We start from the raw sequence: 144,179 nt of genomic DNA on the forward strand, positions 1-144,179 counted from the left end.
ACCACATTAACCAATCTTTTCCATATTTGATTTATTATCCTACCTACTCCAACCATCTTCCCATTTCAGAAGCAGTGTTGCATGCTATTACCAAAAAGGCAATTATATCTCAGTAATTATTTACTTTCTATAAATGGCTTCTGCAGGTGTGCAAAGGGCAGACATAGCTGAAAGAGCATAAAGGTTGACCAAAGTTTGTCAGTGTTATTATTGTTGTCAGTTCTTTTGTTGCACTACTGTGGAGCTAATTTTGCATGTCAGGCAACCAACAAACAAAGTAAGCGTTCCATAGAGACGCATTTAGCTTGTGTGGCTTATTTCATAAAGAGGAATAAATACATTTTTCGTGAGATATTTCATCATTCCCCTCTGAAGTTAGATGCTAATCAAAGCTGTGAATAATTTTCTTTGCTGCACAGATGAGATCTCCTGAGCCCACAAGGATGTGCATTAGCAGCTTGACAGCTTAAATGCTAAATTAACTCTTAACAGCATTTCATAATGTGCTGTTATTAAATTAGCCTTCTTCTTTGTATTTTTTACCACAAGTGCTTTGTTGGGAATGGGATATCCTTCAAGAGATTACACCCCTCGCTAAATGACTCTTGAAATGGATGCGTCGGCTGAAAGCTGCAATAACAATGAAGGAGCACTTTTACATACTAACATTAACAGGACATTAGAGAATTTGTGTTGTACTGGATGCAGGATTTCCAGGCTGAATGGCCAAGTCGTTTACACCTTGACCGCGGTCCATTATGCAAATGTGGCCTTTGTTTAGCCACTGTTCAGAACACTGGACAACTGCCCATTCTCATTTTTTACACGTATACACACTCTCACACACAAGTGGACAGTATGGCCCAACACTCCCACACAGATCTATCCACACTTTATAGACAGCTACGGTTACTGTGTAGGGGGATAGTGAGAGAACAAAAAAGACAGTGTGTACGAGAGCAAAGAAAAGAGAATAACTGAGAGGAATTTCAGCTTCTGTCATAGACTTATACATGATGCCAAGCCAGGCTGTAAAGGGAAGCCTGCTGTGGGCAGATCTGTTCCTGAACATTTGCTCCGAGCTCTACCTCCTACGCCGATGAAGCTCATAAGCATACTTTATTCTGCAATGTTCAGACTGAATAGTCATAAAACGTCTAAAGCACATCCATTATATCCCTCCTCACCTGGTGAAGGTGGCGCATTGCTCTCAAAGCAGACGGAAAAGCACCCTCACTCATGCATACACACTCAGCCTTGACTAATCGTCCCAAACTGAAGCCTTCCACAATATGGAACATGCATGAGCCTGCCCAGCCCTGCCTAGCCCAGCCCAAAAAAGTCCACAGGTAGACACACTTTCCACTCGGCTCACCTTCGGGCTACCCTCAAGCCAAAATCTGGACTAAGTGAGGATAAAAACACTGTGACCCCAGGATGAGTAGCCAGACCTGGGTTAGAGAGAACCAGGCAACCCCAGTAAAGGTGGGATGGAGTGGGGGGGCTGATGACTGGAGCTGATGTCATCATTCCCTTATCAGGTGTAAAAGGGGATTTTATGGATTACAGTTTATTTGTTTGATACCCAGGAAAAGCCTGCTTTGTTTGTCATTCTACACAATGTACAATTTCCAAATGTAATATTTCATAACTGACTGAAAAAGACTGCCCACGGTAAATTACTCAACTTGCTGTCATACTGGTTAATGCTGAACAGGGTTATAATATCCAGAAAACAGGTTATATAACCTATAGAAACTTACAGTTCAACACTTAGGAAGATCTAAATAAATAAATAAACAAAACGATTATTATTAAAATTTAAGTATTGTAAAAAGAACAGTTATAAAACAATAAGAAAATAAATAAGATCATTTATAGTATATACGCATATGAAAGTTTATAATGATTATTATAATGATGTATTTGATTAGAATAATATGTATGTATTCAATTAGAATAACATATAAGGATGTATTCAAATAGAATAATACATTTTTAATTAAAAACTAATTTATTTTAGGCTTATTACTGTTAATTGAAACTAAAATTCTTAAAAACACTGTTGTTAACTGAAATAAAGCTGAAAAAAATAAAATCACATATATACAAATATAAATATTTGATGAAAAACGTCAACTAAACAAAAATTAGAAATGTTGCCTTGTTAAGTAACTGAAACAAGTTTAAATCTAAGCCCTTAAAATTACTAACTAAAACTAAGTAATAAATAATTAAAAATAAATAAATAGTATTATAAAAAAAAGACAAAAGTACAAAGCAAAATGAATAAAATAACTAAAATGATATTTAACAATATCATTTAAAAGTGTGATAGTGTGTTAATAAAACTAAAACAACAGTGATCTATTTGTCATGGTCTGTCACTTCAATCATTGTAAGCCTTTGCGTAGAGGCGTGTCGAAAATAACGCTTTACTGTTTTCATTGGTTGCTTGTCCTTTGAGGGCGTGGCTTAAGAAGCTGATTGATAAAAAGGACTGAGCGCACATTTCTCCAGGCTTTACCGCGACAGTTTCTGCTAGAGACTCATACAAACCTGTTATTCAAGTAAACAGAATCACTCGTGTTTCAGCGATTCTCGCACTGCAGTAGTGCACGTTTATATTTGCGTCTTCAACGTGCAAAACAATCCCTTGCACAAGTATTTATTCATTTGAAGACATTATATCCCGGACTCAATGGATTTTCTGTGGTTGGTGTGCGTCGCGGTGAGCGTCAGCGCCTGGTACGCGTCTGCGGAGCGACACAGTGTTTACTGGAACAGCACGAACGCAAAGTAAGATTGTTACTACATACACCTGTAATTGTTTGAAAGCTTTCTGCTGTATTTATTTTCAGTATTTATATAAATCGTGTTGCCTTTTATATGATGTAACTCTGGTTAGTATTCTTGATAGTATCTGAAATCTCTGCATAGTAGGCTACACTAAGTTGTCCAACTAAATACTTGCAAGTACGCATCATATTAGTATATGAATTACGTGTTATATGCACTGCACTAACAGTCTAAATAATTTCACATGTCTACAGCTGCTTTATGTTATTTTATCTGGCGCATGCAATGTTTTGTTGCAGTAGTTATTTGCTCCTCCTGAGATTCATTCTGTGGGGGAAGGAGCATGAATAGGTTAAGAAAACACATACTATCTTTAACACATAACCAATTATTAGCCCTGGTTTGCAAGTAATGTTAAAGTTGGTTACGCTTTCAGTTTAGTTATCACACACTTCATTGGTTTGCTTATCTTTGCCTCTCGTCTAACCTTTAACATGCTAGTGAATGACATGATAATTACTGTATAGGAGGCAGCAGCTGGACAGAGCAGTACGTGGAAAGAAACCAGACAGATGGACAGACAGATCAGCCTAAATATACACACACACATGTTAGTTTTACTATATTTGTGAGGGCATCTTATTGACAGGCTGAAATGATATTTACCATACCCAAGTTATCCCTTGCACAAACCTTTTTATATATGTAGATGTACAACAAAACAGGAATGAGCCAGTTCTTGTTTCGCTATATTAATGAGGACGTTTCTTTATTTAATTATTTTGCATTAAAAAACAGGCAAACTTTTACACACACACACACACACACACACACACACACACACACACACACACACACACACACAGCAATAAATAAACAGACACAGGCGCACTAGACGAGCATATCTATGGCTAGCAGTAGCTTAGGCTTTTTATGGGAAGTCTCTTGTTACTCTTAGTATGATAAGTTGTTACTGTTACAGTTTACAGATCGGGGGTTGTATAAACCTTATAGCTCTTTGATTGGTGTTTCATCAAATGATTGCGATTGTAATCTCTCCTCATAGTGAGGAAGGACAGGTCATCAGACACTTTAGAGAGATCAATACGAATGACAACAATCAGAGCAATTTATTACGCTTTTAGCAGGAAACTCAAGAACGAGAAAATGGGCTTTTGAGGATATCAGTAAGCTTAAGCTTGTTCCTGTAAAACAGAATCTTTGACCATGAGATGACATCTTCTTCTTATCCCTTCCCTAGTCGTTGACTTGTTTTACCTGGATTTACACGTACACAGCTCATAAACTTCAGTCATAAAAGTTAACTGGTGATAACTGAACTGAATCCATGCTCAAAGTCATGACCTTATTGGAAGTTTTCATGATGTCACAGGTGATTCACACGGTCTGTTGTGATTCAGTCTGTTTTCGGTGAGTAATTTATCAATGCCGTGGTTGCGCAACATGAGTGTACCAGCCTTAACCAGACACGGTCTCAGAAGAGCCTGGCTCACTATCAGCCAGCAGTGAGAGAGAGAGGGAAACAGCAGCTGTGCCTGAAGAAAGACAGAAGAAATCATGTAATAGAGACCAAAATCTTTTTAGGACCTGCTGTGAAAAGAATGAGGTGGAAGAGAGGGTGATGGAGTAATAGGAGCTGCTTGAATTTGGGTTTAAAAAAAAGAATTGGCAATTTGAGTTCGAGACTAGTATGGAGAAAAAGAGGTGGAGGGGATTATGTGGCAGCAGTCTGGTGCTTGGTGCGGTCTCTAATCCCGACACGGTCCACATCCATGGAAAGGGTTGCGTAACCACAACAAGAAAATTTGTAACAACAAAATATTAAGCCTTCTAAATTATAAATAATATTTCTACATTAAAAATCCGAGTGGATCTCATACTTGCACATACAAGACCTTGACATTGTTGCTATATTAGCATTAAAAAAAGTTAAAACAAACAGCCACACATCAAAAACAGCACTGTAAAAATAATCCCTTCTTGAGCTGGTCATAATCTGGCAGGTGTTGTGGGATCTGTGTTTTAACGGCATCTTTTTTCCGAGATAAACCTCTGTTGTTAATCTTATGTTCTAAGAAAAAAGAAACTCTTTCCATTAATGGGATTTCTTCTTTTGCTTTTCTTTCCTTTAAAAACTTCCATCAAAGCCAGTGATTGTTCAATCAGCCGGTGAAACTCAATCAATCAGTATGTAAGTAGATTAGACAGGCTCGACTAATCAATGACAGATAGGTGTCTGATTTTGCCTGCGGTGTAAAAGTATTCGCACGCATGCATTCAAGCAAACACAAACACACACTCGAGTGTTTTTAACCGAGTGGGTGTGAGTGAACAGTGATGATTTGATCTCCTGCGCGTGGTTTTTGGCGAGCTGACACTCTGGTTTGACGGGTGTGTGTGTGAGTGTTCGCCCCGAGGAGACTAGATTTTCAGGTCCGGACTGACATATGGACTTTGTTTTTGACAGTCTGTTTTTGAGCTTGTCACAAGCCTACGCTTGCACGCTGAGTGCGCTGAAGGGGAAGTGTACAGTCCCGTCATGTTAACATCATTGAATCATTATTTTTGCCCTGAATCGTGCATTTATTTTCACGTACATGTTGTCATATACATGTGCTTTCCCTCACCAAGTTTCACTGGCTTGTATACGGGGGGGAATGTGCAATTTGGGTGTATTTAGTAGACTGGGATTCCTTCCAGCTATACTTGACCTTTCAGCTGTCCACTCATTGTCCACCCCATTTCCTTGTTGTCCATCCCTTCCTCAGCAAACTCGCTTTGTTTGATCTTTCACATATATCTGAGGATTATATTGCTGAGTTGTTATCTTGAGGAGGACGGGTGCAGACAGATCAGCATATAACCAGACAGATTCCAGAGACAGCTGTAAATCCATCTTCTTTAACCCCCCCTCGTTCTTTGTCTAAGGCTCCTAAACACGCAAACATGGTCGGCTACGTAGGCAGGTCTATAATCTGTGAAATGAACAGAGTTCAGCCTCAGATTATACGTAGAAGTGTGTAATCTGACCCATTCACACAGAAATCACATTGTATATTTATAGACTCCAGTGCTGTATAATCCCGATTTACACAGAAATGTATGTGTATGGAAAATATAATCCATAATTCCATAAACCATTATAGAATGTTCTACCATCTAGGGGTTTGATTGATTATAAAATCGTAGCCATTTCCGGATCATTTCTGGATTTTATCCCCCCACAGATTAGAATTCCATTTTAGGGTTTCAACTGGTCAAGTAATGATGATTAATAACTCAACAGGAACTTATCTGTTGTTCCAGTTCAGTTTTTGATGTGTATTTAAAAAAGACTTGGGCCTGTTTTTAACTCCTTTTCTCTTCACTCATTTTAACCATTAAATCCCATTATTTTGAGCTCTTCCTGTCTTCTCCTTATCTCCAGCCCAGACTTCCTCACTCATTTCTCTCTATATGTCCTTATACCCTCCCTGCTCCATCTTCCCGTGTTCTTTTTTTCCCACACAACTCCTTTGTCTATCTTGTTCAGTCCCTGATTACTGTTTTGATTCTCGTTGCCCTGTTGAGTTGGAGGTTTCCTGTTTTTCTGTCTGTAGTGTGTTAGATTGTGTAACTGTCGGTGTAGTAAAGTGTGTGACGTGTGTGAGCGCACAAATGTAAATAAAAGAACCTGAAGCTTGTTGCCTGGCATTACTTTACCTCAAGTGGAGTGTTTGCATTTAGCATCTTCAGCAGCTCACTGTTGCCATCTACAGAACGCTTACAGTACATGGTGATCGTTTTCATTCATTGCCTGTATTGTTTTCAGTTTATTATTTCACAAGTACTTTTAGTGACTAAAGTCGCTGACTTTAAAGCTCACAGTGTGCTACCAAACAACAAGCTAGCATATCAGCAGGCAATTAGCATCCATTTAAAAGTGAAAGAGAAAGGGAGGAGGGGGAAATCAGGCATTTGTGAGGGAAGGACTGAGAAAGATCGGATCGGGGGATGGGTGAAGGGTTAGAGGTCAGAAAGAAAGAAAGTGTTTCTCCAAAAAATTAGCCTGAATGAAGAGGCCCAGGTTTATAATGTGATTTTAAACAGAGAGGAGAAAGAAAGAGGGTGGAGATGATGGAGGAAGAGGGGGATGGGAGACATATATATATATATATATATATATATATATATATATATATATATATATATATATATATATATATATATATATATATATATATATATATATATATATATATATATATATACACACACATACACACACACACACATATACACACACACACACACACACACACACACACACACATATATATATATATATATATATATATATATATATATATATATATACACACATATACATATACATTGGGGCGGAGCAAAAAGGACAGTGATGGATGGGATGAAATTTTGGTCGCTTGCTCTAAACTCACAAAATCTCACCCCCAACCCCCACTTTAACCGCTGCAAACAGACCGTATTTGATGGGTCTGGTGCTGGTGAATAGCAGCGGTGTGATAATCCCTGGTTTGGAAGAGTGGATTAGCCAGATGGCATTCCGACCCATTCCACTAGGACTGGGGTAATTACCGGCATGTAATCGGGCAAGAAGGACAATACGAGAATATACTGATCGAGAAGAATGTGAAAGAGCAGTGAGGTTAAAAGGTTTTAGCGGTGACTTATCACCTTGAACCTGTCAGACTTTAGTGGTACAAAGGTGTAAGACTGAGACGTCTCTGTATATTATGCTTGTAATGGAGAAAGAAAGTCAGACAGACACAAATAGCGTAAAAGCTCCATGCACACGCTTGTACAGACAGGTTTTATTACTTGATAGTGTGAGAACAAGCTGCTAAAATAGGATCATAATACTTGTCATGACAAGCAGCAGGTCTTAAAGGTTTTCAGTAACCAAACCCTCAACTGTGTGTGTGTGTGTGTGTGTGTGTCAACTGCTGACAGCGAGTGTAGTGCATTTGGCAGTGAGTACATCTGTTCTGAAGCACACAGCGCTGACCGTCTCTCAGTGTGTGTGTGTGTGTGTGCACGCTGCTGACTCAGTAAGGGTGTGTCTGAAAAATCTGACCATGAACTTTGACATTACTGACCCCCCTGACAGTTTAAAACATTCGGCAGAGAGTGAAAGGGGGGAGAGCAGACAGAATATTAAGGGGAAACAAGACAAACACACATCTGAGAGCAAATTCTACTTTACATGTATTTTAAAAAAATAAATAAAATAAGTCTCTCGTGCTCACCGAGGCTGCATTTTATTTGATCAAAAATATAGTAAAACAGTAATATTGTGAAATATTATTACAGCTCAAAACTACTGAATTTTACTGATATATATTTTAAAGTGTCATTTATTCCTTTAATGCAAAGCTGAATTGTCAGCAGTCATAACTCCCGTTCACATGATCCTTCATAAATCATTCTAATATGATGATTTGACACTCAAGAAACATTTCTTATTACTATCAAAGTTGATAACCTTAATGTTTTTGTGGAAATAATTTTTTCAGGATTCATTGATTAATAGAAAGTTCAGAAGAACAGCATTTATTTATTATTTAAAAAAATAATAATTCTTAAAGTCTTTACAATCACTTTCAAAGGCATTTCACACCTGCATAATTTGAAGACACCTTTCATATCAGTAGCCTAATAAATGCTGTTTTATTCTAGCGGGTCACTTCATGTGGGCCGCCATGTTGAGATCACATGACCAATGTAATCAGTCAGCATAAACAAATTACTCACTGCAACTTGAAGTCTTTAAGCCCACACACAAACCTTTAAACACAGGCTCCTCTGTGTCTCGTGATAAACAGATGGGGGATGTGGCCCCCGGAGGCTGCAGGTACAGACACTCCTCTTGGATGTGTGATGTTTACATGGATTCGTGCCCCTCTTGAACAGCATCACTCTCACGCTCGGCCCATCACTGAGCAAACTGTCACACGGGAACAAGTGGGCACAGCGGCGTTTGAAGTGACCGATCACTGGGAGTAAAAACACAACAGAGCTGCTCTGTGATTGTTTAAGATATCAGCGGCTGGCCTTGGATCAGCTCAGAGAGATTAGTTGCGCATGGGAATCGTAGTGTGAGGGCCTACCAGACCCTCTCAGCATGAAACTAAACTAGGGATGCACTTAATATGCAATACTATTTTGGCCAAAAAATAAAAAATAAATGAATAACAGCTCCAAATGAAAAAAAACTATTTAGATGCCAAGTGAGAATTTTGGTTTCAGAAGATTGTGATGTACAGTGTGAAAAATTAAATGTTTTAAATGTTTAATTAAAAAATATTATATTAGCCAGTGACTGATATGGAATGGATATGGACCGATTGTGCATCCCTAGGCAAACACTTTCATGACCAAAGACTAGACCCGACCCGGAAGCCGATGTGTGTGAGAAGGGGAGGGGGAGGAGTTAATGACACCCAATTTGAGTTGTTGTCTTGGTCTTGCAAACACATTGTCATTAGGTCTCAAACAGCTCCGGATCAACTGCTTCAAAGGGACGTCAGAGGAAGTGAGACGGGGCAATCCACCACACAGTCTAGATCTGAGGAAAAACAGAGTGAAACTGGAACCGTTCACACTGCTCTGATTTGAATCACTTTGACCAGCTACACATTTAGTATCTAATCCACCCTTGCTTGGTCTCATGAGTGTTGATTGGCAAATTGAATACACATACAAAAAAACACAGCTTTCCCACACACAGAAAAATTAGCTGGCTTAGCAAGCCATACACGTCTTTTGAACACTCGTGCGAGACTGACGCTATTCTCCGCATTAACTGGCGCTAATGAGCGCAGTGATGTGTATGTTTACCCCCCGTCTGAATAGAGTGCGAGGCTGTTTAGACAGGTCGACTAATGCTTACCACAGAGGCACAGTGGGAAAGAGAGAGAGATGTAGGGGGTTGGAGTGGACAACAGGGGGCCCGTGAGAAGCCTGTGTGTCTGTCCGTTATTTAACCGCAGCTTCCGATGGCAACATCAATAAGTACATGTGCCAAAAGGGAGAAAGTGATAGAGCAAAGGGCATGCTGGGGGGAAAGAGGCTGCCTTGTGTTTTGACGGTGGTTCACATGAGGGCCGTATGAGAAAATGTTATGGTAATGTGATTGGGTTTGAAGATTTTGGGTATATGGAAATGTGATGGCATGTAGCGTTGTAAAACTCGCCAAGCTAATCAGCCAATCAGATGACTTAAGGGGTTCGAACAATGGTGTCTTGTGGTCACTGTGGGGGGACAATATTAAGAAAAATGTTATTTATACATAAATGTTACGCAGTTAGTTTGAGGCAAAATTTTCTGACAAAATTCACAATAATAAATCACTGACAACATGACAGCAAAGAAACGGAAAGAACAACATACTGAGAGGCCTGTGGATTTATCATTTGTACATCTGGCAAAAGCAGCAGGGAAGTTTAGATCAGATGAAAATGAGAAAAGCAAATGAGACTACAATAAAAGAAAAGGCAGACAGAGAGGAGGCTATAAAAACACGTAGAGCCGATTCAAAGAGCCAGTCCATCTCTGTTGCCAACAGAACACGTGTATTTTAGAACTGTCAGAGTTAACGTGTTAGCTTAAAAACATGTTTAAAATATATTTAACCTATATATATATATATATATATATATATATATATATATATATATATATATATATATATATATATATATATATATATATATATATATATATATATATATATATAATAATTTAATTCTGACATCCTGCTATTTCATGAAGGACATGACTAAAATCACAGTTGGACAATTTCCCATCTACACTCCTTCACTAGTGTGACAGAAAGAAAAACAAAGGAGGGATTTAACAGGGTGTTTTACGCAAATAAAAGCACCAGGTGAAGGGTGAACACTAGTCACCCACGCACGTGCATCAGGGTGTAGCTCCCACTTTTGATTTGTACAGAGGACGGTTGCCTGAGGCTGTTTCAGTGTCACCAGAACTTTTGTTTCTATTTGTTTGTGCACGTCAAGTTCTTTTTTTTAAGCCATTTATATCACGAGGTGTGTCTGTGTTCAGTACAACAGTATTGTAGGCTGTGTTCAGTAAATATTGACAGCCATTCATGGATTTTCTCTCTCTCTTTCTTCTTCCAGTTTCCTATGGGATGATTACACCGTGGAGGTCCGCATTAATGACTACCTAGACATCATCTGCCCTCACTACACTCGTGGCGAGATCCCATCCCAGGAGGCCGAGCGGTACGTGCTTTACATGGTGGAGTTGGAGGACTACGCGAACTGCAAGCCACAGTCCTTCGACCAGCTGCGCTGGGAGTGCTCCAGACCTTTCGCTCCTCACGCTCCAGAGAAGTTCTCGGAGAAGTTCCAGCGCTTCACTCCCTTCACTCTGGGCAAAGAGTTCCGTCAGGGAGAGAGTTACTACTATATTTGTAAGTATCCACATCTTTGACTCCACAAACACTAAATATTTATGATTTAAATATTATATATGGATTAACAATTGTAAAAAATAAAATTATTAATGTATGTACTCTGTTTTCCACAGCCAGGCCTCTTCACCATCATGGACAGGAGTGTTTGAGACTGAAGGTGGATGTAGTTGGACCTCATGGTAAGTCAAATCAGTTTTTGCATTTCAAACATGGCATTTCTGTCTAGACATTTAATCTTTACTGGATTACAAGGACAATGAAGCCTTACTAATAGTCCAACTATTTCATTATATTTTCTAGGTTCTAAAAACAAGAAGACCATGGAAAAACATGAGGAATTAGAAGAGAAGATGGCGGCTGGTGGAGTCCATAACCCATCAAACAGGCTTCCAGCAGGTGAGCACTTCTCCTCACTATTGGCAGCATGTCCATTTTTTTTTAGAAAAGACGTGGAATTTTTCAACTTTGTAAATCAAGGTGTTAGTGTGACATTACATTGTGAAATGTACTCATGATCCTCCTCTTCTGCTTTCAGATGACCCTATTGCCTTGATCCCAGTTGTGCAGAGGAGCGTGGGCAGTTCGGGTGTTCGCATTGCTCCCGTCTCAAGTTTCGTCACGTTGATCTCTATATTCCTCTTCCTGCTTCTCCACTGAGCCTAATATAAGAAGACTTTATGGACGCTGGTCCTTTAGGACACAACAGACTGTAATGCTGGCGCTGGTTGCCGGCCTTGAAAATAGATTTTATACAAAGAATTTTTATACAAACAGAAAATTTTGGTGCTGGCGTGCAAGTTGCTGAGTGACGTGTTTGTATGTGTGTTTGTGAGAGTGATGTGACCAGAGAAAGGTGTTTTTGAAGAGCCTTCTCTCTTTTTTTGAAGAGTATTTAGTATTCTATGATTATCTTCCCCATCAGCTCTTTTTATTTGACTTGTAGATTGAATGTGTCCGTTCTTTCTTAAAAATGAATCACAACTTTATTTACCAATGTGATGCAGAATAAACCCTGAAGACTGCAGAGCTTGTCTTGTAACCATCAGCTGTATAACTGGAATTGTGTTCACAAGGGTGAACAATAGGATAGATATTGTGTTTGATAGAGACCTTTGCTCTACTGTACCGATTTGAGCCAAAGATCACAGGATTTATCGTTAAACTGACCCTGATCTTGCACCTTATAAAGAATTGATGTTCGTGCATATAACAGTGTTTGTAAATCTAGAAGAGTTATCGAGCATTGGTGTTTCCTGTGTTTTGGATCTCGTGTTGCTCTAGTTTCAGTTGGTTTTTGTGATGTAATGTGAACACACCCTACAAAATGTACTGGCACTAATGTATAGATGAGATCAGAGTTTGTTTGTTTTTTGTTTTTTTTCCTTCATAAAACATCCTTTAGTTTTGAATAGGAATGTTTGGTTGTGCTGTTTGTGTTTGTGAGCGAGAGAGAGAAGCCGGACTTCTGACAGAGAGCACAACATGCACAAACAATTCAAACGGTTGAATAATTTTTCTCAAATAAGTTAAAAGAACAATTTTTTTTATTGTAAAAAGCTGTTTTGTACTGTATTTGTTTATAAACTTGTAAATAGTTATGTAAAAATGTATATACTGAGAGGTATATAAAATAAAGACATTTGTTAATTATAAAAATGTGTGGAAATTTTTTTTTTTTTTTTTTTTTGTAAATAAAAAAAAAAAGGTTTATTTGATTCAAATTCAAAGAAAAAAGACTTTTTGTTTTTTTAAAAAATATTTCGGTTTTAGGGCAAAACAGATTTTCTGAAATTTGTTGAGGCCTTGTGTAAAGTTAAAAACTGTCAAAGCACTGTTAACTCTTTTACTGTCAAACTTTCTTCCTGTCCTCTTTCATTCCCTTTTCATCTCTTTTTCCTGGCCAGGACTTCACAGCTTTAAGTAAAGTATCACTTGGGTGCCAGAACGTAACTTCCTCATTTTCCTTGGTGTTTGTTTTTTCTTTGACTTTTGAGAACATTAAACATAAGATGCGTCTTCTGTGTTTAACCACATGTCAATGGAAAATACATCATTTTGTTTGAAAGTATGAAGCAGAATGTGTGCCGCAATCTGAATTTTTTTTAAAGATGTTCACATGGACTCGCTATAAAGGTGTTTCTCAGCTATGGCTATTTTTGGCACCTGGATTTTTAGAAAACTTTTTCTATCTCAGAGAATTATGGGGGGGCATTTTTTATCCTTATCTTGCTAAAGATAATTTCATAGCTAGCATTTTCTGTATCCTGAACATATTTTCATTTTTGCTAAATTTGTCAAAATTACATTGTGCAAATGTACATCTTGTACTGTAAAAATAATTTGTATAATGATGTCCCATTTAAAATCAAGCATGCTCATCAGTACATTAACATTTGACAAAATTACAACTTCAAAAAAGCACTATTATTATAAATCATGACATTGATTTAATTTTTAATTTTTTAGATTACTTTGTTTAGGTAGGTCAATTATATTAGAACAATAATTCTATAATTTGTATAATAAATTATACAATGGTCAGAGAGTGCAAAAAAATTAATTAAGAAAGCTTGGTAATGTTTCTAAGACAGCATTAATACAATTATATGAGAGAGAAAATGGATGAAATCTTTTGGGTTTAATATCAACCATGTGTTTTGGGCCACAGCTCTTCACTTAAAGATCTTCACTTCACCCACCTCTTCAGTACAAGTTTTACTTTTAAAAACTACATCTCACTATACAAATAAATTTCACTAGTACTACAAACTGTACTATAAAATATCGTTATAGTCAAAGGACTATCTTTGGGAAACATCGTAAAATTACTCCATATATATAATAAGTCACCAACACATCTTATTTCACTGCAACTGGACTACAAAATGACGTCAGTCAGCACCGTTCGGCGATAACCAATCACAGTGAAGGAATCGATGCACGCTGGTTACAAACACGGAAATAGAGAAGGTGGACGTCAGCGTTCCACGGGTGCAGGATTCATAGGTTTTATAAATATAATTTGAGTCGATTGATTGCTCAGGTGTCTGCATAAAAGCACAGCTCATTTTTCGCTTTTCTCAGTCTATGGATTTTCTGCAGCTGCTATCATGTGCGTGCATCATATTCACCGTCGGGATGTTCACGACGGGATTGTAAGTTACTTACAAGTGTTCTAATTGATATTTATGACCAGTCATATCAGTTATAATGTAGCTGAGCTAAACTGTACACCCTTATGGGTTTTAATAATCTTCGCATCTGGTGACATCTCGCGCCTTTCTAGAGTTTACTGTTTAGTATGTAAATGAATTAATTATAAATGCTATAAAGAAACAAAGTTCTCTGTTAAACTGTTATTTATCAACTGTAAATTAGTGGTTACAAATATGCTGTTGCGCCTAATCGAAACTGCCTTCACTCACATAAACAGCCTCCTTGGTAACGAAAGTTTCCGCCATCACACTGTTGCTACTGATATTAGCCAACGCTGTCATCAAGAACATCGCTCATTATTAAGAGTTTAGAGTATTAGCAATTATAGCATTTTGCCTGAAACCTATAGTACATTTTTAACAGCTCTATTCTGTATGTGTATGTAGGCTGAGCATGTAACGTAAACCTTTGGAGGCTGTGCAGAACGTCTGAAGCCAATTAATTTCACTATGAATATGAATTTAAAGTGCAAAATGTAAAGCATATGATTTGCATATTAGCTATGCTTATCCAAGATAATATTCCTCTAATTGTGTGTGTGTGTGTGTGTGTATATATATATATATATATATATATATATATATATATATATATATATATATATATATATATATATATATATTATATATTTATTATTTATTTTATTTTTTTACAGTTTATGTATAGGATTTGTCTATGTGTGCCTTATTCTTGTATTACTGTATTGTATTGTATAGCTACTAGATGTCTAAATTTCCCTCTGGGATCAATAAAGTATTCATCATCATCATCTTTTTCCTCTCTGCGTTTGCAGGACCGACTTAAAGAAAATGAAGACCACACAGAGTGCAGATAACGTTCAGTTTCTGCCCTTCCTCACAACATGCTTGAAGTATGTGTTTGATATTTGACATCTGTAGCTCTCATTCAGTAATGTTGTATATGTGAACGCAAATTCATGTGTGCATTGTGCTTAGATTTCAGTTGATCTGAATGATCATGTTTCTCTGTGTGTGTTTTAGTAATCTAGGTTGGCTGTACTATGGATTATTAAAGGGAGATGGAACGGTGATATCTGTAAACATCATTGGGGCCTGTTTACAGACGTTATACATCATCACCTACTGTCATTATACCAAAGACAAGGTTCGTCTTCTTGAACTCTTATCAATTAAACTGTTTGATCCAAAGTCTGAGACTAGACTTAAAAATATGTAATATTTTAATTACAAATCATGTTATCAGTATTAGTTTGATTGAAAAGTTATTAAGTTACCAGGATAATAGTTAGAATGAAAGTTTAATTTAAAGAAAAATTAAAGTTAGTTAAATATATGAATATTAAGTTCTATTATCAGGATGATAATTTGTGTGAAATTTAATTTACAAATTAATAATATATTTTAAATTACAAGTTACATTATCAGCATAACAATTAGAGTGAATATTTTAAGTTGATTTTAAATTTTGATTGTTACGTTATCAGAATACTAGTTTGAGTGAAACGTTTAATTTTAAAAGTTTATTCAAAAGTTATATTTTTAGAATGCCAATTTGAATGAAGTGTTTAAAATGTAAAATTTAATTGAAAAATTAATACAATATTTTACAAGTTATTTTATCAGTTATATTAACAAGTTGAGTGAAAAGTTGAATTGATAAAAATAACATGATATTTCTTTATAGTTTAGATCCAAATTTAACTCAAATTTGATCCCAGATTTTTTTAATGTGCACACAGACATTTGAACCCCACTGTATATACAACAAATAAAAAGTTCTGAAATAATAAGAGTGATCAGAAAATAATCTACATGTGCAAAATAAATTTTGACGTTACTAAAGATTACCCTCCCATTTCCATTCTAATCCAAACAGCCTCCTCTTACTTAATTTTGCTGTGCTTGTGTGTGTGTTTCAGAGGCGAGTGTTCTCGCAGACGCTGACGATGGTGAGTGTGTTGTGTGTAGGCTGGGTGTATTTTACTGTGGTGATTCCTTCTGGAGAAGCTCAACTCTCTCAGCTGGGCCTCGCCTGCAGTGTGTTCACCATCAGTATGTACCTCTCTCCACTCACTGATCTCGTAAGTACACATCTATACATTTAACCAGAATTAAAGGGGTCATATGATGCGATTTCAAGTTTTCCTTTCTCTTTGGAGTGTTACAAGCTATTTATGAATAGATAAGATCCCTAAAGGCTCAAACCCAAAGAGATATTCTTTATAAAAGTTAAGACTTGTCCACACCGTCCTAAAATGCCTCATTTAAACACGCCCCCACATGTCTGCATCACGATGTGGGAAGATTTGCATAACGCCGCCCAAATGTTCACGCAAACAAAGAAGGCATAACTTTGATTCTTGCGCAGCTTATTTTATGGAGGACTGTTTCCTGAACCTGGGATAGTAGCCTAAAATGCCAGTGTTCTGACGAATAATGCTGACTCGCAGCTAGTGTTGTCACGGTACCAAAATTTCAGTATTGGGTACCAATACCAGTGAAAATCCACGGTTCTCGGTACCAATTTCAGTACCAAAGCAAAACACAAAACATGCTAATTAAAAAATTTGACTATACTTTAATTTAATCCAAACTGTGTACATATTTAATATTAAAGGGATTTTTAATTTTAAAGCCAAAAATAACAACTAAGTTAGCTTAAAAAAAAAAAAAAAAGCCCAGAACTGCTTTTCTGACTGATATGACACAAACAATGTTAATTTGTACATTCTATAACACGTATATTTTAGATTCACAATTTATTAAAAAGCCTCTGGTGTGTAAAAATAGTAAATATCATCATGTCATCCAGTTTTTTTTAACCTAATAAAAGTTATAGGAGCATTAAATAGTTAATAAAGAAACTAAATTCTAATGCTCATTATATTAGCATTAGCTGTTAACGATTAAGTACTCTAATATCAGCGTTCATTTTAATCCGACATTCAAATTAAAATATTTCATAGTATTCATAACAGAAGCAGTGTTTCCCACAGTGGCATATGTAAATTCATTCCCTGCTAGTAGGAGGTGCTTGTAGGACGCGCAAGAGAGAGAGGTTTCCCCGGTAACAGCTGTAATCAAATAATCGCTGAGCCGGCGCTCACAAACACTGCTTAGGCATTACAAGCAAGATGAAATGAAAATGACATCCATAATTTTCTGAAAACAGTCAGTTTTCTTCAGAAATACAGTGATATAAAAAAAACCATACCGGGTTTAGACTTTAACACGTGCAGTGCTCATGTTTATTCAACGAAATCAAAGCCTTTTGGAAAATCTGTTTGTTTCCCAATGTATGGGAAACACTCTGAAACTTACCTGCTTGAACTCTTTAATTTGATCTGGGTGCCTGTCTTTAAAGTGTTTTGTTAATTTGGTGTGTTTCCTCCTTTTGAGGTCACCTCATCTCAATGCTTTTATGAAGAGAGCGCATCTGTGCACCTTTCGGATAGCGCACCAAGAACCGGGTTGACCGGGTACTCGGTACCACTGGTACTTAAAAAAAAAAACTGTTCTTAATCACCTTTCGGTTTTTTTAGTACCGACTTGGTACCGAAGTACTGGGTCTTTTGACAACACTACTCACAGCCTGTAAGTACGTTTTCATATTTAAAGGATTTTCCACTGATGATTCATACGCCAGTTTTGAGCAGTGTAGAGTAGCGCTTGTTGTTTGTCCTTTCTCCGATCACAAACGCAGACATGGTTTTATGTTTACGCAGGGCAATGCTTAAAAAGACAGTATAAATCATTATAATCAGTAATTGTCACCACTGGATGCTGCAAATGTTTAGTTTGTAATGGGTTTTATTGGTTTTGTCTCATCACACCGGGACAAGGCATCTCGGTGTGGTAAGGGGTGTAACATTTCCGTCACACGCTTGAGGTATTCGGCCAATCACAACTCACTGGATAACTGGCCAATCAGAGCAAACCTCGCTTTTCAGAATGATGAGCTTTATAAAAATCGATGTGTTTCAGAAAGACTGGGCATAGAGGAGAAACAATAATGTACAGTATGTGGAAAATAATGTGTTATTTGAAACTTAAACCGCATAGACACATTTCATTACACCAAATACACAAAATAATGTTATTTTTTTAGCAACGTCATATGACCAATTTAATCCTGTTTAAATGCAGTCAACAGTTTCCTGCACACATTTACTGACAATAACTTTGCAGTAAAGCACATGAACATGGAAAGAAGAATATATTGCAAACGCACCAAAAGCTTGTGTCAGCCTTGCTACGTACCTACTTTATGGAGTTTACTTTATGCTCCTACTTTATGCAATTTATATAATTGCATGTGTCAACATGTTAACCATGTAAAAAAAAAAAACTAAAAAAAACAATTGAATACAAAAAATGATTGCAAACATTTTACGTTCACTGTGACACCCTTACATATCACATAAATCATATATCAACTCTGAAATAAATGTACATGTTCCTCTTCTTATCGTTTCCTTAGTTAAAATAATGGTGTGAAGTCTAACAGTGACATTCCAGCATTCCATCTTTTGTTTATCACTACATCCATCCTTCTTTTCTGTGCCCTCTCATAGTCTCCATCTTCCTGTTTTGGATCTCTCTCTCTCTCTTCCATATTTATCTGTCCAGCTCTGTCTATCTGTCCTGTGCCCTGTGGTGTATTTCCTGTCATTCTTGTACCTCCTTTTGTTGCTTCCTGTTTTTCCCTCCGTCACTTTCTGCAAGTGTCAATATCTGCTTGTTATGGGAGAGACTATACGTGAGTGTAAATAACATGTGGTTGGAGCTGTGATGCAGCAGCGAGTACGTGTGCTTCAGATTTGCTGATCCTTGGTGCTTAAGTGGAAGACAGGTTTGAGTCTTGCCTGCGTCATGTTTCAGTCCCCCTTCCTCCCAACATTTCCTGTCTCCTCTGTATTTATTTTTTTGTTGTTGTTGTTGATAATAAACGGTAGCAAATGCATCATTCTCCTCTAAAAAAAAAACATTTGTGTTCTTCATTTCCACCAGTTGGATATTGTGCGAAATAAGTCTGTGGAGCGCTTGTCTTTTTCCTTGACCGTCGCTACATTTTTCACATCTACGTCATGGACGCTGTATGGCCTTCAACTCCATGACTATTATATAATGGTAAGATGATGAAGAGACTGACCTGAGACAGTGCTTTGAAGTGAAGCAGAAAGTGTCATTTATTTTATTTAATTTTATTTATTTTTTGTCTTTCAGGTGCCCAACACCCCTGGCATCTTTACTAGCCTCATCCGCTTCTTCCTCTTCTGGTGGTTCGGAGCTATCATTCCAAACAAGTCCTCCTATAAACTGGTCCAAATCTGAGAGAGGATTTCGACTGAATGTGATCGAATCTAATTAATTGCCTTCTCTACTTTTTACACAAACCAGAAGACATTCTGGTTTCCTTCACATCAGACTTCTACGATACCTTCTGAACTCAAACCTCTAGTTAAACTGCAGAAAAATTTTTCCAAAAATTTTAATCATGTCACCATTTACTCATCACGTTGTTCCAAATCTGTGTGAATTTCTTTTGTGGAAGAGTTAATGGTACTGTTTGGCTGCCAGCATTCCTCAAAATATCATCTTTTTTGTTCCACAGAAGAAAAAGTCATACAAGTTTGGAATGACACGAGGATGAGTAAATGATGACAGAATTTTCATTTTTGGAAAAGCAATCCCTTTAAAGGATGTTTACTCCAAAAATACAAACTGTGAATTTACTCACAGTCATATTCCAAACCTCCTGTATGACATGTTTTCTGTTCACAAAAGAAGACATTTTTAATGACATAGAATTGGAACTGGAGCTTTCAGTGTTACAAAAGACATCATACTGTAGTAGTCATAGTCAAAGTTTTCTGAAACCGTAAGTTGAGTTTTGTGTGACACACAATATTTTATTAACTGATAAATCTTGATCTTAGCTCTTCTGAATCTGAATGATTCATTCTCAGATATGACTGATCCGGTATTTATTTGAGCTCACAGGAGGGGGAAGATTATTAGCTTAAAAACACACGTGACAAACATGTCTTTAATATCTATTTTATGACACCTTTATGTCTTGAAAGTTCCTGTACCCTTTTTTATGATAAGATGGGGGGAAAATCTCCTTAGAATGTCTTTGTTTGTCTTTCCTGGAAGAAAAGTCAGTCATACAGGTTTGTTTTACTCAGAAGCGTGAGTAAATAATGACAGTGAATTTTAAGTTCTTTGAGTGACAGACTATTTTCACTTTGTCTTTTTGGTTAATCCTTATATGGATGAGGAGGCTCTCAATTTGTTTGCAGGCATTTCTTAGTTAAAATGTGTTCAAATCTGCAAACACAACAAACTCCAAACTGAGCACTTAAAACCATTTCTTATTTCAGCCATTTCTCTGGAAGTGATGTTATCATTAAGCAGGTCTGTACATATATTTTTTTCTTTTTATATTGGTTCCATGCAGTTCTGAGTGGCCTTGAGGAACATCTCATGTTCTAGTACTTAAATAATGAATGTAGTGTTTACAAATTGTTCATTAATCATTGGCTACTTTATTATAACATCATTCTTAATTGTGTCCATATAGCAGTTTGGCAGCTATTTAATCAGCATCCAACTCAAGTGACAAAGCCCAAAATAAATTTTATAAGCGTAAAACCTTCCTTTGTGCGGAAGAGAGCATAACATAAACATAGAAAATCTATGTATAGAATATCTGTCTCTGAGATTACAGAAAATAGGAAATCTTGGTATGCCTGGTTACAGGTCTTGTTTTGTAGCTGGAAATATGCATATGCTAAACTGGTTTGATCTTTGACGGACATAAACTTTTATTGGGTCTTACTGTACATCATTTGGTACTTTATTCACTAAAGATTTCAGAGTCTTGTGAATTGAAAAAAAAGAGAAAAAAAAAGGTTATGATAATTTATACCATATCAACTGTGTTTTATTGTTGTATTGTTAATTTTGCGGGGGTTTACATTAAGATTAAATGTTTTTGTGTTCCTTTGTACTATTTTGTATCCTATGCAACAGTGTATATTATATTAGACGGGATTTAGAGGGATGTTCTATCTGGAGTTTACTGGGGAAAAATTGTCTCAAATAAATTTTATATAACATATAACCTTCAGTGTCTGGCTGAGACCGAGAGAAGAAGTTATGAGAGCTTAGCAGGGGAATGTGAGAGGATTTTGTCCTGGTCTCAAAGAGGATCAGCGCTGATTGTGAGCAATGAAAACTAAAATACGCTCAAAAGCCAAGGCGTAATGCATGCTGACAGACATTTTAATTTCTGTGGGAAATAACAGCACAATTATTTCTCGCTATTAGGTGTTCGGTTTTACATTTACATTTACATTAAATCATTTAGCAGACGCTTTTATCCAAAGCGACTTACAAATGAGTAGAAACAATCAGATCAACGAGAACAACAACGGTATACAAGTGCTATGACAAGTCTCAGTTAGTGTGGTACAGAACACGTAGCCAGGTTTTTTTTTTTTTTTTTTTTTTTTTTTTTTTTGGAATATGATAAAAAAGAAAAAAAGGTAAGTACTAGTATTAGTGGTTAAGTGCAGGCGAAAAAAGATTAGTCTTTAGATGTTGTTTGAAAATGAGTAAAGACTCAGCTGTTCGAATTGAGATCGGGAGGTCATTCCACCAGCTGCGGAGCAGTCCAGGAAAAAGTCCGTGAGAGTGATTTTGAACCTCTTTGGGATGGCAACACAAGGCGTCGTTCACTTGCAGAGCGCAAACTTCTGGAGGGGGCATAAGATTGAACTAGTGAGTTTAGGTAAGTTGGCGCCGTGCCAGTGGTCGTTTTGTAGGCAAGCATCAGTACCTTGAATTTGATGCGAGCGGCTACTGGTAGCCAGTGTAACCTTATGAGGAGAGGAGTAACATGGGCTGTTTTTGGCTCATTGAAGACAACCTCGCTGCTGCATTCTGGATCAGTTGTAGAGGCTTGATAGTACATGCAGGAAGGCCCGCCAGGAGAGCATTGCAATAGTCCAGTCTGTGGAGAGAACAAGAGCTTGGACAAGAAGTTGGGTGGATTGCTCTGACAGGAAGGGTCTAATCTTCCTAATGTTGAAATAAGGCAAATCTACAGGAGCGGGTCGTTGTAGCCAATATGGTCTGTGAAGCTTAACTGATGATCCATCACAAACTCCTAGGTTTCTGGCTGTCCTGGAAGGAGTTATGGTTGACGAACCCAGCTGTATAGAGAAGTTGTGATGAAACGATGGGTTAGCTGGAACCACCAGCAGTTCAGTCTTAGTGAGGTTGAGCTGAAGGTGATGGTCATTCATCCAGCTAGAAATGTCACTCAGACAGGCTGAAATGCGAGCAACTACCGTCGGGTCATCTGGTTGGAATGAGAAGTAGAGTTGAGTGTCATCAGCGTAGCAGTGATAGGAAAAGCCATGCTTCTGAATGACAGATCCTAATGACGTCATGTAGATGAGAAGAAGAGAAGCGGTCCAAGTACTGAGCCTTGAGGAACCCCAGTAGAAAGTTGTTGTGACTTAGAAATTCATTCACCCCTCCAAGACACCATGAAGGATCTATCAGACAGGTAGGAGTTAAGCCATGGAGTGCGGTTCCAGAGATGCCCATCTTTCTGAGACGGGTGGACAGGAGAATCTGGTGATTAACAGTGTCAAAAGCAGCAGACAGGTCCAGCAAAATGAGTACTGAGGATTTTGAAGCTGCTCTTGCCAGTCGCAGGGCTTCAGTAACCGAGGAGCAGGGCCTAAGTCTCAGTTGAGTGGCCACTTTTGAAGCCAGATTGATTGCTGTCCAGGAGGTTGTTCTGTACAAGAAACATAGAGAGCTGGTTGAACAGCTCGTTCGAGTGTTCTTTGCAATGAATGGAAGAAGGGATACCGGTCTGTAGTTTTCTAGAAGTGCTGGGTTTAGAGATGGTTTCTTCAGCAGTGGGCTTACCCGAGCCTGCTTAAATGCTGAGGGAAATGTTCCAGAGTGAAGAGAGGAGTTGATAATGTGAGTAAGTGAAGGTAGGAGTTAAGAAGATGTAGTTTGGTTGAGGTGATTGGGGTTCGGATCCAGATGGAAAGTAGTATGTTGACTGGACAGGATAAGTTTGGAAACGTCCGTCTCTGAGAGTGGAGAGAGAAGGAGGAGAACGAGTGAGCATTAGTCGTTGTGAAGTTATCCTCAGTCTGCGGCGTGGAGAATTGGTCACTGATGGTTCTTGTCTTATTTGTGAAGAAAAGCTGCAAAGTCATCAGCTGTAAGAGTCGATTGAGGAGGAGGTGGAGGCGGATTAAGAAGAGAAGAGAAGGTTTTGAAGAGTGTCCGAGCGTCACAACAGTTGTTAATCTTGTCGTGGTAATATGATGTTTTAGCAGTGAAGACGTTTGCAGAGAAGGAGGAGAGGAGGGGAGACTGATACACACTGAGGTCGGTAGAGTTTCTTGATTTAAACCATTTCCTCTCTGCAGCCCTGAGTTTAGAGCGATGTTCACGGGAGTACATCGGACAGCCAGGGGGCAGATGGGGTGGTGCGTGCTGGTCTAGACGACAGTGGGCAAAAGTTGTCCAAGCAGGAGGTCAGAGTGGAACAAAAAGTGTCCGTAGCACTGTTCGTGTCCAGAGCTGAAAACTGCGAGAGTGAAGGAAGTGAGGATGCAACCACAGAGGATAGGCGAGATGGAGAGAGAGTGAGCGTAGGTTGAAAGGTGACCCGCGTTGGAGCGTGTGCCGCTTCAGGAGTAAGTGTTAGATTAGCAGTAATGAGGAAGTGGTCTGAGGTGTGCAGTGGAGTAACTAAAGTGTTGTCCACTGAGCAACAGCGCATGTAGATGAGGTCCAGTTGGTTGCCCGATTTGTGAGTGGGCTGTAGTAGAGACTCGCTTGAGATCAAATGAGGCGAGCAGAGTGTTGAAGTCAGCAGCCTGGGGTTTATCTAGGTGGATGTTGAAGTCACCAAGCAGTACCAGAGGAGTACCTATCTTCAGGATAATTTGATAGCAGCACGTCCAACTCCTCCAAGAAGTTTCCCAATTGACCTGGTGGACGATAAATGACCACAAAGTGGATTTGAAACAGGTGGGTTACAGTAACAGCATGTGATTCAAATGAACCGTGACCTGTAGGTGGTGGTTGAAGTTCAAATTTCCAATCTTTCGATATAAGTAGACCAGTACCTCCACCCCTCCCAGTCGTACGAGGGGTGTGGGAACAAAGTAAAATGAGTGGAGAGGGCTGCGGGAGTGGCAGTGTCCTCAGGTTTGATCCAGGTCTCAGTCAGTGCCATGAGGCTGAGACCAGAATGAGTAGCAATTAGAAGAAATGAAGTCTGCTTTGTTAACAGCGGACTGGCAGTTCCAGAGACCAAGTGGAATAGAGAGCGTCGGAGTAGAGGTAGAGAAGTCAGAGGCGAGTCAGAGGCCTTAGCGATTTGTCAGGCAGGCCTTCCTTCGACGTACATAGCGTGCTCTCCGAGTGTTAGTAGTGATAGTAGAGATCTGAAAGCACATAGTGACTACAAGTGACCAAAATAAGTATTTGCGGAGAGAGCTGTACAAAAATTGAAGGGTAGAAAAGCAATACTCAAGTGCCCTGTCGGTGTCCTTGCTCGGTGGGTGGAGTCGCGCAGGTAGAGTCGATGGTCTTTACACTCGTTGGTCTTCACACGAGGAGGCTTCACACGAGGGCTGCCGCGACCGCCGCTGCGGTGGTGCACACCTACCACTTATATATTTGCCTGATTACCTGTGATTGAAGTCAGCTTGTCACGCCTCTCTATTTAACAGACCGAAAATGTCCAGGCTCCCGCGATAGGTTTTGTAGAGCTCTCGTCAAATGTTTGTATGTTTGTGTTTTTTTCTTGTTTGTAGTTTGTCTTCGTTAACACGATCCGAGTGGGAACCGTGGGTTTGCCTGTTCTCACTGCCTATGGAGTCTTTACATGCGTTTCCTGTCTGCTTCTCAGAGAAAGACATGAAAGGGGAAAAGGATTGCGGGTGGTGATTGTTTATCAAGAAAGTGTGTTTCTTAAAGAGAATGAGAAAAATTAGTGATTGGCAAAACCAATGCTGAACATAGAAGACAAAAGCATTTTTAAGTTGTTCAGTCATGTTTGTTCAAATGCTTTTAGTGTGAATGGTAAAATTTACATAGATAAACAAAGCATTAGAAGATCTGTGGTTCTCAACTGGTGGGTTGTGACCCAAAATGTTACTATAGTTAAACCATGGTAACCACAAATTAACCATGGTTTTGCTACACTAACCATAGTTTAACCATGGTATTTGTAGTTATAGTTATGGTATTGTATATGCAAATTGATAAATGTTTTGTTTATTTTTACTAAGTTTAAAAATATGGTTAATTTCCATAGGGTCCATTCTGCTGTGAAAGTCATAGGGTCACAGACAGCAAGAGTGGAAACATGCAACAAACTATTTAATCATGCACAGTTTTTGTTATAAATATAAAGAAGAATAGTATTTTGGACATGGAATGTAAAAGTTTAATAAATAAATTGTTTTTTTTTTTTTTTTTTTTTTTTTTTTTTACTTTCTATATATCTAAGAATCCAGAAAATTTATCTAAGTTTCCACTTAAATATTAAACATTTACAGCTGTTTTCAACATTGATAATTATAAGTTTCTTGAGCACCAAATCAGCATTTTAAAATGATTCCTGAAGGACCATATGACACTGAATATTGGAGTAATAATGCTGAAAATTCAGCTTTGCCTTCACTGGAATAAATTACATGTTCAAAATATATTCAAATAGGAAACCATGAATTGCACCATTCATGAACAGATTGAAATAGTGGATTTTCTTATATAAATGAAAGATAAAGAAGTCAATCATTTGCAAGGGAAAAAAATTACAATGATTTGGTCAGAGACCGTTGTGATTTTCCCATATGAAAAATGGCGCCCACATCATGACCAAGCTCATCAGGCTGAAACTAGGAAACAATTTAGTGTAATTACAGTGTAAACCATCTCTTACTCAACAGACAGATAAATAAACAGACAGGGCCTGGGCGCTTAAGAGTGATGGATGACCATGTGGAGACAGAAAGACTAGACAACACACAATCTACAGTCACACAATGTGTGGTGTCCAGTGTTTCATCCTTTGTCGCGCAAGATGGGAGCACTTGTGTGAAGGCATCCGGGCAAATGTGTGTATTATGAATCACGACTGATTGATCTCGGACACTTTGCTTTATTCTCATCACTAACAAGGCAGTAGCTGTGGTGTGTACGTGTGGGTGTGTATATTAATGTGTTTAATCAGCGCAACAATGGGAGTCCACTGCAAAACAGGATACCACTGTTTCCTGCAGCAGAGACTGTCTCTGGGATACACACAAATATACACTCCACCTTAAGACTGTCTAGGTTTCTAAATAGTATACATACTCTCAGTGACATTTTCAGTGATCCCCTTGATCAATAACTAGTTTTTGTCTACACTGGAAACGTGTTATTAGAATTGTCACCTAAAGGATCTATTTATACATTATTTAATCCTTAAAAAAGTTTTTATTGGTGTAACCAAATGTAGTCAGGTTGATACAGTCATATTCAATAATATATATATATATATATTAATTGTATTAAATTTATATTTTATATTAAATTTTGAAATAAATATTAAATTTTATATCCAGAAATTATTAAAGTCCCAAAAACATTCTTCACAGTTCTATTATTGAAAGCATTGAAAGTTGTAATAGTTGGGTGAACTTCAACAGAGATAAATGGAAAATGCAAACAAATATATTTTTTGCATTCCCATTTGCTCCGATAGCAATATTAATATAAATGTAGATGTCAAATTCCCTCTGCCATTGTGGTTGAAACACCCCCACAACGGCATTAACTAGTTTTCTGAAACTGAAGACCAAGGTAGTAATATTAATGTACTTTACATGAAAACATACAAAAACAAAAACTTTGCTAAATTTACAATGTTGATAACTGTGGAAGTGCATCATCACAGTTTGTGAAAAGGGTCCATCTTCTTCTGGTAAAAAAAAAATATAATAGAATTTTGAAAAATGGCTCAGAAAATAGATAGTGCCAGCATAATGTGTTTGCAGAAACTACTGATTTTGCCTGATAATTTTGCTTCATAAAACATAAAATTTGTGGCTTAAGATCTCCTTTTCGTTGCTGTATCTCAGTGATGATCGAAATAATTGTTATAAATGTGCAGAAGGAGCACTTTAAACTTGTTTGCTGAAATCTGAAAAACAGTAGTGTGTGTTTCCTGCATCAGCATACTGGCACGTGTGTGTGTGTGTGTGTGTGTGTGTGTGTGTGTGTGTGTGTGTGTGTGTGGTGTGTGTGTGTGTGTGTGTGTGTGTGTGTGTGTGTGTGTGTGTGCAATGTCAGCTCATATGTTTCAGCTTTCAGCAAGTAAAACACACCTGTGAGAGCTCCAGCTGTTGTTTTGAAGAGCCCGGACAAGGGAAGCAGAGACAAAGGAAAAGGAATGTGCCACTCTCTTCTTTTTCCCTTCAGCCCTTCTCATCTCCTGTATCGCGTTTGTTCTGTTTACTTTCATCTCATTCAGGTCTCCTAATTATCTCTGTCTCCTCATGCTTGTTTGCATCTGTCTGCTTCTGTCCTTAAGCCAGAACTGCAGATGTTAACAAAGATGCCAAAAGCACCACAAGTTGTACCGACATGTTTTTAATAGATAGACTCCATTCTTAAAATCTAGAGAGAAAAGTAATAAACGTGAGACAGAAAGCAGAAGACACAGGCACAGACAGGCAACACCCCTCTGGCACCTGCTGACCTCTGTCATAGATTTCAGGGGGTTAAACTTCTGCTAGTAAAACAGGTTAGGTGAAAGGTCACAGACTATAATGGTGACCTTGTTTTTCTCCTGTCCAACCGTCTCACCATCTTCTCCGTTTCATGTGCAGTTGCTTTAGGCATGCATTTATGAGCAACACTATGCAGACTCAAAACATTCAAGCTGTTATTTCAAGTTTTACCTACTTTATTTTTCTGTACTGTATCATTTGGACTACTCATAGTAATGGCAGCTGCTAAGCTGAACTGTTATGAGCTGTGATGTCCAAGCAGCAAACCATGAAAAAATAAATACATTTCACTCTTTTAAAAACTCTCCAATAAGAATTGGGCACCAGTAACATATCTACTACAATATAACAAAATTTTTCTCATTTATATGCTGCTTACGGAAGAATTTATTCTGCCTACACAGATGCATTTAAATGGCTGTCAAATGATAAAGATGCCTTTTGCAATCAGATGGTGTAATTACAACATCCACCTCCAGAGGCTGATTAGATCACTTTAACCAGCCAAACCTCATAACCTTGCCTGAACTGGAGCCTTTAAAAGAGCGTTCAATAGTGTGATGTTCATTTTAAAAGTTTACACATTAAGGGTACAGTGAAATTCCAGAATCCTCACACTCACTGTGGTCCACTTTTGTAGATACGCTATAGTAGTGTAGCTGGTTTGTTGAGATGAGCAAAAAATAACAATGAAACTTATTATCGAGCTTTACCAGCGGAGACAATGAGAGAATCACTAGCTGAGCGGCCAAACAAGCAGAATGACAGAAAGAATGACATATAAAAACAAACATAATCATTGCTAAAGCACATCGATATGTAGGTGACTACTGTGTAGGCTACACAAAGTGGAAAGATTTGATGAAAGAGAAAATCCTGTGCCCAAGTTCCTTTCTTTTTGAGACAGCTAAGCGAATAAATTATTTTGTAAACCGCTTTAATAAAACTCACAAATATGAGTAAAATTGCTAATCCTCGTCAATAGATGGTAGTGTGGCATGAGCTTTCAACACCCATTGACATTGTGGTATCAGTTGCTACTTAAAGTGCACCAAGAGCAGCTATGCTAACGCTAGCTGAATATCTAAAAACTTTTAAACCTTGACGGGTGTGTTGTGAGTGGTAGTAAATAAAAATATGTATTATTATTTCACCTGCATTCATTGCCAGCAGCCACAACCAATGTACAAAAGTACAAAATGTAACTTAAGTATTCTGCAGTGAGACATCATAGATCACAGGTGTGTTTTTGAGGCATTTTTATTTTTTTCATTTTTGGCTAAAATTCTTTAATTCCATGTTTTAAAGTAATTTCTAAAACAATACATTGCTACATTTAAATTTTGAGTGATGCCTTACAGTTGTTTATTAAGCTACAGACCTACTAAATAAGTGCTTGAGAAATCTTATTTTTCTTCATGTCTACTTCCGTACACAAGCACAAGTTACTTAAGTCAGTAGATGTGGCTTCTTTATTGCGGAGGCCTCTGAATGGAATCAGACACTCTCTGGATGAGTTTGGCACACTCCGCCATGTTCAGGCGTTTGTCATGATCATCATCTACTTCATCCATCCACTGTTGAGTCACCATAGGGTTCAGGGTCTACAGAGAGAGACAGAGAATAATAATGATGCATGTACCATTTTCAAACTGTATGTAAAGGATGCCAAAATATGATGATCCTTACTAAACTACAAAGGCAGCTATATATATTTTCATGCATAAATACTTATATTTAAGTATTAAGTAAATATATAGGCTATAGTAATCAGTGCTGTCAAACTGATTAATTGATTACATAATATGTGTGAATACTGTGTATATTTATGTTTATATAGTTACACATACATATATTTATGTATTTAAGAAATATATGTAATATATAGGCCTATTTATTTTTACATATAATATAAATCTCATATGTATATGTATACATATAATATAAATCTCACATATATATGTGTGTGTGTGTGTGTGTGTGTGTGTGTGTGTGTTTTTTTGTGTGTTATAGGCCATATGTGTGTGTGTATATATATATATATATAAATATATCATCTATATATATATATATATATACACACACACACACACACATAAATATTTCTTAAATATATACATGTATGTGTATTTATACACTCTTAGAAAAAAAGGTACAAAAGCTGTCACTGGGGCTGGGGCAGTACCTTTTCAAATGTTTTGTATTTGTAAAACAGTCCATACTGGTACCTTAAAGGAATATAGTAGTACCTAAAGTGTGAATATTAGCACCTAAAAGTACAAAGTGTACTTATAATATTAACATAAATAAGAAGGTACAAAGTGTTCCTTTTGAAAAGTTACTGCCCCAGTGACAGCTTTTGTACCTTTTTTCTGAGAGTGTATATACACAGTACTTACACATATGTAAACAAAGTTTTATTTTGGATGCGATTAATCGATTTGATTTGACACTAATTGTACTAAAGATAAAGCAAATAATTAAGATATCTGGAAAATATTTACTTTGTGTTCAGTTGACATGGTATCTTTTTCCTATCCACTACCCAAATTTTTCATGGACCCCTTAGCACTTCTTATTTATTTTATAAAAATATTTTATATATTCTTTTGCTAATTGAGTTCATTGATTTAAATGGATCGTTCGCCCAAAGATGAAAATTCTGTCATTATTTACTCACCCTGAAGTGGTTTCAAACCTTTGAGAAGTTATTTCTCCTGCTGAACACAAAAGATATTTTGAAGAATGTGGTTGACCGAATAGTTGATGGTCCCCATTGACTTCCATGGTATCAGTGGGGACCAGCAACTGTATAAGTTACCCACATTCTTCAAAATCTTTTGTGTTCAGCAAAAGAAAAAAATTCATGCAGGCTTTGAACAACTTGAGGGTCAGTTAATGATGACAGAATTTTCATTTTTAGGTGAACTACCCCTTTAAGAAAAGTACATGTATCCAGACCTGGATTGCCCTTCCAAACTCGATCAGCATCATTTCAAAGACCTTCGGCCCATCCAGAAGGAGGGTCCCACCCTGAGTGTAGTGTGTGCAGATCTCCTGTCCTAAACGAGGAGGTTCGGGGGTGTTCTCTTTTATAGAAAAAGATAGCAAAGGAAAAGGTTTTACATCCATTTGAAAGTGAGAGGATATGATTAAGTAACATGGCAAAGCACTGAAATCTTAATTTTCAAAAATACCTAATGCGGATCATTGTGATAACGACTAGAAGGTAATAGGTCTGTATGATCTCTAATGAAAAGAAAATTGATTTGACGGACACTCACGTTGAGAATTCACCACTGCAGCCAGCAGGCAAAGGCTCAACACTGCCACCAGATGGCCAAAGTGTGCCATTGTTGCAGAGGTTTTGCAAGAACAAGACTGGGACTCAGATGAGGGGAGACTGCAAAAGAAAAGCAGATTTTAATTTAGATGTGAGATAATTATTAATTTAAAAAAAAATTAATAATTAATTGTTTCTATATGTGGATTTTAAATATCCCACAAAAATGTGAGTTTTGTGGTTTTTAGTCCATGTGTGTCAGCTTAGAGTTCATTGGTATGTTAGTATGGGGTCCGTTTAAAAGAGAGAGAGACAGAGAGAACATTTTTTTGTAAACATTATTTTATTTCATGTTTGTTTTAATGTATTAACTTAAGATATTAATTAAAAATGTTTAACACATTTAGTTCATAATATTTTTGTTTAATTCTACCAATCATGACATTCATAATAATTTAAAACAATGTGTTCATCTTTTTTTCCCCTTGTGTATAAGAATAGTTTCAGAACAATATTTGTTGTAAAAAGCATTATTCAAAAAACCAAATTCATCCGAATTTTTTCATCAGGTTTATTGATTTAACAAAGTTTATAGGCTATATGGAAAATATACATAAACTAACAATAAATGTTTTCCAGATAATATTGTAGATAATTTGCTATCTTCAGCTTTATATTTTTTTATTGGTCTTAATACAGCTACCTTTATATTTGAGTAAAAAACCTTTTAAGAAATGTTATATATGAACGTTAGCTGCATTATTTCCTCTTCCTGTTTAAGTCCTGCTATTAGTTAGTCTTTCGCAGTCTACAGTCCTACACAAGACCAAACCTCACATATGAGTCAGTTTCATATGGAGACAATAAATCTAGTTCTAGAGATAACAGAGAAAAAAAAAAAAAAACCTTGCAAGATAATTCAGATTTTTGGGAACAATAAGCTGGTTTTACACTCTCATTTGATCATACTCAGTGGCTCATTCCACTTATCTTTCCATCAATGTAATACAATCATTTTGCAAAGAATGAGAACGTGTAAGTCTTTTTAAATGCTCAGTGAAGTGTATTGCTTGAGCTGTCGATCCGGTTGTGCAAGCTTTTGTTAAACGTAAGACACCAACAACAATGACAAAGCTCATTTGGGTTTTCACATGCTGCAACACTTGTCACTTTCTGCTAAATATTGGTAAAGTAAAATATTTAAAAGGATAGTTCACCCCCCAAAAATGAAATTTCTGTTCATTGCTTCTAACCCATATGAATGTCTTTCTTCAGTGAAACAAAAAAGATGTTTGGCAGTGTGACAGTTTTAGTCACCATTCACTTGCTTATGGAAAAAGATTGCAATGAAAGAGAATGGTGACTGAAAGTGTCTTCTACCTAACATCTTTTGTATTTTACAGAAAATAGAAAGTCACACAATTTTGAAACCACATGAGGGTGAGTACATTATGACACGATTTTCATTTTAGAGTTGAATGTATATTTTTAAATGTAAGTCTTTCATCTATCAATATGTCAATATTTTTAATTTACTAAAAATTAAGTTCTATTACAAAACTAAGTTCTAAACTAGTCTGGGATGACATTGTAGCCCTTTGAATTATTTTTAAAATAGATGACAAATTATTAGAAAGTGTAACAGTAAAATCACAACATATCAAAATATAGAGAGAGTTAATCAAAAAGCATATAAAAACCATAATGAAAAATAAAATGACATTAATTAAATAAGCAATAATAGCAATAATGTTTATAGCTTGCAGTGACCACTGGGGCTGAAGTTTGAAAACACAAAATAAGAACAGTGAAAATAGAAAGAGAGCAATTGTTTGCAGAGAAACCTAGATGAGTGCAGGTGCTTCTTACCTGTATCAAGTCTGAAGAGAAACTGCTTACTAATCTGAACAAGGCGAAGATAAAAGCTATACATTTACATATCACCACCCATTTTCACATTTGATACAGAGAAAAGAGTTAGAGTGGGAGGGGAGTAACAAAGGAAATGTTATGGAGGTGTGATTTACTGGTATATTGATTTGTGCTTCCTCGTTCCTAAATGAACATCATGGAACATCATGAAAATATGTTTGATGCCAGTTTTGCATAGGTAATGTTTACAGAATGAAACATTCCTACATAAATCAGCATATTACACGAAACGGTATGTTCACATTCTGACACACACAGTCTCACAATTTACAGCTTCCCAGTCATGACTATAATAACGATACATATGTCAGATCAATATAAGGTGTATGAGACTGTGCATTAAAACAGACATTGAAATGGGCAAGTCATTCTATAAACAGGACAAACAAAAACAGGACTGACACAGCAATTATTCAGCATCGCGTTAGTTCAGGCAGACCACGTTAGTCAAGCTTGCATCAGCTGACAGTCAGCTGTTCTTGACGTGTACCAATCCAGTTTTGACACCTATCACATGCAGTCTATTTAAATTCCCATTCTTCAGCGTCTCTTCCAAATGCTTGCATTTAACTCCCTCCTCCAACCCCAACTCCACCAACTGAACCTGTAATCCGATCTAACTTTTGTTTCTTTCTTTACAGTCACTTCATTTGAAGCATTCTCTATCAAAATAGTGAATTGTAATTATGTATGCATATAATGGTTCTGTTCTGTACCCCAAGGGGGTTTGTCTTGCTGCTCTCCCCGCTCTGTCCAAGCATGGCCCAGAACATAACCATACCGCCAACACTAGCAATATAATTGTCATAAATATACTTTACGGAAGTGGTCCTGATTGAAGTTTTACTTTCACTTTATTCACTTGACAATCAAGGTGGGACTTTCTGCTCAAATATTCACAGCATATGAAAGGAACCTGCTAATAAATTATAAACTACCTTAGTAATGTGCTTGTGTCGCAATAAGTAGGCCTAGTTGTAGCACTTATTTTTGCTTTACAGTTTGCAACAGCCACATACGTAGATGCACAGATCCTTGTAAGTTTTGTGTGCAATAGGTTGTAACACCAAGGAGCACAATTATGGTGAAGAAAAACAATTTGTTTGTCCATTTTGACTATGATTTTTAGTTATTTCTCAGTCATTTTGTCTTTACTTGATGTGAAGTACATCGAAATAATTAACAAAGACTACATGAAACCAGTTAAGCTGCTGTGTATTTTGTTTATTTAGTACAGAAAGAGAAATAAATGTTTTTCCATTCACATGTATTTCAATTTTGACCTCTGAACCTCTAGATTGTTTACTGGGGTCATGCTTTCCTTTTGAAATTTGTGTGTGTGTGTTTCTTTTTATTAATTTTGTTGTGATGACACGAATTTAATTTAAAGTTAAGATTTCTGATATATGAATGAATTTTGACTTTGGTTGAATTTCATTTTTCTAAATATTACTTGATTAAAAGTATGTGATATTTATTGTACTAAGTATGAAAAGTATTTTTTTTTTTAATATTAAACATAATTATATTGAAAGTAAAAGTACAAGTAAATGAAAAAGGAGCAAAGAAATATTCAAAAAATGTTTATACAACAGCAAGATTGTTCCATTTTAACTATTTCTTTCATTTTGTATCTTTGGGTAAGCATGAGAGGCACTTCATTTGGTACTTAGTCTCTTTCATTCCAACAAAAGTAAACATCACAGCACTTTATTCATGATTAACTTTATATTTTACATTATTTGTTTAGTTAGCACTGTTGTTTGACAAGATAAAGACGCACAAACCTGGGTATCCCACCTAAACTCCAGTATGATCATGTTAAAGGCCTCTGACATGTTCAGACAGCTGGATGTGTAAATGTCAGGCAAAGCACTGAAATTGGCATAAAATGCTGTTAATTGCTAACAAAAGTAGATGAGAGAAATGATTAAATACTCACTTTGTTCAGAGATGATCACAGCAGCCAGCAAGCACAGGCTCAATACGACTAACCGCTGTCCAAATTGTTCCATTATCACAGATCTCTTGATCAGCAGACAATTATAAAAGATAATCTGGACAAATGAACCTGTAAGAGGGAAAATGAGATTACTATGTGGAGAACTGCAGAAAGATGAGTGATTCTTACCAAGTCTGGAGAGAAACTGCAATGCACAAAAACAAAAAAATATGATGTGATCTAGGTTTCATCTGTTATTTATCCAGTATTTATTATGTAAAAATATTAAACCCAGGGAACCAGAAAGACAGAGAATCAGGATATTTTTTTGCAGTTAACTTCCTTGAAGCCAGTTCACACAGACCATGTTTTTGCGTAGAGAATTTGGAAAATTGCAATGTCTTAAGACACTTTTTTTTTTCTTTTTAATCTTAACTTAGTCTATTTTATAGCGCAGGCTTTTAGAACACTGCTTCATATGCGAGTGCAACAGTCAAACATGTTAAAAACACACGTAAAAAAAAAAATAAAAAAAAATGGAGAAGCAGAACTGTGGAATGCAAAAATATGTTCTGTGAAAACTTTTCCTTATTCAGGGTAAAAATCGAGGGGCATGACCATAATACAAGTGAGAAACATTGATGCTTTATTTCACTTCTGCCATTAGTGTGTTTTACAAACATTTTGCAAATTTTCCAAGGACCAGCATGTTTAATAAATGCAACATAATATCCTCAACATCGATATAAATTCACACAACCAGACCTGAATCTGAAACAATGCATCCGAATAGCAGAAAACATGGCCAAAACCAGAGCTTTCAGCAACTGTATTTATTGCAATAACATATCACACACTCACACACACAATAAACACAACTGACATTCAGTATACAATTCAAAAATTCCCTCTTAACACCACACACTCTAATGACTGACAGTTGCACGGTCATAAGCAGCATCCATTTCTGAAATTAAACTTCACCCACTAATTTGCTCTCACCATACCCAGTCTGCAAAATGAAAAAAGAATGTTATGATTATGAAAAAAGTCTAAAAGAAGTATGAGGTGTGTCAGACTGTTTTGTATTGGAGGTTATTATTTAGGACATTCAAATGGGAAAGTCGTTTGTGTAACATTAGAGCAGGCACCTGTAGAGATCTCACAAAAGCAGGTTCTTTTCATTACATGGTTGTTCTTTTAGTTTCACTTGCTAAAAGCTTCCATCAGCCCTGTTTTGGCCTAAACAAACCAAACAGACAAGGATGTGTACTGACACCAATACAAAGGTGTCACATCTAGGTTGAACCTCGAAGTAGCAAGTCAATTCAAGGACATTGGGAACTACTTAGAAACATGTAACTGATAAAAAAAAAAGACAGCCATAAACTGTCTCCAATGGATTTGAATTGCAACGTGATCACATTTCAAGGTATCGCAACATTCCTGTAAAGAGCACATATACTGTAAATGAATAAATCAAGGTGTTTACTATTAGTGGGCAGTGCGCATGCTAACAATGCTGGAAAACGAGTTTGAAAATAGCGAGGAATAGTTTGCTTTTACAAGAATGTTCAAAATGAATGTGTTATGAGTGAACCTGAATCATACACGATTTAATTTTTTTATTTTGTGGCCATAAAAACACACAATTCCTCGTTATTTAATATTGACCTATGTTGTTAGCATGCTACATGTAGTTAGCATCCATAACCGCTTTTTAATGTCTATCCTTTGAAATTAAATGACTCTTAATATAAAATACCATCAATCATTGCATCATTAGCTATTAAATAAAGGTAAACAAAGTCTATAGAAAACGATAAAAGAAGATTTGCTTAAAGGTGCTGATTTGACTAGTTTTAAAGCGATCGGACGGTTTAGTGACCCGCGTCGGTGGCACGTGTTTGGATGGTCACTCTTCTTGGTGGGTTCTGTTCTGTACTGCGATTGGCTATTAGCTCTTGCAGCTGCAGAGCACCTCCACCAATAAAACAGAATGCTGGGCAAACAGGGGCGGAGCAATCAACAGTCCCCTCCCACAGCACTCGCAAAGAATGTGCGTCGTAAAAAGTGAGCCGCCCCTTCTCAAAGTCCAGACACAGTCCGAGGCGAGGTGGTAAGGGGGCAGTGAGGGGGCCAGTAGAAGTGTTAGACGCCCCACACTTGGGTAGTAAGACCTTGCCCATGCCCATTGTGAGGAAACAGAATGGAGGAGGACAGTCCTGGGCGTCCTCTGCGCCACTGTCATGACCACTATCTGGATCGTACCTACCGAGAGAAAAAGAAGTAAAAAGATAAATTAATCAATAATATTGCCTACATAAAAGTCATGGTGAGTTAGTCAGCTCTTAAGCGCTTAATTTCTCCTCACCGTGGACTTGCCATGTCTTGTGGAAGATGGAACCACTCCTGCAGTTTTGCTTCAACACCCACTCCCACCTACACACAGAGAAAACAACTTTAAAAAAAAATTTATAATAATTTTAAAATTCACATTTTTAGAGTTTTTATTTTGTATGAATGTATTCAGTTTTTATTACATAAAATATATTAATACACTAAAAATGCAATTCATAAATATAACATGAATATACTTCTATGAACTTAGTTTTCATTTTTTAATAAAATTCATTTTTTCATTTTTTTTTTTTATGGAATAAAGTAAAAAATGTCAGAATGATATAACGAAGAAAAAGCCTAATCCAAAATTAAATTCTTGAAAATAAAACCATATTCAGTAATTTGGCAGACTCTTTCATATTACTTTACAGGGGAAGGTATGAAAGAAGTCTCTTATACTCACCAAGGCTGCATTTATTTGATCAAAAATGGCATATAAACAGTAACCATTTGAAATATCACTACAATTTAAAATGAATAGTTTTAATATATTTTAAATGTAATTTAATTCTGTGATGCAAAGCTGAATTCTCAGCATTATTAGTCCAGCTTTCAGTGTCACATGTTCCTTCAGATATCATTCTGATATGCTGATTTGGTGCTCAAGAAACATTTTAAATATTGTGCTACTTAATATTTTGTAAAAACTGACATTTATTTCGGGATTCTTTGATGAATTGAAAGTTCAAAAGAACGGCATTTATTTGAAACAGTCATCTTTCGCAACATTATAAATGGCTTGACTGTCACTTCTGATCAATTTAATGCATCCTTGCACAAATAAAAGTACTAATTTCTATGTTGACCTTAACCAGGTAGGACCCAGGCTCCACTGAGCATGCCCAGTAGTGTCGTCCCTGTGTGATGGAAACATCAGCCACAAGGAGGTCAGAGGTGAGGTCACATGAGGTAAGAGCCCGATCAGCAGCCTGCAACAGAGTCATCCCAGGAACACTCCGGGCATATGTCTGGCCTTTTCCCAGCGCCACCCGCTCCGCATGTAGGCCCCAGCGTGAATCCAGGCAGAACGACAACACTGAGATTGAGGTATGCAAGAGAAATGGAGTGGAGGAGAGGGTTTGAAAGGCCAGGTCATAGGGAGCAGAACACAAAATGAAAAGAGGATGAGGAAGTAAACATATAAAAAGGAACAGAGAGGGGGGATATGTATGCATAAGTGTAAAAGGGAAGAAATGGGATTGGAAGAAAGGAAGGGAAACAGAGAGGACAGCAGGAACATTGTACATATTCCAGGACTCTAGGATTCAGAGGAGATCAAGCAGCTGATATATTCCATTTAAATAGGAATACATGTCAAAGAGACAGCAGAGATAACAGGAGCAAAGGAAGGTGGAGAATAACAGGAAACATAAGGAGAAATAATACAGAGAGGAGAGCAAAAAGAGACATGTCAGAGAGTTGTGGATATGCATGGAGAAACACACTACCGCAACAGAATTAATTGTATGAGAGAAAATGAGAAAGAGAAAATATGATATGCATGTAATAAAACAACAAGGTTCAGTTTGATAGAATTGTGATATGGATGGGTGAATGAATGGATCAATAAGTCAATGGCTAGATGAATTAATTGATATGGATGGTTAGACAGATGGATAGAACGAATGAATCAGTCGATCAATAAATAAATATGATACAGATGAATCGATGACAAGGGAACAAACAAACAAACATGAACAAAAAGGCAGATGAATGAATGAATAATTCCGTGTGAATGTATCAATTGATGGGTAAATGGAGGATGGATGGATGGATAATATCAATAAATGAATGCATGCATGAAATAATGAATGAATCAACGAATCGTTCAATGGATGGATAGATAGACAAAAACAAAGGAACAAAGAAAAAAATAAGCGGAGGAATGAATGGAACAATAAATAAATAAATGGATGGATGCATAAATGGAGTAAATAAAGATAGAAGATGTAAATTTTAAGTCAAAGAAGTAGAATGAGTGGAAAATATCTTCAGTAATGTGAGAAACTGAGGAGCTGGAGGAAAATAATTTGACTCTGGGTAACTTATATTTTAAAGGGGTTCAGATTCAAGTGTGTATATTTGCGTATGGATGTGTCTTACCTGGTGCAGGAGGTGTGTGTAGATACACCTCCTCACTGTGCTCTCCAAACCCTGCCTTATTACAGCCTCGAACTCTCAGGATATACACACTGTCCATCTCTAGTTTATCAATAACTGCACTGGTCCCGCCCACATCATCCAGACGCTGCCATGAACAGTGTGTGCCATTACTTCCTGAGCTTCCTTCAGACAAGACTCTGCCCCATAATGCTCCAGCTCCACCCACTTTCCTCAGATACTCCACTGAGTAGTGCCAGGCAGGGGCGGAGTCCTGTGGGAGGCGCCAGCACAAATAGAGCTGGTCATAGGCCAAGGTCTTTTGAGTGTCAATGACAGGAGCCAATGGGGCTGCAGAAGGGAAATAAGGGGTTGGATTAAATGTGAATTCAATACATTATTGTTTTTGACATAGAAAAGCAAGTTTTTATGAAAACCTTGTATAAAGTCCATGCTGCTGAGCGCTTTGAGTTCTCTGGAGACGTCCATCTGAAAGTGCCGGAACGAGGGATCGGCAGATAGAGAGAAATGCTGTAGCTTTTCTATTGCTTTTACCAGTCTGAGAAGCGAAAAAAAAAAGAGATAAAAATCATGTTATGTGAATATACAGAAGCTTTCTTTATACTAAGTGATCATGTGTAACATGATATTCCCACATTTATTTTTGTGTTCCTTTTGAAAATGTTTCTATGGAAACACACAATAGGCTATTGTGGGATTCGTATTTCATAAATGACCAGATTTGCACAATCACAGCAACCCACACCCACAAACATACACTCTAACCTGTTGTGTGTTACTCTGGCGGCCTGCACAAAGCATGACTGGTCAGTTTCCTTAAGCAGCTCTTGAGTGTATGTGAGCAGCCCTGCGTTCTCCAAAAGACTCTGTTTTTCAGAGAGCTGTGCATTCAGAGACCCTGCCCGCTGTGCACGAGCCCCCTCCAGCAACATGGCTAAGGCCCCCTGACGCTCCACCAGCACACTGCGCAATTCACTCACACACTGATTCGACTGCTCCTTAGCCACTGCACTGTTCACCTGAACACAGAGGTACAACGATTAAACAGGATAGCAGAAGGGAATAGCAAAACTTAACTGTAAATTTCTTTATATTTATATATATATAATATATATATATTTTATTTTATTATTTATTTTTTTTTTATTACGTATAGGAGACCTCATTGTGGCTTTTTAAATGTCATTTAATTAAAATTTTTACTTTAATATTTTACAATTAATATATTTTAGATTTAAAATATTTGCATTCAATTATGATTATATTTAATAATAATAAATATTTAATAAATAAAAACATTATATAATTCTTATCAAAAATGTAATTAAATGTAATCACATTTAATTACATTTTGTCATCATTGTTTTTCGCAAATAAATATTTAAATTATTCTGATTGAAAACACCATTGAAAAAAACAAAAACAACAAAAAAAAAACAGGATACTAAAAAAAAAAAACACTCCACGCTCCAGGCAACATCATGGAGAGAAAGTGACCTGTTACCTTTACATTTTATTTCCATATGAAAGGAGCATCATGTCTTTTTAAATGTCATAACTATTTTAAATCTAAATATTTAATTTTATGTATTTAATTTATATTTTATAAGTAGTGCGGTAAAAATTAACACGTTAACACACGTGATTATTTTTTTTTCAGTTTAACGTGTTAAAAATATTTAACACAGGGGCAGAGCTAGGGGTTGGCCACCCTTCTCACAACTGGTGCTTCTGTCTCTTTTTTTCTTGACAACAATTGCATTTATTTAGATGCAGAACATCTTTACAACCACATCAAATGGTAGAATTTTCAGGCACTAGTCAGACAAGCTCGGTGACGAGGGAGCTTCAGTATACAGAGAACTGCAGTCAGATTAGATGTTGTCAGGCCATATGTCAGTAAAAACAAATTTTCCTGTCATGAGCCATTATACTGTGCTCGTAGCACGTGCTCTTCAATTGCACGCACAAATGTGGCAGTGCGCTGTAGCCTATCATTTCATATTAAAGCGCAAAAGAAACTATGAGCATGCAATATCGTCAGTTAAGTTTTGAAGTTACTAAAAAGGCAATTAATGCTGCCTTAAAACTGTGCATGTAAGTATTTGTTATATAGGAGTTACATTTAAGAACATGTCTTTGAAATGCAGTGGTTTTCAAAACTGTGCCGGCGCTGTGGTGGGGCATTCGAGGGCCGTGCCCCCCCTAGCGGTCTGTCATTACACGCACATGGCGTGGCCTATTTTCTATTAAATGTTTTAAACACGTAAATTAAAGAAAACAAACGAAATTATTGGTCGCCGAGAGCAAGCAATAGTCCGTCAGTTAAGATATTTGAAGTTGATTGTGTGTTAACTTGGCTGTTCTTAAAGAATTGTAACCCAGGTTTTAAAAACATAGTTTAGCATAACAGTAAATAGCAGAAAAAAATACATTTAAAAGCAGGAAAAAACGGGGTTGTTTAACGAAATTTTTTATTTGTTGAAAAATTTTCTGTAGTAGTTTATTTTGTTTATCTGTCAAGTTCGTACATGTCATTCCTGGCAAAATCAAAACTACAGAAATCGTGTTTATAAAACCTGATACACCTGTGTGAGTTGCGCTCCATTATTGTCGTGACATCCCTTATTCTCTGCAGGCGAATTTTAGTCTTCTGTTGGTCCAATGACTTTTGTGTTATTTAAGAGAAAAAAAGCCTTAAAGTTTGCAGAAACATCTATTTTTTTTGCCGGAGTTACAAATTTAACTGTTTTGAAATTAAGTGTAGGCCAATTTTCATCTATAAATTTTAAATTCCTGTTTCGCTGTATTGCCTAGCCTACAGCACTGTCTCCAAGGTTATAAAGACACGTCGTCCAAAAAATTTAACTCATCAGCATAGAAGGGAGATTTTTCTGACCGTTTAAACCTCACAAACTGTTGTTAAGGAAGATTAAAGAACATCTATATAGATAGTTGAGAGCTAACATTTTGAGAAAATATGCATTGGAAGTATTGCGGTCCAAAAACTTTACACTTCACACCAAGGACGGAGATAAACTAGAAAGATAACAGCCAAAATAAGAAACCGTCCACACCACAACTATTCAAAGAAAAACGAGATCTGGAATCACTTTCAAAACGATTTTTTTCCAGCTGTTAAAAAAATTGACAGCCAATCAGAATCCATCCTGTTGTAACGCGCTCGAGAATTTAAGCGCCAGAAGCGTAGGGCGCTTAGAATAAACAGACAGAAGAAACGCAATATCGTTTATATTTATAGTCGTTCTTTTTGAACGGGAAATCTTTCATTGTCATTCTATATAGTAGGTATGATGACATAGCAACCACTCGCGGCGAACATTCTGCTCTAAAATGTGTTCCAAACTGCGTGGTACTGTTAATGTGTGTGTCCATTCAATATCTACTCCTGGCCGCCTGGTGGGAGTATGTTTTTCCTGAATACGATGTTAAATAATTGCAAACCCCTACGTTGGACAGTCATTTCAGCCTGAGGTGTTTTCAGGTCAAATTTCGTGGCTTTCAACCGGTCGTGGGCTTCATCTATTTGGACATAAATACATAGCTTTATCTTGGTACTGACGAAATTCCATTGAAATCCATAGAGGAGAAGGTATTTAAACTAAATCGCGGAATTGGGTCGTATAAAACTAAATAAAAAACAATTAAAAAAAAACTGATTGTCTGTTTGTAATGAATATTTGTTGTGTACTTGTATGAATATGAATTAACAATTATATAACCTCTTGTATTGGAAAATAAATGTTTATTAATAGGAATGAACTCTTATTAATTATACTTGTTTTCAGTGAGGGTACCATGGGTCTGATGCCCCATTTCAAATAGTAAATTTTCATGATTCATTTTGAAAAAACTAACAAATTCTACCTTCTATTCAAATTTCATGCAATATCTGATAAAATGTCAAAAAAATGTGTGAATAGTAAGCATTTTCGGAACGACTTATGTAATTAAGTATACTAATATAATCCCTGTTATTAAAAATATCATAACTTTCGCAAACTGATCTTCTTCACAATCCAGGTGTCGGCGTGTAAAGGGAATTTTTCAGCTCTGTCTCAGTATGTGATATTTGATCTTTGAAATTTTGTCATCATAACTATATATGATCTTTCAATTTAAACATGCACTATGATTTGCCAAAACAAAAAAATATTTATCAAACGACAGTGCCCCCCCGCCGATGATCCAATGCCCCTCCAGTAGATCTGCTCTGACGCCGACTCTGCCTGGAGCACAGCACTGTCTCCCTCATCTAACACATCCGATTCAACTCGTCAGCTCATTAGTAGAGACTTTAAACCTGAAGTAGGTCAGAAAAGGTAAAGAGTTGTGAGAAAATATGAAGTGCGGCAGTGCTTAAAGCAGCCAAAATAACATAATATTCCAGCTGCTGTGATGTCTGTTAATCAAAGAACAATAAAGAAGGGAGAAAAAAGAGGAAATCAATAACGTTTGTAGCATTTAAGGATTCATCTATATTTATTTTAGAATTTAGTGTTTGATAACTTTGTTCAATTTCTGTATATTTACTTCTTACAGAAGGGCAAAGGTAAATATGACATTTATTTGAAGATTGAATGTGAAATTGCAATATAAAAGTATATTTAAAAACTTTAATGTAGGTGGGATTAATAATATTAATAATATTTTTTGTACATATTAAACACATGTATGTGTATATATATAATATGTATTTTTTTTTTTTTCACGATTCACATCCTTCTTCTATTTTGACTGCTAAGTTTATAACACCTGGAAAAAAAAAAAACTCTCACATATTCTGAGATGTCTCACCAACACTGAAAGTATAATTAAAACACCAGTGCTGTGTACCTCAGTCTGAGCGATGCCACTCTCTACTTGGGTGATCTGTGCCTGTACAGAATCCTGATTGGCGAATACATAGTTCATCTCCTTGGTGATCTTCTCCTATGATTTCACAACATGGAGAATTGACATGAAACTGCACAGGTACACAAAGGCTGAGGATCCAGACACAATATTTATTAAACAATGACAGAGTTCAGGGTAAACAGACAGAACAATCAAGACTCAAGAAAACCAGGGTAAAAGGCTTAGAAATGCAGTTGTGAACACATACAAGACTTAATGAATGACACTGAGAACCGGGCTTATATAGGGTGAGCTAACAATGCTAATGAGACACAGGTGCAATCAATGAGTGCAGGCAAAGGATTATGGGAAATGAAGTCCAAGACTGAGTGACAGAAGTATGGGATGGAGTGCCCTCTGGTGGTTATCAAGGGCCCTCCACCTGGTGATCATGACATAGCCCCCCTCCTAAGAAGTGGTTTCCAGACGCTCCTAAACAAGAAAAGACTAGGAGCAGCTTCCAGACACTCTCCAAACAGAAGTTCAAGTCCAGGAGGGAGGTGGAGTGGGTGCAGGAAGAGGAACTGGAGCCGGTGGAGCAGGAGGCCACCAGGGCAGAGCCGGCGGAGCTGAAGACCACCAGAGCAGAGCAACAGAGTGGAACAACCTTCTTGGCAGTGACAGGGCAGACAAGGAATTCAGGGATGGCCTCTTTGGCCATGACAGGACAGGCGAAGAGATCAGAGACATTCTCCTTGGCCATGATAGGGCAGGCAGAGATTTCAGGGACAGTCATCTTGGCCGTGACAGGACAGGCAGGGAACTCACATGCTGGCACCAACAAAGGACTGAGCTCTGGAGCTGATTCATGGATTGGAGTGGGCTCTGGAATGGATTCAGGGACTGGAGTGGGCTGTGGACTGGACACTGCTGACTCAGAAGTGTATAGCCCAGACACACAAAATGGTGACCATTATTACTGGAAGGGCAGCGGAAAATGGCAGAACCCCTGAGATCACCAGGCTTGAGAGCTGTGAGGTCACCAGGATGCCTGCCACTTGCACCGACATCATAGGTGGGTCCGCCACACTGGACATCAGTCTCAGTAACCTAGGCATTGCCTTACTAGCTTCAAGTGCAATGTTCATGATGGCCAGGAACACATGATGGCTGAAGGCTCTGGAGTGGCGGTCATGATAGCTGGAGAGTTTGGCATGGTGGCCATCTTGTGGATAGGTTCTGGACTGCTGGCCATCTTGTGGATAGGTTCTGGACTGCTGGCCATCTTGTGGACTGGCTCTGGTGTAGCAGCCACGTTGTGAACTGGCTCTGGTGTGGGAACCAAAGGTCACAAAGGTGCTGAACACAGGACTAGCTACCATTATAACAGGAAATGCAGGTGACTGTGGTGGGCCAAGCACCTTAGCCTATGGAGCTTGGTGCATGGTGTCCCCCCACCCAAAAATGTTTAGTGGAAGCGTCCTCCTCAGTCCAAAACAAAATAAATCAATGAGAGCACAGTCTGGGAGGTCAGAGAAATTAGCCATGTTTAGAAAATCCAGGATGTGGTCATCAAGGGATTGATTACCTTGACGCAGACAGATGATTCTTACTGCTGGATCCAAGTAGGCTAAGTCTTCTGTCATGAAACTGCACAGTTACACAAAGGTTGAGGATCCAGACACAGTATTTATTAAAGGGACTAATGTAATCCAAAAATAAGCAAAAGTCATAACTAGGGCTGGGCAAGTTAACGCGTTATTATCGCGTTAACGCATTAATTGATAAACGACGACAATTATTTTATCGCACGTTAACACAGTTTTTTATTATTATGAAAGTCTGTTGCTCACTGGTTCTGAATACACATACAGACAAATCATGGGTCACATGAGGGGGTGCTCCCGACCAAATTATTTAGGCTAAGCATCAGCATTCACAAACCACTGTCCCCTGTTATTTTTAACAGAAAAAATGCAATGAGCTTGTAATCGACTTTAAGTTGGAAATAGGAAGTTTCCGATAGCACGTGAAGACAGCAGAGAAGCGCTTCCGCTCAACACAGTGGAGTGAATCGTTTTGTTAACTTTGTGGTTTATTATTTTGAGTTGAATGGGACGCGGTAACACACGTCCCTCTCACAATATATTGCTTTACAGATCTATCGCTTTTGCCGCTCAGAAATATTCACGCAATCATGCCGCACGTATCAGAAGATCTGAACTCCGTCATGGTAAGCGTTCACACTCACTGATCTATATATAACTGAACCGCCCTCTGGCCCAACCGAGCCAGGGACTGCTAAACAGAATGATCACATAAGACAAATGAACCAGGCTTTGGGGGTCAAACGTGCTCCGGAACGGTTAAGCTTGCCTAATGTGAGCACACCCTAATTATTCTCCCGCATCCCACACACACGTGTCTCTACCCGCCCATCAAGTGTTGTACTGTGCTGCATTGGGTCCCACGATCGTGCAGGTCTCTAATAGGAAGGTGCCTGTTATAATGTTATGATCGAGGCTGGACTCGGAGCATAACTTGTTTTTTTTATAAACTATAAAATATTTTCTATAAAAAAATGTAATGTCCTGGCAGTGACAAATAGCTTGTTTTATATTTAATTTAATTACATTAATGTTATAAGTTGAGATTTAGGCTACAATAAATATTTTAACAGCTACTATGTAAAAGGAACACTGCTGTAAAAAGCACCTTATAGGTTTAAAGTGATTGCAAACCAAATGTTATAACACTTTTGGTCATATAGCAGTAGGCATACTTTTAAATGAAAAAAAGTGCACAATACACTACTTTTGAATGCATTATTAGTTTTGTGCATAACAATGTGATTAATCGCAGACAATAATGTGATTGATCGTGATAAAAAAAAATTTATCGTTGCCCAGCACTAGTCATAACAAAGGCAATGCAAACAATGACAGAGTTCAGGGCTGAGGCAAATAGAGTAATCCAGATAAACAGGCAGAATGTCAAGAACCAGGGAAACAAGACACGAGAGAACCAGGATAAAAGGCTTACCCATTATTTACACTGCACACATCTGCGGCGCGTTACAGCTCTGACAAGGTTTTGTTAGGTGCCTATCTTTAGTGAAGCTGCATGGAGGGATGCTTCTGAAACATCATGTGGCGTGGCTGGTGTAAACTAGAGTGGCTGTGATCAGCTTCTGTAGTCGCTTCGGCGCACTAATGCCACAGACATGTGCAGTGTAAATAAGGGATTAGAAATGCAGTTGTGAACACACACAAGACTTAGCAATGAATGATAGTGAGAACTGGGCTTATATAGGGTGAGCTAACCATGCTAATAAGACACAGGTGCAATCAATGAGTGCTGATGAGTGTGGGCAAAGGAAGACTGAGGGACAGAGGAATGGGATGGAGCGCCCTCTGGTGGTTATCAAGGGCACTCCAGCTGGTGATTGTGACAAGAATGAGTTACGTTAAACACTACAACACTGTACATCTTCTGCTAGAGCCGCCTAGTCATTGAGTACATTTACATGGACAACAATAATCCGATTTTAACACGATTAAGACAATACTCTGATTAAGAATCTACCATGTAAACAGAGATTTTTGATTACCTTAATCCGGATAAAGTCATATTCGAAGTAAACAGAAATTGAATTAAGACATGTGGAGTATTACTATTTTAGCTGCATTACTGAAGTGCAGAACATGCCGCATTTTGCGACAGGATACACACACGGCAGTGGTTTGATGGCAAATAAAAGAGCTTCAACACTGCCATCATCTGTATGCACATGGCATCATCACGAAGACAAACTATATGTTTATACGTGAAATTCCGGAGGGGACGTCGGATGGTGTCGCGTGGAGATGTTATGACATGTGCAATAGATCGATTAATGGCATAAGCCATTACGTCACCATGCGACGCCATCAGACGTCCCCTCCGGAATTTCACGTATAAACATATAGTTCGTCTTTGTGATGATGCCATTTACAGTTTTGGGTGTTTCATTTTTAATTTACTGAAAGCTTCAAGTGCAGTTAATTATTTGTCATGCTATACGTGCAAATAGATGACGGTGTTGGTAAAGCCATGCTCTTTTATTAGCTGTCAAATGGTTGACCACTGCCGTGTGTGTAGCCTGTCGCAAAATGTGGCGAAAAGTCCTACACGATGGTAATAATGTGATTAAGGTGTTTACATGCGTATACTGCACTTCAGTCTTGCGACTAAAATAGGAATACTACACGTCTAAATTCAACTTCGAGTATGACTTTAGCCAGATTAAGGTAATCAAAAATCTCTGTTTACATGGTAGATTCTTAATCAGATTATTGTCTTAATCGTGTTAAATTCAGAATATTGTTGTCCATGTAAACATACTCACTGAGAGGAAATCCTCTCCTCTCTACCCCTGATCATTCAGAGCTGTGCAGAGCTTAGAAAAATTAACCCAAATAACTATTTTATTCTGGAAAGAAGGGAATGTTGGGCATATTTATAATGTTTATAGTCTAAAGAGTATAGAGTGCATAAGGATTAATGTCAGGAACGGATACCTTTAGAGTTTGGTAAGCCAGCGCAATAGGCAAGATCTTGTGTCCACTGTGGGCTCGACGGAGTTTACAAAGCGGGCATAACAAACGCTGACATGACCTGCAGTAAAATTGCAACCTCTCCTGCTCATGCTCCACACACACTAATACCTGCATGCGAGTGAGAGAGAGCGAGAGAGAGAGAGAGAGAGAGATGTGCAGTAAGAGAAATAGACAAGTAAAAGACAGAGAAAGAACAAATGAGGTTAAGAGGAACTTTTGAGACCACAACAGTTTATCACAGATCATCTGTGTCGACTGCTGTGGAAAAGGGCAATATTTGAATATTATTTGCATGGGATTGATTTCAAAATATATAAAAGAATCCACTGTCATATGGACAAATATATAAATAAAAATAATGCAAAATACTGTTTTGCACGTACACTACTGTGCGAAGGTCTTAGGCCACTAGTATTTTCATCAACAAAAAATGGTTTTAAGTCAGTTATTTCTATCTTTTGCAGTAGTGTGTCAGTATGAAATATCAGTTTACATTTGCAAACATTCATTTTGCCATTAATTGAAATAATGCACTGAGATTTTTGTATGAACAAGGAGTCTTATAACAGCCAGTGCTCCACACAGAAATCTGATCTCACCATCAACCAGTCCATCTTGAATTACAAGAAGAAACAGAAAAAACTGAGACAGACTAAATCCAGAAGAACTGTGGCAACATTTCCAAAACACTTGAAGAAAGCTGCCTGCAAAGATACCTGAAAAACTACGTGCAAGTATACCAAGGACAAAAGCTGTTTTAAACGCAAAGGATGGTCACACAAAATGTGGATTCAATTTAGTTAATATAAGTTAATTGATAAATAAAATATGTTTATGATATTATTTTTGAAAGCGTCCTCACTTTTCAGCGTTTTTACAAAAGTGCCTTAAACTTTTCACAGTACTCTAGCTTTGCTGGGAGGTTTCTTGAAGTGTCTTGGAGACGTTGCCACAGTTCTTCTGGATTTAGTCTGTCTCAGCTTTTTCTGTTTCTTCAGGTCAATCCAGATGGACTAGATGATGTGAGATCAGATCTCTGTGTGGAACATTGGCTGTTGTCAGACTCCTTGTGCATACACAAATCTCACTGTGTTAATAGAATTATTATTATTAGAAAGTTCAAAAGAACAGCATTTATTTGAAATAAAACATTTTAACATTATAAATGTATCTTCTCTCACTTTTCCTAAATTTAATGCATGAATAGAAGTATTAATTTCTTTTCAAAAAATCTTTTGAATGGTAATGTATATGACTGGTCAACTTCTTCAAAACACTGGCAGGAAAAAAAATTGGAATCTAAATGTTAACATAGAGTAAGCTATGGTTTGACTCAAAGACTCTCTCTCTCTCTCTCTCTCTCTGTTTTTGGCCCATTAGTGTTGATCTTCTCTCAGAATGGTCCCATGTGTTTTTACCTTGGGTCTGAAGCTGTGTGTGGGCAGGATGTGTTCATGTTGGGCTCTCGGTGTGCCCCAAGGGTGGTACAGCTTGAAGCACTCGTTACAGAAGTTGGACCTGCAATCAGCGCAGCCTTTGGTGGCCTCCAGAGCCTGAGGAGGTTTGCAGAACTGGCACATGACTGCCATGCTGCCGAGACTCACTGTGTGCCTGTACCTGCACACATGGACAGAGAAAGACATCGGTCATCTATTGTGATTTCAAATTTAATAACATGAGGATAATCTGAAAAGTAAACACATATGTCTTGGGTTACATGTATGCATGCTTGTTTAATTTTATTATATGTTTGTATGTGTACATAAATTATAGCGTGTGTGTTGTATATGCAGCTGAGCTGTCCAAAGACTCCATAAAACAAAAATTCAGCTTCCCCATATTCTCACAATTACTCTTTTAAAGGAAACGTTGAACCCACAAGTATTTAGATGTTAAAAGGAACATAATGTTCATATTTACAATTTTTAACAATTTAATATGTAAATATACATATATGTGTGTGTGTGTGTGTGTGTGTGTGTGTGTGTGTGTGTGTGTGTGTGTGTGTGTGTGTGTGTGTGTGTGTGTGTGTTTATTTTTTTAAAAGCACATATTTTAAATGTCTTGATGTTTTTCTTTCTTTTTTTACATTCCATAACAAATTTCATTCCAGAAACGACCAGTCACGTACGAAGATCCATGCATGACATGCGGAAGAAAAAAATCTTGTTGCTATGATTTAAGAATTTGATCACATGACTTATTAATCTGTGTCCATGTTATACTAATTTGTTTCCTTTGAGCTAAATATTTTTTCTCTTGCTGTTTAAACCTATAATAATGGAACCTACAAAGCGTTATGGTCGTTTTAAAAGCTTAAGGCTATTTGCTTGTGCACATTTTTACACTAGCTCAGAATGGGAGCTATGCATGCTCATTACTGGAAGAAAGAATGAAACATTTTTCTGTCTCCTCCTTTCTCTACCTCATTTTGCAATGCCAAAAAGGTCATTTCATTGGTCCACGTACTGTGTTAGAATATTCAAAGCGCTATCAATCTCTTTGGTGATGTGCCTATGAATAGATGCAAGTTCAGAACATCTGCTCAAGGGTTCAAAACCAGTAGAACAACATTTCTACATTGTACAGCACAGTTACTAGAATTCAATTTTAATGTAGCTCCAGTTAAGAAAAGCAGAAATTGTGAGGAAGAGTGTTTGTGTGTGAAAGAGAGAAAGACAGAGAGACCTCTCCACTATACGCTCCAGCGTGAGGTTTCTCAGACAGTCTGCAAGCCCTCTCTCTCCTAGCTCCACATCTTTTCCGCAGGTGGGACAGGGGAACAGCATGATCACAGGAGGGGTGTCTTTACGCCTGCGTCCTGGATGTGTCCCACACACTGTACAAAAAGAGAGAGCGATACAGGTAGAAAAAGCTGTTTCCAACATTTAAGCTTCTTCAAGCCCCAATAAATCTAAGCCAGGAAGAAGAAAGGAAAAGCTAATCAATGCAGAAAGAGAACAGATTCCAGAGGACTGTTTTGTGCTGACAGATTGAGAATCAGCCCATCATGACGGCTGCTACATTTAAACACACACGCACTTGCAAAGTCCTGCACAGATGAAATACATCTGAATGATACAATAACATAAACTTTTGCACAGAGCTAAAACTATGCTGTTATGTCAACATTTTAAATGTTATTTAATATAACTAAATAAATTGTTTTTAAAATACATCATGTTTAAATAAAATTATTTTAAAAGAAATATTATAATTTAACAAATAAATTATTAAATTAACATGCTGTCATGGTTTAGTAAGCATATTAGAAATATTTTTGATAAAAAGTAATATAATCATTCCAACTATTTCTATAAATGATATTTTATTTAATTATATTTTTTAACTATATATATATAGTACTTATTAAATAAGCAAACAAATTATTATACTGACATGATTCTTAAATTTGATTGATAATTGATTTGAGCTAAAATTATTTAATTATGGGAGAATAAAAGGACCACAAAGAGATACAAGAGTGTAAAATTAGATGTCTGGGTCACTAAGACTTTTTATTTTGATTTAAAAAAAAAAAAAAAATTCAAATATTTTTTTTTATAGCCTAATTGATCAAAAGTTACAGTAAAAACTTTTACATTGTTCTGTTTCAAATAAATGTTAAAATAAATGTTCTTCTGAACTTTCTATTCACCAAAGAATCCTGAAAAATATCCACCTTTCCACAAAAATATTAAGTAGCACAACTGTTTTCAAAATTGATAATAAGAAATGATTGTTGAGCAAAAATCAGCATATTAGAATGATTTCTGAAGGATCGTGGGACGCTGGAAGGAATTACATTTTAAACATATTAAAATAGAATAATAGTTCACAATATTACAGTGTTTACTGTATTTTGGATCAAATAAATGCAGCCTTGCTGAGCAAAACATTGAAAAATCCTACCGACCCCAAACATTTCAGTGGTAGTGTACAGTTTATTAGTCACTAAAAGTGCTTGACTAACCAATTGATTGACAAATCAGAATAAAATGTCCCAGACAGCTGTTTAATAAAATACCAGCACACTTTATTTTGATCTTAGTGTCTATTAATGAACACACAAACCTGTTCTGATCACCCGGTCTAGACGGTCTGTTTTGGGCGGAGGCCGGCGTGTTTGTCGGGGAGAGCGTGTGATGGGGCTTGAGGTGGGAGTGTTGGGCTCTGGGGGGAGTTCGGGTGGAGGGTATCCTCTCTGAACCAAGACTTCTGCAGCACACAGCACACACACACTGTGCATACAAGGCAACACTATCGGCTGCTTCACCATCTCCTCACACACTGGACAGTGCAGCTCTCTCTCTATGCTCTTCATATTGGACTAGACAGAGAAAGAGACCGAGTTAAATAAATAATTAGCAGAAGAAAACATGCAATTAAACATGCATGCTCTTTACATATATTTATAGGCATAGATCATAGCTGATTCTGAGGTTTAGCTCACTCAAAAATACTTAATTTTCAAAAACTGGAGAGTGATCCAAAGATGTTATATTTGGAGTATAAATGTTTTTATTATTATTATTATTATTATTATTATCATTTCCATTTTAATGACTAAAATTGATTATTGATTATGCTGTAGACTGAGTTTTTCTTTATTGTAAGGTAAACAATATGGAAATATGTTAGTCAGAACTCATAAAGGTCTGAACATTTGCATATCAACAGAAGGATGTGCATATCAATCATCAACACACACAAACAAACAGCCATGTTGTTTATTAAAACCGCAGTCAATACTTCCCTTTTTCTCTATTACTTTTTATAAATTATTCCAGTTCCCAGTACTGTGGTAACAATGGAAATCTTTTTATACAACATTCAAATCATGAGTGACAAATACAATATGACTGATATCTTCAGCCACTTCATTTTATTCATAACTGAGAGATTTACGAGTTGTTTTCAGTTGAGAAATCTTTTCAAATATGTTTTTCATCTTTGGTCTTTCCAAGAGGAGTGTGTAAAATGCAACTCAAACATTTCAAATGCCAGAAAGTACAAGAATGTCACTCCTCAAGCTCGAAAAACTTGATGTTGGCTTCTGTAATAAAGTTTAAGGTTAGAGAAATCTTGTTTATTTACATTCCAGACACCCGAGCTTCATATTTGGTATAGAGTCATTTTAAGGAAGTAAACATTTTTTAATTCTTCACCAATGGAATCTAAATTAAAGAAATTATAATATTTCAACAGTTCTTGAAGTAAAAAATCCCATTCATTTTAATATTTACTGATTTTGAATGATGAATAAATGATAAACCTTTAAAGACAGGTGTTTGTTAATTGATGGTTTATGCTTTTATTAAAGCTGTCAGTCCACATTATTTCAACCTATTCTTTAAATAATCATGTTTAACAGTGGAACCTATGGTGAAAACTGCATTACCCAAGATTCTGAAAACCAAATCTCCACCTTCACTAGTAAATATTGCCAAAAGAACACTTTATGCCAGTCCACTCGCACAGATTCTCTCTACACTCTACTTAAATATTTAGATTTTGCAATACACATAAAATATATTTTTCTATATATAATCAAAATAGTTAAACAAATAGTTTTAAATAGTTTTTAATTTAATTATTCACAGGATTGTAGCTCCTTCCTTATTAAAGCCACTAAGCATCTTGTACATTTGTTTAATTCAGTTTTCAGATTTTTTTGCTTCTTATTAAACTTTGTAATGTTGTGATTCACCTCATAACTGGTTGGTCTGGTTCATATCTTAACCGTTAAAAATGTAATTTTAAATCCTTATGCAAAAAATATTTTCAGAACCAAACCTGCTGAAAAAGTGGCCAGGCACTGTTGCAACTCTTTTAGTCCCAATCATCTGAAAACAAATGATAAAAAGAAAATGCTGACACACTCACCCTAGCAGACAGCTGCTGAGCTAGATTAGCTGATTAACAACATGATATTAAATCCTGCCCAAATGAAAAGTGTCCTAAACCCCTCTAAACTAGACCAGCAAATCAATGTTTGGCTATTTTAAGTTGTTTTCTGTTAAGCATAGCCATTACTTTCCCTACAGCTGACAGCATATACATTTAATTTTGTCAATAATCCATTCAAATAATTAAATTCGCCCAGCTGTCTTCTATCCTCTTTTCAGCAGGCGTTTCCCACAGAGGCTCTCCGGGCCTCAGCGCTCTTGCATCCCGTCTCTATGGCAACATGCATCCTGTCGCGCGACAGTGATGAGGCCTTTTACCTTTTCTTGGATTTAAAAAGCCTTCTTTAATTTTCCTTCAAGTCATTGAATCAATTTCTATGTCGTTTCAACGTCTGATATGCGTCAATAAGATGCTAAGGTAGACTGAATGAGCCTTTATATTCAGTCGTGTATTAACGGGAAAATAATCTGTTTTATTTTTGGCCTACACGAGTGAGAGCAAATATATTCACGCGCTTCAGTGGCTGGTTTCTGCTTACAGGTGTTATTTGCACTTTCCGAGGAAATTATATGCTCTCAGTAATTTTTTTTTCTATGTTAACGCTATCTTTAAATGTTACATTTGGGTATGAAAAACACTAAAATGTCCCATTTCTTTGAAAGGTGCTATGACGTGCATTCGTGTGTTAAAAAACAGCCGCATGCAAATCACAGATTTCGTGCAAAATATGTGGTTTTGATGATGCAAATGTACTCACGCTGATGCGCACGAGAGCGTCCATTATGGATGTAAAGGTTTGCAACTCCGCATCTGCCATTGCTGGAACTATGCCGGTTGTTAAAATAATATCAAATGAAATAAACGCTATTACTGAGCGCCCTTTTTAATACGTCTATAGTCATTAAAAACAACTAAAAGCTTATAAGATCAGGACACCTCGAAATAAACCGAAATGGTGGTACCTGCAACAGAAATGGACGGCTATAGGACAAACCTTTACGTTATAATGATGTTATTTGTGTCTAATGTATCGGAGAGGTCCAGTTTAACGCAATCCATGTTGATTTAGAGGTTTTCCAGCAGTGTTTGCTGTGGTCTATTCTGACGGATGTAGTCGATGGATGTTGTGAGGTATTCGGGGGGAGGTCAGTAAAGAGCATGCGCAGGGATGCTGAGCGCACAGCCGCTTGTGTTCCAATCAAGTCTGGAATAATACAATGCAATATAATATAATATAATATAATATAATATAATATAATATAACGTGGGATATTTTTATAACGTGTGTATTTTTTTTAATTTTTTATTATTATTTTTTTACATATAGGCTACACATGTACACACTATTTGTTTGAACGTGCTTCAAGACAATTATCAAAATATTGAAAAATATTGCCCCTTAATAAAAAATATTTAGGCTATGCATTAAGTATGTGAATGTGTATCTTAACCACAGGGGGAAAAAAGTGTTCTTTTTTTCCCTTTTTTCTTGTTCATAAACTTTGGTCATATACCTAGCTATATAAGTAAATAGGCTATGTAATTCCTAATAAAGTCAAAGTCTAAGAAATAATTTATTGATATTATCCATTTAATGACTTTAGTAAATTTAAAGAAGGTTAGGACTATGTAGGCCTAATGGTGAATACCCTTCTTTAAATGTAAAGAGGAGTCTGAGACAGTTTGACACTTTTTCAGTTGTACTTTTACAAAGTTATTTTGGACCTAAGTTTCATTGTTTTATAAATTTGTTATGAAAACTGATACAATGGTCTTGTTTATGGCATGCGATACTGGTTTACTGGAGATGGATAATATAGTCAAAATTCCTATTTTATTTGGTAAGTACATACACAAAGCAAAATAAGCAAATGGTAGACTGTTTTCCACTGATTTGAAGATCTTTTATGATGCCTTAATCTCAACACAGAGCAATTGTAAAGCTGTTAAGATATATTTGCTTCTGAAAAAGATAATGTATTAGATGTATAAAAGTATTTTTTTTTTTTTACATAAGATGAAAAATCTTTGCTTTCATTGTTTTATGCTTCCTTATGTCTGTACTACCCTGTTGTTAAATCAATAAAAAAAGAAAGAAAAAGAAAGGAAAAGGGGTGTGCTGCTCTCCTCTGTCCACTAGATGGCGCAGAAGGGTTTGTTGGGTTCGCACTTGGCACAGTTTTTAGACGTTAGCGTCGCGTCATCTTTGCTCTGCTGGCCCAGGGGCTGAAAAGCGAGGTGTTAAACCTGTCTCTTTACCTTACAGCTGTCAAAAATGGGTGAGTGTAGCTTCTATATTAATTATTCAGAATAAATCGTGTTCTATCTATTGGCGCTGTTGGATAGTTTGCACGCATGAACATGAAATAGGACAGACAACGTTAGTTCGTGAGCTCGCTGAAAGTTTGAGCCCTTAATCCTAAAATAGTTGCTTGCTGCAGATCTTCATTTAAATCACTTTGAGAACATTAGCAATGTGTTGAAATGTGGTAGTTTCGTCCCTTTGTGTTTCAGAAAAAAAGCACAAAACGTACTAACGTTATCTGAATGCCGTTTAGCCACAGCTAACCCATGCTAAACATTTCATACATTTTCAATCGTCACAGGCACAGCATTTGTAGAAAAGGCGAAAGAACAAGACTAACATAATCCAGTGTACGCTAACTATTTATATAAGCAAATAAGCACTTAAAGCAGACTAAAGATTATTGTATATAATTGTAGCTGCAGTGCTTGTTTCCACACGAAACGTTTTGAAGAGCGTACATACTGACGTGTCAAAATTCGTCCATGTATTTTATCGTTTTTAGTAGGGCTGGACAATATATCGAACGATATGATCATGCGCATCTCGTCAGTAAAGCCGGTTCCATGATTAGCGGTAAATCCCCCATCACCTGCTTTCAAATGGAGCTGCAGTTAATACACAGAGCCGCAGTTCACTGAGAAGCTACGCTATATCGAGTTCATTATTGAAGATGAATCGCCTTTGATAATGAACTCGATATAGCGTAGCTTCTCAGTGAACTACGGCTCTGTGTATTAAACTGCAGCTCCATTTGAAAGCAGGTGATGGGGATTTACCGCTAATCATGGAACCGGCTTTACTGACGAGATGCGCATGATCATATCGTTCGATATATTGTCCAGCCCTAGTTTTTAGAACAATAAATTAGATTAGTTTCAGATAAGTTTAATCTTAAACAGTGTAAATTTAAAAATAGTAATTACATTTGTTTTTAAATAAATAATATGCATAAAAAAACAAGTGTTAGTAACATTACTGGTAATATTCTTTGATTTTTAGACTGCTGCTCTTTTACACTGTCTCACTCTCTCTTTGTTTTTATAGCGGTGAACACAAGCACGTCCCTGCTGTTGTCCAGTCTGCTGTCAGTGCTGGTGTTTGCAGGAATGCAGATGTTCAGCAGGCAGCTGGGCTCTTCAGAGTGGCTGACCATCCTGGGGGCTTCCTGGGATCTGTGCTGTTTGTCTGTTCCCTTACTGTATCCTTCTGCCGCTTTGGCATGCATACAGTCCTAGTTTGTGTAACCTCAACATTATTTATGTTTTGCTCATCTGCTCTCTGTTAGTTCTTAACCCGCAATTACAGGCTTTCAATAACCTGGAGAACCTTGTCTTTGGCAAAGGCTTCCAAGCCAAAATCTTCCCAGAGAGTAAGTCTGAGAATATGCATGCATTGACCTTATGCTATACTGCTGTTGTCTGGTGTGTCCTCCTCGTCTGGAGAAAGTTCAAATGAATACACTATATATACACTACCATTCAATAAATTGGGCTCTAGATTTTTTTTTTTTTTTTTTTAAAGAAATTAATACTTTTATTAAGCAAGGATGCATTAAATTGATCAAAAGTGACAGTAAAAACATAAAAAAAAAAAAAAAATAAAAAAAAAGTGAATGCATTCTTTTAAACTTTGTTCATTAGAATTGCTTAACGTTCCTCTGGGTAAACAGTGTGCATTATCCCACTATATTTGTAACGTAAATAATTTATAAATCTTTGCAAACACAGGAGAATACTTCAACCTGTTTCTAAATGTGCCATTTATTGTACTTCACGATTTCAAAAAAAAGGTTTCTGCATGTGGCCAAATATTAAAATTTAATGGGTTTAAACATCTTTAATCATGCTGTAAAGTGAAACGTCACCAGGCAGGTGGCGCCCTCTGCAGGTATTTGTTATAATACATAATGTACTCAAGTTGGTTATGTTCATATTTTGTATAGGCATATTACATTATGTATTTTAACAGTGTTGATCAATAAAACCATGTAATTACTTGGTTTTGATATTTATTTGAGCCAATTATTATTGCCTCATCATTAGTTTATAAATAGTCATACTAAAGCTTGGTTTTCACTTAGGTCTTTGTGTTGCTAAAAAATATCAGCTCAATTGTCAAAATAATCAGTAGAATACTTGATTACCAAAATAATCATTAGTTACAGCCCTAGATTAGTTAAAATATTTCAAAATACACCTGCATTGTTTTACTTTTTGTTTTTTGTAGTTAAATGTTTTGTATTTTGTAATTTATAATTTTTTAAATATGATTTTAATATTTTGTTTTTTTATAGTGAACTAAGTATCTGTATTTTGTCTCATCTCTCTGTATTGTCACATCCCTAGTGCCGATAAGCAGTGACAGCGCTTATAATTTTCCAAGTGTATGATATAGCTTTCATTCTTGAGATCAACCATATATTCATGATTAATGAACAAAAGTTTGAATTAGTTAAAGCAATAACTTTGCCATAGTATCCTTTCAAATGTTAAAGAAAGGACACCCCCGCCCCGCCCCTGGAAAAAAGTTCAGGCTCAGGATTTTTTTTTTTTTTTTTTTTTTTTTGCTTTAACCCCTGAAAACAGTTATTTTAACTGTAATAATATTTTCACAATGTTACTGTTTTTTGTGATCAAATAATTGCAACCTTGAAGAGTATAAGAGACATTATACCGACCCCAAACTTTTGAACAGTGCCATTTTAATAATGAACAAATTATACAAATTAAATCAGATTAGTGATATTAATTCAGATTAATATCTGTACTTGCCATCTCTCTCTTAGTTTTCTTGTGCCTGTGCCTCTCTCTGTTTGCGTCTGGTTTGGTGCATCGTGTGTGCGTGACAACATGGTAAGTGGGATGGCATTACTTATGTTTTAAAGTAATTGATTACCACAGAAAAAACTCAACTCATACCACAGTTTTTGAAAACTAACAAATTAAAAATTGCAGAGGAGGAAACCCACGTTACTTTTATAGCCTTCATGTCTGATTGGCAACCGTTCATTTGTTCTTTCTCTCTCTGTCCTCTCCCGTATAGCCTGATCTTCTCTGTCTTTGCACTGTACTACATCAACAAAGTGTCAGCAGCTCTTTACCAGGCAGCACCTGTCCCAACTCCCGCCAAACCCACCAGCAAGGGCAAAAGAAAGAACTGAAGTGCTTACCTCATCCCATTACTATCGCAGTCACTCATTCAGCCACCAGACCGCAGTGTGCTGAAGCTACAGAATCTGATGTGTTTGCCAACAGCAGACATTTTTTTTTTTTATCCATTCCATTCACACTGAAAGATAACTAAACACATTTAATCAAACCAGTCATCGATGTGTGATTTTTGGTTCTGTTTACAATATATTTTTGTTTAAGGGGTTTGTTATTAAAAGTTGATGAAAGAATACATGAATACCTTTCTTTTTTTGCCCACAAAACTTTGCTAATGTGACTGCACCTTAAACCACAAAGTGTTTTCATTGTTCTGGTTCTCCACCCTTTGTGTATGCTAGCCTAACTGCCTAAGACCTCAAAATGCATCCTGGGACTCTCAGCTAACTCAGTCTTAGGTACTGACCCTGCAAAAAATTCCAATCATTGCCAACTTTCTATTTAAACTACTCAGTCCTTAAAGGGATAGTTCACCCAAAAATCAAAATTATGTCATTAATGACTCACCCTCATGTCGTTCCAAACCCGTGAGACCTCCGTTCATCTTCGGAACACAGTAGCCTATAAGATATTTTAGATTTAGTCCGAGAGCTTTCTGTCCCTCCATTGAGAATGTATGTACGGTATACTGTCCACGTCCAGAAAGGTAATAAAAACATCTTCAAAGTAGTCCATGTGACATCAGAGGGTCTGTTAGGATTTTTTGAAAGCATCGAAAATACATTTTGGTCCAAAAATATCAAAAACTACGACTTTATTCAGCATTGACTTCTCTCCCGGGTCTGTTATGAGCGCGCCGTTCACAGCACATCCGGTTTGCGAACGAATCACTCGATGTAACCGGATCTTCTTGAACCAGTTCACCAAATCGAACTGAATCGTTTGAAAACGGTTCGCGTCAACAATAAGCATTAATCCACAAATGACTTAAGCTGTTAACTTTTTTTAACATGGCTGACACTCCCTCTGAGTTCAAATAAATCAATATCCCGGAGTAATTCATTAATTCATAAAGTATGAAAACTTGTTTAAGTTGAATTTTCTGAGGCCATTGGCTGATATTTGTTCTTGTATTAAACATTTCTCATAAAACAATATTTCTTATCCTGTCATTTTGCTTCGCAAATAAATTTATCTTCATTTAAGAATCTTTAGACATTTGCACTGGACCTTTTTTGAACCAAACTACTAGTTAGGCCACTTTTAAAAAAAAAAAAAAAAAAAAAAAGTAATGTCCTAGCTTGAAAAGAATGCTGAGAAAACTGTGGTTGTGAAACCACATAGGGGCTAGTACAGCTCAGAAGGGTTTCCACAACCATATACCTGTTTGCAGACTGGAACAAAAACAGCAGCCCTACCCTTAAAAAAATATGCCCTGGCAAGTATCCTGTTCAGACATCTGTCCAAAATTGAAAGACAAGTTGTGTTGTTCGACGAGAAGCATTGTGAAAGCTTTGAGTCACTTCGAAATGGTGGAAAGGAATGAAGGAGTGCTGTTCCTGACTGTGAAAACCTATATTCAGAACATTTATTCAACATAAATAAGAATGCATTGACAGTAAAATATAATATTGAAATTATATAGGTAAATAATATATATAATTTGTAATAAATTCCACTGTGTATATTCTGCAAGTGCACGTTCAATACAATTAATCACAGGTCTTTTTCACAAGGGTCGTTGGTTTTAGCTGGTTTACTATTGTCCCACTGGTTTCGAGTCCTCTGAAATCCCCTACATGCAGGGAACCAGAACAACAAACCATCTTAGGCTGATTTAAGACGTGTTTCTGTTCTAGCAGGGTTGGTTGTGGAATTTCTCATTCATAAATCTCTAACAGAAGCACTGCTATATTCATTTACATACATATACGCACACTCACTTACACTCATTTAAGTTTGGATTGAAAATCCCAGTCAGCGTTAAGCCCTGAACAGTTAACATTACAGTCCTTATCTACAGCCTCACCCAACTCCATACTCGTCATTCGGGCGGAGCCCCAGTATAAATTCATGCCCTTCTTCTTGAACAACTCTTGCACGGGACATAGGCTACATTCTTCCATCTTCAAGTGACGATCTGCCATCTTATCAGCGTAAGTACACAAACTTTTACTATTCAGAAAAGTGTTGAAATTTAGAGTATAGAGCATAGTACAACTTTGTTAAAATGGGGATTTTTTTTTTTTTTTTTTTTTTTTTTTTTTTTTTTTTTTTTGCTTTTTTAACCGTAACATGTAAGTTATGGCTACTTGTTAGTACGACAAGACTTCGAAATACGAAAATAGTTTTCGAGAAGCCTACGAATGTGACGTGTGCGTAGATGCACAGATTCTATGGACGTCAGCGTCATTTACATAATAGAATCTAAACTTTACAGGAAGATTAAAAGTCCGCTGTTAATTTTAAATAACTGCTGTTAATACTTAAATAACTGAAAAAAATTGCATTAGCATATACTATTATTAAATGCCTAAATTTTTACTGCATCTACTTGGCAAGACGGTTGGCGGTATTACACTTTGGCTTATTTCCAAATGGAAAAATCCACTTCTGTTTCAGTCTGCCCAACAGGAGGAGAACAATGGGCTGTTTGCACAATATTCGGTTTGATTAAGGGATGAGACACTCACATAAACTAATGTTATCTCTCACTGTAGACAGTCACAATGCCGTCTGATCTGGAGAGAGCGATGGAGACGCTGATCACAGTGTTTCACCGTTATGCGAGCAAAGAGGCTGGAAATACATCAACATTAAGTCGCAAAGAGCTCAAAATGCTGATGGAGGCAGAGTTGGCTAGCTTTCTGAAGGTACAACATTCCATCTGTTATTGCTACACCCAGGGTGGGGCAACTCTAAACATGGTGACTTGGGCCCTGTGATGATCGGGGCCCTCTATGGTGTACATTTTTGGCCCTGCTCACTGTGTATCTTTCAGAATTTTCTAAAACTTTACTCTTTTTCCATCATCTATAGAAAACTGCTCCCATTTGTTCTATTTCAAACATGTTTCTCTCATCTCTTCTGTTGTAGTCTCAGAAGGACCCTGCTGCCATAGACAAGCTTATGAAGGATTTGGATGCTAATAGTGATGGAGAGGTGAATTTTGAAGAGTTTGTGTCTCTTGTGGTGGGCCTGTCCATTGCCTGTGAACAGATCTACAAGATACACATGAAGCAGGGGCCAGGGGGTGTCAAAAAGCAATAAAATTTTGTTAATAGGTTTTAATAAACCATTTCAGCCACATGCCTCGATTTGCAGTTGTTACTACAGTTACACTTTATGTATGTAAAGGAGGGTGTTTCTTTAGTTCTGTTAAGTGATGTTAAATTTTATTTTAATTTTTTATATATATATATATATATTATATATATATATATATATATAGATATATATATATATATATATAAGTATTTGTATTAGACACGAAAAAACTCATCCACAAAAGTCCTGTAAGTTCCAGCACAGAAGTAAACACTTTCTTTATATACATCTTGTTGTTTTTTTGTCGTCCTTTGCTTCCATGCAGTTCAGGACTGGATTCAACAATTCTTTGCAAAGTTATAAAGATATTATGTCACAAGTTTTTTTTTTCAATTAGACTCTTGGAGACTTTCAAGGGGGAATGCAATGTCCTCTATGATTCACTCACATTGGAACTGGAGGACTCCGATCTCAAATTGAGTTAGAGAGATTGTGCTTTACAATCTTAACATGAAATGTATTCCAGAACTAAGCACTTTGTTAGAACTGACATTTTTATTTTAATGATTATTCTATAAAATGGGTGCCATTCTGTCCATTATTTGCACAACTTATAAGAAGTATGAGCATTAAATTATATTTACTTTTCACAAGCGCAAGGCCTTTAAAGTAAAATAACTGGTCAGCTTTGTTATTTAGGCATGATGCCACAAAATACAGCATGTTAAAATGCATTCATTTAGCTTGAGATGAGAATGCAATTTGTTAACCCTTTAACATATTATATATATTAGGGAACAAATGGTGTAGAAACAATTTTAATTCCAAAATTGCTAATAAATTTCATAATTAATTACAAAGAAATGCCAAGTAACACATTAAATCCAATGTGAAATTTTGAAGCAGAAAGACTTCAATTGTATTTTCATGTAAAACATACTTCAATAATCTTTGTTTTTTAGGCCACCTGCCCCAAATGTTTAAAATCATTTAAGTTTGCTTTCTTTAATGGTCCCATAAGAGAATAACTGTCATTCAGTCTCACTGTCTAATAGCCAATGAGTGACATCACACAGGTGTCTTATCAATCCTTACAACTAAGATAAAGATGGAGCATTTATTCTGTCTCACTGGTGAAAATGTAAAATATTTTATATGATTATACAATATGTAATCTATAAAATATACAAACATATTTAAATAATTATTTTTTATTTTCCTGACACTGTTATTTTTAACTAATACAAATATGAAAAATGAAGGTTGATTCTGAATGCTTTCTATTTAGATTAGAAAGGCAGGTTCAACTCTCATCCTGGCATTCACTGTTTTTATAACCTACCTAAATCCACCATTTACACAACAGACATTCAGTAAACAGATTTAAGTCTGGGCAGGACAGATCAATATTTTATGTATCCCTGCGATCACATACATTTGTGTGTTATCTGTGGAACATCATATTCATGATTTGTACCCTCACGGGACCTCATGCACATGCTGGTGTTTATTTTAAATACACATTTTAAATATTAAAATACACTTTTAGGATCTAGAGTTTAAAATAATCCCATTATAGTTCACTCATTGACACATCTGGTTGGTGATTTTCAAATGTGTGTGCTTTCTTCCCCCCTCAGGAACCTCAAACAGTATGTGGGTGTGTTTGAAATCCGTGTAAACAGTCGAGTTGCCAAGCAATCATGAATGACTCTGGGGTGTGTCAACCTAATGAGGTCATGGCAACAATAGCCTACTAACATGTTTCTCTCTCTCTCTCTCTCTCTCTCTCTCTCTCTCTCTCTCTCTCTCTCTCTCTCTCTCTCTTCTCCGTAAGGCACATGATACGTGTGAACTTTAAATACATAGACACATAGTTCAGATCTTGATGAGATTACTACAGTAAGTATATTGATTAGTATGTGTACATATATTGCCTTCTCATAAGCTATTACATGATGCACAAACAAACTGAATGAGACAAGGACGATTGTACGGAAGTTCTAAGCGGCCATCCATTATAATTTTTTTCCTTTTTGTTTTCTCGTTATAACGATTTAATTTTCTCGTTATCTCGACATAATGAAAGTCGTTTTCTCGTTATAACGACTTAATTTTCTCGTTATCTCGACATAACGAAAGTCGTTTTCTCGTTATAACGACTTGATTTTCTCGTTATCTCGACATAACGAAAGTTTGTTTTCTCGTTATAACGAAATGAAAGTTTTACTGTTGCTATAGTAACGAACTCAACTTTGACAGGCATCTGATGGGACAGCCATGCAGGCGCTCTTACTGTAGCCTATATTTCAGCAACTTTTGCTTCGCCTAGGTAATAATAACGTCTACAATACTGTATAAATAAAGGCTGATCAATCACTGTTGATTTTTTTTCCAGAGACAGTACCAACGAACGTTTTGTTTTTGTAATTAACATGTTTAAATGGCAACACCGCGCCATTAGAGCTGCTTGGATTAAACTCACTTTTAATTTTCCCTTTATATGAAATAAAATTATATATAATTTGTAATTTGTAGTAGTCATTATGTGGCAGATATCATGTGTGTTACAAGCTTCTGTTTGAAAAGAGCGTTCATGTGTACGTGTAGTGTATGTGTGTGTGTGTGTAGAAAAAAACCATTACAACATTACAGAACAAAACTGAATTAAATTAGCCTATGGATTTTACATATACATCACATTTCTCATCAATATGGTTAACAATAAAGATTAGTTCTAAGGAAAAGAAGCACATCAGCCTACATCGTTAAATCCCGTCCTACTGTAGATAAACAGAACATCTCCGCTTATTAACTACCTAATCATTAAATTAAAATTAAATTTAAATTAATCTAAAAGAAGCACAAATATAATATATATTGGTGCAAACAGAATACAGTGATGTCAACCTTGGTTTTGATAAGCAGTTATTGATGAAACAGAATGCGTTGGTGAAACTCATGCATCTAGCAGGAACTTAATACACAAAATATTCATATTGATTCAAGCATTTAACATTTATGAATTAATTAAATGTCAGTAATAAACAAGACTGCACAAATTATAGCGATCACGAGGAAGGTCCGCGTACAGTAAAGTGGATAGTATACAACACCCCATCAGTTATATTCAGGTCTATAGTGCCACCTGCTGGCGCAGTTTTGTAAATTCTTAGAGAAAATTAAGTCGTTATAACGAGAAAACGAACTTCGTTATGTCGAGATAACGAGAAAATTAAGTCGTTATAACGAGAAAACAAAAAGAAAAAAATATATAATGCATGGCCGCTTAGAACTTCCGTACGATTGTGATTTGTCTATTTATTTATTGTAAAAGTAAATTTGTCTAAAGTAGTGACTAGCCAATAGAGGGCGCTGGGAAGCCGCCCTTCCCGAGTCACACACACACACACACACACACACACACACACACACACACACACACACACACACACACACACACACACACACATTAATAATAATAATAATAATAATAACAATAATACTAATAAATATATAAATAGCACACTATACATAGCTACATTGTTAATAATTAAAATTAAAGGGTTTTTTAAATTTAACATTTTTTTTTTTTTTAATTTACCAGAAAATCAAACTTAAACTCCGGAACTTGGTAATATATTTATTAGGGCTGTCAAATGATTAATCACGATTAATCACATCCAAAATAAAAGTTTTGTTTACATAATATATGTATGTGTACAGGGTATATTTATTATGTATATATAAATACACACACATAAATTATATATTTAGAAAATATTTACATGTATATACATTTATATATTTATATTCTTATATATTTTATATTATATATAAATATATTTAATATATAAACATAACATATTCTTCTTAAATATATACATCCATGTGTGTTTATTTATATATACATAATAAATATACACAGTATACACACATATATTATGTAAACAAAACTTTTATTTTGGATGTGATTAATCGTGATTAATCATTTGACAGCCCTAATATTTATATTATCAAATATGTTTCAAATTCTAGTCTTAATATTTATTAACTTCTGTTCATTTTTTATTCTTAAACTTTAACTGTTTAACCTTAAACCATACTGGGATGTTTACTGAAACGTTGGATGTGGCACAGCCCTAGAAAATTTCCCACCAGCATCCACTGTTAATGTCTGTCATATTACCATTTAATTATGGAGGAAGGTGATCACTAGATGTCAGCAGTAAACCACATGACATGAGCACATCAACTCGCTCTCCCTCTTCTCCACTCCTCCTTTTCTATTTCCCGTCTCATAGGCAAACACTACTTTCATTTTTCCCCTACAATAGCTCCACAAATGAGATCAAACATGTCTGTGGGTGTTTTGCTAAATGCTTGTTTAGCGCACAATACTGTTCACATCTGCCTCCGATTAATTATTTTAAAAATTGGCATGCTAACATAAACATACTTCTTTTCCCTTATCAGACATGATGTTAAAGTGTCATAATAATGTCATATAAAGTGACACCAGTCATTTTATTTTGTGCATTTTCTTTTTTCTTTTCCTTTTCTATTTTCTTTTCCTTTGGTATATTATATTTTTTTACTGATAGAGAGGACATGATCTTTCATGATGTATTCTCATGGCTATGGCACCTATACACCAATAATGTGTGTGTGTGTGTTTGTGACATTGACATTTACTTTGTTGTTTGTGTTATCAGCTTGATTGTGTTCTAAAGATATTCTGTTATAATCATTAAAAGAAGATTCATGATATATATGTTAGGTTAAGTGAATTCAAAAGGGTGTGGTCTGTTTATCCGGGTGTTCAGGATCCAAAACTAGACTAATAGCAATATTATGACAATCATGGCTGATGAGTCAATGTCTTAGCATTTCTCTCATAAAGGAAAAGCTTAAAGGAAATAATCCCGTTGCTGCACAACCGAGCAGTCATCAGTTTCATGAAGTTGAGCAGTCATTGTTTAGTATGTGGTTTTGTGCACCGTTGTATGCATCATTATATATGTCTGCAGATGGCTTCATTTTTGTTTGCATTTCTGTGTACAGCTATAGCTAAAGTATTCATGTAGTGTCTTTGCAAAACGAGGCCATTTTGTAAATATCAGGCATTCTTTGATGTCTGAAGACTAGATTTAGAGAGGATAAGCATGTCTCTGTTTATTCCAAATATGAAGCTTCACTTGGAGCTTGTGATTCAAACCTCCACGAAAACATCAGCAACAACGTCATAGCTACACAATGAGTCTTTTGTTTTTATCCTAAATGCTGAATCTGAAACATTTTTAAAAGAATGTTTAAAGATTGGCCATTCACATCAGACAGAGAGAGAGAAAAAACATGGCGTTTAGGGGAGACAACGCCCAAAAGTGCGAGCGAAAGAGTCACTAAAATATGACTCAGATTCCCCATGCAGTCTGACTGGGGAAATCCCCTATATTTTGTTTATTTATTTACTATAAACTAGCTGAGTCAAACAAAGCAGAATATGGTCTTTAAAGCTGAAAAATGTAAAGCTTTTTTATGGCATGTGAGTCTCGTCAAACTGAGTTGGCGTGCTACAGATCCTTCATAGCACATGAATGAATCATTCCTGCCATTGTGTGTGCTGTGGAGTAAAAAATAAGTGCTTTAAAAGCAGCAGATGATTCACCCTGACAAAACATCCACACAACTTCTCTGGGAACACACCAATCTCAAGGTAGGTAAAATAAAATATAGAGCGAGAGAGAGAGAAATGAAAGTTCAAAAAGCAGGAAATACAGAGCTACAAAAAAGTTTATAGAAATGCAGTCCATCATTTTGTGGGTATTTTTGCAACAGATATAATTGTGTTGCATTGCATTGGCTAAGTTCTTTTCTGGATGAGAAATGCATGGAGAGGTGCGGACTGGCATTAGTGCACTTCATGAGATGCTCTAAATGAATTCTCTCTCTTGTTTTCTTTCTCATAGACATGTCTAAGCTGGAGAAAGCCATTGTGGCCATAGTGGAGGTGTTTGAGGAGTATGCAGGGACAGATGAGCAGAAAACCCAGCTCAGTAATGCTGAACTTGGCCAGCTTATTAAAGCCCAAATTACCAGTCCTGAATTTAAGGTGAGAATTAGACAGAAGCATAGAAATAAAAAGATAAAGTTGTGAGGAAGAAAGTTATTGGTTGGAGGAAGTGAACACTTCCAACATGTTGCAACAAATCTATTTCCTATTATATGCTGTCCAGTTGTTGTGTTATGTTATTATGGCAACCTGGCATGAGAGGGGTTTACCCTAATGAGCCATAAGATGCATGTATGAGGCTCTTCATTTTAGCCACCTTTCACTTGCTAATATACTTTTTAGTATCTTGTACATACTGCCTCCACTAGTTGCTCCTTGCATGCTTTTTATTTTTTATTTTATTTATATTTGTTTCAGTACAGCTATGAGTGGTATGTAAGTAATTACAGCATTGACATTCCTCCCTTCATGTCTGTCTCAGGATAAAGTGGATCCAGATAATATTAAGGATGTCATGGAAGAGCTGGATAAGAACCATGATGGTGAAGTGAACTTCCGTGAATTCAGTCAGTGTATTGCTGGCTTAGCCAAGGCCTACTACATAAAGAAGCATGGCAAGGAAAAGTGCAGAGGAAAGGGCAGGGGGTGTCAGGATAAGTGAACATACACATCCTTACACTCCTGATGCACTAGACTTTTGCCTCCTACAAGGTTCCAATGTACCTCTCGATAATGTGTAATAATGTTGGAAACAATTTTATATGCTATAAGACAGGCACAGTAAAAATGGTTTGAACAAATATAATGCCTGTTAGTCCATATAGTAGGAAACATTTCTCAACAGTGTTGCCTAATGAACAATAAAATTTACTTAGACATGCATTTTGCAGTAGTGTAATGTATAGTTTTCTGGAGACTAATAAAAACCTCTTTTCATCACTCATGTACTTCTCACTTAATTATTTCACTTAATTTATGTAATCTTTTACCAATGATGGCATTTATGATTTCATATTATTTCATGTAAATATGCATATGTACATCATTAATTGCACGCAATGTTTTCAAAAAACTTGTATAGCACATACATTTATTGAAATGATTGGATGTTGGGCCTTAATATTATATGGAGTTTTGGAGGTCAAGGAACCACTCTATATATATACCATATATTTTATATATATATAAAAAATTATATATATATATATATATATATATATACCTATATATATATATATATATATATATATATAATATAACATCCTTATATAAAAGGTAATTCATAATTCATAGACACTTAAATTCTTGTCCTTCTAAACTGACTTTTTGCGCATTTGTTGAATGAAGCTTTAGTGCAGTTGACCTACTTGCTCAATGCAAATGTGCATTCAAATATATTCTTATAAGAGAATAGCTTTGTAACATTATTTTGACACTAATGACTCTGTCACGCCTCTGTTTTACAAATGCTGTCACTTCTGTGAATGTTCAGTAACCTTAGAAAAAGCTCACAATTTGCTATTAGGTGTATGTAGCACCCTTTGAAAAAGTCATTTAAACATTTGTCTAAAAAGTTTGACTTTAAATAATTCCATGCACACTTAAGTCACATTACATTGTAATAAAATGTATTCCAAACCCCAAATGTAAGCATACAGGCATGCAGTTTTTCATAAAGGCCTAGATCAAACAGAAGTGTGCTGATAGGAGTGCAGGTAGTTCTGTTTGAAATATCTCGTTTTATATTGACTTATTCAAATTGAAAGTTCTGCTGCAATGCAAAGACAAATAACAAAGATTGATGTCAAATATCAGTCAGTTATATGTGACATTTACAGACTCAAGATAAAAAAAATCAGTATTCAAATCCCCTTTTACCAGTCAAAGAGAGTAATATATCAGACTTTTGCATAATAGCAGTTTCAGGTAAAGTAAGGAAAGTAAAAGTGAAAAAGTGAAAGTGACGTGACATACAGCCAAGTATACTCAGAGTTCGTGCTCTGCATTTAACCCATCCAAAGTGCACACACACAGCAGTGAACACATACACACCATGAACACACACCTGGAGCAGTGGGCAGCCATTTATGTTGCGGCGCCCGGGGGTATACTTATACTTATACTTATACTTATACTTATACTTATACTTATACTTATACTTATACATATTTTACATTTTATATTTTTTAGGAGGGTTTTTTATAAAGAGAGTTTTACTGTACAAATGAGAACAATAGCAGCAATCAGATCAACAAGAGAACAACAACGGTATACAAGTGCCATGACAAGTATGGTTAGTCTAGTACAGTACACGTAGCCAGGGTTTTTTTTTTTTTTTTTTTAAAGAATATGATAGACAAGAAAAAATATACTTATACTTATACTTATACTTATACTTATACTTATATCCACAGTCCTAATCCTTTTCTCACATTACTATAGTTATGAAAATGTACATGAATATGCCAATACATGAAGCAACATGTCATGCAAATGCTTGTTTTGTTGATAAAAAAACCCCACAAATTATTTATTGAGCATAATTTTTTGTTTGAATAATTAGACTAAAAATGAATACGAATTTTGCATGTCTTATTTAATTTGTCCTGCTTTTACTTAAATGGCAGACACACTCGCATGAACTCCACAAGTTTGTGTAAAACCTGATGATCATGTCCTCCTGCAGGATTTGAAATTCAAGATTCAAAGAACATGAAGAACATGTGACCGTCTGTAGAAAACCAAATTCACATGATCAATGCCACTCATTTTTTTGATTAGTGGCATAGAAATACTGCCACGCATTCTCTTTCATTTCTTTTAACTTCCAGTTTTATATAACATTTTTGAATCCCAGATTTCAGCTTCACTGCAGGGACACCTGTTTCTCTGCTGTATATATTGTTTTTCCCAGAGTGCAGTCCCTGTCCTCCGCACCTGTCTAATGTAAGAGTGAACACACCCACATGTTCCTAAACACACAAACAGCATCTCTATCAGGCCTGTTTACATGGAACAGATGGCATTGGCTTGGAAGAAATCCTCTGGTACTTGCACCCAACATGATGTAACCTGGAAAAAAAGTCATAATGTGAGGAAAACTGTATCTAATTAGCGCCATAACAGTGCAATTGTTTTACATTTACAGATTTAAAAGTATATTCCTAGCATGAGTGCATTTAGTGTGTTGCGTGTGACTAGAATGAGTAGGTGTGTCTAAACTTTCGACTTGTCCCAAGTACCTTATCTATTGTGGATCAGTTCTTAATGTGAAGTCATTCATCTCTTTACCGTAACTCAATGTCAGAACACACAGTGTCTGCAAGAGACTGTCTGAATGTTTAAAATGAGAAATAGATGATTCCATGAGCTGTGCATGCATGACTTGAAACTGCATTCAAATATGGGCTGTTTGTGACTCATCTGATGTCTATTTATATGCATGAAAACTTGCAGGGAATAATTTCCCTTGGGCGCATCTCCATAAATCAGTCATTTAAATCAGGAAACTGCACAGCATTCAGAGCTCAAATCCAGTCACTGAATTCCTGATCTACATGCTTCTGTCCCAACCGGTCATTTTTCTCTTGTTTTTATTGCTATGTGGCATGATTTCGGTGTGGTGATGTGGTGACATACCTAATCACCACAGTCTTCAACTGTTCAACTGTTCAACTTCAAGAATGAAAGCAGACAAAGACAGACAAATAGAAGCATAAAAAAATATAAGTTCAGAGGCGATAAATATAGTTTGCAAATTGCAATACACATTTACATTTGTTTAGCAAAGCGACATACGACTGCTGCAACAAGAGCGATTTACACTAAAAAGACTGTAATATGAGGAGTGTTGTAATATAAGGCTTCAGAGTTACATTTAGAAAAGAATGAGGTAATATCGGTCAAACACTGACTGCAGGCTTCTCACATGAACATGGATTTGAGTGGAGGTAAATGGTGCACATCCAGTGACAGTTCAAGTAGAGCCACATTAACACTAACAGAGACCCCAGGGCTTTAATCTCGGAGGAGCCTGACACACCTTCATTTCGCAGACAATGCAACGGCCTACTGATTACATGATCATTTTGCACAAGTAACCTGTATTTCTGTTGAGGTAGGGACAAATACAATAGACAGCAACTTCCGAATGTAATTCCTACTCATAAATGTTTCATAGAGATTCATTTGAATTGTGTCCTGTATAGGCATGGTATAGCAAGATGAGAAAAAAACCTATATATTCTGTGGAAATTTTTAAATGGGTTGTGATTTAGCGAGAGGTCAAATGGCTGGTCATAGTTAATGCAGCCAGTAGCCACTGTGAAGTTAAATAGCTTGTTATTTAATATTCTTAATCACCATATGGCTGAATGGTTCTCATTGTGAAACCGTGCCGTTAGGTTCAGTTGACACGGTTACTGTTTCTTTTGCGTGATTCTGAAGGTAAACATTGTAGCGAGCGAGAGTATGATCGCATCATAGGCTAAATTTTATACATGCAACAGCCTGGAATGGTTTGATAATCATACCGTTTCTCACCATTCTGAAAACCATTCGGCTCGAAGGAGGAAAAGCACTTATTTGTGAGGAAATTCTGGTTTGTTGACTAACCTAAAAGGGACTACTAAACTCTATATATTATCTTTTAATTAGTAAATATATATATTAAATATGAATAAATTATAAATAAAAATAGATTCTTTAACTGTTCCATTTAAATCTGATTTGTAAATTATAAATAAATGGAGTTCCAAACCCGTGACATCATCATTGCATATGATATGATTTAAAGATGAATGTGTACATATAAAACGTCCAGAAATGTCACATCTTCAAAGTAGTTGTGACATTAGGGTCGTTAGAATTTTTTGAGCATCAAAATACATGTTTGGTCCAAAAATATAAAAAAACTAGGATTCAGCACTTTTCCCGGGAGTTATCCCGCGTTCACAGATGTTGAGAACGAATCAATGTAAAAACGGATCTTTCTTGAACCAGTTCACCAATCGAACTGAATCGTTTGAAACGGTTCGCGTCAACAATATGCATTAATCCACAAATGACTTAAGCTGTTAATTTTTTACAGTTTTTCTCAAATGCTAAAACACAAAAGCCAATCCTCTAAACCAAATGACCAGTTGTCTAAACACATTTACTAAATCTAGCCATCATTTTCCAATATCATAAACACATTTCACATGAAGACACAATTCACAAAACACAATCCTCCGTTCTCATAAATCTGAAACACATTTTTTTTTTCTGCTACAAAACACAAGTTGCAGAAGAACTCTGCCATATTCTCAAGCTCATGTGATGCAAAATGCTTGTCAGCAATATTTGAACACACGACGTTTGAAGACACTTGTTGCTTATGCTGTGACCACAGTATAAAAGCAAGTTCAGAGTGCACAGTTTGCTGAAGATTCCAAACAAACACAATGGATGAAGGCAGAGTCAGGGGAAGAGGAATTCGAGTCAGAGGAGGGAGAAGAGCTGGCCATGGAAGAAGAGGAGCAGGCCAACGAGGAAGAGGAGTTCAAATCAGTGGAGGAAGAGGAGCAGGCCAACGAGGAAGAGGAGTTCAAATCAGTGGAGGAAGAGGAGCAGGCCAACGAGGAAGAGGAGAAGGTCCAGGAGGGAGAGCAAGACAACCTCGCACCATCATTGACCATGTCATTGTCCATGGCATGACAATGGCTGAAGCAGGACTACGAGTCCGTCCAAACCTGAGTAGGTTCACCGTGGCCACCATTATCAGGGCATTCAGACAACACAACAGGTATTGTACTCTATTGGTTTCTTTGTCACAATACAATTTTACAAGCCTGTGAAAGTAGTCTATTGGTTTCAAATCAGTTGTTACTGTATTGTAAAACATGTCAATTGACAACACGTTTCTTTCTTTAGAGTTGAAAGAATGCCACATAGAGGTGGGAGGGTTGCCATATTTACAGCGGCACAAGAAACCCTCATTGTGGATATGGTCCGTGAGAACAACCTCATCAGACTCCGGGAGATCAGAGACAAAGTCATTGCCGATAATGTCAACTTTGAGAGCATTGATGTCAGCTTGGCCACAATAGACCGTGTTCTCCGGAGCCAAAAGATGCGGATGAAACAGGTCTATAGGGTTCCCTTTGAGCGCAACTCTGTGCGACACAAAGACCTACGTTACGAGTATGTGCATGTAAGTATACATCCATGTTCACAGTACAGTTAGTGGACATACTGTGTACTCAGTGGCCTACATTACTTCTGGACAATACTGTGCTACCTGATTGACAGTTGTTCTGAACACCTGTGCACTTTCACATTTTCACAGAGGATATTACAGTTGGACGTGATGGCCAGACCTCATGAGTACCTCTTCCTGGATGAGGCTGGCTTCAACCTGCAGAAACGAAGGCAAAGAGGCCGTAACATCATTGGCCAAAGAGCCATCACTGAGGTTCCTGGCCAGGGGGGGGGGGGGGGTAATATTACTCTTTGTGCAGCCATTGGTTTGGAGGGGCTTGTCCACCGGCATGCTGTCCTTGGGTCTTACAACACCCAACGTCTCCTCACCTTCCTAGAGGAGCTAAAAGACATCCTCCTGGACCGCCAACAACACAATCCTGGGCCCGCACATCACATTTGTGTGATCATTTGGGACAATGTACGCTTCCACAAAACAAAACAAACCAAATCAAAGTGGTTCACCACCAACAGTAACCACTTTTTAAATGTTTGTCTGCCACCCTACTCCCCTTTCCTGAACCCTATAGAGGAGTTCTTCTCATCGTGGAGATGGAAGGTTTATGACAGACAACCATACACTAGAGAGAACCTCCTAAGGGCAATGGAGCTGGCCTGTGTTGACATCCCAGTGGAGGCCTTTCAAGGATGGATTTGCCATTCCAGGGTGTTTTTCCTGCAGTGCCTGGCAAGAGACAATATAGCCTGCGACGTGGATGAGGTGATGTGGCCCGATGCAGCTCAGCGACATGATGCTGCACAGTGATTGTGGTGTGTGTGGTGTGGACGTGGATAAAAATAAAAAAAAAACTTCACACCCTGATCATGTTTTCAAGAGTACTGTTGTGTGCAATAGATTCTGTTTTTGCATTGAGTTGTTACAGTAGTGTACATGCAGAATTTACTATAGACTTATACTCTTCATATGAAACTCACAAATCTAAATGCCTAATCCTCTGCAGAGATCTAAGAACATCTATTACTGTAAAGTTTCTAAAAATATGCATTGTTAGTTATGAAACAAAGAACCTTCTCACAAATTGAGCATTGTGTTTTCAATTGTTTTGCTGTAGTGTGTAATGATGTGTATAGTGTGTTTACATTTTTGAAAGCTTCGAGCTGCTCTCTTTTGGTGTGAAAGTTTGAGTTTTGAAGTGAGAAGGTGTGGTTGTGTTTATGTAGCTTTAGAAAAGGGTGTTGTGTTTAGACATTGGGGAACATGAAGGAAACGTTTGTGAAATGTGTTTTAGCATTTGAGAAAAACTGTAAACATGGCTGACACTCCCTCTGAGTTCAAATAAACCAATATCCCGGAGTAATTCATTTACTGCACCATGACTGAACCGAGCCAGATAACGAACGAAACATTGACTCGTTCTCGAGTCAAGAACCGTTTCTGTCGGACGCGTGCGATTCGAGAAACGGAGGAGCTGATGATTGCGCATGCGTGAAGCAGACTGACACACAGCGCGTCTACTGAACCGAACTGGTGTCTTTTGGTGATTGATTCTGAACTGATTTCTGTGCTAATGTTATGAGCGCGGATAAACCTTTGAATCAAGGGCAATCATCGCCAATGAAGTCATTACGTCGAGCGCAAAAGAACTGGTGAACCGTTTTCGGCAACCGGTTTATTGAATCAAACTGTCCGAAAGAACCGGTTCGCGGACAAGAACAGAACTTCCCATCAGATACGGTGATCCGAAAACCGATGCAACGGTTCTTTGACTCGAGAACGAGTTCAATGGTTTCGTTCGTTATCTGGCTCGGTTCAGTCAGTGTACTGTTTGAGGTAAATTACTCCGGGATTTTATTTGAACTCAGAGGGTTAGTGTCAGCCATGTAAAAAAGTTAACAGCTTAATGTCATTTGTGTGCTTATTGTTGACGCGAACCGTTTCAAAACATTCAGTTTTGGTGAACTGGTTCAAGAAGATACATCGAGTGATTCGTTCGCGAACCGGATGTGGGTGAACGCGCTCATAACAGACCCGGGAGAGAAGTCAATGCTGAATAAAGTCGTAGTTTGATATTTTTGGACCCAAAATGTATTTCGATGCTTCAAAAAATTCTAACGGACCCTTTGTCACATGGACCTACTTTGAAGATGTTTTTATACCTTTCTGGACGTGGACAGTATACCGTACATACATTCTCAATGGAGGGACAGAAAAAGCTCTCGGACTAAATCTAAAATATCTTAGACTGTGTTCCGAAGATGAACGGAGGTCTCACGGGTTTGGAACGACATGAGGGTGAGTCATTAATGACATAATTTTGATTTTTGGGTGAACTATCCCTTTAACTGTTCCATTTAAATCTGATTTGCTTTCTCTGCTGTGGAGTCAAGACATTTGCAAATATGATTAAAAGATGAATATGCGTCAAAACTACAGAATGTCATATTTTATTATTAGGTCTTTCGACACATACATGTTTTACCAAATAAAAAGGACAGCACTTTTAGAGTTCATCCCACTATTTGATGTGAGCATAAGTATTGGAACAGTTGAATTTAAGGTGGATGTAAAAGATTAAAAGCTAATATTTAGTTGCAGATCCCTTGCATGCAATCAGAGCAGTGAGTCTGCAACCCATAGACATCACCAGACTCTTGGTCTTATGCTTTGAAATACTTTTCCCCAGCCTTTAATGCAGCCAATTCCAACTGTTGCTTGTTTTGGGGAGTTTCTGTCTTTAGTGTCCTCTTCAGCTGGTGAAATTAATGTTCCATCAGATTTAATCTGGAGATTGATTTGGGCAACATTTCTTTGCCATGATAAAGTATTTGACTGAACTGGCAGGGTGCTTTGGGTCATTGTTCTGATCCAATATGAAGTGCTGTCTAATGAGTTTGCTGGCATTTTCTTGAATATTGGTAGCCAAGATGATTTTGTACCCTTCCAAATTCATTCAGTCATGACACCACCTCCACTAAGCTTTACAGATGAAGCTGCATTTTTAGGATCATTTGCAGCTCCCTTTTTTCTCCACACTTTTGCTTTGCAATCACTTAGATAAAGGTTAATCTTTGTCTCATCGGTCCATCAACTCAGTTCCAAAACTCTACTGGCTCACATTTGTGAAGAATCTTGCCTTTATGTTTTTGGTGCTGATCAGAGGTTTGCATCTTGCTGTGTAGCTTCTGTAATTCTGTGTCAAATTCTCCTGCGGTCTGTAGATTGACAGAGCATCAGCCCAGCATTCTGGAGGTTGTTGGTGATTTTACAGACATGTATTTTAGGGTTCATTTTCACAGCTTTTATGATTTGTCTGTCATCAACTACTGTTTGTTTTTCTCAGCCGATCAGGTCGTTGTTGGTTGCTGATGTCGCCGGTAGTTTCTAAGCGGATTTCTCCATGCCCTTTGTTTTCCTATAGCTCTAATTGACTTCCTCTTTTCTTTTAGAATCCAAATTACTTGCATTTCTTTCAGAGTCGTCTTCATCCTGGTTTGTGTGTGTCATCATCGAAGCAGACTTAGAATGCAGAAGCACTGGGATATAACTGATAACACATATTCCCTGCTTTTTAATATCTGAAGAATTAATGCAACAGGACCACAGCTGAACACTTAGAAAGACCTGTGAGGCAACTGTTCCAATACTTATGCTCACATGGATAGGGGAGATGACACTCTAAAAGTGCTGATCTTCTTAGCTGGTAAAACATCTTTGTGTTGAATCACCCAATAATAAAATGTGACATTCTGTAATTTTGTCTCATATTCATCTTTTAATTATATTTACAGATTTCTTGACTCCACACCAAACAGAACAATTTTGTCTTAACTGTTCCAATACTTATGGAGGGCACTATATATACTATAATTACTTTCAATTTTATTTAGATAGATGTTACGTGTCGATGTAATCTGTGTGCCATTGTTCTATTCACCTTAGTCTGATTGTAATGCAGCGTTTTGGTTACAAAACTTAATTAGGCTTTACTTCAATTTAAGAGATAAACCTCATTTCTATTATACTTAAGAGCATAGAAAACATTTTGGAAGCACACAAGAGCATATGAAAAACAGGAAAAGCAGCTGAAAGCTGGAAGATTTCCTTTTCAAAGTTTTCCATGCCAGAGTCAAAATATGGCTGGCATCCGGAAAACATTATCTTTTATCAGCCCACAGAGAGAGAGAAAGGGGGTGAGATAGAAAGAAACAAAGCGAAACAAAGAGAAAGTAAGAAACATGAGTGGTGGGGGCCAGTGGGAAGATGGTGTGAGATTTTTCCATTCTGAGCAACAAAAAAATAGAAGTGCTATAACAAAAAACACAAAGCGTTTCCTATAGGAAACATCATTACATGCGCACAACACAATCCTTTCTTCATTCAACTAATATTATACAGGAGTGAAGAAGAAGTCTAAAAAAACGTCTTTGTGTGACAACCTGGTCTCCCTTATTACTACAGACAACTTAAGATATTATTCAAATTAGCATGTGCTTTAACAAATTCATGCTCATGTATACAGCACTAAGACTCAAATGGATGTATGCTCATTATTACAAGAAAAGAGAAAATGTGTCTTATGTTAAGCTGACGTCTTTTTTCAGTTTAGCTTAAAGTTCTCATTTGTGAGCCATGGAAAGGGGAGTGCTCTAGTTATTGTTGTATGTGATGATGTTTGTGTTCTGTAGTTTTGCTATGAAAATATGGGAAAAAGTGTTTTTGTTTAAATGGGGAGGGGAGGTGGTTTAGTTTAACTGTGTTTAATAATTGCAAAGATATTTTTTCTACGAGTTTTGCACGCATTTATTTGAGGGTCTGGCATATTTTGGTAAAGCCAGATTGCGAAAGTGAGGTAACGGTTAATTATTGTTTTATGACTCACAAGTAAACTGGCCACAGAGTCTTTTGTATAATGACTCACAAGTAAACTGGTGGCAGTGTCCTTTAGATTTTTTAGTTTGTTTTATCTATTTTGCTGCTAAAGGGTGCAAATAATCTTTTTTTGTGTGGGTGTGCATGTATGTGTGTTTCTCACTCTTTTGAAGGGATAATTGAAAAAAATGAAATTTTTTAATTTACTCAAACTCACGTCATTCCAAACATGTATGAATTTCTTTCTTCAGCAGAAGAAGATATTTTAAAGAATGTTTCAATTGGAATCCCTTTAAAAGAAATAAACAGTACACAATAAATTGTATAAAAGTTTTAAAAAGTTAAACATTAACGGTCATTGAGCAACCGTGGGGGAAAAAAAAAAAGCTGAAATTCTACCCAAGTGAGTCACCATCACAGTATTACATTAAGAAAGAGATTAAATAAGGCCAGTGATCTCCACCACCCCCTTTTTTTCTCTTTCCCTTCCTGACTTCTCTCATTTCCACTGCTGTCTTTGTCTGTCTCTGTCACTGGTCTTGAAATATACTAGTCCTCTTAAATGCTTTTACATGTTCTTTACTATTCATTTTCACTCACCCTTCCTTTTCCCTTTGTTCTCTCCATTTTCTTTATTTACTTTTCCAGCAGTGTGTAGCTAATAATAAAAACTACAACTAGCATACACCCAACACACATAATCATTATCAGGGAAACAGTGATTAAGTTCACCCTTCCACAGATTGAATACAGGATAATATCTTATACTGTGCCACCTAGTGACCCAGCATTCAAAAGCAGAATGCATTCTGTTTTTGCATATTTTTTTTCTGTCCAGTATGTAGATTTGTTTGGCAGTGCACTGTCAGAAAAAAAAAAAATACATTGTAAAAAAAAACTGTCTCTTTAGGGGTACAACATTTTGTTACCTGCACAGTGTAGATAATGTGGATATTAATACCTTAGAGAATTACCTTGTGCTCTTAAACCATGCAGGACTGGTTATGACTGCTGGAGTGGCTTCATTATGATTTCAACACTATGTAAGGCAGTATATTCATGGCATCTTTTTTTGATTAATGACATAAATCCAGTGTGAGGTTTCATTACCTAATAGTGATTTTTGCACCCTGTAGCTACATGTCAAAAATTACACTAGGCCATTTGCATAAACAGCTATTATGTAAAGACTATGTCTAAGAACTTGTCTAGCAAAGGGGTAATCAATTTTGTACTTTTTGGATTCAAAAAAACGTTTTTATGTAACTTACTTTAAAAATGTATGCAGTCATAAGGGAAATAAAATGAGATAACTATGCTGTAAGACTAATGTAAAGCAGTTTATGCAACCAGCCACAGTTGGACAGTTCTAATCTCATCTCTGTCTCATTTTAGTAAAAAAAAAAAAAGCGTTACTGCGCACCAGTATCATAACACAGTTTTGCAAAAGACTATTTTCATTCAACTTGAGCAGTTTTGTATGTAAATGATTAGGCCTTAAAATGATTGTCACAATTTGAGTTTTTAACATAACCACTAGACATACTTTTTGTAGTATAGAATTTTTTTCAGTGAAATTGCCTAAAGGCTCAATTCTTAGGTCTTGGCTGTTTGTGTGCGGTTAGGAGCTGGTTTAACCAGCTGAGTTATAGACTTCCCAATGGCACGAGATGCCAAGTCCACCTGTTTCTTTTTTTGCAAACTCGATAATTAAGTAAACAAGAATTTAAATGGTAAGGGGATGAACAATAGGAGAGAGAGCAAAGGGCAGAGTAAGACAAAGAAAAGTTAATGCAGGTGCGTTTGTGTGTCAAGGGTTGGAATGGTGGGAGGGGGGTCAATTTTTGGGTGTGGTATTTGCATATAACACTCAATCTGTTCCTTCAGTTCTCATCTTTGGCTCTCAATTTCGTGCACTTCTTGTTTGCCTTGAACTCCAAAAAACAACATGTCAAGTAAGATACTTTTTATTTTTTTACTGAGATGTGTTACTGGTTCAAATGAACTAATGCATCTCACTGCTGCACTACTACTGTATTTTAAGAGTTTAATGGATTAAAAATGTATAGATCCCCTGCATTTTTTAGCGTGCATGTATGTTAAATGTTTTTCAGCTGTTAAATGATTGGTCAATATTTCTTTTATTCATTTTAAGGCCATAGTTTAAGAGTTTCTGTGGGAAGACAGCAAGAAGAGGCAGCTGGTGGTGGATGAAATGATCAATAACAAAAATCTCTTTCTGTCTTTCTCTTCTGTCTTAAGGGCAAGTTCAGGGTGTTGGCTATAATCTTCTTGCTCTTAAAATTGGCATTTTTTATCTCTTCTTTTCTGAAAACTCCCACTCTTCAGACAGTTAAGGTCCACCCCTTCTTCAGAGGGCTGTAACCCGTTCTGTGTTATATTGTTGCTAGGCATGACATTTCATATTTTGTACTTTTGACATCACTACTAATAATTTTGGATGTTGTAAACAATAGGCTTTGTTTTATTATTATTAATATTATTATTTATGATACACCTGCTTTGTATCACACTAATTTCACAGAAATCCAACAAGGAATGGCTTTGCTGATTGCAGCCTTTTACAAATACTCAGGAAAGGAGGGAGACAAGACCACCCTGAGCAAAGGCGAGCTCAAGGACATGCTCACAGCAGAGCTGGGCGACATCCTTGGGGTGAGAGGCACTGCAAAACTATTTCATAAACTAACCAGTTGAAATATAATTTCTCTTTTCACTATGCTTCATTTAAAAAGCAGGTATTAAAATTGCTGCCTTTTAGAATTTTTTGTTTTTTTAGATTAAGTAATAACATCATAATAAATATATTGTGAGCTAATACTGATGTAAATATGTGTCGTTTAATTCACATCACTGTACTGACCGTGTTTCTAATTATGCTTTTGTGTATGTTGTGTTTGTTAAAGAAATCCAGTGACAAGGCAGCTGTGGACCAGATTTTTAAGGATCTGGATGCAAATGCAGATGGCACTGTGGACTTCAAGGAGTACGTCAACTTGGTCGCCTGCATCACTATGCTTTGCAATGAGTTTTTCACAAAAAAATGATCCTGTCCTTACAGAAAGGGTTTATCTGTAAAGCTGCGGTGTATCTGAAACCAAGAATAAACGGTTTTCATGTTTTGAATTAAATCTGTATTCTTACAATATGTTGGTGTGAGTGTTCTTATCTGTAAATGTGTGTTTATGGTGTTTGTGGCTGCAGCTTACATACACATGAAGGTAATTCCTATAGCTATATTAGAACTATATGCTTCATTTTCATATGGAAGTGTTCACCTACCACGACACTCCTAACATAATATGTACATACAATGAATTGTCAGATTACACTAGAAAGATACAGCCAAGTGAGTTTGATCAAGGTTTGGAGCTAAACTCTGCAGGAAAGTGGACCTCGAGGGCCAGAGTTAATCCCCTGTATAAAGAAACTAACATGTCAAAATCATGAATTTTACTACAGAAAATATAAATTTCTCTCTCTCAATAATGCATGTGAGGCCCTTGTGTGTGGTGTGGCATTCTTTTCAAGTTTCCTGCAGGCCATATATCTACTGTATAGTATGAGTTACTGTAATCCATGGGTTGTATGAGTTACTGTAAACTCTGACCCTCAAGGTCCTGATGACTGCCTGTATCTTTCTATTGATCCTGAAGACCTAGGTGAGCTTGTTCGGGTGTGTTTAATTTGGTTTAGACCTAAACTCTGCAGGAAAGTGGACCTTGAGGGCCAGAGTTGAGATTCCCAGCTCTAAATACTCCCTCACTCCCAAATGAAGCTAGCCATTCATTTGATGAAGACATCGTCTGTCCGTGCACTTCATGTAATTTTGATACGTCAATGAAGAACATCCAGCTCTCAACTCTTCATTTGGCGACTATTAAAGAAGTAGAACCCCAAGGAGCTGTGGTTTACAGTGATTTTAGAGCAGCTAAGGGGCATTGTTAGGCATGACGAGTAAATAATCAGCAGTAAACTTTTTGGCTGTTGGTGTGCTTATAGAAGCTGGTTTAGCCAGCTGAGGACTAAACAAGGACAAGAGATGCCTCTATTTTCCATTTTTTTTGTGTTTTAAGGGAGTGAACAATAAGAGTGAGAGAGCATAGTAAGAGTAAAAGAGAGGGACATAAATGCGTTTGTGTGTTAAGGGTTGGGACGGTGGGAGGGGATGAATTTGGGGGCGTGACATTTCTCTGTATATAACACCCAGTCTGTTCCTTCAGTTCTCACTTGCTCGATCCCATTTTTTTCACTTCTTGCTCGCCGTGAACTCCAGAAACACCATGTCACGTAAGAGACTATTTTTTAATAAATTGTTTTACTGCTTAAAATGAACTAATGCATCTCACTGCTGCACTATAAGAGTTTGACGGGTTCAAAATTAGTAGATTGATGGCATTCTTTGAAAGGTAGTTTAGTTTGTGATATGTTTTTCAGCCATTAATTAATTAGTAGAATAGTTTAAGAGTTTGTGTGTTGAGAAGAAGCCAGAGGCAGGAAAAGGAGGCAGTTGATGGTGGAACAAATGACCAATGACAAAATAAAGTAGATCTCTTTCTTTCTTTCTGTCTGTCTCTCTATTCTGTTTTAATTAAAGGGTATGTAGGGTGTTGGCCATAATCCGCTTGTGCTTAAAACTGTAGTTTTTTTTTTCCCTTCTTTTCTGAAAACTCCCACTCTTCAGACAATTAAGGTCCACCCCTTCTTCAGAGGGCTGTAACCAGTTCTGTGTTATATTGTTGCTGGACATGATATTTTTTATATCATACTTATATCTCCACTATTAATGATTTTGGATGTCGTAAAAGATGATGAGTTTTGTTTGATTGTTATTAATATTATTATTATTAATGATACACCTGCTTTGTATCACACTAATTTCACAGAAATCCAACAAGGAATGGCTTTGCTGATTGCAGCCTTTCACAAATACTCAGGAAAGGAGGGAGACAAGACCACCCTGAGCAAAGGCGAGCTCAAGGACATGCTCACAGCAGAGCTAAGCGACATCCTTGGGGTGAGAGACACTGCAAAACTATTTCATAAACTTATCTTTTCATTATGACATTTTAATTAAAAATGCTTAATTTAAAATGAGGTATTAAAATTGCTCCTTTATATATATATATATATATATATATATATATATATATATATTATATATATATATATATATATATATATATATATATTAGATTGACAGGATTGACAGTATCTCTGATTACACTTTTGTGTATGTTGTGTTTGTTAAAGAAATCCAGTGACAAGGCAGCTCTGGACAAGATTTTTAAGGATCTGGATGCAAATGCAGATGGCACTGTGGACTTCCAGGAGTACATCACCTTGGTCGCCTGCATCACTATGCTTTGCAATGAGTTTTTCACAAAAAAATAATCTTGTCCTTACAGAAAGGGTTTATCTGTAAAACTGCAGTTCCTGAAACCAGGATTGAAGGTTTTTAATGTTTTGAATTAAATCTGTATTCTTACAATATGTTGGTGTGAGTGTTCTTATTAAAGCCCTGCATTTCAGCCCGAGCCCGACGGGCCCCGACTTATTTATGCCCCTAGGGCCGGGCTTCGGGCCAATTTTCACGTTGTATAGCCCTCACATGGCGGGCCCCCCGGGGCCTCGGGCCTTTTTTTGGGTTATCCTTCTGATTTTTATACTTTTTTAGACATTAAATAAAAAAATGAGAACGTTATTTCACGGTCGACGATAGAAACAAAACAAACATAGAAAGACATTTCATAACCCTCATAGCATTTCATAATCTGATAATTCAACCCGTTCTAATTAAACTGACATACTGACATGACAGTCTCACACACGCACGCGCGCTGCACGCACGCTTTTCCGTCAGCGCGACCCACGATTATACCCTTCACTTATATCCAACTTTATTGTAGTAGTAGCTATTAGAGGCCTCTAAAGTAATGTAAAATGTAAAACAGCACGAGACCCTGCTACAGCAACTGTCAAGACTCGCTCGCTCTGTGTTTAGTGTCCCGTCAGCAGCAGCACGCAGCGAAACGTGTCATTTCAGCCGCAGCGGGGAAGAGTGATAGAAGAGAGGAGAACTGGGTTAAAACCTTCCACTCTGGAGGCTATTCCCTTTTTTCTTCCACGATGCTCTGTAAGAGACTGTTCTCAACTTTTTCATTTGACTGGACTTTATTTTAGTTTAACTGTTGGAAACTAATGGAAAAAAGAATGGACATATTCTGTGGTGCATATTTTTGAGGTAAGATAACTGCAACTTTGTTTTAAATAATTTAATTTGTTTTCGATTGTAGGCTATTTCTCATTTCGTTGGCGAGCGCTGTTACGAGCCTGCCTCAGTATTTCAATTTTTATTTTTTATTTTATTAATTTTTACTCACTGTGGTTTAATAAATAAACATTTATTAAACTGTTTGTGTGATATGCTTGAAGTGTTTTATATATGGATTTTAAAGTATTAGCGTTAATTTGAGAGGTTTAATTGATTAAATATGTTTTAGACTACTCGCTGTCGGCTCGGCTGTTTAACGTTAATCGTCATTTTAAAAAAATGCTCCAAACATTTTTCTAAATCAACTTGATAAAGAAATGATAAAAAACATAACACAAAACCTGACCCATTTTTTAATTGTTGCAAATAGGGCAGGGCTTTCCGCTGGTGTAATAAAATAAATAAATAAATAAATAAATAAAAACACGGGCTCGTGTCGGACTCGGACTGATAATTCTGATGAGCTGTCGGACACGGGTCGGGCTAGGGCCTGAGCGTCTCGGGCCAGGGCCTAGATTTGAGGCCCGTGCAGGGCTCTAGTTATTATCTGTAAATGTGTGTTTATGGTGTTTGTGGCTGGGTGAGGGCTCGGGCCTAGATTTGAGGTTATTCCTATAGATATATTAGAACTATATGCTTAAATTTCAGATTGAAATATTCACCACTCCTAACATAATACGTACATACAATGAATTGTCAAATTACACACATTACATTAACTCATACTTAAAACTTAAAACAATTCCACTGTATTACCATATAGTATATACCATACAATGTAATACCATATATATATATATATATATATATATATATATATATGTAGCAGATCCCTTTCTGCACATAACGAATTTCACACAGTAGACAACAGGATGGCTTCAGAACAGCTGAATTTTTTTTGACCCGCCCTGGAAACATAATGGGACAATTTTGATCAATATTTTTTCGTTGCGCCAACCTCTTCCCCACATCACACACAACATTAAGTAGGAAGAGCGGAGAGAAAAATAAGTTGCGTCTTTCCTCGCCAGCGTCTATCCGCAAACTGAGGATGACGTAACTAACTTGTATACATAATCTTTAACATTATGTAGCAGATACATTATTGTGCAATATAATAAATTTCTTTCGTTAAAGGAAAAATAAGTGATGAAATGGCTGGATGTGTGTATATTCTTCAAACATATCAATAGTAACACATAAGAATAATGTTGTTGTTTTTCCTTCAAAACATCAGACACATCTACATTATACTCTACAGAACTGCAAAACCAGTGTAGTAGATGGGCTGTAACATAATATAATGTATTACAGAATCTGAGAAATAAATATACAATATCTGCTCAAAAGAACAATCCACATATTCATTATAAACCCAAATTACAAAAATTAGATCACGTTATGACTGGTTAAATTGAAGAACTGAACATACCTGGAAACATATGGGACAATTTGATCAATATTTTTCGTTGCGCCAACCTCTTCCCACATCACCACACTGTGCACAAATCAACAGTTAGTTCACTCCACGTGGCGTCCGATAAAGCTCACACAAAATTTCAAAATACACAATATGCATGTGTACATGTTCGATTCAATATAACATTGTACTCAATGATCAACGAACTTTAATTGAATGAAACTCTTCTTACATACCAACATTTTAAGTAGGAAGAGCGAGAGAAAAATAAGTGCGTCGTTCCTCGCCAGCGTCTATCCGCAAACTGAGGATGACGTCAAACTCACCGCACTCCAAACGCATAGCGCGCAACACTGATAAAATGTCCCACACAACAAACACCCCAACCGATAGTTCCCAAAAACAAAGAAAAATAGTTTTGGGAAGTTTCATCATACAAACCCCAAGACCACAATCAATACTTGAACTTCTTTTCTCTTCCCAACTTGCTACATTCACCCCCCTGAACTTCACAAAAACTAATTTAATACTTAGTGACTAATCAAAATTGGGATGTGATCACACTCTAAAAACCCACAGTATCTGCACGCAACAACCCCTGTTTACCCAACTCACGTGGGAGAGTGACAAAAGAAAGTTGGCCAGACTCTCAAATGCCCACGCCGCAAAAAAAAGAAGTGCCATAAACACTACTCCAAATATACTCAAATGATCACCACTAAAATTTTACCCCAAATGAATTATTCAGACTGGAGAATCACAATGCCACTTAAGAAGATTTTTTGACCATAGAAGGCTAAGCGTAGGGCTACGTAACAAGGTCTTTCTGGGTCCATAATTTGAATCAGTCTTATCAACTGGTTTTAAATCAATCTGCCCAGCCCTAGTTCTGACGGTGAGTCCATATCAGACGAAGGCTGAACTACTTATCCAGGAACTCCGTCAGTTGGTTTCGACTTTCCATGTCAAGTTCAACTTCCTCCTCAACATTCATATCATGAGGGGTCAGATGCGGGACTCTGAACTTTTTCCCAACTCACAATTTCATCATCTATTCCATCAAGGACATGCTCCAATCCTGATCTGAAATCTGAATCTCTGGTCTCCTCTCCCATTGAAGGGCTCAATTGACAAGCTGGAGGATGAACTGCTCCATTGGAAGGGTCAGATTCTGAACTCTGAACTTTTTCCTGAGTCTCACTTTCAACGTTCCTTCAACGTCCCCCCGATTTCCATCAGGACATGCTCCGATACTGGTCCGAAACTTAGACCTCTGGTTTCCTCTGCATTTGATGGGGTCGACAGACAAGCTGGAGAATGAAACTGCTAATCATCAATCTCGTTTCCAACATCCCTCTGATTCATTTATAGTTCTGTCGTTCATAGAGTTCCATCTGTCTCAAAGTCCCGACCCGGAGTCTTCGGAAGCTGGGGTTCAACACAATCCTTCCTCACGTCAACAGGTAAGAAATTTGCACGTAAAAGCAAGTTCCTATGAACCACCTTCTCCTGATTGGTCCTGGTGTTCCTTACACGGTAAGTATGACACCTTGTATCTACAGAAACCCACAACATGCACAGTTGAGTCCCATTTGTCGGCCAGCTTGCGCCGTCCACGCTCTCCTTTATTGGCAAGCAACACATAGTCTCCTTCCTCTATATCTCGGCCTTTGACGTCTTTGTTGTAGTGCTCAGATTGCCGTTGTTGACTCGCAATGTTGTTGGCCTGAGCAAGTAACATAGCTTCCCTCAGATCATCCTTCATTTTTTTTTACGTATTGGTCATAGTCTGTGACGATGTTATCCCGATCTACAGACTGGAACATCAAGTCAACAGGCAGCCTAGGAATTCGACCATACATGAGGAAAAATGGGGCAAAGCCAAGTTGACTCATGGGCAGTACAGTTGTAAGCGAACGTAAGGGTTTGCAGCATTTGTGGCCAGTCCTGTTTGACTCTCGGAGGCAATGCCCTGATCATATTGCCCAAGGTGCGATTGAACCTCTCGACTTGGCCGTTACCCATCGGGTGATATGCCGTGGTTCGGGACTTCTGTACGCCAGCAATCTGCAACAGTTCCTTGATCAACCGGCTTTCAAAGTTAGCTCCTTGGTCCGAGTGGATTCTTAGTGGAAATCCATAAACACAGAAGAACTTGTCCCATAATTGACGAGCGACTTGGGATGCTGACTGGTTCCTGCACGGAAACGCATTAGCCATTTTCGTGAAGTGGTCTGTTACCCCACAAGTACATCAACACTCTTGCCAGAAGAATCCTCAGCAGACCAGAAGTCTATACAGACTAATTCTAGTGGATGGACAGTTCGGATGCTCTCTAAAGGGGCCCTTCCCTCAGGTTCAGGGGTTTTGCTGACCACACAACGTTGACAGCGTCTCACATAATCACGGGTGTCACTCTCCATTCCCACCCAAGAAAACCTCTGTCTAGCCAAAGACAACGTCCTTCCTTGACCTTGATGGCCTGCCTCATCGTGGATGCCGCGCAAGACTTCACTGACCAGTGAATCAGGGACTATGAACTGGTAACGTGTAAACTTAGTCACTGGATCCTTGCAGACACGGTATAGGATGCCATCCAACAGCTTCAACCTGTCCCATTGCTTCAACAGTTTCAAGGCCTTGAAAGGTTCCTTAGCTCTTTCTCTCCGAGACGGTCTCTTACCTCTGCATACATAGAAGAGAACTCTTGAGAGCACATGGTCACCTTCTTGCTTCTCCCGAAGCTCCTCTAGTGAGAAGACTGGTAAGGGGTTCTGACCAGCAGGCATAATTTCATTTTTTTTTCTTGAGCAAGCCAAGAAAGGACTCTCCCCTCTGCTCCCACATCCCACTTTGCATGAGCTTCGAAGATAGCAGAGACCTGATCAGAAGACAAGGAACATTGTTCTGACGAATGTCCAATACTTTGGCTATTTGCGCTGAGCCTAAAGGAATCCTGCACTGTGCCTTTCCTTATTTGTTCAGGACTGTTCAAGCAAAAGGCTGTAGGGTTCTGTCACTAATCTATGGCTCACAAGACTGGGAACAAACGGCTGACGGCTCAGAGCATCGGCAACCACATTCTTTGTACCCGGTATGTACTGGATGTCAAAGGTGTACGGGGCCAACTTAGCTACCCACCTCTGTTCACATGCGTCTAATTTCGGCTTTGTTAAAATGTAGGTCAACGGATTGTTGTCCGTCCAGACTGTGAAAGTATTCCCCTTTAGCCAATGGCTAAATTTATAGCAGATGGACCATTTTAATGCCAGAAATTCAAGACGGTGTGCAGGGTAGTGGACTGAGCTCGTGTAAGAGCCTTACTTGCAAAGGCAATAGGTCGTGCCCTTGGACTCTCCTTCAAGGACTTGTGACAAAACTGCCCCTATACCATCCAAGGAGGCATCTGTAGAGAGGATAAATGGCCGGGCGAAATCGGGGTGCGCTAACACTACAGAGTCCACAAGAGCCGACTTAAGCTGTTCAAAGGATAAGGCACATTCTCTAGTCCAATCTGACGGGCTGAGTTTTCTAAAGACAGCACGACCCCTTGAAAATCCGTTTTTCCCTTTGGTTGCAGCGGTTAGTGTGAAGAGCGGTTTGGCGATGCTGGAACAGTTGGGGATGAAGCGTTGGTAATACAGGACCATACCCAAAAAGGACTTGATCATTTTTTTTTGGGGAAGGCGAGACCCCATCATCCATCATGAGATCCTTTTTCAGTGACAGCCGTTAATGGCAGCAACTTTGTCAGGATCAGTCGCGACTCCATTTTCATTCACAACATGGCCAAGGAACCTGACGCTCCTTCTAAGGAAGTAGCATTTCTTCGGCGCCAACTTCAACCCGTGAGCACTCAATCTCCCGAAGACCATCTCCAACCTTTCCAAGTCCTTTTCTTCAGTGGGAGCTACAACCAGAAGATCATCCAAATAACAAAGCAGAGTAAGGAAGTTTTGGTCACCAAATATACTCATCATAAGCCGCATGAAACTCGCTGGGCTGTTGCATAGTCCCTGTGGAAGACGATTGAACTCATAGAGCCCTAGAGGTGTGGTAAAGGCTGTAAGCTTCTTGTCTTCCTCACACATGGAGATGTTGTAGAAGCCGAACGTAAGGTCCATTGCGCTGAACAATGCATTCCCTCCCAAAGCAGCGAGGCAGTCGGCTTGATGAGGAAGAGGGTGTGCATCCTTAATAGTGCGTGAATTTAGCCAACGGTAATCAACGCAGATACGTAGGTCTCCACTCTTCTTCCACACGAGAACCAAGGGGGAGGCCCACTCGCTGCTGGATTTACGAATGAGATCACGCTCTTCCATCTCTGACAGTACTTGCCGTAACTTCTGATAGTGCCCTGGCGGCACACGCCGATAGGGCAAACGAACGGAAAGGCCTGTGGTCAGACAGGACAGGTGGATGCGATGCACAAAGTCTTTAGCTCTCCCGCAGTCTAGCTTGTGTTTTGAGAACACGTGTTCATACTTCTGGACCAAGCGCAATAGCTGAAATTTCCATTGAAGTGACGCTTCACAAGAATCTATGTCCAAATCACTCAATCCCATTTTCTCTAAGACATGCTGGAAGTCTGGGTTGTGTGATCCGTCATGCACAGTTTGACTCTGGGCTGTAACAGTATCAAAGGGTTGCTCCCCATCCATTTCCAAATCTTCTAACGCCACACATGGAGAGACGTTGACTATTTTAGAATTCTTCCTCAAAGTGATTGACTTGTCGGTTGGGTTAAGCATCCTAACTGGCACCCCACCTGTCAGCAGTCATAGAAACCACCCACACGTCCCATGATGACATCCTTCTTATGGGTTGGTGACTTAGTCGGCTCAATCAACACTGCACTACCCTCTGAAATAGGTGTTGTAGGAGGGAGCTTGGCCACACCAGGGTGCTCCTGCCTTGGCAGCAACGTGACAGCTTGAACCAGTTTGGCCGTGCCAATGATGTCAGGCATCTCATCACCTCTCCATCTATTAAGACCAGAAAGTACATTAAGTAACTGCTCTCACCTCAGCATCTTTCGTGATTCAGGCCTATTTACGACACGCCAGTATGTTGGTCTCTGCTTAAACTGGCTCAAAGATGAATTTAAGGACGTTGGTGCCCAGTATCAAATCTTCCCGCTGTCCTGTAACAACCAGCGTGGGTACACTGACTTCATACTCGTACACTCTCATCTTCAGCTGATATATACATTTTGGCGTAACCTGAACACCACCACATCCAATCAGCATAATATTGGCCTGCATCTCACACTGATCCAGAGACATACCTGCATCCAATAAGCGAGATTCTGCAACTTCACTGATGGTGCAAGCCATAGAGCCACTGTCTAACAATGCTCTCAGGGGAATGCTGTCATTGACTAGAATGTCGGTGTAGAAAAGGCTGTCTGCCCGAGCCAGCTGCGTCACATTCTGAAACAGGACCATATTATCACTAGTAACTGTTTTACAAGTAGACTCATATATGTTTGATGCATCATCTTGGAGGGTCTGAACTTCTTCACCCACACTATCCCCTCCCAAGTGCAGGCGTGTCAGTGTCAGTTTCCCTGAATCTGGGAGCGACTCCCATACTCAGCACTTTTCTTAGGGCAATCCCTGCGCAGGTGACCAACTTCTAAGCAGTTTAGACATCTTTTCTCAGACATGCAGTGTGACCGTGTGGAATGGGTTCTCTCACCACAAACACGACATTTGGATGGACGAGACCAAGAAGGTATTTGCGGTCTATCAGAAGCAGCCTGCGCATTAGTGCGTTCGAGCACTCTTTCCAGCATGCTGAGCACTCGCTCTAATTTACCAGTGTCAGTCAAGGCTGTGTGTGGAGGCGCTGTGGCGATCTCAGGCTTTTGTGGCATGGGTACCAGGGATGCACGCTGCTGAGTTAACTGCAGTGTTGTCCCCTGTAGAGGCCTCTGTGTGCCTGACGGCGGCAGTTGCTACCTGAAGCGAATTGCCAGGGAAAGAGTAAGGATGTGGATTCTTGGTTCTCAGCTCCCTTTGATGCTCGTCAATTGCCTCTTGCACCTCTGCTGATGACCACTTCGTGATAGGCTTGTACCTGAACATACTAGAAAGTTCAACATTAGGGCAGTTTCTAATGAACATCATTGCAATTTCCTGTGAAATGTTCTTCATTCGACTACCCTCTTTCTGTAGGTGATTATCAGCGATTTCGGCCGCATTATTGAGACGGACCCAATAGTCAACAGGGCTTTCTTTGTCATATGGCATTGTAGAATAGAAGTCTGCCAGTGGAAGACAAGATTCTGGGGTCTCACTGAAATAGCGTAAGAGCATTTTGTAAATGGTTTCAGGGGTTAACAACCATGTCAGGTGAGTGATTACTTTTTAGCCCCACTTTTACAATGTTTTTAGCTCTACCCAAAAGGTGGTTCAAAATCTCAATGGAATGCTCTGCTTTCGGGCGATCACAATTCTGTAAGTAAACCTCCATCAATTCTATCCACTCATGAACAGTATGTTTATCCGTACCATCACCACGGAAAATAGGAGGGCTTCTATTGTCAGAACGTACAATCAGATTCAACCTGGATAAGTCAAGTGTAGTGCTAGCTAGATCGCTTTTAACTGGTTCGGGGGCAGTCCGATGCCCCACAGAGCAGAAGGACTACGATCAGCTAAGAGCCGGTCCAAAATACTATCGCCAATTTGGCTACCAAGCTCTTCAAGTAGCTCTGTTATCTGCAAACGAGAATCATCACATATTGGGGCAGTTGTAAAAGATGAAGCACCAGCATTGACTTTTCCTTCCATCTGTGAAGAGCCTAAATTAATATCTCGAATCTGATCATTTTTCTCTACGTCTCACAACACCATCTGAGCTGATGAAACTTCTACCCCTCCCCAAGACTGGTGTAGACATATTGTACATCTTACTGTCCAAATTGGTCACTAACGCATAACAAAATAAATTGACTCAGTGTCTTAGTAATACAATGTTCGAAAGTCAATGTTAAGAATGTAAGAGAGCTGTATGCAACAAGGAAAGTTTCATTAGCTGACACTGGAAGGCAGGACTCGATCCACGGCTTGACACCTGGCAGACGACTCAGGCCGGCTTTCTGAATCCAGGGAGGGCGCAGCAACAGTTCCACCAAACCGAACAATACCCGGCGATCGGCTCTGGCTGATCAGTTGTATCCAAGAAGGTCACGGCACCAGTTTTATGTAGCAGATCCCTTTCTGCACATAACGAATTTCACACAGTAGACAACAGGATGGCTTCAGAACAGCTGAATTTATTGACCCGCCCTGGAAACATATGGGACAATTTGATCAATATTTTTCGTTGCGCCAACCTCTTCCCACATCACACACAACATTAAGTAGGAAGAGCGAGAGAAAATAAGTGCGTCTTTCCTCGCCAGAGTCTATCCGCAAACTGAGGATGACGTAACTCACTTGTATACATATTTAACATTATGTAGCAGATACATTATTGTGCAATAATACATTTCTTTCGTTAAAGGAAAAATAAAGTGATGAAATGGCTGGATGTGTGTATATTCTTCAAAAACATATCAATAGTAACATAATAAGAATAATGTTGTTGTTTTTCCTTTCAAAACATCAGACACATCTACATTATACTCTACAGAACTGCAAAAAACCAGTGTAGTAGATGGCTGTAACATAATATAATGTATTACAGAATCTGAGAAATAAATATACAATATCTGCTCAAAAGAACAATCCACATATTCATTATAAACCCAAATTACAAAAATTAGATCACGTTATGCTGGTTAAATTGAAGAACTGAACATACCTGGAAAAACATATGGGACAATTTGATCAATATTTTTTTCGTTGCGCCAACCTCTTCCCACATCACACACTGTGCACAAATCAACAGTTAGTTCACTCCACGTGCGTCCGATAAAGCTCACACAAAATTCAAAATACACAATATGGCATGTGTACATTCGATTCAATATAACATTGTACTCAATGATCAACGAACTTTAATTGAATGAACTCTTCTTACATACCAACATTAAGTAGGAAGAGCGAGAGAAAATAAGTGCGTCTTTCCTCGCCAGCGTCTATCCGCAAACTGAGGATGACGTAACTTACTCACTCCAAACGCATAGCGCGCAACACTGATAAATGTCCCACACAACAAACACCCCAACCGATAGTTCCCAAAAACAAAGAAAAATAGTTTTGGGAAGTTCATCATACAAACCCAAGACACAATCAATACTTTTCTCTTCCCAACTTGCTACATTTGCATTTAAAAAATTTACTAATTGTCATTAGTTAAATATAATCGTAAAGATTTATGCTCGTATGTGACAGTATAATCATAAAGATGTATGCTCGTATGTGACAGTATAATCGTAAAGATGTATGCTCGTATGTGACAGTAAAATCGTAAAGATTTATGCTCGTATGTGACAGTATAATCGTAAAGATTTATGCTCTAATGTGACAGTAAAATCGTAAAGATTTATGCTCGTATGTGACAGTAAAATCGTAAAGATTTATGCTCGTATGTGACAGTATAATCGTAAAGATTTATGCTCGTACGTGACAGACACAACGGTAACTGTTAGTCTAGGCTACTCTCTCAATTACGTTTCAAATTGCCAGAATGGGCGTGCTAATGTTGGTTTTCCTCAGCGTCTCAGCATAATGACAGAGAAACGGGCTCCTGTAATGCATTGCTAATGTTAGCATACGTCCATGTGAGCTAACGTTATGTAACTTTGCACAAACATGCATAACTTTGTTCGACTTTCATGAATATATGAAATGTCCACTGACATCAAGTACAAGTTAGCCAAGCATAGATGAATCTTACCTGTCCAGGAGAAAATTACCAACGTTGGCGTCGGTGTTCAAATTCTTCTCCGTTTTCAGCCGTCTCCATCTTTCAAAAGCATCTCCAATACAAATTCTGGTTTTATTTCGGACTTTGTCACAACGAATTTCTGAATTATGATGAGGTCTTTTTGATTTAGTAACATTAGACATTTTTATCCGACTGGAGTTAGGGTAGGTTACAGCAAAGCTGGCAACACGGATCCCGAAACACTACTGACTTCGTGATTGGTAGATAGGTGGAGGGAGGCGCATCAGGCCAAAAACACAAAATGACAACATCAACATCAGTTGAGGGCTGCAAGTCCACTTTTTAAATGACCAATATCCTGGCCGGACTACTGTTGTCAGTGATATAAGTATTTGAAATGAACATGATTTCTTAATGTCTAGTGACACATCAGGGCCATTTTATGATTAATTGAAATAGATTTCTTACATACAGCTCCTTTAAGTGACTCATGGTTGTTCATGTCTTTGCAATTTCAGGTATTGCTGTAAACTTGGGATTTCACATTTTTATTCTCTTAAACTCATTCTTTCCTAACGTTCTATCTTCCTGCAACTTGTGTGAGTGTGTGAGTGCGTGTGCTTATGTGTTAGATTAATTTATATGTCTTAGATTTATTTAATAAAGCCATATTCTATATTGAAAAGAGAAGCATCTTGTGTTTTGTGCTTACAAGTTAATGTCTTAAACTGCCGATCTTGTTACTGTGCTAATTAATAGTGTTTTCACTATACTTTGGATATTAATATCCAGTGCAGATTTGATGTTATACGGCTCATTCAGTGAATCGCTGGCCGTCTCAGTGATCAGCCGTGAAACAGTGATTCTGTTCAAATTCCCTTTAAAATCTTAAATGATTCCCTTTGAGCTAAATTGACCTGTTTCCCTTACAAATGCACCATATTTATTTTCACACTTTAATGTTTAATTTTATTTAAATAAAAACAAGATGCTCTATATAGCCGGGTATGCACTGAAAGGGGGTGAGGCTGGTGGTACTCTGCCAGAGGGAGTTTTCTGCATACTCGGCCCAGGGAAGGAAGCGGTTCCAGCTGTGCTGGTCTTCTTGGCAGTATGCCCGGAGGTAGCGTCCGAGTTCTTGGATCTTCCGCTCAGTCTGGCTGTTCGTCTGGTGATGGTATCCGGAAGACAAGTTTACAGGGATCCCCAGCAGGTGGAAGAAGGCCTTCCACACCCAGGAAATTAACTGGGGACCCCGGTCTGATACGATATCCTCTGGCAGTCCGAAGTTCCGGAAGACATGGGAGAATAAATGTTCGCCGTTTCTAGGGCGGTTGGTAATCCTGGCAGGGGAATTAATTTACAGGCTTTAGAAAAGCAATTCACAACCACCAAGACACATGTGTTACCTTCGGATTCTGGCACGTCATTCACAAAGTCAATCCCCAGGTGGGACCAGAACCTCAGAGGAACAGGTAGGGGCACGAGTTTGCCTGCTGGAAGATGACGAGGAGTGGAAGACATAGCACAGACTGAGCAACTACGGACGTACCTGATTACATCCCGGGACATACTGGGCCACCAGTACCGAGCTTGGTGGAGCGAGAGGGTCCTTTGGCTGCCTGGAAGTCCAGAGCCCAGTATACTGTGAACTGAGCCCCGAAGTTATTGCCATTGGGACCTGGGGACGTAAGTCCTCCCTTCTGGGCCTCCCAGCAGAGCAAGTTCAGTCCGTGTGACTGCTCGGATGTCCTTGTCAGAACTCCAGATTATGGGGCTTCCAATCATGGCTGGAGGGAGTATTGGCTCGGGTGTCTTGGGAGTAAATGCGTGATAGGGCATCAGCCTTGCAATTCTGTTTTCCGGGGCAGTAGGTGATTTGGAAATTGAAGCGGGTGAAGAATAGGGCCCAGCGGGCCTGCCGGGGATTAAGTATTTGGCATTACGGAGGTATTAGAGGTTCTTATGATCAGTGATGACTGTGAACGGGTGGTTAGCTCCCTCCAGACAATACTGCCACTCCTCCAGAGCGAGCTTGATGGCCAACAGCTCTCGGTTCCTGATGTCGTAGTTCTGCTCCGCTGGGGTCAGTTTCTTGGAAAAGTAGGTGCAAGGCTGCGACAGCATGGCTCCCACTCCGGTGGTGGAGGCGTCCAATTCTACCACAAATGGGGCCTCGGGATCCGGGTGGCGAAGGATGGGAGCTGTGCTAAAGGCCTTCTTGAGTGCCTGGAAGGCTTCGTGGGCGTTGGAACTCCAGCACAGGGACATGGGCTTTCCTTTAATTGAGGTGGTTTGTTTTGTGGTGTGGTGTGTTGAATGATGAATTGAATGAAATATGTGTAGATTTTAGAATCCTAAGAACCTCTGGAGCTCCTTTACTGACTGAGGAACGGGCCACTCAGTAATGGCGGTTACCTCCCCCTGGTCCATCTGTATACCTTCTGGGCTGATGTTGTAGCCGAGGAACTGTACCGTGGAACGTTCGAACTCACATTTCTCCAGCTTAAGGAACAGATGGTGTCGTCGGAGCTTTTGCAGGACCTGTTTCACGTGGTGACGATGGTCGGCCAGGTTCCGGGAATAGATGAGGATATCATCCATGTATACTATTCACTGACTTGTGGAGGAATTCCCGGAACACCTCTTTCATGAATCCTTGGAATACTGAGGGGGCATTGACAAGACCATATGGCATAACTCAGTACTCGTAGTGCCCGGAAGGGCTTATGAAGGCCATCTTCCACTCATCAACTTTTCGGATGCGAATGAGGTTATAGGCGCTCCGCAGGTCCAGCTTGGAGAAGATGTGGGCTCCACGGAATTCCTCAAGGGCAGCAGGGACCAGGGGAAGTGGATAAGGGAGTTTGATCGTCTGGGAGTTCAGAGCTCTGTAGTCTATGCAGGTCCGCAAGCCCCCGTCCTTCTTGCCAGCAGGCAGCAGGTGAGCTGGACGGCCGGATGAATCCCTTATTAAGAGCCTCCTGGATGTATTCCTCCATAGCCTTGTGCTCCGGGATGGACAAGGGGTACACTTCACCTTTGAGGAATTTCGCTTCAGGCAGCAGGTCGATGGCACAGTCCCATGGCCGGTGAGGTGGTAAATGGGTGGGTGCCTGCTTGCTGAAGACATCCTGGAATGCCATGTAATCAGATGGGATCGTCTGAGCCACACTCGGCTCAGGACTCTCTATGAGCGTGGAAGCAACCTGTCGGACCGGTGACTGGAGTGGCGGACTTGGAAGGGCAGTGAATGGGCAGCATTTTTGAATTATGCCTTTACTGTGTGACCAAAAATTGTGAATTGTGACTTTGATCGCGCTGATGCCTCGTGCACATATTCACTGGAAACAGCAGTCGTTCACCGAGCCATGCAGCGCGAGCAGCGGTCCTCTTTGGCATATTTTTGCTCATTATGATTTTTCTGTTGATACTGAAACACATGTGAAATCCAAAGTCTATTTTACCTAATGAATAAGAGTTTAGCTTCAAATGGGCAACATGTTTGGATTTGTCCCGAATGAGAGAGATAAGCCCAACCTTACCTTATGTATCGCTTTAAATTATTTTTTAATTATATTATATATATATATATATATATATATATATATATATATATATATATATATATATATATATATATATATATTTGTTTATAACCCTATATTATTATATACTGCTATTATATTTATCCATTAGAATTATATATTTGTAATTCTTGTTCTGTTCTGATAAATTTGTTCAATTTAAAGGATTTGTTGTAAAGTGAAGGGAACTAAAAATATTCTGTTGGTACATTAGCCTATAGCATTATTAGGCCTGCGTTAATATTTCTGAATGTAATAAAATGCAACTCTCACAAACTTAATTTATTTTTTAGCGTGTTTAAAAAAAAAAAAAAAAAAAAAACATGCAGCAAACGAAAAATAGGCGATTAATCGGTTAAAATGTGTTAGGCCTATTGTGGGTTAACAAATTTACATTATATACTTAGGAACAGAGTATGGGCCTAATCTAGGCTATGTTATTAACTATTTACAAGTTTTGTGTATGCTTTTATCCAGCTTTATTTTTCCATTGCATCTGAAAATGACTTTGTGCATCACATTCACTTCATTCTGCCTCCGTGTTGCTCAGCTGTGGACGATTTCAAAATGTTTGATATAAAGGTTGCGGTCACATTTTATACAGGAATTGTTCATTTAAAAAAAAAAAAAGTCAAAATATATTGTTAGTTTTATGCTAACATGCAATCAAGGTCTTCATATATAAGATACAAGTTCATTTAAGCTATTTAACATGCACTGTGACATTTGCTACAATTATTCTAAAAATAAAAATAATGTCATAAAAAAAATGCCATCGGCCTGAATAAATTTTACCATTATAGAATTGGGATAGTAATTTACGAGGTGAAAATACAGTGAAATTACAAATGGCATGGGATTTTAAAGCATGACAACTGAAGGTCTATGAAACATTTCTATGATGCATTTTTTTTAAACAATGGCACTTAAAGTTTTCAACTAAAATATTATTTCAACCATATAGCCTGTGAATAAAAAAATGCATACTTTTCAATGAAAGAACAGTGAACACTCACTATAATGAGATCCAAATTCAAGGTTTTTTTTTTTTTTTTTTTTTTTCTCTCAATTTAACAGCATTAGCTCAATGAAATACTTCTTCCTTCAGGTAGACTGAATGTTTTCCTGCCTTGCTAAATGTTGGGCTCATGATCAGTAAGTTGTATTCGCTCAAATTGATTTAATAAAATCAAACCGCTGACGCTGAAGCTGGGTCAGTGAGCGCGAGACGAGCGCTGTGAAGTGGGAGCATCTGACGGATGATTCCGCTTGGTCTTAAAGCCTTCCTCAAACGCCTACGTTCACAAATAACAATGTTTTACGCACAAAAAAAAAAAAAAAGATTAATTATCAATTGATAATTTGTTATTATTTTGCTCTAGTGGAAATAATAATATGGGCTGCGAGAAAATAATGAATAAAAAGAGAACGGCTGCTGTGAGTGCAGGCATGTTTCAACCCAGTAACATGACAACACACCGTTCCTTATAGCCAAAAAACAGACTGAATTCAGTTCAGCTGGAGGGGGTTGGGGTTTTGGGGTAGTTCTGTATAGCTTGTGGGGGTCGAGATAAAGGTGTGAATTTCTTGCTCTTTCATATGGACAGTGTCTTATAAGGGTTTCAAACTTGCAGAGCAGGTTTTAGGACATATTTGTTTTAGAACAAATTTAAAGAAAAGTTTGATCTACTTCAAATGTTGACTACTGTATAGTGCAATAAAGTTTATTAGTTGTTATAACTTAATTTCAGAGGAAGTTGCCTTTATTAAAAAAAAAAAAAAAAAAAGATGCAACCTGTTACATTAGGGCTGGGCGATAGGCCTATGGCCTAAAAAAAATCCCAGATTTTTTTCACAAAAAATCTGATTTACGGTTTAAATGGTTTTTTTTTTTTTTTTTTGCCTCCCTACTTAAAATCAATATTCAAATGACAAAGAAATTGTTCAAAACAAGTTTAAATATAATTCTTTATCATTTACCAGTCAAATTTATAACTGAGACAAGATGATTAATAAAAGGCAGTAACGTTATTACCTTAATGCTGGAATGACCTTTTATTTATTTTATTTATTTATTAATACCAGCCCATCATGCATCTAACCATCCACTCGGCGTTAAGAGCTGTTCTGGTTAAAACTGGCAACTCCGCAGTGAGTCAGTGTCATCCCAGCTAACAAAAGTACGTAACTGTTACGTAACTGCAACGTAATCTGGTGACCAAAGTTTCGTCGTGGAAACCGGAAAAGTGAAAGGTGCGTATACGTCGCCACAACGTAACTTTGTGACGTTGCCAGTAAGTAACTGCGACGTCGTGGCAATGTCGCGGATCTGTAGTTGTGTGCTGGTAATCAGTTGGTAATTTTTTATAATTATTTATTTTTTCATGGGCGGACATGCAGTAGCAAATGAAGCTAGTGCTGGGCGGTTTGACCAAAAATTTATATCACGTTTTTTTTCTAAATTACGCCGATTTATGGCGGGGTTTTTTTTCTCATGCATAATCAGGAGTACAATGCATTTTCTGCTGGTTGATATTCCAAGACGTGCTTTTAGCCCGACAGCACTTGCATAAAATGGTTGTTTGATCGACGTCGTTTTTTTGGAAACCAAAAACCCTCCAAACAACAGACCAGGCTCCTCTTTTTGTTCTTCTGTGTCATGTTCTACTAGTTCTTTAAGCCCTGTATTGTGTGTGTAGCCTGTTTCACACATACTCCGTCTGCAGTGCATATGCAGTCCGCAGCACGGACTCATTGTGCTTTCACACAGGACGCGTTTGCAGTCCGCTACTGATCCGCGGCTGTTTAGTCCACAAACACAACATTTGTTCATTGTTTTGATTTCATATCATGTAAAAACACACACACACACACACACACACATACACATATATATACAGTACAGACCAAAAGTTTGGAAACATTACAATTTTTAATGTTTTTGAAAGAAGTTTCTTCTGCTCATCAAGCCTGCATTTATTTGATCAAAAATACAGAAAAAAAATGTAATATTGTGATATATTATTACAATTTAAAATAATTGTTTTTACATGTATTATACTTTAAATTATCATTTATTTCTGTGATGCAAAGCTGAATTTTTAGGATCATTATCACATGATCCTTTAGAAATCATTCTAATATGATGATTCATTATCAAAGTTGGAAACAGTTCTGCTGCTTAATATTTTTTCAGAACATGTGATACTTTTTTAGGATAATTTGATGAATAAAAAAAAAAAAAAAGAAGCTATGTTTTTGAAATATAAATATTTTGTAATAACAATATACACTACTGGTCAGTAATTTGGGGTCAGTAATTTTTTTTTCTTTCTTTTTTTTTTTAAATAATAAAAATCAATATTTTTATTCAGGGATGTTTTGTTTTGTTGATAAGTGGTGGTAGTGAATATTTTTTATTATTAGATTTTTTTTTTATTATTATTTTGAATAAATGCAGTTCTTTTTAACCTTTTATTCATCAAATATATTAGACAGCAGAACTGTTTCCAACACTCATAATAAATCAGAATATTAAAATAATATTCTAATATTAGAAGGATCATGTGATAGACTGGATGTTACATGTGACACTGAAGGCTGGAGTAATGATGCTGAAAATTCAGCTTTGCATCACAGGAATAATTTTTTTTGTTTTGTTTTTAAGTATATTCAAATAGAAAACTATTATTTTAAGTTGTAATGATATTTCACAATATTACTGTTTTTTCTGTATTTTTGATCAAATAAATGCAGGCTTGATGAGCAGAAGAAACTTCTTCCAAAAACATTAAAAATAGTAATGTTTCCAAACTTTTGGTCTGTACTGTATATATATATATATATATATATATATATATATATATATATATATATATATATTTTTTTTTTCAGCATTGTGAGTCTTTTATCACAGAACAGTAACAATCTTTCATAGTTATAGATATTAATTTAAACTCAATAAATATAAACAACGCATTATTCACGCATTTTACTTATAGGTTTGTATAATAAGCTGCTCAAGCAAGCAGCAAAACATTTAAACACAATAATTAGCCTACTTTTCTTATATAATTATATTGAAATATTTAAATTTAAAACACCACAGACAGAAACATTCTCGTGCCTTTTGCATTTAAATCTTTATCACAAGCAATCCCACGGGTCTTAATGAACTTTGTTTTTCTGCCTCCATAAAAGTGAATATATATATATTGTTTTCCTTGTTTATCTAAAAGTGCACTTTTTCTTGTTTTAAAACCTAGCCAAAAACCCATGTGTTGCGTGTGAAACAGCTTTAATTAGTATACATTTATTGTGAAATGACTGCATTTCCGTGACAATCCATGTTCATTTTTCCCGCGAACAATGCGCTTTCACAATTCAGCGCCTGCAGCACAGCAAAAATAGACTCGGTACGTAAATGTTCGCTGCACTGCTGCAGACGCACCGCTCCTGGAATGCACTGATGGACCGCAACCTCGTGCAGTATGAACGCTGGAATCCGTTAACATGGGTGCGTAAAAAAAATACGCAATGCATACGCACTGCAGACGGAGTATGTGTGAAACAGGCGTTATAACGTAACACCAGAGCACTACTGTGTTTACCGCTGCTTAGAAGTGCAACATTGTAAAGGGTCCGTCTGAAACAGTGTGCCGCGGCCGCAGCGCAGCATAATGTTACGAACGTTGAGTAATTAAATACATCGGTATGGCGGTATATTAAAAATTAACATCGTAACGAAAATATACAGCAGATTTCGGTGTAAACCGGTATACCGCCCAGCACTAAATGAAGCAGACTTAAATGAAGGTGTAGAACCATCTCAAGGATGATCAGAAGAAATGGACAGCACCTGAGTTAAATATATGAGTGTCACAGCAAAGGGTCTGAATACTTAGGACCATGTGATATTTCAGTTTTTCTTTTTTAATAAATGTGCAAAAATGTCAAGAATTCTTTGTTTTTCTGTCAATATGGGGTGCTGTGTGTACATTAATGAGGGGAAAAAAAATTAACTTAAATGATTTTAGCAAATGGCTGCATATATATAATATATATATATATATATATATATATATATATATATATATATATATAATGTTTAAGCAATTAACATTAAATTCTTCAATCTTAAGTAATTCTTACTTTCTATATTCTTGCAATATTCAAGTGTTCATGTCCCTGAGTAATATCTGCATCCACCAAAGTATGCTAGTAGACAGTAATCCATATGAGAGAGAGGTCTGGAGTTGGAGGGTGGATCTGGAACTGACTTCTGTACAGTTTGTCACATCTCTTGAATATCTGTCTTCACAAACTGCCCTGAAATACAATTCAAACATTACCAATGATTGTTATAAATGTAACGTAAGGCTCTTACATTTGTAAGGATCCACCCGCCAGCCCAAAAAGCGGAATCCAGCGGCCAGGTCAAAGGTTTAATGCGTATTCGGTCTTTTATTTGCGCTTCTGAATTTATCAGGATTTAGTTTTAATTTTAGTCTAGCTCCGTGTTTAATCTGACTCCAATTTCACGTGATCATTAAATTTGAGCAATATTTCTATCAAAAGCTGATCACAGATATCGACTGTTTATTAATTTAGATATTTGAGTATTCTGAAAATCCCATGCTTTCAATTATTTGTTCACTGCAGACCCGGTATCGCTTTAGAAGTAACATTTCGGCCGATTGAATGCTCTTCCCGGACACAAACTCGTCAGTCTGATCTTAAACATTGGATGCAGGGTAAATATCTACCTTTAAGTCGGTTGCGCCCTGCTTACTCGTACAAAAAGCATAGTTTTTATATATTTACGAAAACTGCAACTTATTTAAGACAGTGATAGTCAGAAATCGAAATGGACTCAATTGATGTGCCCCATGCTCCATCTATTAAACCTTTCGTATGAACAATCCTGAACACAGATTTGAGGAAAATACCTCCGCTTTAATCTACTAGTAATAATGAATTAAGAATAATGCAGAATAAATCAAATATAACAATTTATTATCAGTCAGGTAAAATTGTATCATGCCAATTACATAATGAAAATAATTAGAAGCCAATTTAGAAAGGATAATGTAATTGTAAATCACTTTGCTTCTTCACAAAGACACTGTAGCCATATTGGGAACGGCCAAGTGATCCATGCAGGAGGCACACAAATTTAACATAGTCACACATGTAACAGTTATCCTAATTTAAGACACATGGTCTAAAATGCATAGCAAAGCACTCAGATGTTTTAGAGAATAAACTTAACTAGCTAATGTGTACATGTAGTAGCAAAAACAACTATACAGTGTGCTCTGTAGGCACAATGTGTTTAACCCTCTGGAGTCTAAGGGTATTTTTGGGGCCTGGAGAAGTTTTGTCATGCCCTGACATTTGTGCTTTTTTCAGTTCCTTATAAATATCTAAATGGCTAAAGTCTAATCTCACTGTAATCAGCACAAACTAGGCTATAATAATATGTGAGCAGCATGTATGTAGATGATTGTGTTTTTGAGAAAAAAAATGTTATGCGTGGTTAGTGAAAAACTAAAAATGTTAAATCACTTGAAAAAGGCAATAAAACACATACAGAAAATTGGTTCCCAGGAATTTTGAGAACTGGAGCTTGTAGGCTAGAATTTTTTTTTTCTAAATGATGTGAAAATCATCTTGTTTACTCACTTACAGAAAACAATATATTGATTTAAATTTTCTAAAACACTTTTTGTTGGTAAAAGTCATATGCGAGTAGGCGTCAACTATCATGAATTCACACCTGAGAAGACAAAGGCCTGCATAATGAGCTGCATAATGAGCCATTCAGTCACATGTGTCACTGAGAGGGATGAGTTACAAGAAAGAATGTGAGGACAAAATAAATCTATATAATTTTATGTTTGTAGTTTATTTAGAATATATTTAATTATCCCACAACATAATTTAATATTCACTTGTGAGTGCAGTTAAACAGTTTATTAGGAACAATCAAAGCTGACATTACTCCAGTCACACAATCCTTCAGAAATCCTTTTAACAATCTTATTTTCTACAAAAAAACATTTATTGTTATTATTATCATCATCATTATTATTATTATTATTATTATTATTATTATTATTATTATTATTATTAATGTTGAAAAGAGCTGAGAATATTTTTTTTTTAGGTTTTTTGGGGGGGATAAATTGAAAGGAACAGCAATGATTGTTACATTTGTTACAGTTACATTTATTGTTACATTTATATTATTTACATCAAGCTTTTGAATGGTACAGTAGTGTATATTGTTATTGAAACTTCATAATATTTCACTTGATTATACATTTAGTCAGGACTTATAGTTTGGAAAAAGTCTTTGGAAAAAGTCTAACCAGTAAAATGTTTACACGTTATGTGAAAACTAGTACAAGTATATAAATAAATAAAAAGAGACTTACTCATGTTTATGAACTCTGCTGAATATAGTGCTTCATTCTTTTTTCTGAGGAAATCCAAATATCAAATCCTCAACCACATCACATCTTTTTGGGGTGAATTATGTCTTATTCCTCTCATCGCGAAGCAAACAGTAAAATAATAAAAACTTGAAGAACAGTCTCGCTGCGTTGTCTTCTGTTGTGTGGGCGTATTCAAAAGCCGCGCGCTTCAGTGAAACATTTGAATCTCAAAAGCGCGCTCGGCGGGGGGGGCGTGGTCGCATTAGAAGATAATGAAGGGAGACGTGAAAAACGGACATCGCGTTGTTTTCATATGGATTACTTTATCACAGAATATTTGTTTTCAGCAGCACTTGTTTAGTTTAAAAGTAGACATGTCAGGCTTTCTATAGATATCTCTCTCATGTCTCTGTGTTGAGTATTCACTGAGTTACAGTTCATTTTAATGACGCATTTGTATCTGAAGATCAGCGCAGACAAAGGCTGCAGACAGCACTCCTTGTTTGTTATCTTTATTTTATAAGTGCACAAAGTTTTGTTGTTATTATATCTGTATACAAAAAAAGTAGACCCTTTACAGATTCGATTGATGTATTGCACTTATCTGTACGATCAAAACTGAAAGTGTAATTTAAGTTCTTTTCGGGGTTATCAGGAGAAAATACCCCAAAACGCGTATACGCGTTAATCGACTCCAGAGGGTTAACACAATTACATAATAGTATACCTGACTTCAGGAAGATACATAGTATGGAGCATATGAAATACACTCCACACTACGGGCTTTCTGGCTACAGAATCGCGCAGTAGTGTTTTTGTCACTTCCCTTAAATACTCATACCAGACAACAAAGAAATCTTCAAATCAGTTTGTAAAAACATAAAAGACCTTTTGGTTCTTTAGGTTCCAGTGATCACATCAGGGTCACACCTGGCTGGAGATAAACATTCTCAAAGACCCCTAAAGGGGGACACACCCCCTTCACAGCAGAACACAATTCTACAAAAGTTTTCAATCTTTCTTATAATACAAGTGACTACTGTGAAATTGAGATCATTTTACCAATCGCACAGAGACCTTTAAAATGATACCAAACATGAAAAGTTTACAATCATGAATCCTGAAGATATAGTAAATGTTTTATGTGAGCGTAACAACTTTTAAGCCCCTTTCACACTACACGTCGGACCCGGCAAATTGCCGGAACATTGCCGGGTCGACTTCTGTGTGAAAGCAAACACGTCCCGGGATTGATTCAGGGATTGAACCCGGGTCGGGGACCTAGTAACATTGCCGGGTTCAGTCCCGGAACGAGCGCTGTGTGAACAAAAGCCAGATCTAATGCCGTGTCGTAGTGATGACGCACGTTATTGCGCGACTCTTTTAGCGTGTTTTGAAGGCAGATCAACGTTCGCGATTAAACAAATATGTGCAAACTGTAACGAAGCAGAGATCAGTTAGTTCCTTACTTTCCGCGCTGAAGCTGAGATCTTTTGCCAGCTTAAGTGAAAGTTAACGTGCCTAGCGTTTTCGACTCGTACATTACACGTCACACCCTGATATCACGTGTCTTTACGGGACCTTTACGGGTTGTGTGTGAACGCACGCGCATATTCCGGGTAATCACTGGCAGTGTGAAAGTGCAAAATCTAGCGACCCAGGTACAAATGCCGGGACACATTACCCGTGTATTTGCCGGAATCCCAGTGAGAAGAGAAGTGGTCCAAGAACTGAGCCCTGAGGCACCCCAGTAGTTAGATGTTGCGACTTGGACACCTCATCTCTCCAAGATACTTTGAAGGACCTATCTGATAGGTAAGACTCAAACCACTGGAGTGCGGTTCCTGAGATGGCCTTTGTCAGTAGGGTTGACAGGAGGATCTGGTGATTAACCGTGTCAAAAGCAGCAGATAGATCAAGCAAGATAAGTATTGAAGATTTGGATTCCGCTCTTGCCAGTCTTAGGGCTTCAACAACTGAGAGCAAGGCAGTCTCAGTTGAATGTCCACTTCTGAAGCCAGATTGGTTGCTGTCAAGGAGGTTGTTCTGTGTGAGAAAGGTAGAGACTTGGTTGAATACAGCTCGTTCAAGTGTTTTTTTGCAATGAAAGGAAGAAGGGAAACTGGTCTGTAGTTCTCTAAAAGAGATGGGTGGAGGGTGGGTTTCTTAAGGAGTGGAGTTATACGAGCCTGTCTAAATGATGAGGGGAAAACACCTGTATGAAGGGATGTGTTAATGATGTGAGTAAGTGCAGGTACAACTGCAGGAGAAATGGCTTGAAGGAGATGAGATGGAATAGGATCAAGTGGACAAGTAGTAGGATGATTAGAAAGGATGAGTTTTGGAGACTTCTGCCTCAGAGAGTGAAGAGAAGGATGTGAATAAGTGTATGTTTGGTTTGTGAGATGTGCTTGATGGATTGTGGTGTGGAAAATTGTGCACTGATGTTTGTAATTTTTATTAATGAAAAACGTGGCAAAGTCGTCAGCTTTTAGAGATGAAGCAGGAGGGGGAGGAGGAGGACAAAGGAGTGAGGAAAATGTTTTAAAAAGCATGCGAGAGTTAGACGAATTGTTAATTTTGTTATGGTAGTAAGTCTTTTTAGCTGTGGAGACATTAGCTGAAAAGGAAGAGAGGAGTGACTGATACACATTAAGGTCAGTAGTATTTTTGGATTTGCGCCACAACCTTTCAGCAGCTCTAAGCTTAGAACGGTGTTCGCGTAGAACATCAGATAAGGGGCTGAAGGGGTGGTACGGGCTGGCCTGGAAGACAAGGGGCAAACAGTGTCTAAACAAGATGTAAGAGTGGAGCAGAATCAGTATCAGTAGCACAGTTAGCATCAAAAGATGCTAACAGTTTAGGGGAAGGAAGCGAAGATGAAACCATTGCAGATAGCCGGGAGGGTGAGAGTGAGCGTAGGTTACGTCGAAAGATGACATGTGGAGGGGTAAATGATGTGTCAGGGACCATGTTGAGGTTAAGAGTGAGGAGGAAGTGATCTGAGGTGTGCAGTGGAGTAACCAGTACATGATCAGTGGAGCAGTGTCGTGTGTAAATAAGGTCCAGTTGGTTGCCTGATTTGTGAGTAGCAGTAGTTGACACTCGGTTGAGATCAAAAGAGGCAAGCAGAGTGTGGAAGTCAGCAGATAGAGGTTTATCTAGGTGGATGTTGAAATCTCCAAGCATAACTAGGGGAGTACCATCCTCAGGAAAGGTTGAGAGCAGCACATCTAATTCATCCAAAAAGTTACCAAGTGGTCCTGGGGGTCGATAGACAACTACAAAAAGTATTTTAAGAGGGTAGGTAACAGTAACGGAATGAGATTCAAAGGAACTGTTGATACCCAAAGATGGTAAAGGATTAAATTTACAATCATTAGAGATGAGCAGACCAGTACCCTCCACCTCTTCCAGTAAAACGGGGGGAGTGGGAAAAAGAGAAATTATTGGAGAGGGCTGCAGGTGTAGCAGTGTCCTCTGGTTTGATCCAGGTCTCTGTCAGGGCCATGAGATTTAACTTTGAATGACTTATAATAGAAGTAATGAAATCGGCTTTGTTTACAGCAGACTGGCAATTCCAGAGACCAATAGAAAAAGAAAGTAGTGTATTAGTAGACATAGGCAAAGTGTGCAGGTTGTTAGGATTGCGCTGCCTACATTGTGTGATGCGTGGTTTGCGAGTGGTAGTGATAGTAGGGATATGGAAACACATAGTAAGAATTAGTTTATACAAACTGAAACAGAAGTGAAACAAGTAGAAGGAAAAAGGAGTAATCAAAACAATACTTATATCCCTTGCCGGTGTCCCTGCCCGGTGGAGTCGCACGGTAGAGTCGATGGTCTTTACACTCTTCGGTCTTCACACGAGGAGGGCTTAACAGGAGGGCTGCCGCGACCGCGACCGCTACCGCGGTTTACTAACGATCTGCTTTTAACTTCCGGTAATTAGATAATTAAGGAAAGATACCATAATCACAGAGAGAGAGGTATAAATATTAACAAAAGTACTTTGATAATAGACTGTGGATAATATTAACATATGTTACTTAACCAATCAGTCGCAGTTGTTGAACTTTTCTTTGGTATAACTGACGAGAAACAGAAAATGTCAGACGCGTCCTCTCCTCTCCAGCAGCTGATGTGTCCGCGGTTGCCATGGCAACTCTCAACGGCTAATAAAAACAATAATATTAAAAAAGGGTTTTAGCATCTTTACGGAGTTCAAGACTTTTGTTTTTACTTTGTTTTATACATTTTATCAACCTATTTATTTATTATAAATTGTAAGACTCACCTCAGAAAAGCTAATTCTCTTGAAGTGAAAAGTGCCTCAAACAAACGCGTTGTCCTCCTGATACAGTATCTGCGGCAGATGAGATGGTGTAGCCAGTCTGTGTCATTATTTCACGTTCATAACTCCTTACGAAATAAAAAGTTTCACAACTCCGAAAAATTTATTTCCTTTCTTGTCAATACTGTGTGCGCTGTGTGTCAGTTGTGGAAGCGCGCGCGCTGTCGTGGCCAAAAGTTTTGAGAATTACAGAAATATTGGAAATTGGAAAAGTTGCTGCTTAAGTTTTTATAATAGCAATTTGCATATACTCCAGAATGTTATGAAGAGTGATCAGATGAATTGCATAGTCCTTTTTTGCCATGAAAATTAACTTAATCCCAAATAAACCTTTCCACTGCATTTCATTGCTGTCATTAAAGGACCAGCTGAGATCATTTCAGTAATCATCTTGTTAACTCAGGTGAGAATGTTGACGAGCACAAGGCTGGAGATCATTATGTCAGGCTGATTGGGTTAGAATGGCAGACTTGACATGTTAAAAGGAGGGTGATGCTTGAAATCATTGTTCTTCCATCGTTAACCTGCAAAGAAACGTGTGCAGCCATCATTGCTTTGAAGAAAAATGGCTTCACAGGCAAGGATATCGTGGCTACTAAGATTGCACCTAAATCAACAATTTATAGGTTCATCAAGAACTTCAAGGAAAGAGGTTCAATTCTTGTAAAGAAGGCTTCAGGGCGTCCAAGAAAGTCCAGCAAGCGCCAGGATCATCTCCTAAAGAGGATTCAGCTGCGGGATCGGAGTGCCACCAATGCAGACCTTGCTCAGGAATGGCAGCAGGCAGGTGTGAGCGCATCTGCACGCACAGTGAGGCGAAGATTTTTGGAAGATGGCCTGGTGTCAAGAAGGGCAGCAAAGAAGCCACTTCTCTCCAAAAAAAACATCAGGGACAGATTGATCTTCTGCAGAAAGTATAGCGAATGGACTGCTGAGGACTGGGGCAAAGTCATATTCTCCGATGAAGCCGCCTTTCCGATTGTTTGGGGCATCTGGAAAAAGGCTTGTCCGGAGAAGAAAAGGTGAGCGCTACCATCAGTCCTGTGTCATGCCAACAGTAAAGCATCCTGACACCATTCATGTGTGGGGTTGCTTCTCATCCAAGGGAGTGGGCTCACTCACAATTCTGCCCAAAAACACAGCCATGAATAAAGAATGGTACCAAAACACCCTCCAACAGCAACTTCTTCCAACAATCCAACAACAGTTGGTGAAGAACAATGCATTGTCCAGCACGATGGAGCACCGTGCCATAAGGCAAAAGTGATAACTAAGTGGCTCGGGGACCAGAATGTTGAAATTTTGCGTCCATGGCCTGGAAACTCCCCAGATCTTAATCTCATTGAGAACTTGTGGTCAATCCTCAAGAGGCGGGTGGACGAACAAAAACCCACTAATTATGACAAACTCCAAGAAGTTATTATGAAAGAATGGGTTGCTATCAGTCAGGATTTGGCCCAGAAGTTGATTGAGAGCATGCCCAGTCGAATTGCAGAGGTCCTGAAAAAGAAGGGCCAACACTGCAAATACTGACTCTTTGCATAAATGTCATGTAATTGTCGATAAAACCCTTTGAAACGTATGAAGTGCTTGTAATTATATTTCAGTACATCACAGAAACAGCTGAAACAAAGATCTAAAAGCAGTTTAGCAGCAAACTTTTTGAAAACTAATATTTATGTAATTCTCAAAACTTTTGGCCACGACTGTATATTAAAACTTGTCCATATTCTGACTTGGTGAAAAGAAACATTTTATCTTTATGGAACGCTTAATCTTGTGTCTGAAGTTTAATTACACTTTTTAAATATCACTATACTCAGAGCATATAAAGAACGTACAAGAGTTATGGCAATGAAAATACGTGCATACGACGTCGCAGTTACGTTGCCAGTAAGTCATGAAGTTACCAACATATTACGAATAGAGAACCTATCTGGGACGTTCTTGGTTATCTTGTCACGTTGGAAGGACGTACTGGCGACGTTGTGAGTTGGTAATGTGATGGTAATAAAATTACGGGCATGCGACGTCGTATTTACGTTGTCAGTTGGTAAGTCACGGAATTACCAAAAATTACCAATACATTACCTAACTGTTACGTCGTGTGTTAGCAGGGATGGATGTAGGACAGACCAAGTGTAAATCATTCAATCATACATTTTCTAGTCTATATTTTCATCTCCTTATGCCGCTGGTTTAGGTTATGTATTTATTTTTATTTATTATATCAATTATTTGTAAATATAGCAGACACTGTCTAACCGTGTCTACACTGGACGGTCTTGTTCATTTCGTAGGGCGAAACATCTCACTCGGCAGCAGAGTATGTGAGAGTGGAGAAGCAACAATTTCCCCTCCGCGCTCTGAGCATTTAATAATCACTCCGCTCTAAGTTCATTGATACCAGAAACACCGCTCCGCCTTCACTCCGTGGCTAAAGTTGAAATATTATGTTCATAACGTAGCCTATAAAAATAAAATAAAAATAAATAAATAAATAAAATAACAGGAGAGTTTCAAAGGGGATTAGGCTATTGTATGCAAACCTTTTTTCATACCAAACACCAAACTAATAACATTGTCAGCATTAAAAGGTACAATTGCTGCTTTCTGTTGTGCAAATTTTGTTTGATGAAAATAACAGTACATTTTCGTCAATTATTTTACCTACAGATCGATGCATTTCTTACAGATTTCAAAATCAGTTACAGATGAAGTAGCACTGTAAAATTACATTTGTTTGAATGCATTATTGCGCCAGCGATTACGTGAATGTGCTGTATCTTTTAAAATCATGGTTTAACCCGAAAATAATCAGTAAAAGGAACAGACAAACTCCTTGAGAACTAGCCTGTAACGCTCGACTATTGCCGTCATTATAATCTTCTGATCGGAGAGATTAGCTAAATTTATCATGTGAATTCTTGCTAAATGCGCAGTTATATTACGGGCAGTTGGCATGAATTGTACTCGTGATAGAGTGGTGGTAGAGCGCTCTTGGAGCGAGTGAAAACCATGCACGACGCTCCGACTTTAAAAAAAAAAAATCCGCTCCTGCTCCAGTCAGGATAACACAGCACTGCTCATACTCTGCTCGGCAGCATCAGACGCGCGGGGCAGGGAACTACGGGAGCCCTGAGTGGAGCGTCGGCGGTTTTATTTTGTTGCGTCCATACAATATTTTTTAAGAGTGTGAAATATACATTTTCACAGAATGTAGACTCCCAACAAACATTTGGACGTCTATTGACCGTTGAAAAGACGACCGTCCAACACGTCCCGTCATGGTTGAAAAATAGTTCCAAAATGAAAGTTGAACGGACGTCTTTGACGTCATCTGGCTGTGAATTCCACGTCTTTTCTGCACGTCCCTGGACGTCTAAATGCGTCGTCTTCTGGATGTTTAAATGTGTTGCTGCATAGTTTAAGTGTATGTATATATAAGCCTGCATATAAAATGATCACACACCCAATGTGTAACATCGTGAAAGGCAATCATGTCGAAGTTAAACACATCTTGACAAAGGTTTAAAATCGGTCCAGTCGGACCTGAACATCCATAAAACGTCTTAATCACGTGTAGAAATGAACACATTATTTGTGGACATAAGCAAAAAAAGAAGCATGTTCTGATTTAGCACATTTTATTGTTATTGAACAGTTTAGCATCTGTTAACCACACTAAAATACCAATTACAAAATACTGAATTATTATATAAAGGGAAAATTCTGTAATTTACTCACCCTCATGTTTCAAAACTGTATACCTTTCTATGTTCTGATGATATTGTTTTCATGTTTGCTTTACTGGGACAAAGACAAAAGAATATTCAAGATGATAAAAATCTATTTAAAAAATTAGTTTTTCAATGTAATCTTTGTATCCATTTTGGATTTCTGAAATAAGTTTACAGGCCTACCATTTTCGTCAGAAATATGATTTAATGACGGTCATTGAATAAAAAGTGCTGAAATACTCAATCTTGAAGTCCATTATTATTGCCAAAAAATTCAATTTTCACAGTATTTTTTTATTAATGTGTTTAATATATAATAATATTAAACAATATTATTTAATTGCATTTATTTTTAAATACTTTAATCATATAAATAATATTAAGAATATTATTAATATTTGAACATGTGGCATAACCACCTTGCAGGAGCCATTGTTGTCATGTGACAAGAAAATCATAAAACACAGAAGATCCTCATCATAAAATATGTTTGAAATCTTTGCTATTTATAAAATCAAAGTGGTGTAAATGATTTTAAACTGTATAGAACCGACATGAATTCAAATATTACATTTCTGAGAATGCGTTTACGTGTTTTCTACTAGAATGTTAAAAGTCGGTTTCTTTTTATCATGTCTTTATTAATCTTGTCACTAACTTACACAGTTGTCTAATAAACAAAGATATTTGGAAGAATGTTTGTAACCAAGCAGATCTCACAACCCATTTACTACCTTTGTAGGAGAAATTATTATGATAGTTAATAGGAGGCGAGATCTGCTTGGTTACAAACATTCTTCCAAACATCTTTGTGTTCAGCAGAACATAGAACGGTATATAGGTTTGACACATGAGGGTGAGAAAAATTATGACTATTTTGATTTTTGGATGAACTATCCCTTAAACACATTACAGTTGTTTGGCTCATTTCTTGTATCCACCAGCCTCAGCTCTTCCTGGAGCGTGCTTCAGGTGTTCTGCCATTGCTGCATCCACTTCAGAGTCTCCACCTCTTCACAGCATCTGAGGGAAGAGAATATATTTATTTTTAAAATAAATAACATGAAAAATTTGAGATAAATGACATGCACTTATTTTCAAAATATCTTTATGGTCTACAGCTAAAAAAAACAAACAAAAAAAAAAAACACATGGAACAAGATGAATGAATCATGAATGAAACATTAGAAAAAGGTAATCAACATGCATTAGATTTTATTTGTATTGTATAAAAGATGTTGTGCTTTAATGTGGTGCCCTTGAGAAAGACCCTTAACTAGGTGTGTAACTGTGAGAAAGTGAACAGGACATTTTGATAAGACAGGTGTCCCCTGAATAATTAATTAAAGCGTACCAATAAAAATTACATCAATATAAGTAACTTTTAGCCTACTAACGTTAGCTAATTTTAGCCATACTCAGTGAATCTCAGTTGACAATGCGGGCATCATTTCTCTCGGTTCCTTCGTGTCAAACGTAGGAACTCAAGCACGTTAATCAAATAATACAAAATGTACTTACCCAACAGAAGATTTTCTATATTATATATCGATACATCTCCCTCATCGAGTCCTCTTCTCGTGCTTGCTCAATGTTCCGGAAGAACGCGAGATCTCGCGAGATAATCTATCCTATCGCGGGATTTTGTAATATCACGAAATATATTACCGTTTTGTTTCTACATCTTGGCAGCACCGTTTTGTTAATTACATACAACTCAGACCGAAAAGACTGAATATATATCTGTTTTACATGTATATGCATAGATTCCATAAAAATAATAAAAACGAATACATAAAACAGGTTGAAATAATGACTTAATTGCAGTGTGGCTTTGCAATCACTTAACCACACTGCACTTTGTGATTATAATTTATTTAAACAAGATCAAGTAAATATTTACTTTGTATACAATTTTTTTCCCTGCTAGTCATGCTTGGACGTCTTTTCACAACCGTGACTAGACGTGTAAAAGGCGTCAGTAAAAGACGTCATTGGACGTCTATTCACAACCACTTAAAAACCTCTTAAAAACTACTTGGTGCACTTTAATTATTGCAGTATTAACCAACGTGTAATCACAGCTTTTGCATATTGAAAAAGGATTCCATAGACATAGAGGGTCATGATGGACGTGTATTGCACGTGTAATGGTTCCTCTCACAACCGATTCACAACACGGGTATATATTGAACTACACGTAGACAAGTCAAAGTAACAATTATTCATGCAACCCCATAGAACTATAGACATGTACAAACGTATCTGAATGCATTTTTAGGAAATGTTCTGCGTTACATATTTCTACCGATTTATGCCATCCTACCGCGACTATTTTTGGCCGGGGACACGACGTCGCCATCAGACCAATGTTTGCTGGGCTATTCATAAACAATATATTGAACAATCTCTTTAAGTTTTTCTAAATCCCAAACAGAGTCCAGACATTAGAAAAGTATCCGTCTATGAACATATTTTACAGGCTTTTTTTAGATTTGGGAATACACATGCAGGGCCGTCTTTAGTGGGGTGAAAGGTGGTGACAATTACAGGGGCCCCCACTGCCCAGGGGGCCCCACAAAATCCAGTAGCTATACTATATAGGCCCCTGTTCTGTGAATAATTCTAATATTAGTAATAGTCGTATGCCACAGATCTTAATGAAAACCACAGAAACATACAATATGATAAATAAGTCTTCCAAATATCTGCTTGTCACCCCTCCCTAAAAATGGTTTAGTCCGATACAAGGTGTTTATAAATTATTCAGTCAATGACAAACATCTGAGCGGCCCAATAAATCGTAAGTCCCACCCTAGCTTGTGAAAAGGACCAATCAGTGTTGACGCGGCAGCTGAAATTAGAGATGAATTTGGCGGAAGAGACAGAGACTGACTGACCGATTGAAAATGATACAAAAACATAATTCAGGGTACCAGAGAGTGTTAATTTCGTCAACGAAGACGAAAAATATTCGTTAACTAACATTTTTTCTGTGACTACGAGGCGTTGACGAGCTAAACCTAATATATGATGATAAAAACTATGACGAAATGTATGCAGCGTCTTCGTTAATAGGACGAGACGGGACTATAATGTTATTTGAGGACTACCGGACATTCAAATTACATCCTATAGGCTACTGTCTCGTCCTCCAAAATGTGCGTCCCTGTCATTGGATTGCAATCGTATAAAGGGCATTCGCATAGTTTCAGTATGGCAGCCACAGTGGATGGACAGACTACCAAAACATGACCTAGCGATCTGAAACAATGGCCTCAGCACCCGAAGATGTAGGGATAAGGTGACCAGACGTCCCGTTTTTCCCAGGAGTCACAATTCGTTGTCGATTAACTTAAAGTTAGTGAAGGCGGAATGGCGCTGATAGAAGTGCTCTCTCTCTTGCGCACGCTCCACTTCAGCTACATATCAGTTCTCAGTGCTCAAATACACACACAGTAGTCCAAATGTCTTTCGTGCAGAATATCTCACATAAAATGCAGTTATGCATTAAGTCAACGTGAATAGAGATTGCTAATGTGTCGTCATCATGACGTATTCCCAGTGGTGAACGCAAAGCATTTTGGGAAACCGCGGCACAAACATAACGCGCCAGACTTCTATGCATGGAGTGAAGAACGCGGTTATAAACTGGAATAGTCGTTCTCACGATAGAAGTGGCGTAAAGCTTAAGAACGGAATATCCTTTTATAAATCGTTTTTCCAGCGTGGAAAAATAATAGTACAAGCCGTTTCAGAGGTGACAAAAAGTTGACGAATGGCATGGATAACGTTAGCAGCAGTGAGGAGCCCAAGATAACCTTCGATAACACTCCACACGATGGTGTGTTCAAAACATTTTCACAAAGGTAAGTTACAATTACTCTCTGTAACTGTTATGTTGTGGGCAAATAACCAGTGTGTTTTGTTTGACTTAACCAGACCATTAGATTTGACGTCAGGCCAATGTTAACTGTTAAGTAGCATGAAATGGCTAGAAGATGAGCTTAAGTTACCAACGTACTAAAGCGTAACATTAATCAGTTTTAAATGTTGTACATCTAGGCTACATAGCAATTTATTTGGTGACTGTGTTTGCAGGCAAACCTGTCTATGAAATGTTGGAGTGTGATTCTGACTGGACCCCTTCTCTGTACCTCGGCCATACTGAGGTCAAAGCTACGAACACAGACCGGTTCAAGCCCTTTTGGAGAATTATATACCATGCCTCACATCTAATATGTAAATGTTTATTGTTTTCCAAAAGATTTTGTAATGGTCCTCTTCTCACATGTAATGATTTTTTAGCCATGTCTGTAAATAAAATACAAAAGACTGAATGAAATTCTGCCTCCTTTATCTGTATTAAGAAATAATTGTGCAAAATCAGTGTTCTTTTTGGTTTGCAAACACAAGTACAATAACTTAAACTGGCCAAACATACCCATAATTCTTTGCGTTCTGATGACGTTGCCTCCCAGTTGGTCTCTTAGCGATCTCTATAGGTGTGTGAAAACTGAACGTGTGTCAGTATTACATGCATGCCTTCCGTCTTAAAGGGACAGCATTCCTTTTAAGTACCTATCCGTGTCATTAAATGTTAACCAACAAAAGGTGTTAAATAAATGTACATGTTAAGTAAATCTGTATCTAAATTTTTTTTTTAATTTGTATCTTTCATATTTTTCTTATTGTGCTTCTATTTCAAAAATTATTATCTATATTATATATGAAAAACTATCATTTTTGCTCCCTTTTCACTACTGTTTAAAGTGATAGTTCACCCAAAAATGAAAATTGTCTTCATTTATTTAAGTTTTTCCAAATTCAATCCATGATTTAAATTTCTCATAAGCTTAACTGATTTGGTCTAAAGAGAGAAGAATTGATGACTATTTTGTTTGAAAACTACATATAAAATAGCTACCAAAATAAATGTTGTAACTGCAGTTTGACTGAAATAATGACTAAAAGTAATGACTAAAAGTTGACAAAAATGCAGTGACTTTTCGTCGACTAAAACTATGAAAGACTCAAATGACTAAAATGTGACTAAGACTAGGCATTTTCGTCTCAAGATAAAGACTAGAACGAAATCAAAAATGCCTGTCAAAATTAACACTGGTACCAGAAACGCCCCGAAAAGAAGGAGAGGGAGGCCAAAGAGCTGCTGTATCCCCAGTCGATCAAGACATTCTTTACGACAGGTTGTTGTGACTTCGGTGTGCAATTTAATTTAATTTGATGGGTGATCTGCTGCCGGGCGCATACTGTCTTTTTTTTTTTTATTTTAGGGGCGCGAAATATAAAATGTGTATGTGTGTTGTGGCAAGCATTATATTGTATAAAGCGCTTATACATATAAAAGTAACATTATGTTACGCACCTGTGTGCTGATGATGCATTTAATCACATTAGAGAAAACACGCATCCAACACTGCTCTTGGATGGATATATTTATTTGCTTTAAAATATATTTTGCAGTACAAAATTATCTTTATTAAAAATTAAGACAATGAGTAATTTTAGCGGTTTTATTTAATTTATTTATTTTTACATCTGACTGGATTCTTGTCGATTTCTTTGTTTACTTTTTGATTTCTGAATTATATCAGACTGATGAGAAACTATTAAAATTGCTGGTCTTTTTAAAAGTGGTTTTATTTAATAATTTCTTGACTTTTGTAATTTTTTTTTAATTTGTATTAGCTGGGCGTGAATAATTGCCCGAGGACTTTAAACAGTGTTTAATAAGTTATTGCTTAATGGCATTTTTTTGATGTAATATATAATTTACCTTTTTAAAATAAAGGGTTTACAACTACATGACCATATTCTTTTGCATGTAAATAGACTGTCAATGTGATATGATATTAAGACTAAACTTACTGCAATGTCCTCCAGATGTGGCGTCGTCTGATTCATAATCCCATTCCAAAGATGACTTGGAGAGTCAGTGTGTAAGATACTCATTGGTCATATTGACTGGTCATGAATCTTTTTATAATTTGTATTCAGTATTTACTAGTCACATTTATTTTAACAGAACCACATTAGAAAGTGTTTTTTTGTTTTTTTTTAATATAACTATTTGAGTCATGGTATTTGTTATTTACACAGCCAGGTTCCTCAATCCAGCAAATGCACGAAAGTAGGCCAGCATCAGTTAATAAAGGTCCAAGTGAAGAAGCTGTAAGTAGCACCCCCACGTCAGGACACAGTCACATACAGCCCAAATCAAGCAAGCACAGGGAGAAATGAAGGCGAGAGTGAACGTGAGGGGATCATAAGAAAGCTAGCCACTGCCAGTCAGACAGACCTGAAAAACTATTATGCCCAAGGATTCAGAAGGAAAGAAATTTCCAGATTATCTCCAGTTTAGTAAGTCAGCAAATGGGCGAGAGAAACAGAAGAGAGACTGGTTGACATACAGTCCAAGCATGGATTCATTATATTGTGTGCCATGCATGCTCTTTTCATAGGATGACCTCAGAAAGACATCAACTAGTGCACTAAACTCTAAAGAAGAGTACAAAGCAGCAGATCTAAAATTGGCGGAGCACGAATGTACAATAAATTCCCTGACCATGAAGCAAGTAAGGCACACAAAGCATGCTACCTCAAGTGGAAAAATCTGAAATATTCTTTGATAGAAGCAAAAGGAATAGATAGCAGCTTGCAAAAACAAATACAGATGGAAGTTGAAAAAAAAAAAAAAGCAATTCTTGAAAGAATATTAGATGTCACACTTTTTTTGGCATCAAGAAACTTACCATTCAGAGGGACCACAGAAAATTTAGGTGAGGTTCACACGGTAACTTTCTTGGCACATTAGAGCTGTTGGCTCATTATGATCCTTTGCTCCGTGATCATTTGCAAAAAGTGTCAGAGAAGACAGGTGCAAGAATGACACATTGCCTTAGCCTAGAGAATCACAAAATGAATTTACTGAACTCTGTGGAGAAAAGGTCTTGGAAGAAATATTGAAGGAAAGGGAGCATGAGGTTTATTATTCTGTGATTTGTGATGCAACTCCTGATATTTCTCACATGGAGCAGAATGTGATTCTTTTAAGATATGTTGCAAACAAGGAGAATGATCAGTGGGAGATAATTGAGCGTTTTTTTACAGTTCAAAGCTTTCAATGGTAAGACTGGCCGGGAAATATCAGAAATGATACTGAAGACTTTGGAGGAACATTCCATTGATATTTCAGATTGCAGGGGACAAGGGTTTGATAATGGGGCAAATATGTCCAGCACAGTAAAAGGGGTTCAGGCTGAAATAAAGAAAATATACCATATTGCCACATATTCACCCTGTGCCTCCACACTCTCTGAATCTTGTTGGTGTTCAAGCATCAGAGTCATGTCCTATGTGTTTCTATCACCTGACTAGCCAATGGAGCCCCCTCCAGCAGCCAGTGCTGCGTGAGTCATGTGAGTTCGGCGGCCCCTGGGCACGGGCCGGCAGAAAGGGCTTATATTCCCAGTCGTGGAAAGTTACTGAGTTGGGACAGATGGAGGACAACCCCAGGCGGGCTAGAAGTTTCATACATCTGCAAGTATGATTCCACATCATCATGGGGGGGGTCAGTTTGGGTAGCAGCTTAGCAACTTGTACTTCGGGGTCCGGCCCAGTAATGAGCGATGGCGACACGAAGGCGGCTCGCCTGTGAACAAGAAAACCGGAGATAAAAAAAAAAAAAGAAAAAAAAGGTGATGGTGAAGGGAGATCGCTTGTCGGTAATCCTTCACTCATATGCCCTCATTCTCCACCAGTGTCACAGGGTGAAGAATCACACAAGGAGTGCTCGGTAAATGTTCCCCCGGAGAGTGGATTTATTTACAAGTGATATAGAGAAATGTCCAGGTGGGTGCTCTCTTTCCTTCATCCCTGTGCAGTGGATCCGTGCTGTGCTCTTGTAGGGCTGGTCGGTCACACGCTGCTGTCTGTGGGAGAAAGGAGAGGGCGAGTTAATGCTCAGTCTCATGGAGACGTGTATCACATGTGGCAGGGCTTGCATGGCTTATGTAGTCGCCGCCTGATGAGCTGCAGCTGTGACCGATCAGCCGGTGATGAGGATGGGCAGGTGTTCCTCGCTTGTTTCCAGGGCGAAGCTGGATGCTGATGATGCTTCGGGACGCTGCATCACAATATGCATTTTGTCCCAACATATTTTCTTATATCACCATGCATCTGTTATATTACAGTTATATTTTAGGAAGGTTTTGACATCCAACCTGGGTGACACAAACCTAAAAACAATGTTAATTCTGTTATTTTAAGAAACTGGTTTGTGTGTGTGTGTGTGTTTATATATATATCGATATATATCTATATATATTATATATATATATATATATATATATATATATATATATATATATATAATTTTATTTTTTGCATTTCACTTCTGCTCTAGCTTGCCTTCCTTTACAACAGACCTGCCTGTATACTAACCTATTATGGGCTCTGTGATAAATGGCATGTTATGTTTTCTAGATTTTTCGTCTTTGATGATGGCCGTTCAGCAGAGTTAGAGCCAGACCTCCTGTTTGACAACACCTCTAAGGCGCTATGACCCATAGACTAACAAGTAGGGCTTTGTATTGCCAAGAATCTGGGTGATACGATACTTATCACGATAGAGGGGTTGCGATACAATATGTTGCAATACTGTCCAGCAAGGCGATATATTGAGATATTTCTTATTTTAGGAATAGGATATATTTTAGGGAAAGCTGTCATTAAGAACACACTTCAATTCAAGTTTAATTTGTATAGCACTTTTCACAATACAAATCATTGCAAAACAACTTTTTACAGAAAATTACATTTCTACAATATTTAGGTGTCGTCGTCTTATAATGGGTTGACTGTCAGGTTATGTACATATGGCAGAAATTGTACGGACAAAATCAATTAAGACATTATCAAACAAACAATGAACACTATATAACAGCAAGTTACATATGACGGCAGTCAAACTTATAGAAAAAAATTGGTAGCTCTGTATGTTTGTTGTGTACGAAAACACACCACCATATGCAAACCTTAGCAAATAAGTAAATAAATAAAAATTATTTGACCAGAACACAGTGGGATCTGCATTCGCAATAATCAGTCCCTGTAACATTCAACGTTATTGAACCACTTTTTGTACAGTACGTGTAAAGGGTGGGGGAGTTGGGAAATTAAGTGCTTGCATGACTCCTATAGGTTAAATGAATAATACGTATTATAAATGTATTTTAATAAAAAGACACACACACACACACACATATATATACATATATATATATATATATACATTACATCTGCTTAATATCAATAAAGTGCTTACAGGATTCCTAAAGTAAACACGGGACGCGCGGGACCCAGGCAGCGCCCTCGCCACAGTTCCCGCGGTGGACGTTGCCACAAAAAGCCCAAATGACGGCACACTTCAGGGGCTTTGTACACCGAACCAGGAACAGGGACAATTCTTTCATCCCTCATTATTAGACAGCGAATAGTCACAATAATGCTAACATTAGTGGCGTTCTCTAATCAGGCTCTAATGCTAGGTATTTCCTGTCACTCTCACGTCATTCAGAGATGAGCGACTGCCATCTAGCGGTCGGGATGTAAACTCAAAACAAAACACTGACATGAATCTTGTTTGTTTTTTTTTATATCGATGCTATTCCATTTTTGAGAATCGATACAGTATCACCAAACCACATATCGCGATACTCACGTGTATCGATATTTCTGTACACCCCTACTAGTAAGTAAATCCTCAAACATTCTGTTCAAAGTTAGAGGAACTAAGTATGTTTTTTTGTAAGTCTTCTGCCACTTGCATTTTTTGATTAAAATACAGTAAAAACAGACATATTGTAAAATATTGCAATTTAAAATACCTCAGAAATCAGTGTCACATGAGACTTCAGAAATCATTCTAATATGTTGATTTGCAGCTCAAGAAACCATTTCTGATTATTACCAATGTTGAAAACAGTTTTTGCTGCTTAACATTTTTATGTAAACAATGCCATTCAAACATTTGAGGTAAGAAAAAAAGAGAAATTAATACATTTGTGGTAAAAAATAAATAAATAAATAAATAAAAAGAGAGAAATTAATACTTTTATTAATCAAGGGTGCATTACATTTATTAGAAGTAACGATGAAGACATTTATAATGTTGGGAAAGATTTATGTTTACTAAGTTGTTTACTAAATTTAATAAATGCTGTTGTCTTCATTGTCTACTTTCTCTTTATCAATGAATCCTGAAAAGGTATCACACCATTTCCAACAAAAACATGTTAAAAAGCAAAAACAGTTTTCATCTGTTTTATGAATAAGAAATTTAAAATAAATGCAGACTTAGTGAGCAGAAGAGTTTTTTTGTTTATTTTTTTTAAAAACATTGTAATGTTTCCAAAATTTTGACAGGTAAACGTATAACATTGTTAACCTAGTGCTTACATTTCCTTAAGTACCGTTATTGGATGCATTTGTGCCCAAGATGCTGGGATAGGCTTCAGACCCCATTGACCCTAGGAGGATAAGTGGTTTGGAGAGTGAATAGATTGGATGGATGAACTTCCAAAATTCCTTTGATTTGCTTTGATTTTGTTTCTATTCTTACTGCTCTTCAGCTTAAAAATACCTTTCCATTATCTATGGGGTTTCAGGCACCATCATAGCACAGAAACTGCACTTGTTAAAATTACAAATGACTTGCTTCTTGCGTCAGACCAAGGCTGCATCTCATTGCTAGTTTTACTTGATCTAGTAGGCTGCGTTCGAGGTACCATAGATCACGACATACTCAGTAGCTCGATTTTACAAAACTATACAGGTATCAAGGGCAGGCTTTTTAAGATGGTACTGTGCAGGGCATTGGCCCTCCAGGAATTGAGTTTGTTTATTTAAATGGGGAGTCGTCTCATTATATCCCGGTAAAATATGGAGTGCCACAAGGATCTGTCCCTAGGGATCCTACCTGTCCTCTGCTATTTCAATATACATGTGCCCCTTGGTAATATTATTAGAAAATACGGGAATTAGTTTCCACTGTTATGCTGATGGATACTCAGCTATATATCTCAACAAGAACCAGATGAAAACTTCTAAATTATCTAAGATAACAGAGTGTGTTAAAAAGGTAAAAGATTGGATGACCAATAATTTTTTTCTATTAAATTCAGATAAGACAGATATTACTTAAAGATATTACTTATTGATCCAAAAACATTACACAGAATCTCGTTAGATTACAATTTGCAACTAGGACAGAGGTACTGTACTTCCTCTACAGTCCAAAAAACCTGGGTTGGTTATATTAGACAGCAAACTGTTCTTTTGAAATCATATTTCCCATGTTACAAAAACCGCAATTGTTTTTCGTCCATCTTAGGAAACATTGCCAAGCTACGAAACATGTTACCTGTTTCTGATGCAGAAAAGCTAGTTCATGCATTCATGACCTTTAGACTGGACTATTGTAATGCACTTCTGGGTGGTTGTCCTGCATCTCAATAAACAACGCGTAAAAGGTAGTCCAAAATGCAGCTTGGCTAGGAGTCCTTACCAAGTCAAGAAAATTATGATGATCATTACCCCAATACTACAGTCTATTAAGTTCTGTAATCATTTTACAAAATATTATTACTTACTTTATTAAGGCCCTTACGGTTTTGACTCCTGCTTACATAACTAGGGCTTCTCTTACCACGCTACCAATCCATCCATGCTCCCTAAGGTAACAAAACGCTGGGCTTTTGGTTAGTACCTATGATAGCAAAGTCCAACCAAGGATGATATAGCTTTTCGCAGTTGGCTACCAAAAGCTGAAAATAGGCCTTCTTGCGATAGGTTTCGATGTTCAGACCACACTTTCTCTGTTTCAATGTAGATGTAAAATACACATCGCTTTTGGCCAAGCATTCAATAATGCATCTCATAATTTTGAACTGCAGTTATATCAGATCAAATGCACATTAGTATTCTTTAGCGTTGGGTTAAACTGATTAATTTTACTTGGCTGGAACAGCAGCTATGCTAATTACGTCCTCTATTTGTTTTTTTCTGTTTTGGCCAGGAGATTTTACTACAAAATGTTGAAACAAAACAGAACAGTTTCGTGTTTTTAAACAAAAACAGTTCTACTGCAACGACAGATTGGTGACCAGGTGATGAATGCTGACCCCGGACAGCGTGGAGGCGATCCTTCACAGCAGGATCAATGCCATCCCAAAGGTCGTTCCGAAAACAGTTGGGCGTGTACTGGAGAGGGACTGGCGCGAACTCACTATGATGTCTTCACAGACCTTTTCAACATCTCACTTAGTAAGCGTTGTTCACACGTTTCCAAACTACCACGATCATTCCGTCCGAAAAGAAGCCATCTCCATCCTGCTTCAATGGACTACAGTCCAGTGCACTTACTCCCACCTCATGAAGTGGTTTTGAACGGCATTCGCTGTGGAAACTGGCTGTTGGACTTTCTGAATGGAGACCTCAGGCAGTACGGGTCGGCAGTTAAACATCCAGCACCATCACAATGAAACACTGGGGCCTCCCACAAGGATGTGTGCTGAGCACACTCCTCTTCACTCGGCTGACCCACGATCTGCCACACCGTCACACAACTCCAACCTCTCATTAAGTTGCGGATGAACACGGACTGTGGTGGGTCTTATTAGCAACAGAGATGAGACAAACTACAGTGACGCGAGGTGCGCCGCCTGGCCAGGTGGGCAGTGGACAACAATCTCTCTCTGAACCATGGAGAAGACGTAAGGGAGATTGTTGTTGACTTTCAGGATGAGCTTACACTCAGCATGTTTACACCTGACCATCAACGGTGCATCTGTGGAGGGACGTGAGTAGCACCAAGTTCACAAGGACTCTCCTGGCCGACAAACACGCAGCACTGGGCAGAAAATCACAACCGCATCTCTTACTTCCTCCGCAAACTGAGGAGAGCAAGAGCCCACAACCCATTATGTACACCTTTACGAGGCACCATCGAGAAGCATTCTGACTAGCGCATCACTGTGTGTATGGCGCTGCAATGCGTCCTGCGAAGACTTGCACAGCATAGTGAGAGCAGCTGTGAAGATCACTGGGGCTCTCTCAACTCCCTCCAGGAAAATTTACGAAATCCGTCTCACGGCAAAGCCCTCTGCATCGCAGGTGACCCCCCCCCCCGCCAGATCCCACATACCCCAGGTCCTTCCACCCCCCCCCTTACACTAACATACGAGACATGCACCAGTCCTTTGTGCAGGATTGGTCTACTCACTACCTCATTCACCATGGAACTGACATCATTCTACCCCCTCATCAGTCAGTTTAAATAAAAATAACTGCTCTTGAGCCCTTTTGTCAGTTTAATCAGGCTGTATAAGCTTTTTTTTTCACTAAAATCTTTTTATCTGCACTGTTTGTTCACTGGTTTGCACTCTATCTGCCATGTGCCCGCTCTTTATTTAACTTTATTTTTATTTTTTATTATATGTCTTTTTACATTCCCTTATTGTATAGTTGTATCTTTATTTTTTTTTGATCTAGATTTTAGGTCTACTTTAGTGTTATCTGTTGCACCGGGGGTCTGAGAAAAAGCAATTTCGATTCTCTGTATTTTATGTACTGACATAGGGAAAAATTGACAAAAAACAGATTTTTCTTGATTTGGGAAAAAAAAATTCCCTCCCCCTTGAAATTTTTTAAAAACCCACCCCTTTGTTCCCAGCGCCCAAAAGGGGGGGACCCCTTTCCCCGGGGGCGGATCAAACAAACACTTGGGTGCCCCAATTTATCTCCGTTTAAGGCAAGGGAAAAAAAAATAATGGTGGAACCTTTAACTGCTTTTTTCAATGCGGCCCTGGGTTAAAAGGGATTTTTTATATGCATTTTTATTTTAAAAAATGCTGGGAACTTTTTTTTATTTTTTTTAAAAAAATTTTTAATTTTGGTGGTTTTTTTAAAATTTTATCTTTTTTCAAACCCGGGGTTTCACAATTAAATTTGTGTTCGAATTTTTTTAATAAAAGATTTGAAAGGGGTTTTTAAAAAAATTTTTATAACTAAAAATTTGAATTTTTAAAAAAATTTTTAAAATTTTTTTTTAAAAATGAAAAATCAATTTTTAAAATAAAATGTGCAATTTTAATTTTTTTTTTAAATTTTATCTTTTTGTTTATCAATAACCCAAAATGCAAAATTTTTATAACTTTTTACCCCAAGGGGTTTTTTTTTTTTATTTTTTTGAGGGTTTTGGTTTTTATAATTAACTAAAAACCTTTGTAAAATCCAAAAAAATTTTTTGATTTGATTTTTTATTTGAAAAGAACATTGTAGGAACATTATTTAAATAAAATAAGGTTCCAGTGACACAAACGGGAATTTTAACATTCTTGAATGTTCCAAAAGTCATAGAACATTATTTTTTTAATGAATTTTAACGTTTTTGGAACTTTCCCAAATAAATGTTCATAAAACGTTTTTTTTTTAAATTAAATTACATTTCAAAAACGTTGTAGGAACTTTAAACCAACAAAAAACAATTTTTAGGAACGAAAACGGGACATTTCCATTTTTTAACATACCCAAAAACAGAATGTTAGACGTTTTCAGAACATAAATTTGTTGGGTACTGAGTAACTCAACCAAATGTGTCTTATAGACCCTTTTTCCCCCGGTTCAAATAGTTTCGATTTTGGCAACGGAAATGGTGTTGTTCCCCCCTGGTTCAACCAGGGGGGAAGGAATCAACGAAGTTGAAGTCGGCGCGTCGCCATCTTGTACAGAATTTACTTGGGGAGATCCCCTTGACTCCCATTCATTTTTGGCCCCCTTTGGGGAATAACTTTACATCTGAGGCGAAAAACTCCATTTGTCCATTTTTTATTTCTAAAGATACACCAATGTATGGGCTCCATTATTTGTTACATTATGGCCCCGGAAAGATTTCATAACCACTGACTCCTGTCGCAGTAGAAAAAAATTCCCAACAGGGAGGCTCGCGGGGAATCGGGAGCGCCAAGAATATGGCACTGGCTTTACATTTTAAAAAACTATACAAAATAATTAATCAGAATACTTACTCCTGCTCCTCAGGCCAAGAACCCCGCCAAGCCGGGGGGCCCTGCAAGTTCGATGGCAGTTTGCACGCAAATACTAGAAGATTTACATCTGTCGACAGGTTTGCGCCCCGTTAGTTTTAGTCTGCGCGTAAACGGAATTAAAAACCAAAAACCTCCTTGTCTCCAATTGAGTTCCCAAAGGGGTGCTGTGTCCATTTCTTTTTTCTGTCTATGGGTTCTAACGAGTTAGAAAGTTTATCAAAACGGTTTCCCCGCATCAAAATGTCTGGTTGTTGGTTTTCGGGTTTCACTAATCAATATTATATTCCACCAATGGGGTTAAGTTTTGGATTCTGACAGGATCCGACTGTTTAGAAGAACGGGGGGCCTTTGTCTGAGGGGATTAAATAACCCCCCTTTTGTGTTGTTTTAAACCACTCGGTATTTTTACATCTGTGATTCTCCCCCCTTTTCTCAAAAAAGCGCACGAAGTGCTAGCCCTCATTGTGTACAAACAGTAAAAGGGGCTATACAAGATAAATAATATATACCGATATATATAAACGGGTGAATGTTTTGAAACCTTTTATCCTACCTGTATCCAGTCTTTCCTCTGCCTGTTCAATTTGAGTTTTGTTTAAAATTTTTAATCCCTGCCAAGATGCCCTCTGCTCGGGGTTAAAAAGGGAAAATTTAAAACTTTGGGGGGGGTTGGGTTTATTCAACCCTTGAAATATTTATTTGAAGCTTCTTTTTAGATTCTTTTTTACAGTTTATTTTTAATGGGCTGATATAATTTATTGGGGGGGAAAAACCTAGTTCTAGTGAAACGACATTTGAGCACCCCCTATACCAAAATGGCTGATTTTCCCCCCCCCAAAAAATATTACGGAGATTGGTAGCGAATCAGGCTTCTCCTATGGAAGCTGAATTTTCGACGGGGGGGCCCCCAAAAATAATAATAAAAATAAAATACAACCCCAAAAAATAAGATAGTAAGGCAAATGGTTAAAAAAATTAAATAAAGGCCTTAAAAGCTTTATAAGAATCATATATGGGGGGGGAAGACAACCTGAGGAAATGATACTGGGGGTTTAAAGGGGTCTTTCATTTTCCTACAAAATCTGGGAAAGGGTCCCCAATTTTATTGAAATTATCAGAAGATGTTTCTTTTATGTTGATATTTAGTTTAATGAAATGGAAAAATCTAAATTCAAAAGAATGAGTAGGGGGGTACAGGCTTTTCCGTTTAGTAAAATTAAACATTTCCCAAAAAGTGTAAAAAAGGGCCAAAAAAATCAGACTATTTTGGGCATATAAAGAAAGGGGGAAAAGGCCCCCAAATAAAAGCTGTGAACCCAAGGTTAAATTTGATTTTTAAGAACTTCAGACAATGTTTTAAAGATTGGAACCAGTATGTCTTAAGATGGATAGGATAAAAACATGGGGCAGTAGTTGCATATGGACTTTGAAAACGGTCACATGTGGGATCCACTTCGAGATACTTTTTGAAAGTCTAACTTTGGGTCCAGAAAGGGGGTGAAATTTTTTTCAAATCAGACCATGTCGGGCAAAAGGAAAAGAGTGCCACTGTAGAATCTTCCCCCCGTTTCTTTTTAAATTTTTTTCTCCCATTTTCTCCCCCACTGAATTTACGATTTCACCTTATTTTTATTTTTAGCTTAATATGATAATGCATATTTGTTGTAGGGGAAGGGCCCGGGCGGGGAAGGGCCCAAAACCTAGAGTACCCCTGTAACACCTGATTTAAAAAAACATCATTTCCTCTTAATCCCCAAAAGAAAGTAGCCAATCCCACGCGGCTAGAATTTTGGGAAAAAGGTGGAGTAAAACCACATCACATATGATTTGGTGAATTACACTTGATCAATAATTTTTCCTTTATGATAAACCAGTGAAATGAAAGGAAAGTCGGACATTGCTAGGCGCCCCAAATGAAATTGGTGTCTGCATTTAACCCATCCAAGTGCACAAAACCCCACATGAGAAGTGAACACCCAGAAAACACCCAGCATGGGCAGCTAAAACCACGCCCGGGGACAAAAGGGGTTCGTGCCTTTCTAAAGGGGACTTCAGCCCGGGATTTAGGGGTGGGGGGGAGCGCTGTTTTATTTACTCCCCCCCACTACAACTCCTGCCCCCCGAGACTCGAACCGGGCCCTTTTGGTTAAAAGTCCAAAAACCATTAGGCCCAGCTGCCCCCTTTGTTGTGTCCATACCCTTTTGTGTGTACTTGCAGGGAACAATCCAATTGTTAACTTGTAATTTATTTGCTATCACAAAACCAAAACAGGCTTCTCCCCCAAGTCCGATTGTGCTTTTCAGTTAAAGGCCACTTTGATATTTCCCAAACCTTTTTCTTATTGTCAGTGTTCCATAAGGGTGAAAAAAATACTTTTAGAAAAAATGGATAGTTGAAGATTTTGGGCCCGAAGTACTTTAAAAGATTCCCCTGTGTTAATGTATCAGGGTAAAAAAGCTTAAAGTTGGCCACATTTAAATACCCAAAAACCTTAATTTATAGATGGCAAAGAAAAAGTTTTCCCGGAAGCAGCCACCATGCCTTTTTTTTAAACCCCTTCCACTTAAAAACCCGTAACATTGACTGAAATATTTTTTTAAAATGATTCTTTTTGCCCTTTTTAGACTCTCCCATCCGTCCCCTGCACAAGAAACCCTTTTCACTATCATCACCCCATCGGCAGTAATGCTTCCTGATTTCCCCAAAAAACAGCGGATAAAGCCGGATGTCCCCAAAAAGTCTACATACTGTTACAGCTTTACAAACCAAAGAGGGTGTTTTTTCAAACCCTTTTTTTATTTGGAAAATTTTCATTTACCTGTTTTGTTTCCATAATTTTTTACCGTGCGCTTGCAAAGAATTCTGGAACAAAAACCTGGGGGGGAGAAAAACCTTGCAAAAAACAAACGGGGGGATGAAGGACCGAGCACACCGTGATCTCGTCAGCATTGTTGTTGCTGAAATGTTTGAAAAGTATGGGTAAGTAAAATGCTTTATGGTGCATGATTTGGTAAAGGTATATTCTAGTATTAAATTGCAGATTGGTATTTGTAATCAAATAGGTGATTTATTAAATGACAACTGTGGCCAATGAGCTGTGGCCTTTGCAGATCATAGGTTTTCGGTTTTTGGGTTTTTAATCCACAACATTTATTCCACGGGCCGTCTCCCCCTATGGATAAAACAGCACAGTATGCAGTGGGGATAGTACCTTTTCCCCCTCCTAAAATATCCCTACTCCAAAAAAGGCTATGTGAGTACATATTTAAAAGTATGGTTAATCTTAATAAACAAATGAATAATGTTCTGGTGCATTTTAGAAGTCTAACATTCTTTTCTAAAGATCTCTATTGATTCATGCTAAAAACTTTTTTTTTTATACATTTCCATCTTTGTTGATACAGTCTATAGGAACACTTTTTGCCATGACAGAAAGAGGGCTAATTGCCGGAAGATTAAAACACACAGCGAGAACTCAGCATGGCGGTACCAATGGGGGTAGGAGAAGGGCTCTCACACTACAGGCAGCAGCGGACCAAACTTAGAGAGAGAAGTGACTAAAGTGCAGCAGTTGGAGGGAGCCCAGTGTGGTGAGGCCATATCTTACTGAAACACAGCACAGACAACGAACAGATCTTCATGAAAATGAGAGAAACCTTCCGCACAGGCAAAAGTTGATCCATGATCCTGAGCAATGCGCACAGTGCTTACTGTGTTCCAAGGTTTCTGAACAAAAGGCCTGGTAAGTTTTTTTTTTTTTTTTTTTTTTGTAAGCACATTTATTATGTTTTTGCAATGTCAAGAACAGCTGTTCAAAGATGAAAACGGGCACCTACCACTATACAACCATCATCAAATACACTATGCTTGCTTTCTCCCCTTTTGGTGGCACAAGACTTTGACCTGTTGTTTGGAGCTGAGACTTCATCAAACCTCCTTGAGAAATGGAATTTCCTGAAGGCCAAAGTAATAGAGCAAGCCAAGGACATCAGCAAGACACCCCTGCTTGACCATCTCATCCAGTCTGCAGAGGAGAAACTGATGAGGATGACGAGGTCCCATAAATAATTTTTATGAATCTGGTGTGTATCTTTCAAAAATGTCGGCTTACTTAATTTATTTACCATGACAAATGTTGTTAACAAATAATTTTTTTTGGGCTGCCCTTGATTTGAAAATTCGAAAGGTTTAATGTTAGTTGGTTTGTCACTTAAAATTCCGTCGTGATGCTTCCAATGGGTAAAAGTTTCTTTGCACAATAAAAAACGGGTTTTAAAAGTTTTCCCTGCTTGAAATTGAAAACGTGGCCGTCTTTCAGATGCGCAAAAGTGTTGGTTTTGTTTTTGGATTGTTTTTCACATTTTCCCAAAAACCTTAAAGGGGTTTTTAACTTTACAAAAAAGATTCAAGCTGGAAAAACAACGGGGTTGGGAAGGGGTTTTTTGACGAAGATTAGATTAAACTCCTTTTCATGGCCCTTTTTTCACAATTTGTTTTAAAGGGAACATTTCAAAAAAAATTTTCCCATAAATTTGGGTTTTAAAACAATTGATTTTTGACAGGTTTGATTTATCAAAAAAAAAGTTCAAAACTGTATTTTTTTAAAAAAGGGTTTTGAGTTTTTTGGTTTAAAAGGTTTTTGGGTAAAAGGTTATCAGCCTTTAAGCAGGGCTTTGCCTTTCAGGTTTGGGATGGGTGAAATGGTCCTGCTGCTTTTACCTCTCCCACCACCTCCAATGGAAAGAAGGGAGTTTAAAAGTCAATCCCGGAAGTGTGGACCAGTAGTAAAATTTTCATAAGGCAGTGGTCCTGATCTCCAATGGAATAGCCATTGTAAAAAAGGCTTTGGAACCCCCCCGTTTATTGATCGTTTTTTTTCAATGCCACCCTCACAGAATTTTAAGCTGTTGTTTTGTTTTGCCTCCTTGAAGGCATAGCGAATGGGAAGGGGGGTTCATTTTTGATGCAGTCTTGTGCTGTTCATTTCTTATTTTCAGTTGTCTGTTTGTCTTGCCAACGTATTGGGTTGCAGGGACATGTGCGGGGGAAACCCAACTTTGACCTCTCTGTTTAATTCCCTCTTTTGTGGGACGGGGAAAAAACCCTTGGGTTTGCCTTATCACTGGAAATACCCTGAAGGGAAAGCTAAGGGCCATCAAAAGGGTTTTTTCAGAGGGGTGCTTTTCCATCAAAATGTATGTTCAGTGTGATTCATTTCAGATTGTTTTCTTCGTCATGTGCAGCCCTTTAGGAGCACCGGTCCAAACCAGGGAGGCAGCCCTAACCGGCAGTTTGGGCGAAAAAAGCACACCACGAGTTCTAAATTTCATTGGATGGTGATCTCCTTCCCCGCAAGGGAAGTTTCCCTTCAGCCCTTTTATGAACTTTCAAAGACAATTTTTTTTTCCCACCCAGGCCTTAAATGGCGTACCATTTGTGCAACCACCCTCTACAAAATTGATGTAGGTCATTCTCGAAACTCCCAAATCAAGGCCTAAAAGGGTAAGCCCCCAAAAGAGTTATGATGTTAGATGTTTGTTTGCAAGTTAGTTTTTTTTAGTCAAATGTTGTCCCCATCCAAAATTTTTCCTCCTTTTATCCGGTGAAGTTTTTTGGGTGTGTGACCAGACTGGGCCCCGGTTTTGGGGCTTTCAGGCTTTAGAAACATCCCATAACAAAACATAGCTTTAAAAGTCTAGTCAATTTGGGGAAGAAAATCAATTTATTTTCAACAAAAGGCAACCAGAGAAATTTTCAAACTAAGGGGACCAGGAACATCCCAAAAAATTGTGCATCCCCTTTTGGGGAAATTCCAGGCTGTGGTGTGGCTACTAAGTCATAACGACTGTTGTTGAAAAAAATGGAGGAACTTTTAGAGGAAAGCATCCCAAAGAAAGAGTGTAAAAAAACTCTTAACGGAGGAGACAAAAAAAGTTTGACCATTATTTTGAAACCTTGAAAACCATTTGAAAAATGAAAATGGGCAAAAGGAAAAAAAAAAAAACAGGAGAAAAGGGGGATTGTGAACCTGTTTGGGTAGCCCCAGGGGAGGTATGACCTAGAAGGAATCAAACCTTTGGGACATTGATCAAGTTCCCAAACAGACAAATTTGTTTTAATTCCTCTATTGCAAACTTTGAAGTTCTTTCCCAACCAAGAGATCTGTGATTTTTGGCAGCCCTTTTGGGAAAACTGGGTTTACAAAGACTTCATGGTAATTTTTAGAGATCACCCTCTTCTCTGAAAAAACCAAACTCTCTCCCAAATAAAATATTTTCGATGATTTTTAAAAGGCAAACCACCGGACCAAAGGGTTTTAGTGGAAGTATATACTTTTTTTTAGAAACCCATCTCAAAAATAAACTTGCTCTTATGAATATTACTTTTAGCCCTTTTTCATATGAGGATGTGAAGAAGTATGGATTTTATTTAATTTACGCCCCCCGTCGTGATCTGAATCTTGAGGTACAGGAATTTTGGGTTTCCTTTCTCTGATGAACCAGTTTACGGAACAATTGCCAAAATCGGGAAAATTTTGGGGTTCCAAATTACTCGGGATGTTTAATCATTCAGTGCAAACAATTTTTTTCTTTTTTTCAGTAGACAAAAAGACCTCCAAACGTTTTCAGGGATGTGATCCAAAAATAAAATTTCGTAATAAAGCACTGCATGATCAGCATTGCAATGACCTCATGGTAGATCCTACACTCCACCCACATTTGGAGTTCGAAGAAAAATTAGTGGTACTTGACAACTACTTGGAAGGAGTGGGGCAATTTGAGCTGAAGTTGCTGTTTGCTTACCTCTCAGACAACAAAATCATATCCAAGACAGATGTTTGTAACCGAATATACTCATACAATTATGGCTTTGTTGAACGAAAAATCGTCCAACCAGAATAAACTTGGAGCAGACTGGAAACGGAATAGGTCTCAATGCCATTCAAACTTCTTGCTTAAGCGCTTTACCCACATTGTAGAATGATCCCTAAACATCACTCATGATTCACTACCCCAGAGTCATTCGAAAAAATAGGTCCAATTCCACATGTTTGGTCAATGAGATTTGAAGCCAAACAAAGGTTTTCAAGAACACAATCAAAAATTTCAAAAATATAACAAAGTCATTGGCCCAAAAACATCAGATGGCTATAGCATACCATTGGGAATCAATGCCATTTAAAAGTATTGACTGTGGGCCAGTAAAAACTGTTCAGCTCATTGACTTGCCACATGGTGAGATGATTGCAGAAGAACTGCAGGTTGACTTAGACTGTGAAGTTGATCTGACTTCTTGGATCACTTGTTTTGGAACTGAGTATCGTTCCAGGCCTTTTTGTTTGTACGGACAAGAGGACGATTTGCCTGTATTTAGTCAGATAAAAGACATCATTGCATTTAATCAAGAATATTTTCTTGTAACAGAGGACTTTCAGACACTTTGTTTTGCAGAGCATTTCATTCCTTTCATGTGACACAGGGAAATGATCAGAATGTTTCCATGCTGGGAAAATTGATAAATTGCACTCTTTAATTCGTTTGATCTGCAAACTCCTTACAGGTTTGATAAAGATTATCAATATGTGGTTCCTGTACATGTGTTTTATGAGTTTGGGGTTTTTTTGCCCCTGAACTTTAAAAAAAAACCCCCAAGATGACGGGTTTTTTTTCATTCACTGTGGCTAGGTTTACACTGCAGGTGTTGGAAACTTTAAAAACATTGTAAATAAAAAATACCCGCTTTAGATACATTTGTACTCCAATTTAAATAATGACTCTCAAGGTTCTAGGTTTTCATGCAGGTTAAAAAACCTAACGGTGTCAAAATCTATTTATAAAAACATTTTAACTCTCGGTGATCAAAATAAATATTTTGAAGTATTTATTTTACCTTTTTCAGTGTTCAATGAACCCGAACTCTTGGACCTATATATACCGAAAGTGTTAGTGTTTATAAATTGAACACTCTTTTTTGCTGTGTAATATAACTTGTAACATCCTTAAAACCATTAAAAAATGTCAGTGAGTTAATTTCAAACGTGGGATGTCTTAGGCTCATTTATCCATTCTTGGTTAAAAAAAACTTTATTAATTTTTTTATTATTCTTGATTTTTCTAACTGTTACGGTTTTGCTTTTTAAAATTATCCTTATTGTAAAAATTTAAATTTTTTTTCTGTTTCAGCTTTTTGTCGCTGGTGCCTCATCCATATTCTGGTCACCGTGCCATTGGTGGAAAAGACCCCTTTTATTTTTTTTCCCTTTTAAATTTTTTTCTCAATTGAAACTCGTGAACTACAAACCCTATTTTCAAATGGGGACATCAAAAATATGGAAGCGTTTGGATTTCTCCAGAATGAAGGCCCCATATTTTCCTTATTTTTTTATTTTTTTTTTTTTATAACTAAATATATAAATATATTTATCTATTAAATTAAAATTTTTTAAAATTATTTTATGTTCTGAAAAATTTGTTAAATGAAAAGGGTTTGTTTGGTGGGGAAACTAAAAAATATCCTTTTGAACCTAAAAATTATTAGGCCTGCGTTATAAAAATAAAATTAAATAACTTTTTTTTCCTCTAAAAACAAAAAAAAAAAAACAACATTAAACCAAACGAAAATGGGTTAATCAGTTAAAATGTGTTACTGTTGGTTAAAAAAAAATTTAATTAGGGAAAAACAGGCTTTAAAAACTAGGCTATTTGTTAACTATTTACAAGGTTTGTATGTTTTTTTTCCCCTTTTTTCTTTTTCTTTTTTTTTATTTTATCTGAAATCTTTGTGCATCACATTCACTCCCGTATGGAGCAGACCCTGCATTGCTCAGCTGTGATGATTAAAAAGTTTAATATAAAAGGGTTTCTGTCCCCTTTAATCAGGGTTTATCATTTAAAAAAAAAAAAAAAAAATCAAATTATATTGTTAGTTTATGCTGACATGCAATCAAGGTCTTCGGATACTATACAAGATACAAGTTAATTTAGGCTATTTAACATGCACTGTGACATTTTACTGTTTCAACTTATAAACTCCTTAAGATTTTAAAGTCAGTTTAATAGTATTGAAATTCAAGTTGAATCTAGTATAAAAAAGGTTTTAATTGCTTAAGTTATTTCTATGAATTAATAAGTTAGCATGACTTTTCATCATAGCATTTTGTACGAGCTGTATTCATTTTCGAAACCAAGCACCACTTTTTTCTTTTTAAATCTATTATTCCTCGCATATCTTGAGCGGGAGTCAAAAGATAATTACATCATCATTAGAGTTGCCAGTTAACTTCAGAAATGTAAAATACGGCTAATTGAGTTCTTTCTGTTTTATTCTTTATTTATAAGTGTTTTATTCTTTAAGAAAATAGGGTACAGAATAATGGGCGATCCAAATATTTGTAATAATAATATATTTTAATAATATAGGGCCTATATCTCTGCCTGCAGGTAAAAAGTTATCACACTGTAAAAATGATTGTGATCTTAACAGTAAAAAACTGTAAAAATGCTACAGTAAAAACCCTGTTAATTGGTTATCAGTAAGTTTCCATACTATATACAGTGAATAACTGTAATTACACTTAATTTAATTTTACGGTAAAATAACGTTAAAATTACAGTTTTGGAAGTGAAAAAGAAAAAGTCATTGTTGAATTTACAGTGAAAAACTGTAAATTTGACACTCTCCCAGAATTCCCTGCATGACACTTCATATTTTATGTTTTTTCATTGAAATAACTATGTTTCTTATCAGTTGTGTATATTGGTTTTTTTTTTTTCTTATGTTGTTGTTTTATTGTTTATTGCATTATTTCAGTATCATGTGTGTTACCATGATGATGTTAGTGTTTGTGTGAATGGCTCTGTGCACTTCTTACTATATATTATTTATATTATATATATATATATATATATATATATATATATACTATATATATATATATATATTAATACTCTCAGCTTGTGGAAGTTAGTGATGAGCTGAGTGATTCATCATGGTACTTTCTCATCACCACCAGTTTTTGGTGGTTATTAGTGCATTACAGTGGTTCAAAACAGATATTAGTACTTCAATATGTGGTTTATGAACATTAGATCATTTAATGAAATACGGGTATTTTATTGTGAATTTAAGTTAAGTCTGTAAAACCTAAAATGTTGCTACAGTACCATATTTTTAACGGTGAGTTCTGGCAACCACAGCTGCGGTATTTGTAACGTAAATGTAACAGATTTTTTTGTTTTGCTTCAACAATATAGGCTACAATTATCAAAAAAATAATAAAAAAATAAATAAAATAAATAAATAAATAATAATAATTAAATAAATAAAAAAGCCATCGGCATGAGTAAATTTTACCATTATAGAATTGGGGTAGTAATTTAGGATGTAAAAATACTGTGAAATTACAAATGGTGTGGGATTTTAAAGCATAACAACTGAAGGTCTATGAAATTTTAGGATCTGTACTTCAATATAATGAGGTCCAAGTTTAAGAATAGGCTACACTGTTTTTTTTTTTTTTTTTTTAACTCTCTATTAACAGCATTAATTTACAATGAAATACGTCTTCCTTCAGGTAGACTGAATGTTTTCTGCCTTGCAAATGTTGGTCATGATCAATGAGTTGTATTCGCTCAAAACTGATTTAGTAAAATCAAACCGTGACGGTGAAGCTGGGTCAGTGAGCGCGAGAAGCGCTCTGTGAGGCGGGAGCAGCTGATGGAGGATTCCGATTGGTCTAAAGCCTTCCTCAAATGCTTACGTTCACAAATAACAATGATTTTCACAAAATAATGATTGATTATTCAATTGATAATTTGTTATTATTATGGTCTTGTGAAAATAATAGGGCGCGGAAAATAATGAATAAAAAAGTACGGCTGGTGTGAGTCCAGGCATGTTTCAACCCAGTACATGACAAACACCGTTCCTCACAGCCAACAAACAGACTGAGTTCTGTTCAGCTGGAGGGGGTTGGGGGGTAGTTCTGTATAGCTTGTGGGGGTCGAGATAAAGGTGTGAATCTCTTGCTCTTTCATATGCACAGTGTCTTATGAGGGTTTCAAACTTGCAGAACAGGTTTTTCTTTCGCTTTGGTTTTAGAATAACGTTGAAGAAAGGTTTTGATCCACTTCAAATGTTGACTACTGTATAGCGCATCTGTATTCTCTCAGAATGTAGCCTATTCATAAACAATATACTGAACCATCTTTTATGTTTTTCTAATCCCAAACAGAGTCCAGACATCAGTAAATTTATCCGTCTATGAACATTTTTTATAGGCTATTTTGGATTAGGGAAATACACATGCATTACGGACTTGACAAAAAACAGAGTTTTTGGAGAAATTATATATATATTTTGTTTGTTTGTTTGTTTTTGTTGTATTTACAATGCACAAACCAGAAGCAAGAATATCTGCATAGAAGGGTTGGCCATTCTCAAAACCTAAAATATCAATTTTATTTCAATTTTCGTTTTTGTGTTTCAGAGGAAAAATCAGTGTTAAGGCATCTCTCCGTTACGGACCGTTCTGAAAGCAGAATTATGCAAACGCGTAAAAATGCTTTAAAAATTTTAACCAGGAGACGAGACGTCTGAGGGATTCTTAGAGGGTATGTCATAGGGTCTGTTGCGCCCCAGTAAGATTTTTCTAGTACTAGTTGTCTTCATTTGTCATTATTCACACTAATTTCACAGGTTTTGCTAATTTAAATTTACATCTATAATCCTATGATCCTTAATATATTCCAAGCTCAAAAAACACATGCATGTAAGTTTGCCAACAAAAGAACAGGCAGAAAGATCAGGAAGAGCCTATAATAATTGGGAAAAAAAGGAGGCATTTTTAATTATTTATTAATAAACAAACTGGTTTTCTTGATCGGCATGCTAGATGAAATTTCACAGTTGCTGGCTATCTCCACATGGGCGTGATCTTTAGAGAGAAGCAAAACCTTTACAGATTACATAGTAGCTTTCATTTTGAATTGATTAGTTTTAAAGAAGACATTTCAAGCTTTCTGTAGTAGATTCTCTTATGTATGTGAGACACCCCAAATTTTGAGAGTTCTGATTCAGAGTATCAGTAAAAAAAATTGTCAATTTGGACAGTTGATGATCGAGTGAGGTGCGGGCCGAGGGGGCCTCCTATCCGCCATGATAATTTAATGAATTTCGCCCAAATACTTGAATCTACAATAGTTCACAATTTCGGCATATGCAGTACAAAATAAATAATTTTACATG

The 144,179-nt window shown here is 37.5% G+C and overlaps 9 protein-coding genes across 15 annotated transcripts; 8 read left to right on the plus strand and 1 right to left on the minus strand.

The window, feature by feature from the left end:
• Positions 1–2,504: 2,504 nt before the first annotated feature.
• Positions 2,505–12,665, plus strand: LOC109061876 (ephrin-A1-like). Its single transcript, XM_019078954.2, has 5 exons — positions 2,505–2,799; positions 10,986–11,281; positions 11,398–11,463; positions 11,585–11,680; positions 11,820–12,665. Exons 1-5 carry the CDS (start codon positions 2,702–2,704, stop codon positions 11,939–11,941), a joined length of 678 nt encoding a protein of 225 aa, XP_018934499.1. The 5' UTR covers positions 2,505–2,701; the 3' UTR covers positions 11,942–12,665.
• A 1,553-nt stretch (positions 12,666–14,218) lies between these two features.
• LOC109061878 (sugar transporter SWEET1-like) lies at positions 14,219–25,419 on the plus strand. The gene is made up of 8 exons (XM_042772405.1): positions 14,219–14,290; positions 14,369–14,439; positions 15,294–15,371; positions 15,502–15,625; positions 16,401–16,562; positions 19,492–19,611; positions 19,708–21,823; positions 25,294–25,419. The coding sequence occupies exons 2-7, from the start codon at positions 14,372–14,374 to the stop codon at positions 19,813–19,815; spliced, it is 660 nt and encodes a 219-aa protein (XP_042628339.1). The 5' UTR covers positions 14,219–14,290; positions 14,369–14,371; the 3' UTR covers positions 19,816–21,823; positions 25,294–25,419.
• An 11,076-nt stretch (positions 25,420–36,495) lies between these two features.
• Positions 36,496–56,514, minus strand: LOC109096296 (tripartite motif-containing protein 46-like). 5 transcript variants are annotated; one of them, XM_042772407.1, is made up of 13 exons: positions 56,357–56,507; positions 56,120–56,187; positions 53,527–53,782; positions 52,141–52,291; positions 50,871–51,069; positions 49,414–49,560; positions 44,855–44,950; positions 40,763–41,016; positions 40,414–40,535; positions 39,980–40,327; positions 38,683–38,912; positions 37,848–37,915; positions 36,496–37,744 (listed from the first exon to the last, which is right to left on the minus strand). In XM_042772407.1, the coding sequence occupies exons 2-13, from the start codon at positions 56,177–56,179 to the stop codon at positions 37,354–37,356; spliced, it is 2,322 nt and encodes a 773-aa protein (XP_042628341.1). In that variant the 5' UTR covers positions 56,180–56,187; positions 56,357–56,507; the 3' UTR covers positions 36,496–37,353. The 5 variants fall into 5 exon arrangements, with proteins under 5 accessions (XP_042628341.1, XP_042628340.1, XP_042628343.1 ...); XM_042772406.1 differs by having other exon boundaries at positions 56,120–56,513; XM_042772409.1 differs by lacking the exon at positions 56,120–56,187 and having other exon boundaries at positions 56,357–56,502.
• On the plus strand, positions 56,315–61,070 carry LOC109096686 (keratinocyte-associated protein 2-like). The gene is made up of 6 exons (XM_019110322.2): positions 56,315–56,320; positions 57,556–57,641; positions 58,715–58,868; positions 58,976–59,039; positions 60,456–60,522; positions 60,713–61,070. The coding sequence occupies exons 1-6, from the start codon at positions 56,315–56,317 to the stop codon at positions 60,828–60,830; spliced, it is 495 nt and encodes a 164-aa protein (XP_018965867.2). The 3' UTR covers positions 60,831–61,070.
• A 1,709-nt stretch (positions 61,071–62,779) lies between these two features.
• On the plus strand, positions 62,780–64,332 carry LOC109096687 (protein S100-A1-like). Of its 3 annotated transcripts, XR_006161956.1 has the most exons (4): positions 62,780–62,933; positions 63,498–63,650; positions 63,874–64,187; positions 64,237–64,332. XR_006161956.1 is itself a non-coding variant. In XM_019110323.2 (3 exons), the coding sequence occupies exons 2-3, from the start codon at positions 63,507–63,509 to the stop codon at positions 64,045–64,047; spliced, it is 318 nt and encodes a 105-aa protein (XP_018965868.1). In that variant the 5' UTR covers positions 62,780–62,933; positions 63,498–63,506; the 3' UTR covers positions 64,048–64,332. The 3 variants fall into 3 exon arrangements, 2 of the variants coding, with proteins under 2 accessions (XP_018965868.1, XP_018965869.1); XM_019110323.2 differs by having other exon boundaries at positions 63,874–64,332; XM_019110324.2 differs by having other exon boundaries at positions 62,825–62,933; positions 63,502–63,650; positions 63,874–64,332.
• Positions 64,333–69,599: 5,267 nt separating this feature from the next.
• Positions 69,600–70,996, plus strand: LOC109073030 (protein S100-A5-like). Its single transcript, XM_019089216.2, has 3 exons — positions 69,600–69,760; positions 70,014–70,156; positions 70,539–70,996. Exons 2-3 carry the CDS (start codon positions 70,016–70,018, stop codon positions 70,716–70,718), a joined length of 321 nt encoding a protein of 106 aa, XP_018944761.1. The 5' UTR covers positions 69,600–69,760; positions 70,014–70,015; the 3' UTR covers positions 70,719–70,996.
• Positions 70,997–75,456: 4,460 nt separating this feature from the next.
• On the plus strand, positions 75,457–77,063 carry LOC109048526. Its single transcript, XM_042771895.1, has 3 exons — positions 75,457–75,842; positions 75,971–76,250; positions 76,386–77,063. Exons 1-3 carry the CDS (start codon positions 75,502–75,504, stop codon positions 77,061–77,063), a joined length of 1,299 nt encoding a protein of 432 aa, XP_042627829.1. The 5' UTR covers positions 75,457–75,501.
• Positions 77,064–82,944: 5,881 nt separating this feature from the next.
• LOC109073028 (ictacalcin-like) lies at positions 82,945–84,297 on the plus strand. Its single transcript, XM_019089213.2, has 3 exons — positions 82,945–83,083; positions 83,674–83,804; positions 84,056–84,297. The coding sequence occupies exons 1-3, from the start codon at positions 83,077–83,079 to the stop codon at positions 84,194–84,196; spliced, it is 279 nt and encodes a 92-aa protein (XP_018944758.1). The 5' UTR covers positions 82,945–83,076; the 3' UTR covers positions 84,197–84,297.
• Positions 84,298–85,297: 1,000 nt separating this feature from the next.
• On the plus strand, positions 85,298–86,642 carry LOC109073027 (ictacalcin-like). Its single transcript, XM_042772412.1, has 3 exons — positions 85,298–85,439; positions 86,036–86,166; positions 86,403–86,642. Exons 1-3 carry the CDS (start codon positions 85,433–85,435, stop codon positions 86,541–86,543), a joined length of 279 nt encoding a protein of 92 aa, XP_042628346.1. The 5' UTR covers positions 85,298–85,432; the 3' UTR covers positions 86,544–86,642.
• Positions 86,643–144,179: the final 57,537 nt, after the last annotated feature.

Source organism: Cyprinus carpio, chromosome A16 (assembly GCF_018340385.1).
Source record: "Cyprinus carpio isolate SPL01 chromosome A16, ASM1834038v1, whole genome shotgun sequence".
Classification (NCBI taxonomy): Eukaryota; Metazoa; Chordata; class Actinopteri; order Cypriniformes; family Cyprinidae; genus Cyprinus; species Cyprinus carpio.

What these genes read in the sequence shown, in the direction of transcription:
- LOC109061876 (XM_019078954.2), top strand. Translation starts at nt 2,702, where the DNA reads ATGGATTTTCTGTGGTTGGTGTGCGTCGCGGTGAGCGTCAGCGCCTGG. An exon ending in TGGAACAGCACGAACGCAAA is followed by an intron (nt 2,800 to 10,985) that starts GTAAGATTGTTA and finishes TTCTTCTTCCAG; the next exon opens with TTTCCTATGGGATGATTACA. An exon ending in ATCAAACAGGCTTCCAGCAG is followed by an intron (nt 11,681 to 11,819) that starts GTGAGCACTTCT and finishes TTCTGCTTTCAG; the next exon opens with ATGACCCTATTGCCTTGATC.
- LOC109061878 (XM_042772405.1), top strand. Translation starts at nt 14,372, where the DNA reads ATGGATTTTCTGCAGCTGCTATCATGTGCGTGCATCATATTCACCGTC. An exon ending in GGGATGTTCACGACGGGATT is followed by an intron (nt 14,440 to 15,293) that starts GTAAGTTACTTA and finishes CTGCGTTTGCAG; the next exon opens with GACCGACTTAAAGAAAATGA. An exon ending in TCTCTCCACTCACTGATCTC is followed by an intron (nt 16,563 to 19,491) that starts GTAAGTACACAT and finishes CATTTCCACCAG; the next exon opens with TTGGATATTGTGCGAAATAA.
- LOC109096296 (XM_042772406.1), bottom strand. Translation starts at nt 56,179, where the DNA reads ATGGCAGATGCGGAGTTGCAAACCTTTACATCCATAATGGACGCTCTC. An exon ending in ACGCTCTCGTGCGCATCAGC is followed by an intron (nt 53,783 to 56,119) that starts GTGAGTACATTT and finishes TTCTCTGTCTAG; the next exon opens with TCCAATATGAAGAGCATAGA. An exon ending in GTGGCATCGCTCAGACTGAG is followed by an intron (nt 41,017 to 44,854) that starts GTACACAGCACT and finishes CTCTGTGTTCAG; the next exon opens with GTGAACAGTGCAGTGGCTAA.
- LOC109096686 (XM_019110322.2), top strand. An exon ending in TGTTTGTCTGTTCCCTTACT is followed by an intron (nt 58,869 to 58,975) that starts GTATCCTTCTGC and finishes CCGCAATTACAG; the next exon opens with GCTTTCAATAACCTGGAGAA. An exon ending in AGCCAAAATCTTCCCAGAGA is followed by an intron (nt 59,040 to 60,455) that starts GTAAGTCTGAGA and finishes TCTCTCTCTTAG; the next exon opens with TTTTCTTGTGCCTGTGCCTC.
- LOC109096687 (XM_019110323.2), top strand. Translation starts at nt 63,507, where the DNA reads ATGCCGTCTGATCTGGAGAGAGCGATGGAGACGCTGATCACAGTGTTT. An exon ending in AGTTGGCTAGCTTTCTGAAG is followed by an intron (nt 63,651 to 63,873) that starts GTACAACATTCC and finishes CTTCTGTTGTAG; the next exon opens with TCTCAGAAGGACCCTGCTGC.
- LOC109073030 (XM_019089216.2), top strand. Translation starts at nt 70,016, where the DNA reads ATGTCTAAGCTGGAGAAAGCCATTGTGGCCATAGTGGAGGTGTTTGAG. An exon ending in TTACCAGTCCTGAATTTAAG is followed by an intron (nt 70,157 to 70,538) that starts GTGAGAATTAGA and finishes TGTCTGTCTCAG; the next exon opens with GATAAAGTGGATCCAGATAA.
- LOC109048526 (XM_042771895.1), top strand. Translation starts at nt 75,502, where the DNA reads ATGGATGAAGGCAGAGTCAGGGGAAGAGGAATTCGAGTCAGAGGAGGG. An exon ending in GCATTCAGACAACACAACAG is followed by an intron (nt 75,843 to 75,970) that starts GTATTGTACTCT and finishes TTCTTTCTTTAG; the next exon opens with AGTTGAAAGAATGCCACATA. An exon ending in TACGTTACGAGTATGTGCAT is followed by an intron (nt 76,251 to 76,385) that starts GTAAGTATACAT and finishes ACATTTTCACAG; the next exon opens with AGGATATTACAGTTGGACGT.
- LOC109073028 (XM_019089213.2), top strand. An exon ending in AGCTGGGCGACATCCTTGGG is followed by an intron (nt 83,805 to 84,055) that starts GTGAGAGGCACT and finishes TGTTTGTTAAAG; the next exon opens with AAATCCAGTGACAAGGCAGC.
- LOC109073027 (XM_042772412.1), top strand. An exon ending in AGCTAAGCGACATCCTTGGG is followed by an intron (nt 86,167 to 86,402) that starts GTGAGAGACACT and finishes TGTTTGTTAAAG; the next exon opens with AAATCCAGTGACAAGGCAGC.